Consider the following 143,618-nt stretch of genomic DNA (forward strand, 5'->3'; position numbering starts at 1 on the left):
GGAGCTAGGAAAGCACCCTCAATGGGAGGACAATGGGCCAACAAAATACAGTAAATACAGTGTCTGTGGCGAGGCTCTGCTAGCGTTAAATTCTGCCTTCCTTAAGATAAAGCAATACAACCAGTGTGGAGCAGGAAAGCACAAAAGATTAACAGAACAGAATAATCTGTAGGAATTTAAAAATGTTTGAAGTATATCTGATGTATTGCTGCAGGTGGAATAAACCTTTGACATTAAGTGTAAGGCAATTTCCCCATTTTTTAATTTCTCCTCATCCCTACTTTTTGTTTCTAATAAGTGATACTTTGCCCACAAGAAATACTCTAGCTACAGTTTTTCTAAAAACGCATGTTGATTTTGTTTTCTCATTGTTGGGAGAATAAGTGCTTATTTATCTGAAATAAATGAGGTGAGTGTTAAAACTATGACTGAAATCTGCTTTTATACTAAAAGGAAATTTTAAGGGTAAAATTATCTGATTAGTATAGACCATATAAAATTTGACTTATGAATATATGAAAAGAGAATTTTACCAAATTGCTTAGGAAATTTGAAGGAAATCATTAAAACTTTAAAATTAATAAAGTTTGCATAGAACTAATTTTTAGGCTATAATATCTACAAAATTTTTTCCTTTTTAAAAATCATTAATTTATTTTTATCTTTATTGTTGAGAGTATTACAGATGCCCCCCATTTCCTCCCATTACCCTCCTCCACCAGCTCCCACCTCACCACAGGCCTTCACCACCCTATCACCTGTGACCACGGATTACGCATATATGTTTTTTGGTTATTCTCTGCCTCCCCCTTCCCCACTTCCCTCTGAAATTCATCCGTCTGTGCCGTGCTTCCAGACCTATTTTAGACCTATTTTGTTCATTGGTTTATTTTGTTCATTAGATTCCACATATAAATGAGATCATGTGATACTTGTTTTTCTCTGACTGGCTTATTTCAGTTAGCATAATACTCTCCAGGTCCCTCCATGCTGTCTCAAAGGGTAAAAATGTCATTCCTTTTTACTGCTGCATAATATTCCATGCTGTAAATGTGCCACAACTTTTTTATCCACTCAGCTACTGATGGGCATTTGGGCTGTTTTCAAATCTTAGCTATTGTAAATTGTGCTGCTATGAGCATAGGGCTGCATATATTTTTTTCTGATTGGTGTTTTGGGATTCTTAGGATATATTCCTAGAAATGGGATGACTGGGTCAAATGGCAGTTCCACTTTTAATTCTTTGAGGAAATTCCCATACTGTCTTCCACAGTGGCCGCACCAATTTGCATTCCCACCAGCAGTGCACTAGTTCCCTGTTCTCCACATCCTCACCAGCACTTGTTGCTTGTTGATTTATTGATGGTAGCCATTCTGGTAGTTTGTGAGATACCTCATTGTCGTTTCAGTTTGCATCCCTCTGATGACCAGTGACTTCGAGCACATTTTCATATGTGTCTTGGCCATTTGTATGTCCTCTTTGGAGAAGTGTCTAAGTCCTTTACCCACTTCTAAATTGGATTGTCTTCCTTTTGTTGGGTTGTATGAGTTCTTTTTATAGGCTGCTCCCCCCCCCCCAAATGTATACACACTTTAACAGCGGATAACTCGCTTAACTTTCACTCTTTTCAGGTTTAACTGATTTAAAATAATGGGTGAAGCCAGACAAATCTTTGAACAAAGAAAATTTGTCCTAAAGTGCTATTAAGCTTCTTCTTCTTCTTCTTCTTCTTTTTTTTTTTTGTCCAACTTAGGGCAGAGGAAGCACAGCAGGCTGCACCCGTTCCCAAAGGCTTTATTGGTAAATCTGCTTTAGAAGAGATGGATCCTTTTGCTTCCAGGTCAATGGAATGAAGAGCTGTGTCCCGGGACACATCGAGTGGAGCCAAGGGGACTGCTGCTTTGTCCACCTCTTGTTCATCGATCCAGTCAAAAGCACACGACTTGTAGTCGACCAGTTCTTCAGGCTTAAACCACAGGCTGACATGGGGATACATAAAAGATAACGTTTAGGGGCGGGCGGCGGCGGGCGGGCGTCCGGGCGTCCGGGCGTCCGCGGGTCCCCGGGCCCATTCGAGGTCTGAATGCCACCGGAAGCTCCGGCGTCCTCCTCTCCCGCCCGACGTGGCGGCGTTGCGCCCGGCCCTGCGGGTGCAGGTCGGCGGGAGGAGGCATCCTCGCGAGGGGATCCCATTGACGCGCGCGCGATGCTTTCCCTCAGCCGCCGGGGAAGCAGCGGTCCCAGCCGAGGCCACCTGCCCACACGGTCCTGCGTGACCCTCCCGCTTGCTTGCAAGCGCTGGGATGGCATGGACGACCCACCCGCCGCCGCCACCCCTTCTTCATCAATTAAAATGATTTTTATTTTAAAAAAAAAAAGATAAAGTGTATGGTACAAAACTGGCAACAACTGATGAATCAAGGACACACAAATACAGCACAAAATGATTTTTAATGTTTGAGATTCCATTGCTTCGCATTATCAGCAGTGCCTGGACCAGAACGATCATTAGTTTAGTTTGAAAACAGGCATTGACAAAAAAATTATTCATTTCTATAGATTCTTTTAAATTTTGAAAAAAAAATTGTATGTTAACAAACACTGACTTTATAATCATTGAAAGTGTGCATGCATTTTGCGGGGACATCCTGTATATTTTGGAAATTAGCCCCTCATCTGCTGTATCATTGGAAAATACATTCTCCCATACAGCTGGTCCCCTTTCCATTTTGAAGATGGTTTCGTTTGCTGTGCAGAAGCCTTCAGTTTCGATGGGGTCCCATTTGCTTACTTTCCCCGTTGTTTCTCTTGCCCTGGGGCCTCGCACTGTATCAGTGCAAATTCTGCCGCATGAAATGGCGAAGATTTTGCTGCCTATGTTTTCCTCTAAGATTTTTTTATGGTTCCACCACTTAAAATTAAGTCTTTTTTTCCATTTTGAGTTTATTCTTGTGTATGGTGTAAGTAGGTAGTCTACTTTCATTTTTTTTGCATGTACCTGTCCAATTTCCCCAATACCATTTGAAGAGATTGTCTTGACTCCATTGTATGCTCTTGCCTCCTTTGTCAAACACACACACACACACACACACACACACACACACACACACACACACACACAATGTTTTTATTGATTTCTGAGAGAGGAAGGGAGAGGGAGAAACATCAAAGAGAGAGAGAGTCATCAATTGACTGCCTCCTGCATGCCCCCTACTGGGGATTGAGGCTGCATCTGGGCATGTGCCCTGACTGGGATCAAACGGGCAAACTGATGCTCCGGACAAACTGAGCCACACCGGCCAGGCTCCTTTGTCAAATATTGAGCTTGGGTGAATTTCTGGGTTCTCTGTTCTATTCCATTGACCTATATTTTCAAAATGTAACAGAACTAGTTGTTAAAGTGTGTATATTTTTGGGGAAACCCTATATTTATATGAGATACTAAGATAGTCAAATTCGTAGAGACATAATGTAGAATTGCAATTTCCAGGGGACAAGGAGAGGGAGGAACAGGGAGTTTTTGTTTAATGGGTATTCATTTCAACTTAGAAAGTTGAAAAGAATTTTGGTTGTGGGCGGAGGTTATGGTTGTACAACAGCATGAATGTACTTAACACTGAACTGTACACTTAAAATGATTAAGATGGTACATTTTATGATATGTGCATTTTATCTTATGTGCAATTTTTAAAACAAAAAAATCAACCCATATAATCAAGCACATTAAGAGGATAAGAAAAACCATATGGTCATCTCAATAGCTGCAAAAGTATGTGTTTAATGAAATGCAACACCTGTTCATGACAGCAAACAACACTTTGAGAGGAATTTCATTGAACTTATAGAGACTATCTATTTAAAAATCACTTACACCTCATGACATACCTAATGGTAAAATGTTTAGGGTTTTTCCTTAGATTCTGGTAAAAAGGCAAGGATGTCCATAATCCCTACGTATAGAGGTCCTACTCAGTACAATAAAGTAAAAAAAAAAAGTAAATGGTATAAAGATTAGAAGGAATGGAGTAAAAATATTTGATCACAGATGACATATTTTATACATACAAAGTTTAAAATAAACAAATTATTATAATTAACGAGTTGAGAAAAGTCACTGGATATAAGGTCAGTTTAAATCTATTATATGAAATATATATATATATATACATATATATGTAGTATATATGTAATATATATGTATAGTATATACTATGCATATTATAAATTTAATATGTTATTATATTACATATACTATACTATAATAACATGTATTATTTATATATATTTAATATATAGGGCAAAAGTAGGCTTACAGTTGGGAGTATACAAAACAGTTTATTCCCCTGGTTGGTGTGCTCAGTGGCTCAGGCACTAAAGGGTTGCAGGTTTGATTCCTAGTCAAGGACACATAACTGGGTTGCAGATTTGACCCACAACACTACTTGGAGTGTGTGCGGGAGGCAACTACTTGATTTATTTCTCTCACATTGATGTTTCTCTTTTTCTCTCTCCCTCTCCCTCTCTCTAAAAATTAATGGGAAAAATATCCTTGGGTGATATTTACAAATAAACAAACAAACAAAACAAACAAAAACCCCTAAATTATTTTTGTATTATTATTTATTAACTATGGCAACATTTTCTATATGAACCATAGCTTTACTTTTGCCCACCGCTGCATATTATGAAAATCAGAAAATGAAATTAAGATAATATTATTTATAACATCTAAATATTAAATACATAGAACTCACTTAACAAAAATGTTCAAGACTTCTACACTGGAAAAATACCAAAACTGCTAAAGTTCTAAGATGTATATAAATGAAAGGTATAGCATGTTCATAGTTTGGATGTCTCAATGTTGCTATATATTTAAGGTAATGCCCATGAATATCCCAACTTCTTTGTGTAGAGAAATTGGGAAAAAAAACCCAACACTAAACAATGTGCATAAAAATGCGAAGGACTTAGAATTGCAGTGACAATTTTGAACAAGAACAAAATTAGAAGATGTACCACCAGATGCCAAAACTTACATCTGTTTCCACTAAGAACCTTTGGCGCTGAATAGAACAATAAAACAGAACAGGTAATCCAGAAACAGACCCTCGCATATTATGATCACCTGACTTTTTATAAAGGGGGAGAGGAGAAGATGGTTTTTTCATTAAATAATGTTGATTAAATTGTATCTTTGAATGGAAAATATTAATTTTAACCTCTATCCCACACCACACATAAAAATTAATTTTAGAATAGATTGTAGACCTAAAAGTAAAAACAATAAATATGCAGAAATGTAGCAAAATATCTTCATGATTTTGGGTTAGACAAATATTTCTTAAACTGGGCATAAAAGCACCAATCATAAATAACAGATTGATGAATTACTCTTCATTAATATTAAAGACCTCTTTTTATTAATGGACATCATTTAGAGAGATAAAAGGCAAGATGCAGATGGGGAGATATTTGCAATACAAATATCCAATAATACCTTACATATAGAATTTTAAAGAAAACTATAAATAAAAGAATTCCTAATAAAAATGTGGACAAAAGTTTTGAACATGCATTTCTCAAAAGAGGATATTAAAAAGCCAATAAACACCTAAAAGGGGATTCAACATTATTAGCCACCAAGGAAATGGAAATTATATCTATAATGAGATACCATTACACACTAGAATCAGGCGTTGGAGCTTTACCACTCCAGTGAAACTACTCTAGTAAAGGTGGCCGATATCATCTCCATCCCTAACCCAATGGACACTTTTCAGTTCTTATGTCATTTGAACCTGCTGACCATGCTCCTCTTTTTTAACAATCTTCACCCAAGGATATGTTTTCATTGATTTCTAGAGAGAGAGAGAAACATGGATGTGAGAGAGAAACATCAATCAGTTACTTCTTGTATGCACTCTGACTGGGGACTAAACCTGCAACCTAGGTATGTGCCCTGACCGGGAATCAAACCTGCACACTTTTGTCTATGGGATGCTTAAACCAACTGAGCCACCTGGCCAGGGCATTGCTCCTCTTCCTGAAATGCTTGGTTCTAAAACAGGGATAGGAGACAGGGTCTCGGTGTGGTTTTAGGAGATAGAAAGAAGCAGCCAATAGAGTTGACATCATAACATCAATTGTTTGACAGCAGGTGGTTTTATAAATATACTAGAGGCCCCGTGCACAAAAATTTGTGCACTGGGGGGGGGGTAGGGGGGTCCCTCAGGCCGGCCTGTGCCCTCTTGAAGTCTGGGACCCCTCGGGAGATAACAACCTGCTGGCTTAGGCCTGCTCCCGGGTGGCAGAGGGCAGGCCCAATCCCTAGGTGCAGCCCCTGGTCGGGCTCAGAGCAGGGCTGATTGGGGAGTTGGGGCGCCGCCCCCTGTCATGCACAGAGCAGGGCGGATTGGGAGGTTGTGATGTCACCCTCAGTCACGCTCAGGGTAGGGCCGATTGGGGGGTTGGGGCACCGCCCCCTGTCACACTCAAGGCAGGGTCGATGGGGAGGTTGCGGCGCCAGCCCCTTTCACGCACAGAGCAGGGCCAATCAGGGGGTTGGGGCTCCGTACCCTGTCATGCACAGAGCAGGGCCCATCAGGGGGTTGGGGAGCTCCCCCCTGTCATGCACATAGTAGGGCCCATCAGGGGGTTGAGGAGCTCCCCCCTGTCACTCACAGAGTAGGGCCCATAGGGGAGTTGTGGCACCGCCCACTGTCACACACAGAGCAGGGTGGATCAGCGGGTTGGGGCACCGTCACTGTCACACTCAGGGCAGGGCTGATGGGGAGGTTATGGCTCTACCCCATCACACACAGAGCAAGGCCCGTTGGGAGGGGGGGCAGGGGGGGTTGGGGCACCGCTCTCTATCACCCACAGAGCAGGGCCAATCAGGGTGTTGGGGTGCCGCCACTCTCACACTCAGGGCAGGGCCGATGGGGAGGTTATGGCTCTACCCCATCACACACAGAGCAGGGCCCGTGGGGGGGTGGGTTGGGGTGCCGCACCCTGTCACACACAGAACATGGCCGATCAGGGGGTTTGGGCGCTGCCCCCTGTCATGCTGATCCCAGTGCTGGGAGGCATATTACCCTTTTACTATATAGCATAGAGGCCTGGTGCATGGGAGGGGGCTGGCTGGTTTGCCCTGAAGGGTGTCCTGGATCAGGGTGGGGGTCCCCACTGGGGTGCCTGGCCAGCCTGGGTGAGGGGATGATGGCTGTTTGCAGCTGGTAACACACCCTTCAGGGTGGGGGTCCCCACTGGGGTGCCTGGCCAGTCTGGGTGAGGGGCTGAGGGCCATTATCAGGCTGTCGGGTGACTGAAGCTCCCAACCGCTCCTTTTTTTCTTTTTTCTTTTTTATTCTGGGCCAGCTTTAGCTGTGGCTCCAGCTCTGCGGCCTCTGCTGCTGGGAAAGCGGAAACCCTCGGGCCCAGACTTGTTTGTGTTCTACAATCGAAACTCTGTATCAACTCCAGCTCTGAGATCCTGGCTCGCTGAAAGCAGGTTTCTGGAGTTTTTTTAGCTGCTATATGTTACTATGTTTCAAACTGCCCGCTCAGAGGCCTGCAGCGGCAGGCGGGGAACGTTGGAGTCCTCCGTCACTGAAGCAAGCAAGCCTCATGTTCAGTTTAAGCTGCCTGGTTGCCGGCCGCCATCTTGGCTGTCAGTTAATTTGCATATCTCGCTGATTAGCCAATGGGAAGGGTAGCGGTCGTATGCCAATTACCATGTTTCTCTTTTATTAGTGTAGACTAGAGACCCGTTGCACAAAAATTTGTGCACTCGTTGGGGAGGGGGTCCCCTCAGCCCGGCCTGTGCCCTTTTGCAGTCTGGGACCCCTCAGGGGATGACCACCTGCTGGGTTAGGCCCGCTCCCCGGGGGATTGGGCCTAAGCTGGCAGTCAGACATCCCTCTGGCAGCCTGAGAGCCCTCGGGGGATGTCCACTTGCCAGCGGGGAGCAGACCTAAACTGTAGTCAGACATCCTTAGCACTGCTGAGGAGGCAGGAGAGGCTCCCACCGCTGTACTGGCAGCCGTCAGCCTGGCTTGTGGCTGAGCAGAGCTCCCCCATGTGGGAGCTCACTGACCACCAGAGGGCAGCTCCTGCATTGAGCGTCTGCCCCCTGGTGGTCAGTGTGTGTCATAGTGACCACTCATTCCCAGTCATTCTGCTGTTAGGGTCAGTTTGCATATTACCCTTTTATTATATAGGATAGAGGCCTGGTGCATGGGCAGGGGCCGGCTGGTTTGCCCTGAAGGGTGTCCCAGATCAGGGTAGGGGGTCCCGCTTGGGTCCCTGGCCAGCCTGGGTGAGGGGGCTGATGGCTCTTTGCTGCTGGTCACACCCCCTTCAGGGTGGGGGTCCCCACTGGGGTGCCTGGCCAATCTGGGTGAGGGGCTGAGGGCTGTTTTTAGGCTGGCTGGTGACTGAAGCTCCCAGCCTCTTTTTTATTCTGGGATTTATTTACCTTTTATAATTGAAACTTTGTTGCCATCACTGGAGCTGAGAGCCGGCTCCTGCTTGCTTCAGCTCCGAGGCCATGGCCTGCTGAAAGCAGGTATCTGAGGTTTGTTTAGCTTCTATAATTGAAACTTTGTTGCTTTCGGAGCTCAGAACTGGGCCGCGGCAGGCAGGGAACCTTGGCTTCCTCCATCACTGGAGCAAGCAAGCCTCCTGCTCGCTTCAGCTGCATGGCTGCTGGCCGCCATTTTGGTTGGGTTAATTTGCATATCGTGTTGATTAGCCAATGGGAAGCATAGCGAAGGTACGGTCAATTACCATATTTGTCTATTATTAGATAGGACTAGAGGCTCAGTGCATGGATTTTTGCACCAGTGGGGTCTTTCGGCCTGGCCTGCACCCTCTCACAATCCAGGATCCATCAGGGGATGTCAGAGAGCCAGTTTCAGCCAGATCCCTGCAGGCCAGGCCGAGGGACCCCCACTGGTGCATGAACCCATGCACCAGGCATCTAATATGCATATAAGATCTTTGGTTAATCTCTTCTCACTCTCCCCCTCCCCCCTTCCCTCTGAGATTCATGAGTCTGTTCCATGTTTCTATGCCTGTGTATTGAGCGTCTGCCCCCTGGTGGTCAGTGTGCATCATAGCTACCGAATGGTTGAATGGTGGCTTAGGCTTTCATATATATACTAAAGGCCTGCTGCACGAAGAGATTTGTGCAATAGGCCTTCCTTCCCCTGGCTGCCGGCACTGGTTTTCCTCTGGCACCCAGGACCCAGGCCTTTGCTCCAACTGCAGTGGAGAAGCCAAGCCTGGAGGCTTCTCTGCTCTGGCTGCAGCAGCGAAGGTAAGCCTCTTCAGTCTTCAGTCGTCTTCAATCTTCGCTTGGGTGGAGCCTTCAGTCTTCACTCCGCACCTGCATATGCAAATTAACCACCATCTTTGTTGGGTTAATTTGCATACTCATCCTGATTGGCTGGTGGGCATAGCGGAGTGACACCAATTTGCATGTTTCTTTTATTAGTATAGATTAGAGGCCCAGTGCATGAAATTCATGCATGGAGGGTGGGTTCCCTCAGCCCAGCCTATACCCACTCCAATCAGGAACTCCTTGGGGGATGTCTGACTGTCGGTTTAGGCCCAATTGGGATCGGGCCTAAACCAGCGGTCAGACACCCCTCTCACAATCTGGGACCGCTGGCTCCTAACCACTCACCTGCCTGCCTGATGCCCTTAACCCCTCTGCCTGCCTGCCTGATCGTCCCTAACCTTTCTGCCTGCCTGCCTGATTGCCCCTAACTGCCTTTGCCTGCCTTCCTGATCACCCCTAACTACCCTCCCCTGCTGTCCTGATCTCGCCCCCAACTGCCCTCTCCTGCCAGCCTGGTTGCCCCCAACTGTCCTTACCTGCTGGCCTGATCGTGCCCTAACAACCTCTGCCTGCCTGTTTACCCCTAACTGCCCTCCCTTGCTGATCTGATCTAGCCCCCAACTGCCCTTCCCTGCCGGACTGATCACCCTTAACTGCTTCTGCCTGGCTGATCACTCCTAACTGCCCTCCCCTGCTGTCCTGATCTCGCCCCCAACTGCCCTCTTCTGCCAGACAATTTGGTTCTGGTCAGTTTCTATGCCAGTCAGAGTCATAAGCTCCGCCACCTAGGCAGCCATTGACTTCTCACAGTTGACCCAGATTTGGTTCTGATTGGTCAGTTTCTATGCCAGTCAGCATCAAAAGCTCCGCCTCCTAGGCAGGCATTGGCTGCTCATAGTTCACCCAGATTTGGTTCTGATTGGTCAGTTTCTATGCCAGTCAGTGACTCTGGGCCTATCAATGGGGCCTGATCAGAAAGGGGCCTGATCAGCAGCCCCAGTGGAGGCCTGGAGAGAAATGGAGGTGTTGGCTAGGCTGGGAAAGGAAGAGAGGCAAGTTCTGATCAACGGCTGCCACAGAGGCTACGGATCAGATGCTGCCCCCCTCTCTCTCTGCAGGCCTCTCTCCAGGCCTGATCTGCAGCCCCCTAGGCAGTCAGGCAACCCAGCACTGACTTCTGGTCTGGTCAAGCCTTGGGTCATTATGACCCTGGCTCTTTATTAGGTTTTTAACTTTTCAATTACAATTGACATTCAATATTATATTAGTTTCATGTATACAGCACAGTGGTTATACTTTTATATAACTTGTGAGTGGTCCCATTAATAAGTCTAGTTATCCAACTGACACCACCCATAGTTATTACAATTTAATATAGACCATATTTCCTGTCTGTACTATACATTCCATGACTATTTTATAATGACAGCAGAGGTTTTAAGGGTAGTATTTCAAGATCTAATCCTCAGACTTTCCTATCAGAGAGCGGTATGTTATATCCAAAGAAAGTAAGTCTCCTGGTAATAGTTAATAGATTTCACTATTAAAATTTAACTGGAAATGGTCATTTTAACTGCAATGTCAAATTATTTATAATGGGAGATAGCTCATATAATTTATCCACTATCCCCTTCCCAATATTAAATACTAGAAGCCCAGTACATGAAATTCATGTGTGTGTGTGTGTGTGTGTGGGGGGGGGGGGGTTCCTCAGCCTGGCCTGCACCCTCTCCAATCCTGGACCCCTTGGGGGATGTCCGACTATGGGATTGGGCCTAAACCAACAGTCAGACATCCCTCTTGCAATCCGGGACCACTGGCTCCTAACCACTCACCTGCCTGCCTGCCTTGTCACCCCTAACCACTCTGCCTGCCTGCTTGATCATCCCTAACTGCCTCTGCTTGCTGGCCTGATCACCCCTAACTGCCCTCCCCTGCTGGCCTGATCACCCCAACCACTTTCCCCTGCTGGCCTGATTGCCTCTCACTGCCTCTGCCTTGGCCCCTGCCACTGTGGCTTTGTCCAGAAGGAGGACCAGATGACCGGAAGATGTCTGGTTGACCCGGTCTAATTAGCATATTACCCTTTTATTAGTATAGATTATTAGTATAGATGTACTTGTCCATTGTACACATTGTAAGAGGGACATCTGACTTTCTTTCCTTCAGTATTCACTGAAGCATAGCTCATCATGCCTTGTTCTCTCTGGGTATCAGGCCCATGATCTGTTAGAGCAGTGGTTCTCAACCTTTCTAATGCCACGACCCTTTAATACAGTTCCTCATGTTGTGGTGACCCCCAATTTCATTCTTACAAATTGAACATAATGAAAGCATAGTGATTAATCACAAAAACAATATGTAATTATATATCTGTTTTCCGATGGCCTTAGGCGACCCCTGTGAAAGGGTCATTCGACCCCTAAAGGGGTCACGACCCACAGGTTGAGAACCGCTGTGTTAGAGCCTTCTGGTATCAGGTCCACAACTTCTGGTTTCCCAGGACTCTCTTAGTATTCCTAGCCTTCAATGTGGACTTGGGAGTCCTGGTCTATTTCCTCTCTCTATACTCCAATGTTCTGTGAGGCTATACACAGAACTTAATACTATTATGACCTTTATTTTGGCACCATGTTAAAAGTGGAACTTCTTTCTGAGGCTTGTGGTCTTCTTCTCCACAGCATAGACACAAGTCTAGATATTCTTGAATATGTTTTCCATCTATATAAAATTTCTATTACCTCCTCCAAATGAAACACAGAGGGTTGGGGGAGTGAAGTGCTGTGTAACTTTGGAATCTAGCCAGCATCAAAACCAATTCCCACATTCTTAGATCCATGACCAGACCTCCCCACACCAATGTACATCCAGCATCCAGGGTGATTCCTAGCAGATATCAGGTGTCTGATGAATTAGCTTCATAAGAAAAATAGGTTTTTCCTGTTTATATAAATATTACATGCTCATTGGAAAGAAAAACAAAAAAAATATAGAAAAATGCAGAAAAGTTAAACAAAAAACACCTGATACTCCACCAACTCTGAAACAGCCATCAAGTTTTGGAGACCATCCCTTCATTCATGGATCTCAAAAGTTCACACAAATACATAATTTCACATAGAATTTTGTACCATACATGTTGCACTTTCATTTCTCTTTTCCCCCAGTCTTTTTCCTTATTTATAACCTACTTCTCCTCTTCTCCACCTCCCTTCAAGTTAACCAATGTTAACTGTCTGGTGTAGAGTCTTCCACACCTGTTTCCATGTTCATCTAATCACATACACACAGGAATACAGAAATGGGTGTAATTATTTAACAAAAATGAAATATTACACATATAAATATCTGTTAAGAAAGCAGTTACTTACCAAAAATTATGCAAATGCCTTGGAATTATTGTAGATATAACTCATTTTAAAACATTACTCTTACGCTATGCTATTTCACACATCAGGATATATCACAATTCATCCAACCATTCTCCTATTAGTAGCCATTCATTTTGTCTTTATGTGTATTCTTATGCATTAATGCTGTTATTTCTGTGGGACAGACTTCTGGGTCAAAGCTTTTTATTTTTAATCTTTTGGTAAGAGTACATGGTTTCCCAAACCCCACTCAAAAAAGATCTTTTAAATTTTCCAACTCCATGAAGTGAAAGTAGTATCTCAGAGAATGTTGTAATTTGCATTTCCTGTTTACTATTTAGGTTCATAATATTTTAATAGGTTAATGGACATTTGGAGTTGATCTTCTATCAGTAGCCCTCCAGTCCAGAAGGGTTAAAGACTTCAATGTAAAAAATAAAATTATCAGAATCTTAGAAACAAATTTAGGAGACTATGTATAACCTAAGAATTAAGGAGATCCTTTAACTGAAATAGTATATAAAGAAAAAAAGGAAAAATGAAAAAATATATCTTACTATAAAAATAAAAATATGGTGACTTCTATTATATAAAAATATAAAGACAAATGCTAGATTAAGAAAAACATCTGCAACACAGATGACAAAAGATGAATATCTAAAATATATAAAAGAGCACTTCCAGATTTATTAAACAAACCAATAGAAAAAAAAGGCAAAAGTATATAGGCAATTCATTAAAGATAACCTGTTACATGAATAAAGTATCAAACCTTGATAAAGGCTTTCATTTGTCCATTGCACTCAATTGTGAATTTCCTTATAAGATTTAATATGATTAAATGTTTTTTCCTCATTCATATGTTTATAGACTATTTTTTTCTGTGTGTATCTTCTGGTAAATTGATTCCTGAAAGTCTTCCCACTTTCATTATATATACAGATTATGATTTTTCTTATAGACAACTGGATGACTTATTATTCTTTATATTAACTGAGTTTTTCTCTGATGTACTCTTTGATGTACAGTAAGGCTGGAGCTACTCCTAAAGGTTTTTCCACATACATTACATTTATAGGGTTTTTCTCCAGTATGCATCCTTAGGTGTACAGTAAAGTCTGAGTTTGTTCTGAAGGCTTTTCCACATTCTTCACATTTATAGGGCTTCTCCCCAGTATGAATTCGCTGATGTAGAGTTAGCTGTGAGAGAGTAATACAACCTTTTCCACATTCTTTACATGTATAGGGCTTTTCTCCAGTATGTGTTCGCCAATGCACTGTAAGGTATGAACCCCTCCTGAAGGCTTTTCCACACACATCACATTTATAGGGTTTCTCTCCACTATGGATTTTCTGATGTTCTGTGACATGTATCATCTGGCTAAACGCTTTCCCACAGTCATTACATTTAAAAGGTTTCTCTCCAGTATGTGTTCTCTGATGGGTATTAAATCCTGAGTTACTTGTGAAAACCTTCCCACATTCATTACATTTATAGGGTTTTTCTCCAGTATGCCTTCTTTGGTGTACAGTAAGCTGTGATGTATTAGTAAAAGCTTTCTCACATTCATTACATTTATATGGTTTTTCTCCAGTATGGGTCCTTTGATGTATAATAAGGTATGACTTAGTCCTGAAGGATTTTCCACAATCACAGCATTTATAGGGTTTCACTCCAGTATGAATTTTCTGATGCTCCTTAAGATTTACCATTTTGGTGAATGCCCTTTCACAGTCAGTACATTTATACGGTTTCTCTCCTGTATGAATTCTCTGATGTACAGTTAAGTGTGATTTTATTCTGAACGATTCCCCACATTCATTACATAGATAAGGTTTCTCTTCAGTATGAATTCGTTGATGTATAATTAGAGATGAGGAACGCATGAAGGCCTTTCCACATTCACTACATTTATAAGGTTTCTCTCCTGTATGCATTCTGTGGTGTACTGTAAGGCATGAATAATTAATGAATGCTTTCCCACATTCATTACATTTATAAGGTTTTTCTCCCGTGTGAATTCTCTGATGTTCTGTGAAATTTGCTATACGATTAAATGCTTTTCCACATTCATTACATTCATAGGGTTTTTCTCCAGTATGAGTTCTTATATGTACAATAAGGCTTGAATTACTTCTATAGGCTTTTCCACATTCATTACATCTAAAGGGCTTCTCTCCAGTATGAACTCTCTGATGAACATTAAAAATTGTGGTATTCTTGAAGGATTTCCCACACTCATTGCATTTATATGGTTTCTCTTCAGTATGGGTCTTCAGATGTACACTAAGATATGACTTATTCCTGAAGGCTTTCCCACAATCATTACATTTGTAGGGTTTCTCTCCGTTGTGAGTTTCTTGATGTCGTGCAAGTTTTGACTTATCACTAAAAGCCTTCCCACATTCACTACATTTATAGGGCTTCTCTGCAGTTTGAATTCTCTGGTGCTGATTAAGGCGTGCACACTGGCTAAAAGATTTTCCACAGACATTACACTGATAAGGTTTCTCCTTAGTATGAATTCTCTGATGTACCATCAGTGATGAAGAAGCAATAAAGGCCTTTCCACATTCGTTACACTTATAGGGTTTTTCTCCAGTGTGAATTTTTTTATGTTGACTAAGATATGAAGGCTGACTAAACATTTTCCCACATTCATTACATTCATAAGGTTTTTCTTTAGTGTGAGTTCTTTGATGCTGAATGAGTAATGACCTATAACAAAAGGCCTTTTCACATGTACTGCATTTATAGGGTTTTTCTTTGTTATTATTTTTTCCCCTTAAAGTAAGTTCTGAAGCAGGCTTTATAGCATTGCTGCCTTCCGTATCCTTGCAATTTTTCTTCCCCAAATGGGTATCTGTATTCAAATCTAAATTCTCTGTGAAATTTTCCTCATGATTTTGGCATTTGCTGTGGAACTCTTCTGTGGTAACTCCTGGCTCTGGACAAAATATAGACCCAAATTTAATGCCTCTTTGGCCAGTGTGAATTTTCTTCTGTGTAACTATTTGGCTCTGACTCTCCTGACTATTTTGCAGTCTCAATATCCTGTCATTCCATTTCCATAATCCTCCCATTCTGGAGTGCCATAGACCATTCTCTGCAAGTTTCTCTACTCTGGTCTCCTGTGACAAATCTTCAAAGATATCCTCTGTTAGTATAGCATATTTGGTTGCTGGTTTGGTCTCCAACTCTGGGGAGGGGAAAAAGAAAAATCAAATGAGTCCATTTTCTACATTAGGGAGTTCTCACTGAACTGAATAAGAGGAAAACTTGGGCTGACACTGAATATGTTGTTTTTAACTGCTTGTAAATTGGCCTTGTTTTCTAGGAAGAAGGAGCTAAAGTTAAGGGAGGCTGGTTGAGCAATGAGCCAAATTAGTAAATTCAAGGAGTTTTCCTCTATTCAAAAAAGTCATTTATGGTAATGGTCCTAGAATATTTGAGAATAAGTCTCTCAAATATTTCTCTTTCATTTCCTTTAGAGTCAACTTCAATTTCTCTTTTTAAAAATCCTCACCCAAGGATATTCTTTCCATTGATTTCTAGAGAGTTGAAGGGAGGGAGGTGAGGGAGAGAGAGAGAGAAACATCAACTGGAGAGAGACACAATTGCATTTAAGGTAAGAAGCTTACTACAAAATCCCATATAGTTCAAAATAAAAGAAAAATATTGCACAATAACCTGAGGGCCAAAGACATAACAGTAGAAATGATCGAATATTTTGAACTCAATAATTATGAAGGTGCTATATAAAAAAAGGTGTGATACAGTCTTGGTAACCTTAAATATATTAAAAATGGCTGAAAATCAATGATATAAGAAAAAGTCAGTAAATTAAACCCTAAGAAGGTAAAAATAATGAAATGAGACATAATGAAACAAATTAAACACACAATAGAAATGATAAAAATTATTCTTTAAAAGCCAAATAAGATTGATAAACCCTTGCAAGACTGATTAAAAGATAGGAGACAAAAAATTAATCTCAGACATAAAAAGAGAGATCACTTCAGATCCACATAGACTTTTAAAAAATCAGCAGAGGGCAGTGTGCCATAAAATTTAAATGTTAGATTAGATAGATCAATAAACCTAATTTGTTGAAACAAAAAGAAATAGGAAATAGTTCTAAAATTACAAAAGGAATAGAAGCTGTAATTAAAGGCCTTGCACAATAAAAACTTCAGGTCAACATGGCTTTCCTGGTGAATTCTATGTACCATAAAATATTTAACTTTCCCTCTCTCTCAACTCTTTATTGTCACAATAAATTTATGGTCTTGCTTTATATTTTATTGAGAATATAGGTGCTATTAAAATAAAATGCCTCCATCTTCCCACTACCAGTTGACCTATGTCTTCTCCATCTTTCCTAGTGATACAACAGGGGAGGTGGCCTCTCTGTCTATTCCATTCTAGATTCCCTCCTTTTCCATTCTAGATTTTCATCCCCTTTTACCTTTTTAGACACTTTAGTAGCTTTAGCTCTCATGGGGTATCTCCAATGTCTACTTTTCATTCAATCTTTTAAAAAATATATACTATCTAATCCAGTGATGGTGAACCTATTGAGCTCGGCGTGTCAGCATTTTGAAAAACCCTAACTTAACTCTGGTGCCGTGTCACATATAGAAATTTTTTGATATTTGCAACCATAGTAAAACAAAGACTTATATTTTTTATATTTATTTTATATATTTAAATGCCACTTAACAAAGAAAAATCAACCAAAAAAATGACTTCGCATGTCATAGGTTCGCCATCACTGATCTAATCTAATAAAAGAGAAACATGCAAATTGACTGCACCTCCGCTATGCCCCCAGCCATGCCCACCAGCCAATCAGAGCATCTATATGCAAATTAAACCAACCAAGATGGCAGCCAGCAGCCACAGAGCTGGAGCAAGCAGGAGGCTTGGTTGCCCCGGTGATGGAGGAAGCCAAGCTTTCTGCCTGCCCTGGCTGGCTGTGGCCTCCACTCAAGGCAACAAAGTTTCAATTATAGAAGATAAATAAATCCCAGATATCTGCTTCCAGTCAGCCTCCACTGGGAGCTTGGGTGGTTGGAGGCTGTGGACAGCCTGAAAAGAGCCATCAGCCCCTCACCCAGGATGGCCAAACCCTCATGGGGTGAGGGTCCTCGCTGGGGGGCTTGGCCAGCCTGCAAACAGCCATCAGCCCCTCAACCAGACTGGCCAGGCACCCCAGCAGGACACCCCCCCACCCTGAAGGGGGTGTGGCCAGCCTGAAAATGGCCCTCAGCCCCTCACCCAGGCTGGCCAGGCACCCCAGTGGGGACCCCCACACTGAAGGGGCTGTGGCCAGCCTGCAAACAGCCATCAGCCCCTCACCCAGGCTGGTCAGGCACACCAGCAGGGACCCCCACCCTGAAGGGGGTGTGGCCAGCCTGAAAACGGCCCTAGGCCCCTCACCCAGGCTGGCCAGGCACCCCAGTGAGACCCTTACCCTGATCCGGGACACCCTTCAGGGCAAACCAGATGGCCCCCGCCCATGCACCAGGCCTCTATCCTATATAATAAAAGGGTAATATGCAAATTGATCCAAACAGCAGAATGACTGGGAATGACTGGTCACTATGACACACACTGACCACCAGGGGTCAGACGCTTAATGTAGGAGTTGCCCCCTGGTGGTCAGTGGGCTCTCACAGGGGGAGCTCTGCTCAGCCACAAGCCAGGCTGACGGCTGCTAGTACAGCGGTGGTGGTAGGAGCCTCTCCTGCCTCCTCAGCAGCACTAAGGATGTCCGACTGCAGCTTAGGTCTGCTCCCCGTTGGGAAGTGGACATCCCCCGAGGACTCTCAGGCTGCCAGAGGGATGTCTGACTGCCAGCTTAGGCCCAATCCCCTGGGGGAGCAGGCCTAAGCCAGCAGGTGGTCATCCCCTGAGGGATCCCAGACTGCGAGAGGGCACAGGCTGGGCTGAGGGACCCCCCTGAGGGCACAAATTTTTGTGCACTGGGCCTCTAGTTTAATATATAAAACAACATAAGTAACACATATGCAAGTATGGATGGCATCATAATAAAATGTTCAAATGAAATAGAACCCACTTATTTCTTATCATCTCCACTACTATCATCCTTAATCAAATTTACTATGATCTCTTGCCTAGAATATTTTTAACAATCTCTTAACTGATTACTTTATGCCCTTAAATTCAATTTCCATAAACAGGGTTATCCTTGATTAAAATCTTTCAATGCCTTCACACTCACTTTGATTAAAATCCATACTCCTTACCATCATCTGCAAACCCTTGAATAGGCAGTCTCCTGTGTCTTTAATCTTATTCTACACCAGTCTCCAGCTCATTTATGCTTCATCACAGCAGCTTCCTTTGGTTTCTAGAACACATTACATTATTTTCTCTATCAGGTTATTTGCCTGGAATGTTCCTCTTTTCCTCTTCCCCCGTCTGGCTTCTTTTGGTCCTTCAGGCTTCCGCTTAAATGTCACCTCCTCAGAAGCCTTCCTTGGCCACACTATAGGTGGCAGCCTCATTCCCCATCCTGGTTACTCTTTCATACCCCCCAGTTTATCTCACAGCTAAATGTTATTACTATCACTATTTAGCTTGTTTTTGTTCATTTACATGTTTATTATCTATTTCTCAAAAAGTAATCTTCATGAGGGCAGGGACCTGGTCCATCTTACTGCGGTACACTAGTACCTAACTGTGCATATATAGCTGACTCCATTTAAAAACTAATCCTTCTGAACCCTTAACCCCATTCTCTTTCCCCTTGGGAACACTATGAATGTGTACAGAGACTCCAGGTTAATTGTGAATTACCATTATTCCTTCCTCCACCATTAGTCCTTCCTCCTAGGAAAGGTACCCTCAATGTTATCTTGCCCTGGGGCCAGAGCCCCCACTATCTCGTCCTTTTGTTCTCCTATATCACCTTGCATTCCTTTTGGAGTACTAGGTCCATTTCTTCGGAAGGTGTAGAACAGGTGGTCTGGGGGTGAATGGGGCAAGGATCCATGTTGTCCTGCACCCACCTAGGACTGTGTTTCTGTAAGCTCTCTATTAAAACTCTTTAAACTGACAAGCTAGACTTGTCTGCTTTGTTCTTTGGCCTCTCAAATCCTTTGGAATTTGGGGGCTGATTTGCATACACAGTCTTTTCATGAAACACTAACCCAGTTCACAGTATACAAATGTTTAATAAACACTGATTATATAAATACTTTATTTTGACTCCCAACTGATTTTTTGTTTGTATTCTTAATTAGTTGAAAATCCAAATCTGAGAGATTGTCCACAATATCCAAGCTTGTTTGTATTCTCATTAAGAACCCCTAAAGTTTCAACAGGCTCATAGATGAAGAAAGTCAAATAATGACCAACTATGTTTAGCTTAAAATAAATCAGTGTTGATTCTCAAGAAAGCATTTTCAGAAAAATTAATAAATGAAAACCATATCAGATAATGATTAAACAAAGAAAAAATATAAATTTAATTGGAGACAATAGAACTGAAAGGAATATTTTATGTATGTTTGAATGAAGAATGAATAAAATAAATGAATCCAAGAATGTATGCATCCCTATGTTCATAGCAGCACAATTTACAATAGCTAAGATCTGGAAACAGTGCAACTGCCCATTAGCAGATGAGTGGATAAAAAAAGATGTGGTACATTTACACGATAGAATACTATGCAGCAGTAAAAAAGAAGGATCTCTTACCCTTTGAGAAAGCATGGAGGGACCTGGAGAGTATTATGCTAAGTGAAATAAGTCAGTCAGAGAAAGACAAGTATCACATGATCTCACTCATATGTGGCATCTAATGAACAAAATAAACTAATGAACAAAATAGATCCAGAGACACAGAAGCATGGAACAGACTGTGGTATCTCAGAGGGAAGGTAGGGGTGGGTGGCTGGGTGGGAAAAGATCAACCAAAGAACTTGTATGCATATATGCATAACCCATAGACCCAGACAATAGGGTGGTGAAAGCCTGGGGCAGAGGGTGGGCTAGAAGGGGTCAAGGGGGGGGGGGAGGGGAAAGGGGACATATGTAATACTTTCAACAATAAAAATTTAATTAAAAAATCATTAATCCAAGAAAGCAAAGTAGGATGGGACAGGAACCAAAAGTTGAGGACTAAGAGAGGGAAGAGGGGAAAAAGAGAAGGAAATGGAGAGAGGGGGAAGAAAGAGAGGGAGAAAGGTATAGGGACAGAGGAAGAGAAAGAATCTTTTCCTCTGAGATAGCTTTGAGAAAAGATACTCTCCAAAATATTTCAGATATTCTGACTCATCCATGGAATAAATCTCATCTTCCTGGTTCTTATGAACTCACCTGGATAGGGGGCTCTTGAAATTTCTCTCATTCCCACCCATGGTCCTTTTTTATCCTCCAAACGAGATATCATATCGGGTTTGGAAACTGTAAGCCCTGTTCAGAAAAAAAGGAATAGGATTTGATGATGCCTATGAGAAGAACTATCGCCAAATTCAGTCTCAGCTCTTAATCTCCTGTGCAGAGTGGCTACTGTAGAAAGTTCTAGAGATGTGCTGTCCAATAACAATTGCCAATAGTTTCATGTAGCTATTTAAATTTGAATTAGTTATAATTACATAAAATTTAAAATTTAGTTCTTCAATTGGACTAGTCACATTTCAAGTGCTCAAGTGGCTAGTGCTTGGCATATGGATAGGACTGATGTGGGTCATTCCCACCAGTAGAACATTCTACTATATCAGTGATGGCAAACCTTTTGAGCTCGGCGTGTCAGCATTTTGAAAAACCCTAACTTAACTCTGGTGCCGTGTCACATATAGAAATTTTTTGATCTTTGCAACCATAGTAAAACAAAGATTTATATTTTTTATATTTATTTTATATATTTAAATGCCATTTAACAAAGAAAAATCAACCAAAAAAAATGAGTTCATAGGTTCGCCATCACTGTACTATATAATGGGTGTCAGAGAATTACAAAGGTATTTCAAAGTTCAACACTATGACCCCAAGTTTGTTGGGATAACAGATCATGAGAATAATTTGTTTAGAAAGAAAAGGAACAAACAGATACTTATAAGAGTGACTAGAAAAAATTTTAGTTCTAAATCAGGAATTGTCAACAATCTCCAAGATTCCAATGAAATATGTATTTCTTACTCTGCAATGGGTAGGCCATTTAGTTAAGAGTGAGGAATAGCTAACTCCCAACAATATGCTCCTAAGATTATGAGATTTTAATGCCAAAATTCAGCAAACCTGGTCAAATGGGCAGATGCATATACTTACCCAGGGAGACAAGATTCCTATAATTCTCTAGCATCACATCCCTGTGCAGGCCCCTCTGTGTAGGGTCCATCAACCTCCACTCTTCCAATGTGAAGTCTATTGCCACATCTTTAAATGTCACTGATTCCTAAAGTAAATACATTGTGATCACCCAGGGACTATACAATAAGACCTGTTAGGTAGAATAATTCATACAGAAGTGAGGAAAAATTTCAGAAATCAGAATCACCAAATGATTATGGAAGTTAATCAGTTCAACCTTTAACGGATGTATGAATCTCCCCAATGACAAGAACTTAAATTCACAAGAGGAAACCCATTCTATTTTTAGTTTCATCTACTAGCAGGATTTTTTTTCAGACTAATTAATCTGGATTTCTATAACTTCAAAAAAAATTGGTCCTACTATATTATCTGGATTCACACAGCATGCTTTCCTCCTTCCCTAGGAAGTCTTTAAGATATTTGATAACAGCTACTAGTTTCCACCCAAAGCATCCTTTCTTCTTAAAAAGCCTGGCTTATGTATAATATCAACTCTTTTTCAGTTTCAATCTATAAAATATGGCTTATCAAAAGATACATTTTGTCATTCAGATGACAGAAAAAGATTATAAGATCTCTCTTTGAAAAATAAAAAAAAAATTCACAGAATTTTGTGGAACTTCTTTGGTCAGGATATGAAATATATATGCAACTGTGTAAAAAATAGAAGAACCAACCATAAAAAATTTTAATCTTACCTACTGGAAGGAGACAATAGAGAGCAGGAAACTGGAATAAAAGGCAGACTCCACTGAATATTTCTTGTTTTATAGATCTGACTTTTGAACCATCTGAAAATATGTGTGTATATGTGTATATATATATATATATATATAAAAGCCTAAGTGACCAGCCGACCAGCCAGTAACTATGATGTGCACTGATCACCAGGGGCAGATGCTCAACACAGGAGCTGCCAAGTGACAGCAACTTTGCAGAGCGCCCTCTCGCACTTCAGGTCCCCTTGGGGGATGTCAGACTGCTGGTTTCGGCCCAATCCCCGCAGGCCAGGCCGAGGGACCCAACCAGGGCACAAATCCATGCACTGGGCCTCTAGTAGTATTATAAAAGAAATACTTAAAATAAACCTATTTGCTCTAAAAGTAAACAAAATTTATAATAGTGTGGGAATATGGTACATTTCTGCTGTGACATCTAAACCACTTGAAAAAACTACTATTGTATAAGACAAGTAATTTTCCAGGTGATTTTCTATGCCACATGATAAAATCATAGCAGAAAAAATTAAAGTTATATCTTGCTAATTCCCTCAACATATGATCCCCAAATATATTTGTAATTCTCCCTATCACATTGTCCAAATAGTCTTAAAATCCAAGCAATATGGATGTACTATTTAAACATTTGCCACACTGTTTTTTTTTAAAAATAGATATATTATTTTTAGATGTTTCCAACAACAAAAGCAATCCGTAAAAATTAAAAGTGAAATGAAACTAGTTGTTAGAATACACATTCATCAGAAAGACACTATTTTGAGTGGCTTTAAAACACAGTAATTTTTCTGGATTTCCCTTCTGAGGTACACTCCAAAGGAGAAAAAGAACTACAAATAACAAAAAACATGCTTCAGTAAGTAATCATATTGGTGGTGGTAGTGACAGAAATGCTATTTTTTAAAAACATATTTTATTGATTTTTAAAAAATATATTTTATTGATTTTTTACAGAGAGGAAGGGAGAGGGATAGAGCGTTAGAAACATCAATGAGAGAAACATCAATCAGCTGCCTCCTGCACACCCCCCACTGGGGATGTGCCCGCAACCAAGGAACATGCCCTTGACCGGAATCGAACCTGGGACCCCTCAGTCCGCAGGCCGATGCTCTATCCACTGAGCCAAACCGGTTACGGCCAAAAATGCTATTTTATAACTGTTGTTTGTATAGTGTTAGAGAAAGCAAATTAGTATACTGATGTCATTGAGAACTAATACATTTGGCATGGGAAAAGTAATATGTAAATGTAATACTGATGAAATTATATAAAAACTCTATAGATCCAAAACTGAATTGGAAATATAGTCTAAATTTATGAGATTTTGTTTTTAAGGAAAAAAAACGTATTTCCTAGCTTTGACCACTGAAAAGTCCTAGAAACAATAACCAGTAAGATAGCATTATGCAAGCCAGACTGTGGTTTGTAGTATTGCTTCCCACTAAAAGGAATCAGGGCCTGGAACTTTCTGTCATACTAAAAAGCAAGGAAGCTACCAAAGGCTTCTAGGATCATGTCTAGGACAGGAGGCAATTTGAAGAGGCTCCCATTGGCTAATGATGGGACAATCTAAGTATTAATAAGGATAATAACTGTAGTGGATTTCAAAAATATATGTTTAAATTCATAATTTCATAATAAAATTATAAAAATACTCATTGATCATTTTTGAGAGATGATTGGAAACTGGTAATTAAGAAGAAAGAATCAACCTTTTGTCCTTTTTCAATGCAAAATATATATACTTTGTGTAGTAATCAAGTGTGGTCAAATAGTTGATTGGGGAGGTTTCTCTTTATGTAAGTACTCTAGCTAGTACATGAAGAGGAACAAAAGAATTTGATCACCATTTTGCAATCTTTAATAAATTAAAGGATCATAAGTAACTGCTGTAAAATTAATGAGATACTTCATTTTTTATACCAAGTCATTGAAACATGAGTATTTTAAATTTACAAATATCTGTAAATAGACCAGTCACAAATTTAGGTGCTCAACAGCCACATGTACATGTAGGTAGTATCTATAGTACTGAACAACGCAGCTCTAAAGTACAATGACAGTTTCTTCAATAAATGATAACAATGGGAGGACAAAGAGGGAGGGGGAAATCTCTAGATTAAAAGTGAACTAAGAGACAAAGTTAACTAATTATAACATAATAATCAACTCAATATTTGATAATATTAAGGCTGTTAGTTTTTTAGCTGTTGACTCTTGAACAACAGGGGTTTGAACTGCACAGGTTCACTCATACATGGATTTTTTCAATAAATACATACAGCACTTTATTTTCTCTTCCTTATAATTTTCTTAACATTTTCTTTTATCTAGCTTACTTTATTGTAACAATACAATATATAATATGTCTAACATATAACATGTGTTAATTGATTGTGTTATCAGTAAGACTTCTGGTCAACAGTAGACTATTAGTAGTTAAATTTTTTGGGAGTCAAAAGTTATATGAAGATTTTTGACAGCACGTATGTTGATGCCCCTAAACCCTGCATTGTTAAAGAGTCAACTGTATACTTAACATTAAAAAATAACCTGTTATAGATTATATAATATCTTATATGTGCTTAAAAATAATTAGAGTTACAGGCAAAATAAGATTTTCCATGAATTGATAGTTGTTGAAGATGGCAATAGGTTCATCAAAATTCATCAAACTTGCCCTAACCGGTTTGGCTCAGTGGATAGAGTATTGGCTTGCGGACTGAAGGGTCCCAGTTTTGATTCCGGTCAAGGGCATGTACCTTGGTTGCCGGCACATCCCCAGTAGGGGGTGTGCAGGAGGCAGCTGATCTATTTTTCTCTCTCATCGATGTTTCTAACTCAGCCATGGGCAAACTATAGCCCGAGGGCCAAATCCGGCCCATTTGAAATGAATAAAACTAAAAAAAAAAAGACCGTACCCTTTTATGTAATGATGTTTACTTTGAATTTATATTAGTTCACACAAACACTCCATCCATGCTTTTGTTCCGGCCCTCCGGTCCAGTTTAAGAACCCATTGTGGCCCTCGAGTCAAAAAGTTTGCCCACCCTTAATTTAGACCATCTATAAAAACCCAAGTTTATCATCATACTTTATGGTGAACAGCCATATACATTACTCCTGAGACCACAAAAACAAAGATGTCCTCTTTCCTCACTTCAACACTGTAAGTTTTAGCAAGGGAAATTAGACAATAAAAATAAATAAAAGGTATCCAGAATGGAGAGGAACAAATTTCTATTTGCAAATGACATCATCTCTATTTACAGATGACATTTTCTTGCGTATGGAAAACCCTGAAGAATGCCCACACATACACATACACAAAAACCTGTAAGAACTAAAACTAGTTCAGCAAGGTTCAGGATACAAGATCAATATACTTAAGTTAATTATTTCTACACACTAGCAATGAATATTCAATAAAGAAATGAAGAAAACAAATCTATTTAAAGTAGCAACTAGCACCCAACCCCCACCAAAAAAAACCCAGGAATAAATTAACAAAATATGTGTAAGACTTGTACACTGAAAAATACAAAACATCAATAAAAGAACCCCCCTCCCCACACACAAAATAAGAAGACATCCCATATACTCTTGGAAAACTTTATATTGTTAAGATAGCAATATTCCCAAGACTGATCAACAGATTCAACACAAGCCCTATGAAAATTCTATAAGCTTTTTTTCAGAAATAAATATTAAAAATTATTAAATAATTGGTTCTACTCAAATTATAATTAATGCTAAATTCAGTGCTTATAAGCAGAGTGCAGAATTTAAGGAAGAGCCAGAGAAAATTAATCTTCTTCCAGGGACTCACTCTGTCAGAAGAACAAAAAGAAACCTTATGATTTATTCACCATGTCAAAAATTATGGTATTTTCCTAAGGTTCATAATTCAAAGTCTGAAATAACATAATTTATATTAAAGTCTAAATTGTCATATGTTAAAGAATACTTTAAGAATCATTGGTCCAGTGATGTTTCAAAAAATTAATGTAAAGACTGAACCTCGGCATTTCTTAAAGTATCCACAGCAGAGAAAAACCAAGATGGCAGCATAGGTAAACACCGGAGTTAGCTGCCTCGAACAACCACTTCACAAATACAACTAAAAGACAGAACGGACATCGCCCAGAACCACAGGAAGACTGGCTGAGGGGAAATTCTTCAACTAGAAGGAAAGAGAACAGCATACAAGATTCAGAGAAGGTGCAGTGCGGAAAATACAAAGGTGCGGAGGTACTCGCGGAGCGGGCTGGTAGCTGAGGGCGCGGTTGTTGTTTTCAATTGGGAAGGAGGCTCAGGCCCTGAGCTCCAGTTCTGGGCGAGTCTCTAGGGACCCAGACTCAAACGGGAGAAGCGGGACTGTCTGGCATCGGTCAGAATGTGAGGGCAGCTTTCTCTCCGAGGTTTGCAGTGGTTTCTGGGACTCTGAGAGGCAGAGCCTCTGGGGACGGGACTGAGAGCAGCCATAACTGCTCACTTCGCCCGCCCTGTAGATCCCCGGGGACCCGCCCCGCCCAAGCCCTGCGCAGAGCCATTTGCCAAATAGCCTCAGGCAAAGGCTAGATTAGCACCTCCCTAGAGGACAGAAGTTTTCCCACTGCAGACACAGCTGATTCTCAGCCAGTTGGCCTGGAGGTCAAATCTCCCTAGTATTAACTATAACAATCAAGGCTTAACTACAACAAGACTGCACACAAAGACCACTAGGGGGTGCACCAAGAAAGCATAAAAAATGCGGAGACAAAGAAATAGGACAAAACTGTCAATGGAGGATATTGAGTTCAGAACCACACTTTTAAGGTCTCTCAAGAACTGTCTAGAAGCTGCCAATAAAGTTATTGAGATCCTCAAGAAATCTAATGAGACCCTCGATGTTGTGATAAAGAACCAACTAGAAATTAAGCATACACGGACTGAAATAACAAATATTATACAGACTCCCAACAGCAGACCAGAGGAGCGCAAGAATCAAGTCAAAGATTCAAAATGCGAAGAAGCAAAAAACACCCAACCAGGAAAGCAAAAGGAAAAAGAATCCGAAAATACGAAGATAGTGTAAAGAGCCTCTGGGACAGCTTCAAGCGTACCAACATCAGAATTATAGGGGTGCCAGAAGATGAGAGAGACCAAGATATTGAAAACCTATTTGAAGAAATCATGACAGAAAACTTCCCCTACCTGGTGAAGGAAATAGACTTACAAGTCCAGGAAGCGCAGAGGACCCCAAACAAAAGGAATCCAAAGAGGACCACACCAAGACACATCATAATTAAAATGCCAAGAGCAAAAGACAGAGAGAATCTTAAAAGCAGCAAGAGAAAGAAACTCACTTACCTACAAGGGAATACCCATACGACTGTCAGCTGATTTCTCAACAGAAACTTTGCAGGCCAGAAGGGAGTGGCAAGAAATATTCAAAGTGATGAATGCCAAGAACCTACAACCAAGATTACTTTATCCAGCAAAGCTATCATTCAGAACGGAAGGTCAGATAAAGAGCTTCACAGATAAGGAAAAGCTAAAGGAGTTCATCACCACCAAACCAGGATTATATGAAATGCTGAAAGGTATCCTTTAAGAAGAGGAAGAAGAAGAAAAAGGTAAAGATACTAATTATGAACAACAAATATGCATCTATCAACAAGTGAATCTAAGAATCAAGTGAATAAATAATCTGATGAACAGAATGAACTGGTTATTATAATAGAATCCGGGACATAGAAAGGGAATGGACTGACTATTCTTGGTGGGGAAAGGGGTGTGGGAGGTTCGGGAAGAGACTGGACAAAAATTGTGCACCTAGGGATGAGGACAGTGTTGGGGTAAGGGCAGAGGGTGGGGTGGGATGGGTGGAGGGGAGGTATGAGGAGGAAAAAAAGAGGAACAAATGTGATAATCTCAACAATAAAGATTTACTAAAAAAAAAAAAAAAGTATCCACAGTAGTTTCTAACTACTAGGAAAACAAGTGTAAACGGTGTTTCCCCACTCATTCTTCCTTTTCAACCAAGTGAAAAACCGAAAGCCACTCAAAACACATCCTCTCCCTCTCCTCTCCCAGAGAAAAAAGAACGATCACCAATGGCAAGTGGTTGTTGCCCGTTGCCAAAGCAACACGGAGAGCCAGTTTCACCCTCAGGAGAGAATGCTGCATCTCTTCCTCGTGGTTTCGGGTGCTCTACACATTCAGAGAAACTTCTCTAGTAATGAACTATAGAGACGATCCCTGAAAGCATAGTCTTAATGCTCACATGGCCGCCTCCGCCAGGTCTACCGCCGCCGCACACTTTACAGTCATGGTGACATAGTTTCCCTAGTTCTCATCCCACTGGCAAAGACAAAAGCTTTCCAGTCTGTATAATCCTTCAGATACTATCACTCAACAATGATTTTTAACACTTAAGTGGAAATTAAATGTCCAAAGTTTTTAAAAAATGGCTACCTCATTAACATAATACTGAACGACAGCCAATCACAACCTGTGCGGTGTAAGCCCAGGAAGCATCATTCAGTTCCGGTGAGGCGGCCCCGCCCCTGGGAGCTACCGGAAAGGGCGGGCTTTTTCTTTCTTAGAATCGAGCTGCTTCCTGTGATTGGTGAAACGTGCCACGATTGCCGTCCTGAGTTTGACTTTCAATCGCGGGTGGATTTGAGACCGGTCGCTGGTCGCTGTGGCTGTGGCTGGGGCGGGGAGGGGAACTGCAGCTGGGACCCAGCGCTGGGAGACACAGTCTTTTGGTTTGTGTGTCATGTTTGCACTGTCTGTTCACACTTTCTGTTCACACTTAAAGGTCGTTGGTGCTTTAGCATAAAAAGAAGAAAAAGTAAACATTCATTGGAGATGCATCTCCTAATGAGATGAATAAACTATGTTCCAATTGGTTCACATGGAGTAAGTTTGTCACTAATTCCATTCCTATTTTTGTTTTAAAAAGTGGGAGATTCTGATGCCAGAGGGACGCCGCTGAAATAAGCCTTTTTGGAAGTCGCCGTGGGAAGGGGAGAGGCGTGCATTTCACCGGCTGCAGTAGTTTCTTAGGTCGCAATGTCCTATGTCCCACAAGCCCGTCCTGTCCTGAACGGGGCAGCTGGGCGGTGAGCCAGTCAGAGCAGGGCCAGTGCCCGGTTCCCGGCCCATGTTGCAGCCCGTGCGGTTCAGCGTTCGGGCCAGATCAGTGTTCATCAGTCCACGGCCGCTAGTCCACCTGGCGCCCAACAGGGCCTGGCGCCTTGGTCGCAGCAGGAGTCCCAGGAGGGCCTTGTGCCCAGAGCTTGGAGTGAGTGGCTTCTCTGTAGAAGTTTGTATAGTTAGATCTTGGCTCGCGGTGGCCACGCCCCTACCGGCCAATTATGTTTTCAGGTGTGATTGATGGGCAGGCATTTTCCCGCCTCACTCAGACCTGGACGTGTGTCTAAATTGCCTTTGCCCAGTCCCTTTCCCCACTGATGAGCAGGGAACAGACATGGACAGTGTTAAATGTCGCTTTTGGCCAAGCTGCCTAAATGACAGGCCTGTATCTAGTCTTCCCTTTGATTCTTTCCTGTTAGGTAATAACTACATTATTATAACGGAATCAGTCTGAGCCCAGGCCAGGCAGCGCAGTTGATTAGAGCATCGTCCCCATACCCAAGGTTGTGGATTCGACCCCCACTCAAGGCACATACAAGAATGATCCAATGAATGCATGAATAAGTAGAACAACAAGCCAATGTTTCTCTAAAATCAGTAAATAAATTTTTTTAAGTGGAAGATCTGAGGAAACTTAAATAACTAGATGGAACTTAGAATGTCACTTATGTCCTTTTGTTTAATGTCCCAGGTGGTTTTGTTACAATAGTTCAGTGGTTCTCAACCTTCTTAATGCCGCGACCCTTTAATACAGTTCTTCATGTTGTGGTGACCCCCAATTTCATTGTTACAAATTGAACGTAATTAAAGCATAGTGTTTAATCACAAAAACAATATATATAAAAAATAAAGACTGAACCTCAGGATTTATTTTCTCATAAAAACAAAAAGGAAAACTCATTTTTACACAAAACATGTTTGGAATAAAATCAACTTTCAAAGTATAATTTTCAAAAACATCTATATATATAAAAGGCCAAGTGACCGACCGTCCCAACTGGCCGGCTGGTACATATGACCTGCACTGGCAATTAAAAATAAACATTGACTCACGCATGCATGATAAATATAAAGCTCTCACTGGTGCCAATCGCACATGTGTGTTCGATCTGTCATTGTCGATTGTGAATTTGGTTGTTTTTGTTGACATTCAACGTGAACTACATTGTGATTCATTCATTGACCGTCCGACCAACTGGCTGGTACATATGACATGAACTGGCAATTTAAAAATAAACATTGACTCATGCATGCATGATACATATAAAGCTCTTGCTGGTGAAAATCACAGGTGTGTTTTAATTTTATAATACTACTTAAATCAATTAAGAGAGGGCACAGGCCTGGTTGAGCATCTGCTCCCTCGCTTAGGCTTTTATATTTATATAGATATTATATGTACTATTTTGACATGTAATTTTTTAGAGTAACATAATTACTGCATGAATCTTTCTTCTAATTAATTTCCTTTCAATGTGCATGAATCCGTACACCACACCACTACTAAAAACATAATTCTAAAAAAAAAGAGAGGGGCAGAACTTCTCCTACATAAAATAAAACACACACCATAATTCTCCTAAAAGTATAATCAACACATGTATGTCAAAGATGTACTAAGTCATTAATGAGACGTAAGCAAGCTTGACAAACTGGCTTACGGCAGGTATAAGAAACAGATGTATAGACAGTGGGAAAAGAATGCTGAAGATTGCAAAATTAGATAGAAACCTGGTAAATGTCCAAAGGACAATAAAGCTGTAACTTTTGGGATTATGTTTTCTCTTAGGTAGAAATAATTTGAAACTTTTCAATTTTCTACAAGTTAACATCTAACTTTAAGGGTCTGAATATTAATCAATAATAACACTGAGTCAAACAACAAAACCTTCCCTGCTATGTCAGATGACCCTTAGGTAGGCTGGTCTAATATGACACTGAAAGGGCTTATCTTTTGCCTTATTTCTAGGTTTTGGATAATTTATCTGAATACAATTTATTCATTTCTGATTTTGATATTTTTTTCTGGAAAAAGCAGGTAGATTCTATGTTCACAAATAAAGTAAACAACAAATATAATGAAATAAGAGTATCTAAACAAATTAAACTCATCTTAAGGATGGGAATATTCTTAAAAAATAGGAAGTGATGTTGATGTATTCTTGATATTTTTAATGGTATTGGGTCTTGCAATGTGAAGCAAGAATCAGACCAGGTGATATAGGACACTTCATTACCAATTACGGCTACCACTACTGAGAGAAATGAGATTTGTCAAATTAACGCTACCAGCCCTGGGATTGCCACAGCTATCACTTTAGATGGTATTCATTGTGAATACGCAATGGACTGCGAACATTACAAGTTGGGGGGAGTAAAAAAGCATTTTCTTTATTTCCCTTATGTCTGGTATTCACTGGCACCCTGCCCAGGGGGCGAAAGGACCACCCCCCCCCCCTCTTGGGCAGGTGAGAAGCTGACCTGTCCACACTGACGTCTGAAAACCACCCCACCCCGGTGGAAAATCCCTGCCGGACAAACGGCTCCCGGAAAATGGCCAAACCGCAGGACAGACTGCAGGTTTCACCTGACCCTGGAAAGCCCCGACTGCCACCAGTTTCGGCCAGCAACAATTGCCTCAGAAAAGTATAAAACCTTGCCCCTGCCCAGGTTGGGTGTGGCTTCTCCTGCTCCCCTCTCTGAGCCGGTGACCCTGCCCGTGTGCTCCCAATAAAGCCTGTTTAATCTGGTCTCTGTTTGGACTCACGGTTTTTCCTTGCGGCGGCGTAAAACCTAAGATTTGGTGCCGAAACCCGGGAGTGGGTCTCGGACTCGGACGATCCTCGCCCCGGTCTCCTCTTACAACCTGGGAAGCAGTGGGCAGCGGCAGCTCGCCGGGCTAACTCCCAGACTCTGAGGTACCGGGGTCCGAGTCCATTGGCCGGTCCGGCTCACTTCCCCGGTTTGCCGCCCCGGACCTCGGCCTGGACTTCCCCCGGACTCCATCTCCAGTAAGTCACACGGGAAACCTCCCTCCCTTTCCTTCCTGCTCTCCGAGATCCGTCTGGAGCCTCTCGTCCTAAGTCGCGGCCGTGCCGAGAGAACTCCTCCGCCCTCAGAGGGCCACTGTCCGGTCTCTTTGAGGACAAAGGAGACGTCCTTGGTCCTCTTCAGACCCCAACCCAGAACCGGGACTCTGTACCAATCGGTGGGACGCCTCCCTTGGTGCTTTGTCTCTAATCTCGGGGAGCGGGAAACCCCTCAACTATGGGGGTCTCAGAGTCCAGGCCGGATCCTAAGACACCTCTAGGGTGTCTCCTTAAAAATTTTTCCAAATTGGAGTACACTCAGACACTCAAGGCCAAACGCTTAATTTCTCTCTCACAACAACAATGGCCTCAATATCCTCTAGATAACCAGTCCCGCTGGCCCCCAACTGGAACCTTTGACTTTAATGTTCTAACAGACTTAGATAATTACTGCCGGCGCACGGCAAAGATTCTGAGGTCCCCTACGTCCAGGCTTTTTGGGACATACGTTCCCGCCCCGACCTCTGTTCTCCCTGCTCAACCCGTCAGATACTCCTAGCCAGCAGCAACCCTCCTCTTCCCACTGCTCCGCCTTCTCCCAAAAATCCCGACTCACCCGCCGCCCCACCTCCCCCAAAGACCTCTGATTCAACCGATAACCCTGACCTCATTGACCTCCTCTCCTCTCCTCCTCCTTACCGTCCCCCTGACCGAGCCGTTCGTCCCCCAACTTCTCCTGCCGTCCCCGAAACCCCCTCTGTCCCTTCTCCTCCCCTGGAATCCCCGGCTCAGGAACCCGAACCTCAACCGTCCTCGCTCTCCTCTCTGGTTGCCTCTCATACCCGCTCACATTCTTCAACCCCGGCCCCTCTCTGCCCCCTCCGAGAGGTGGCGGGGGCCGAAGGTCTGGTCCGGGTTCATGTCCCCTTCTCACTCCAAGATCTCTCCCAAATTGAGAGACGCCTAGGATCGTTCTCGGCTGATCCGACCTCATATATAAAAGAATTTCGATACTTAACTCAGACATATGATTTAACCTGGCATGATGTACATGTCATCCTTTCATCCTCCCTCACCCCGGATGAGCGCGAACGTATCATCGCCGCGGCTCGACACCAGGCTGACCGGGACAATGAAGTAGATCCCACTGTCCCCATAGGAGAGCAGGCTGTTCCCCGGGAGGATCCTTTATGGAATTACCAGACCGGGCAAGGCTCTAACATCCCTAACCGTAACACCCTGCTAAGATACCTCCTCAGAGGGATGGATGCTGTCTCCAATAAAGTAGTAAACTATGATAAATTAAGAGAAATCACCCAACAAGCTGATGAAAACCCTGCCCTTTTTCTTAACCGCCTTCAAGAAGCCCTCATAAAATTCACCCGTCTTGACCCTAGCTCCCCCAACGGGGCTACTGTCCTGGCCTCACACTTTATTTCCCAATCTGCTCCCAATATCAGAAAGAAACTCAAAAGGGTTGAGGAGGGCCCTGAAACCCCCATACAGGACCTGGTAAAAATGGCCTTTAAAGTCTTTAATGCCCGGGAGGAGACGGCAGAAGCCGCCCGACAGGAGCGGCTCCGTGAAAAGGTATCCCTTCAGACCCAGGCTCTGGTGGCGGCTCTGCGGCCGGCAGGGGAACCGGGTCGGCGCCAGCCCTCAAAGGGTGGGTTCCGGTCCCCACCAGGGGCATGCTTCAAATGTGGTAAAGAAGGCCACTGGGCCAAATCGTGCCCCCAGCCCCGGCCGCCGACAAAGCCCTGTCCTCTGTGCAAACGCTCTGGGCACTGGAAGTCGGACTGTCCGACCCTGGCTCGGCCCTCTACATCTCCATGTGGGGGGCTTGAGAACCAGGTATACCCAGCAATGGAGCTCCTCGGGCTGGCGGACGAATGAAGTAGCCCTGGCTCCACGACTCCGGTAACCCTCGCCGAGCCCAGGGTAGTTCTCCAGGTAGCGGGTAAGTCTATCTCCTTTTTGGTAGACATGGGGGCTACCTACTCGGTCCTCCCCTCTCATTCGGGCCTTAGTATTCCTTCCCAGATCTCAGTTACGGGAATAGATGGGCCCCCCTCAACCCCCCGGCAAACAACTCCTTTAGCCTGCCAGTTCCAAGACCGCCTTTTTTCACACTCCTTCCTCATTATCCCAACTTGCCCTGTCCCCCTACTGGGGCGGGATATTTTAACTAAACTCCACGCATCCATAACCTTCTCCTCCTCGGCCCACCCCCTCATAGCTGTTCTCCTGGACTATATGTCCGACGCCCCCTCCCCTCCTTCACACCCTCTTCTACCCGAAGTAAACCCTGGGGTCTGGAATATTGAAACGCCCTCTGTGGCCAGGCAGCATACACCAGCCCTTGTAAAACTGAAAATTCCTCATTCCTATCCTAACCGCCCCCAGTTCCCCATCTCTCGCACCCACCGCATGGGACTTAGCCCCATAATCACCAAGCTAAAAACCCAGGGGCTCCTCATTCCCATCAACTCCCCCTGGAACTCCCCCATCCTCCCAGTTAAAAAACCCAACGGGCAGTATAGACTGGTTCAGGACCTCCGCATAATCAATTCGGCTGTAATCCCTCTCTCTCCAGTCGTCCCCAACCCCTATACCCTCCTCTCACATATACCTCCCTCTACTACCCATTTCTCGGTCCTTGACCTCAAGGACGCCTTCTTCACTATCCCCCTACACCCGGACTCCGCAACCCCCCTCCCTAACACACTCATAAACAACCTTACTTTTGCGCCAGGTAGGCTTCAACGCACACTGTACAATATATCCCTCTTTGGCACCGAAGACATGACTTGCCTCGTCAACCATACCCAAAAATTGACAACCATACCGTGCACCTCTAATACCTCGCTTCCCCCTGCAAATTTTTGCCCTCCCCTGGGGATCTTCATCCTCTGCGGAACAACGGCCTATACATGTGTCCCCGAGAACCTTGAACAAGCCCCCTGTCTCTATGTCTTCCTGACACCAAATCTCTCTGTTAGAACTGAAGGCGAGCTAGAATCATCTCTCGCCCCGGCCTTCCCTCATTCCAGGCAAGAGAGAGCAGCTCTTGTTCCCCTTCTTGTGGGGACAGGGGTCCTAACAGCCGTGGGAACCGGGGTCGGAGGGATTTCTTCCTCAGTACACTTCTATCACAAGCTCTCCACAGAATTCTCTGAAGACATAGCTCTCATAAGTGACTCCACTGAATCCTTACAAAGGCAGATAGACTCGCTGGCAGCTGTGGCTCTGCAAAACCGCAGGGCCCTTGATCTCCTCACCGCTGAGAAGGGAGGCACATGTATTTTCCTCGGGGAAGAATGCTGTTATTTTGTCAATGAATCAGGAATAATAAAGGACCATATAAAAACACTAAGGGACAGAATTAGTCAGAGGTGGAGGGAGGAAGCTGGAGGGATGGCATTCTTCAGCTCCCTAGCTCCCTGGCTCCTCCCTCTCCTGGGGCCGCTAACATCCCTACTCCTAATCCTTCTCTTTGGCCCATGCCTCATGAAATGTCTTACTAGCTTCCTCCAAAACAGAATACAAGCCCTCACGAATGCGAAGGTTGGAGAACTGTACCTAGCCCTCAACCCGGAGGCTCTCTCAACCGGCCCTTATGCTGAAACACCCATGTCTGCAAGTAAACAACCCCAGCCTACACATACATGCAGGAATGCTGTGTAACCTGTTTTCTTCCCCCCCCCCCCCCCCCCCCGCGCGGCATCTGCCTAGCAACACAGAACATTCGGAGACTCTCTATTCCCCCCGACGCCTCTAGCCAGCAGGAAGTAGTCAGATGATCACGCCATCCTCTTATCCCATCATAGAGAGTCCGGAATGTCTGGTATTCGCTGGCACCCTGCCCCAGGGGCAAAAGGACCCCCCCTCTCTTGGGCCGGTGAGAAGCTGACCTGTCCACACTGACGCCTGAAAACCACCCCACCCCGGTGGAAAATCCCTGCCGGACAAACGGCTCCCGGAAAATGGCCAAACCGCAGGACAGACTGCAGGTTTCACCTGACCCTGGAAAGCCCCGACTGCCACCAGTTTCGGCCAGCAACAGTTGCCTCAGAAAAATATAAAACCTTGCCCCTGCCCAGGTTGGGCGCGGCTTCTCCTGCTCCCCTCTCTGAGCCGGTGACCCTGCCCGTGTGCTCCCAATAAAGCCTGTTTAATCTGGTCTCTGTTTGGACTCAAGGTTTTTCCTTGAGGTGGCGTAAAACCTAAGACCTTACATACAATGGTAAGTATTACCTTTACCAATTCTGGTTCTTCTGACTGAAGATGATCTTCACCTGGCTGGGAAACTTCAAGAGTCTGAGGGATACAGGGTAAGAACACTCAATGACAGGCTGCCTCGGACCTCCCGCAGAGCCTCAAAAAACACCCGCAGGATGTAGTATATAGGGGATGACCTCCTCTACTGTTTTATTTAGGGATGGCTGATATCAAGGTCCCAGAGTAACATCCAATCATAATCTCCTTTCACCTTAGTTGAAACTATAACAAATACACACACACACACACACACACACACACACACACACACACACACACTAGACTGAGAAAGATATAACTGCAGTGTTTAAAAGAGGCCTTTAGATACTACATAATTCTCCTTTTTCATAAGGGATGAAATCTATTCCTCAGAAAGTATCTATCTTACTCAAGAATAATACTCAAGATCTACCAACACCATCTGTTTTCTACAGTTCGATCATTGTAGTGTTAGGGAGGGCAGCATGTCTCAAACCTCAGGAAATATTTTCAGGGACCTCTCATAACATTGTTTTCTTCCAAACCTTAGAAACTCTCTCTCTACAAGAGCCTGATTTTATAGATGAAATGAAATTTTACTATACCTTATAGTAGAGCTTACCAATTTTAGATTTTGTGTCATTTAAAAAATATATGGGTAAAGTTATTTACTTAAATTTCATTCAGAAAAATGTTACCTTAGCTCTCCCCTCCCAAGTTGGTACAATGATGTGAACTTCAACCTCTGATAATTAGGGGTGGGTTTGATCAGGCCAATACTAGACAGATACTTTGGGTCTACTAATTAAGTCTAACATTTTTGTTTTTATTAATCTTTTCAAGGGTATGTTTTAAGGACTAGTTATATGTTATATGTGACTACAAAGAATAAAAGATCACTACTGCAGGTTATTATGGATCATACTATAACAAATTCTATTTGTAGGCAGTACCTTTCTTCTGAATCTGCGTATTTCAAAAGTCACTGCTAAAACGCAGCTTTCATCACATAAATACCCATCTCAAACACACCCATGCACACAGGCGCGTGCGCGCGCTCCCACACACATACACACTTCAATATCTTCAGAGAAACATTAAAAGATTCAGCTTAAATATTTTATTTCCACTCCTATCTTTCAATTTTCCATCTTGAATCACTAGCTCACCCACTGTTTCTCTGCCTCAGAGTCTTGCCCTAAACTTCCTTCTCACCTGAAGTACCTTCACAAATACTTTGACAATTTAAACTCCTACTTGCAATTGAATACCAGTTTAAATCTATCCTCATGAGCTTTCTATGACCAATTTAGCCCATACTAAAGTCCAATTTCTTTCCTTACATAGTACTCATCATCTTTATCATATTGCTAAACAACTATTGCTTACCTAAGTAAATTATGTAACTATTTCATTTGTGCCTTATCTCAATGAGACTGTAAGCTCCCTATAGCCAAGCACTGTGTTTTAAGCTTCTTCTTCTCTCCATGTCATCTATTAAGCTTGATCACTTCTTAATGGGTAAAAAAGAGGAAATCACTGAGAGTGGGCACAAGGGGAATGCTCCCTATGAATTAAGAGATTGAGTGTGTGTGTGTGTGTGTGTGTGTGTACATTTATTTTTTCCCAAAATTTTCTAAATGAAATTTTCAATAGGAAAATATCCCATTTTACTACCCCTTAAATCACTGAAATTTCCTGGAAACAAAACACATTTAACATCATAAGTAAATTCCCAGACTGCCTATCATATCTAACAATAGCCTGATATTTTTTGAAAGATCTTGAAATTTGCTTCAGTATGTGTATTGAATCTTCCTGTAGACTACAGCCTTTACTCATAAATCAAACAATTTGATTCAGTTATCAGGAGGAATGTGGACAAGGTAGAGAAGTCACAAGACTTCAGGAAAAGACGCCCTCAAACACAGACAGCAGATCAGAAACAAAGGAAACCCAAACTTACCAGAGATCCAGCTGAAGAAATCACAGCAGCCATGATCTCTGCCTCTTTGTTCCCCTCCCTAGAAGGAGTGGAGTCCTATAGACATGTCTGAGAAAGAGAAATAAGCCATGAAAACCAGTCTGCCTTGGCAATCTCAGACCTACCATGTTGGAATCCTGACACGCAAGTAAGCATGACTTCCCTGAAGAACACAAGATTAACCCCCAAGATCAGAGAGAAAAAACTATTTTTTCTCCTGAACATCTTGAAATTTTTTTTTAATTGCTTAAAGTAATACAAAGGGCATTACATATGTATCCATTTTTTCCCCCCGAAATTTTTTTTCTTTTATTTTTTATTGCTTAAAGTATTACAAAGGGTATTACATATGTGTCCATTTCCCCTCCCTCCCCCGCCCTAGACAGTCCCCTAGCCTCCCCTATCCCCCAGTGTCCTATGTCCATTGGTTATGCTTATATGCATGCATACAAGTCCTTTGGTTGATCTCTTACCCCCTACCTCCTGCCCCCCAACCCTGCCCCCCCCGAAATTTTTAATATTATTAAATGTAGTCACACATAGGAGGTCAAACATTGTACAAGAAGCTTTTAAAGTACTTCTCATTTGATCTTCACATCAACCCAATGGGGATTTTATATATATAGATGAGAAAACTGAGGATTAGAAAAATTAATTTACTTCTCCTAAGCCACCCCGGACTCCAAATCAGTCTAATTCCAATGTCCACACCTTTTCCACTAAATCAGCTTGTTGTGATGTGAAAAGTTGATACGTGGAGCCCTTTGAAAATGGGCTCAGCTCCCTCAGCTGAGTTTCTGCTTCATGCTTGGAGTTTCTTGAACCACTTTCCATCTCACAGTGCAACAGTAGTACCTGTGCCAAGTTTAAACACAATTTAAAACAACAATTGAAGGTGTTCTAACAAATATTAATAATGACTACATATCAACAACAGTAGATCTTAACTTTTGGACATCCATCTGAGAATCTGACCTTGTCCACAGAATAATGCGCATATTATTTCAGACAGTTTGAAGCCCCACTGACCCCCAAATTAAGAAGTCCACTTTGATAAGATTGGAAAGGGAAAAAAAGGCTAAAAAATAGCAAGTGAAAACTATTTTTTCCAAAACACTGCTTATGTGACTTAAGATATTTTCAACTCCAAGGAACTACAGTAATGGTTTTCTGCATCTTTAAAACTTATTAAGAATGATCTGAGTCATCATTTCTTTTTAAATTTGTAAAGATTAATTTCTCCTTGGCAATATACCAGTAGATAATGCTAGTTTAACAGGTTTAACAACCAAACTACAACAAACGTGTTTTTAATTTTACAGTCAGAATAAACAATGGTATTTAAAATTTAATATATTCAGCTTAATCTCAATTGTGTAAAATAATATAGAAAAAGACTGCAAGTGAGTAAGCCAAACCCACTGAGATCTTTGAGACCTGGGCCTCTGATGTTTACTCTTCTATTTTTCCATATTTTCCAAGTAGACAATACATAGGAGTTTAGTACAGGAGGAAAATTCCAGAGTAGCTTGCACACCCCCAGCTTCTAATATTGGTTTGGCGACGGTGGAAATGTGATTATAAGCAGGTCACTTACGCACAATGAATCAGACATCAACAAATGAGACTAACCAAAGAATGTTTCTACTTTTGACTTTGACTTTGTGCAGAAGAAATCAGGCCCATATTCTGAGTCGTAATTTCCTAGCTAATTGTTTCTGGGCGTTGTGACTCGCCCACGCCGTCTCCCCAAGCACGGCAGAAGTATCAGACTTGGGAGCGACTTCACCTGCTGTGGCTCCTAAGCCAGGGCAGTTATTTAAAAATAAGGAGAACTTCAGCGCATGGACCCGAGAAGCATTTCCCAACTAAAGCAATGTCACCGCCAGGTCGGGGAGAGATGGGCGACTTAAAGGCGGTTATGTGAAATGCCGTGAAATGAGCAGACAAGGAAAAGGTGGCTGGTTTGCCCACCTGACAGGTCGCCCATCCTGCGGGATCAGAAGCCAGGTCAGAGACTGCCCCCCGCAGCCGCACCCTCTTTCCCGGACGGCCCTTCTCGGCCCACGGCGGGGACGCAGAGTGGGGAGGTGCGGCTGAGGACCCCCAGCCCCGCCCGGCCCCGCGCGGGGCGATCCCCGCCCCAGTGCGCTGAGGGCCGAGCGGACGCTGAGTCCGACCAGGCGGGCAGGAGGCCCAGCCCCAGTCGCCCCAGGGGCGGGTCTACGGGTTCAGGGCTCTGCAGGAGCGGCCACGCCCGCGCGCCAGAGGACAGAGCCGGGAGGTGCGGCGGCACCGGACCTGGCGTCTGGGGCGGGTGTACCTGGCGACCCTACTGCGCACGCGCGAGGGCCCTGCCGCGGAGCAGGGCGGGAGCGTCCCGGCCGGGACGCCGGGGTTGGCGCGGCCGCCAGCTCGACAGTGCGCCTGCGCGGCGGCGTGGGAACTACAGCGCCCAGAGTCCTCAGCGCCTCACCTTGTTCTCGTTTCTGAGGGAGTAGGTTGTGTTTATCGTGAATTTGGGTGACCTGGAAATTCAATCAAGTTGAGTCAGTTTTTGTATTGAGAGGCCACAACTGTGTGTCAAGCCCTACACAAGACACTAGACTAGCGTCACAAAGAGGAAGGACACAACCTTTGCCTGAGAAGTTTCTCTGTGACTAAGGACAGAGCCACTAGGACAGGGAGCCTGCCAGGACTGAGTTACAGCCCCCGACGCCCGCCCGCAGGTGCGTGGCCACGCCTTCGCTGGTCTTTCCTTCAAATTCTTGACGGAAAACACCGGTAATGCCTTTAGTATAGTGGAGCTTCTCTCTTGGCTTATTCAAATAATTTTAATATAAAATGTGATTAATATATTATACCATACAATTAATAGTATTATTAATATGCAGTGTGATTAATGATGATATATTATATATGAGTTATAGAATAATAATAATAATTTTCTTAAATATTTTTCATTGATTTTCAGGGAGAGAGAAACACCAATGTGAGATCAACACATCCATCGACTGCCTCCTGCATGGCGCCCTTCCCCCTCCTCCCCCCCCTCCCCCCCCCAACACACACACAGGAGATAAAGCTGGCAACCTGGGCATGTGTCCTGACCAGGAATCAGGCAACCTTTCAGTGCCCAGGACAGCGCCCAAACAACGGAGCCACACCTGCCAGGGCTCTATGATTATTTTTAAAGGCGCGCTTTCCTTTGCCTCAGTCCCATGGCTTTAATGCCCAAAGGCCATATTCTCCACAAACAATCCTCAAGGGCTCCAGGGCAGCTTCCTTCAACCACAAGTTGTTTCCTCTCTAATCCATTCCTACTCTGTGAGCCTTGGATTCTGTGCTGCTTTCTGTATGAGGCCCACTCAAGGTCAGCCCCCTCCAGATGGGGATTTGCAGGGAAAAATAAAGCTCAGTGAAGCTGAACACAGTATAAAATGGCTCTTGAGGTCTCAACCAGCCAATGGATAACTTTGGGGAAAGTATGACATAACCCAATGGCCTTTGAATGATCCAGGGAAAGAAATGCAAGGGGGAAATGAAACTCCTGGAGATAACAAATACGATATCCAAAATGAAAAATATACTGGATTGGAATAAGAATAGGTTAGACCAGGGGTGGGCAAACTTTTTGACTCGAGGGCCACAATGGGTTCTTAAACTGGACCGGAGGGCCGGAACAAAAGCATGGATAGAGTGTTTGTGTGAACTAATATAAATTCAAAGTAGGATGTGAGGGTGATCTGGCTGCGACATCTGTCACCCCATTGATCGCCAGGGTTGATTCGGCTGATCTGGCTGGCTTGGCGGGTGTCCCCCTCCTCCCTCACCGATCCATGTGCGTCCCTCCTGAAGCTGCGGCTCGGTCGAAGAGGATGACCTTCCCCCCCCCCCCCCCCCCCGCCCCAGGAGAGGACCGGTCTTTGGTCAAGGGTATATGAGTAGCTGCACTCCCCTGCTAGAACCTCCAAACAAGCTCTCAAAGTAAACATCATTACATAAAAGGGTACGGTCTTTTTGTTTTTTTAGTTTTATTCATTTCAAACGGGCCGGATCCGGCCCGCGGGCCATAGTTTGTCCACGGCTGGGTTAGACACTGCAAAAGAAAAGATTAGTGAAGTCAAAGTCATACAAATAGAAACTGCCCAAAATGAAACAGGGAGAAAAAGATGGAGAATGAGCAGGGCAGCAGTGAGTTATGGAAAAATATAAAGCAGTCTAACTATGTGTAATTAGAATTCTAGAAGGAAAGGGGAGAGAGGGAGGGAGTAGAAAAATACTTGAATAATGGCTAAATATTTTCAAAATTTGAAGAAAATTATAAATCCACAGATTCAAGAAGCTCAATGAAATTCAAATAAAAGACACAAAGAAAAACCACATCAAGGCACCTTATAATCACACTGCTACAACCAGTAATAATGTAAAAATTTACGAACAAAGATAATGTACAGGGGTGGGCAAAAGTAGGTTTACAGTTGAAATACAAACAAATCTACACTAATAAAAGACAAAGATGCTAATTGACCATACTTTTGCTACGCCCATCAGCCAATCAGAAGAGTATGCAAATTAACCCAACAAAGATGGCTATTAAATTTGCATACTGGCCGAAACCGGTTTGGCTCAGTGGATAGAGCGTCGGCCTGTGGACTGAAGGGTCCCAGGTTCGATTCCGGTCAAGGGCATGTACCTGGGTTGCAGGCACATCCCCAGTGGGAGATGTGTAGGAGGCAGCTGATTGATGTTTCTCTCTCATCGATGTTTCTAACTATCTCTCTCCCTTCCTCTCTGTGAAAAATCAATAAAATATATATATTTTTAAAAAATTTGCATACTGAAGGCGGGGCAGGACAGTGCAATCCGCCGCCCACCCCACCACCAGCCGCCATCCAGGCCTAGCATCTGCGACCCAGCACGGGATCCCGGCCTGCCATCTGCGACCTGGGGAAGCAGGGCAGGCACCACGGGATCGGGCCTACCATCTGCCACTCGGGGAGCGGGCCTAAGCCAGCAGGTGGTTATCTCCCGAGGGGTCCCAGACTGTGAGAGGGCACAGGTTGGGCTGAGGGACACCCCGCCCCCCCCCGCCCCCCCCCCCCCGCCAGTGCACAAACTTTTGGGCACCGGACCTCTAGTAATATAATAATAATAAATAATAATACAAGAATAAACTTTCATGTACTCACAACTGTAGACCTACCTTTGTCCACCCTGTAGTACTAGGAAACAAAGGTAATTCTCATAAAAAAAATGTAAACTAGGAGACTATGGAACAACATCTTTAAAGTACTCAAAGGAAGAAACCCATCAGCCCAGAAATGTATGCCCATCAAAAACATTTTTATTAATGAAGGTGAACTGGTAGTGGGGTAAGACGGAGTAAGCAACACTTCTCCCTATACCTGCCAAGTACAGCTAAGACCCCTCAATATTGTATATAAAGAAAGCATAAGAAGACTCTGAAAGTTGGACAGAAGGCAGTCCAGGTAGCAACCTTAAGACCTGAGGAAAGATACAGTGGTGAGTTGCCTAGGTTTTCTTTTCCCTCATTTACCCTGGCCTGGGTTCTGGAGAAGTTGGCAACCGACATGTCAATTGGTGTAGATTTTTTAAAAGCCCCAAGAAAAGCCTGGTCTCTCCAGCCAAAGGACCAATAAAAAAGCAGCCTAGCATGGCAGAAAACAAAAACACACACCACGCCACGCCTGTCAAACACTACAGAAAACACTGGTCCCACCTCATCCCCATCAGCAAAGGCTGCGTGAGGAACTTAGATTCCACCCTTCCCTAATGAGGTGTCCCTCTGTCCCTGCAGGGGTGCTGTCAGGAGAGGCTTTGTGAGGAGCTGGGACTGTCATTTACACCTTGTGTTATTAAGCCTCCCCCCACGCAATGTCAGTGGCAGCCACGTGGAAGTAATAAACTGCCTCTCCCCTCCAGACAAAGTGTTGTCAGCAGTGGTGGCCTAGTGGGGAGCCTGAAATTCAACTTCTGCCCAGCAGGAACAAGAAATCCCCCTCTGTACAGCTATCCACAGAGGCTGAGTAACTTGAACTTCCAACCCCACCAAACAATAAATAACCAGGAAGTGGTGACCTTCCTTCTCTCACCAGAGTGGTGTCAGAGAAGGCCTGCTAAAACATAAGATTTAAATAAAAATCCTCAGTACCCACACCAAGACACATCATAATTAAAATGCCAAGAGCAAAAGACAAAGAGAGGATCTTAAAAGCAGCAAGAGAAAAACAGTTACCTAAAAGGGAGTACCCATAAGATTGTCAGCTGATTTCTCAACAGAAACTATGCAGGCCAGAAGGGAGTGGCAAGAAATATTCACAGTGATGAATAGCAAGAACCTACAACCAAGATTACTTTATCCAGCAAAGCTATTATTCAGAATTGAAGGACAGATAAAGAGCTTCACAGAAAAGAAAAAAAGCTAAAGGAGTTCATCACCACCAAATCAGGATTATATGAAATGCTGAAAGGTATCCTTTAAGAAAGGGAAGAAGAAGAAAAAGGTACAGATAAAAATTATGAACAACAAGTACATATCTATCAACAAGTGAATCTAAAAATCAAGTGAATAAAAAATCTGATGAACAGAATAAACTGGTGAATATAATAGAATCAGGGGCATAGAAAGGGAGTGGACTGACAATTCTCTGGGGGAACGGGGTATGGGGGGTGCAGGAAGAGACTGGACAAAAATTGTACACCTACACCTATAGATCAGGACAGTGCAGGGGTAAGGGCAGAGGGAGGGGTGGGAACTGGGTGGAGGGGAGCTATGGGGGGAAAAAAAGAGGAACAACTGTAATAATCTGAACAATAAAGATTTAATTTTAAAAAAATAAATAAATAACTTTTACCTTAAAAAAAAAATCCTCAGTACCATACATAATACTCAAAGTGCCCCCAAATTTGGCAAAAGACACAAATCTGAAAATTCAAGAAGTGGAGAAAATGCCAAGCAGAATAAACACAAAGAAATCCAGTCTAAGAAAGATAATAATCAGATTACTGAGTGTTAGGGTTGCCGAAGAAGGAACGCATGCGGCCAAAGTGTAAGGGATTATACATTTATTAGGTTATCTGGGTACTAGATGGGCTGAGCCCCCAAATGGTTCCAGCACCCAAAGATGGGGAGTCGGAGGTTTTCAAAGGACTCTAGGCAGGCTTTTTCTGGGTGGAGAATTCTCCGTGCATTTCTGGATCCTGGGAAGGTCCAGAGGGGAGAGATAATAGTCTCAGCAAGTGGGATGTGGTCTAAGCAAAAGGGAATGTCTGTTGTGAAGTGGCCTAAAGGTCAATTCCTAGGGGAGGGGTATCAATTCAATTATTTGATCAAACCTAACATTCTGGTCCCCCCCCCCTTTTTTTTATGGAATAGGGACAAAGGTAATATCTTCTGTAGTTATTTCCTGCTGATGGGGGGGAGGGGATCGAGATCCTAAAGGGGTGGACTTTGATTGCAGTCGCTGGAACACTGTGTAGATTCCTCCTGGTTGGAGCGAGGTGCTGCAGCAGCATGATTTCCCTGAGAGGCTGGTTGGTGAAGGCTCCAAGTGGTCTTGAAGATGAAAGATGGCACAGAATAGACGGGCCAAAAACAAAGATGAGGAATAGGAATGCTAATGATCCTAAGAAGGGAAGTAGCCAGGTATGCCAATTTATATTCTTTAGCCAGTAGGCCCATGAATTTGACTGACGTTCTCTGATCTTTGCAGCCCTCTCTGTTAGTTTTTGGGTGTCATCCCTGACTAGGCCAAACTGATGGACACAAAAACAATATTCTTCCTCTAGAAAGAGGCATAGGCCCCCTTTCTCTGTTGCTAGGAGGTCTAGTTCTCTCTGATTTTGGAGGTTGACAGCTATTAGTGTGTCTATCTGTTCCTGAATTTGAACTAAACTTTTGGCAATGTCATCTAGGCTTTCTTGTAGGTCCTGAGACAGGATTTCAAAATATGATAGAGTAGTGGTTAGGTCCCCTGTGCCCTTCCCAAGCCCTGCTGGGATGCCAAGGGTTATTAGGATTATCTGGACTGCCCTTTTGTGTCATACATGAAGGGTTACAGGAACAGGTAAAGACTGGTTATCGGGGGCTACATCTACAATGGGTCAGAGATGAGAGTATAGGTTCCTGTCCAGTTGGTGGGGCAGATATATGTGTTTTTCCCCACAGAGGAAGAAAAAATCCCTGATCATGGAGACAAGCTGGAAGGTGTAGGGAGAAGAGGTGAACTAAAGGGTATGAGTTTCCTTTTCTCAGTTCCGCATTCCAAACTGAGAGGGTAGTCGCCATCGCCCTACTGTTAAGGGGTGACAGATGAGTGGTTGAGATTCTATTGCAGTGAAAGTGGGTTGGAATGCTAGAATGGGGTGTTATCCATGGGAAAAGCAAAAGGAAAGGAAAGGTTCAGTTAATTTGCTAGAAAGGCTCACAGAACTCAGAAAGGCATTTAACTTACTAGGTCACCATCTATAATGATAAGCATAATATGCTAATTAGACCAGACGTCTTTCTGGAGGACCTTCCGGATGAAGCTGGGGCTGCGAGGGAAGCATGGGTCCCGGGTGCCTGGCAGCAGCTGGAGGGAAGCCCGGGTCCCGGGTGCCAGAGGGAAGCCAGTGCCGGCAGCCGAGGGAAGAAAGGCCTACTCTTGCATGAATTTTCGTGCATTGGGCCTCTAGTCTATAATAATAAAAGTGTAATATGCTAATTAGATTGAATGACCTTCTGGATGACCACGCTATGACACCTACTGGCGCCAGTCCAGCCAAGGTGGGTGCGATGCGATTGGTCGGGGGCCTGGCCATTGCCCCATGATCGCCCCACAGAGGGAGGCCCAGGCCTCCCTCTGGGTGCCAGAGGGAAGCCAGTGCCAGCAGCCAGGGGAAGGAAGACCTACTCTTGCATGAATTTCATGCATCAGGCCTCTAGTTTTATTATAAAAGGATATAACTCAGGAATAGCCAGATGGAAGAAATGCTTACGGCAAGGTGTGGGGAAAGAGCATGGAGCTTCCATGTTCACTCCAAGCACATTACTTTCCCCAAATTTCCACATGTTTGCCAACCTGGAAGCTCTGTGAACCAACCCCCTATGTCCTTTTGAGTTTTAAAGAGTCTTCCTTCCACAGGCATGGTTGATTAAATCATTGGTCATCAGTTATTATTGATTCAACCTTGAGCCCTTCTCCTCTCTCAAAAGGGCAGGGTGTTGGAGTGAAAGTTCTGATCCTCTTATCACATGGTTGGCTCTCCTGGCAACCAGCTCCTATTCTTCAGTGGGGGCTTAGTTAATCTAAACTTCTGGTCTTACTTATCAGTAAATCATATTACTTCCATATCTTTAAGATTATGAAAAATTTAACATTATGGATTTAATTGCATTGAATTGTACTTGTGACAAACTTTTTGATATCAACAATTGTGTTGCTCTGTAGTTAGCTTATACATAGTATATAATTTCTGAAGGACCTTAGTTAACTTTAAGACCTAGAACTGATAATAAAATGAGGTAATTGTATTTTGTAGCCTGAGCACATATACACATGAAATTGTGGCTGATCTGCTGACTGACCCCACCAGCAAAAAACAGAAGCTGGACCTGCAATTGCTTTGCCTTCCCCTGAATTTTTCATTTAGTGTCTCTGATTACTGGCTTACAAGTGTGTGTTTAGCTCCATGGCAAAGTGTCCTGGTTTCTGCAGGACACCTCAGCCATCAAGGTCAGAGGCATCAAGAATGGACACAGTTTTCAGTCCGCCTTTATGAGGTCCAGCCCCTACTCAAGGGACCCCGGCCTATTTGTGATCTCCCTTTGTTTACTGCCTGTGGACTTCAAGCATCAGACACAGAGACAGCTTTGCAGAGACTGTTCCTCAGCCCCCACAATTCCCAGAGCAGGTCTCTTTACAGACAGTGACTGGACCTCCCCTGGAGAGGAGCCATGACTTTTTGGCTGAAGGCAAATTTCCCTCCGATTACATCCAGGAAGGCTTATTGCTGGGATCATGGGAATCATGTGCCTTGTTTTGATGGCCACAGTAGTTATTCCCTCTTTGCAATACTGGAACATAAAATTCTTTCTGGATAAGATCATATAAAGTAATGAAAGCAAAACCAGAAACGAGCGTTTGATGGCCTGTGCTCCTAAGAAATATAATTTTACATAGATAATGAAGAAACATCTCTATCAATTGTCAGGAATTAGACTCCTCTGTGAAAGTAGTTTCATCGATGGGTGTGGATAACTCGCTCAACTTTCATCTAATAGAATACGGACTCAGTTAACTGTAAACATATTATGCTTTTCTACACCCAAATGACATTAAATAACAGTTGTGAATCTACAAAAATATATACTTGTAAATATAAGCTCTATAATTGAAGCACTTAAGTTTGCAATCTTTTGGGTGACTATTTTTCATGAAATGGAAATAGTATTAAGATTTCAAAACCTTATAACCTATACTATTTGTCTTAATAGCAAAGAGGTATTCAAATGCATTTATTGAAGTAAAACATACACACCAAAAAACTAGAGATCACAACTCTACTACTCAGTGATTTATCTCAAAGTGAATACACCCTTATACTACAACACAGTTCAAGAAAATAAAAGTAGCAACCCAGAAGTGCTGCTCTCCATAGTCCCCAATCACCCCCCATTCCATCTTACCAAATTTAACAATCATCTAGTGTTTAAGAATACAGATTAGTATTGCCTATTGTATAAATTAGTGTATTTAGGGCCATACAGTAGGAATTATTCTGTCTGTTTTTTTTCCCTTGGCATTATATCTGTGACATTCATCCATGTGCTAATTGCTTCATCACGGAACAATTCATTCAGTTTAGCTGCTCTGTGGTATTCTTTGAATGAATATACCACATTTATCAATTCTGCTGTTTATGGACATTTGGTTTATTTCCAGTTTGGGGCTATTAGCAATAATGCAATTGTGACCACTCTTGTTAGTTTCTCCTATCCCCCCCCCCCTCCAATATATAGGATTTATTGAGTGGCATCAGGAGTACAATATCAAACAGAAAGCTGCCCCTCCCACCATGGTCCCTCTGTGTCAACGCCAGTGAGGTCGGCCCTCAGGCTTCAAACAGGGCATAGCTGTCGCAGAACACTCACTCCCTCATGGACATCACTGCAGTCCACAAGGGCGCACAGGGCACAGGCCACAACCCCGCAGCTGCTGCAGGTGTGCCCGCAGGGCCCGCTCACACTGGCCACAGGCCACCGTCCTGTCCACAGCTCCCACGCACACGGAGCAGGCCCTGTGCGTGGCCCCAGCCACGTGGCCTTGGAAGGCCTGGGCTCCACTCCTGGTCAGTCGGCCGTCCAGTCCGAGCAGCATCTGCCCACGTGTGGCCCAGGGGCCTCCATGGGGCCTGGCTTCGGGGACTCTGGCAGGTCAAACACAGCGCAGCCTTCCTCCCACGCGTGGTCCAGGTAGGAGCTGTCTGGTCTTCTCATGCATCTCCTGCGAGCTCCTTACAGCCCGTGCGGACCTTGAGCCACAGCGGGGCCGTGTCCCCAAGGGGCAGCCCCGCTTGGCATCGCCCCTGGCCAGGGAGTTCAACCTAGTTTCTTTTGGTTCCCATGCATGGATATTTTAGTTAAGTAGGGACCTACAAATAAAATAGCTTGGTCATAGTGACTGCATATGTTCAAATATAATACATGTCACTGAGAAGTTTTCCAAAGATATTTGATCAGTATGCAATTCATCCACCAGTTTGAGAGTTCTAATTATTACATCTCTTCTTGTCCTGATGGCCACAGTAGAAACCATGGTAGTTATAGCTATTCCCTCTATGAAATACTGGGACTTATTTAAAAGTAAAGTGAGATTCCTTTCTCATTTCAGCCATTCTGGTTAGTTGGTGGTGGTATTTTATCTTTATTTATTTTGATATTTTAATTATTAAAAGACCTGAACACATTGTTATATGTGTTTATTAAAAATTTTTATATACTGTTTTTAAGGGTTGGTACATTTTGTTTTGCATTTTTCTACTATGCTGTTAATCTTTCTAAATGATTTTGAGAAATGTAAAGAAATCTTTTTTATTTTTTCTGGCTTATTTCTGCCCCCGGGGCGGGGGAACCAGGCCTGGAGGTCAGGGGTAGGAATGACATGGAGTTTTCCCGACACCCTTACACGCTCTGCATTTTTTACTCTGTATCGGAAAACATTTTTGTTCAGTTGTTTGCTTTGAACTTGCTGTATTATGGGGCCCGGCCCGTCTCTCAGTGAACTTACATTTGGATAGCGTGACAAGACAACATGCTCTGTGACAGTGCAGCGCCAGCGGTCCAGGGCTGAGGAGTCAGGAGGAGGGTTGCTTTGGGGTAGTGGGGTAGAAAGAAACTGAAGCAAGAGACTGAGAGGAAGTCAGACTTAAGAAAAGTTAGCTAGCCCTGACTGGTTTGGCTCAGTGGATAGAGCGTTGGCCTGCGGACTGAAAGGTCCCAGGTTCGATTCCGGTCAAGGGCATGTACCTTGGTTGCAGGCATATCCCCAGTAGGAGGTGTGCAGGAGGCAGCTGATTGATGTTTCTCTCTCATCTATCTCTCTCCCTTCCTCTCTGTAAAAAACTCAATAAAATATATTAAAAAAGAGAGAAAAGTTAGCTATGCTGGGGGAGTTGACAGAAGACCAGGGCTTAGTGAGGGTCTGTCAGACTCAAAGACCAGTGTGTGCAAATGTCCTGGGGTAAGAGCAACTGAGAGCTGGAGCCATAGATTTTCTCTGCTCTAGTGAGTACACATCTCATGTTTCCTTTGGCTTCTAAATGTCCCGTATTATCAAAAATGACCCCAGACTCCCAGCTAGAGGGGCTCATGGGGCCCGGGAGGAGCGAAGGCACCAGCAGCTTCCCCACCCACTCCCAGGCCAGGGCACTTTCCAGTGATAGAGAGGGTGGGCCAGGACTCCATAGACAAGGGCTGTATTGATTGCCCAGAGGCCAGGATACCCGAGCAAACCTGGAGGGACAGCAGAGGGAAGGTTGGTAGGAGTCTCCCATGTGACACCCAGTGAGTCACCTTCCGTTGGACAGTGACACTCTTTATGCCCCCAAGTTCCTTACCGCCCCCCCCACCCCCCCGCCCCCAAGTCCCTCGTTCCCCATTATGAGCAACCAAAAGCCCTGCGGAGCAAAATACTACAAGGCCAAACCCACCAGGCTGACGGGAAGCGATCTACCACCACCTGACCCCACCAAGTGCCAACACTGAGACCAGCGGAGGCACCTGGGCACAGTGGCACTGCGTGCTGCACGTGGGGTGGAGAGGCTGAGACTCGAGGGAATGGAGGGGAACCATCCGGAAAGGCGATAAAGACAGGAACCAGCAGGGCGGGGTACGAGCCTCCACCACTTACCCTGTGAGGCCTGGTGAACATAACAAAATAAATTCTTGATATAAATTCTTGTGACTTTTCTCAGTTAAATGTGAAAATATCTTCTCTCACTAAAAATGTTATTTGTTTATTTTAGGGGGAGAGAGCTTGATTTGATTGATTCACTTATCTGCGCCTTCATTGGTTGACTCTAGTAAGCGCCCTGATGGGGATCAAATCTGTAACCTCGGTGTATTGGGACAACTCTCCAACCAACTGAACACCCAGCTAGGACGAAAACAAAGTTTCTTAATGGGTAATCTTTGGATACTTAGATAAGTTTTAAGAAAAAAAGAGTCACTTAACATATTCGTATTGTGCATACTTTTTACCTCTTATTTTTATGTTATCGAAGAGGTCTAATTTTGGATCTTAATATATGTTATTTACTTTTTTTTTGTTATTTGAAAATAACCTGAAACGTACAGAAAAGATGTATTAGAAGTAGCTATCCACGTTCCCTTTAGCAAGATTTACTTACTGTTAACATTTTGTTTTAGCATTTCTTCTCTCTATGCATATTTTTTTCTCAATAATTTGAGAGAAAATTGCACACATTATACTTTTTTACCCCTAAATACTTCAGTGTGCATTTCTCAATATTATTTTACATAACCATGGCACAGTTATGAACTTCAGTAAATTTAACATTAATGCAATACATTTACCCACTCTACTGCTTATACTGAAGTTTTGAAAAACTGAACCAATAGTGACCTTTATAGTATTCTCCCTCTTAGTTCTCATGTCTCTTTTAATGTGGAATAGGTTTCAGTCTTTGTCTTTTATGACATTAACATTTTTGAATACAGTCCTTTTGTTTTTAATAATTCTCATTTTGAGGTTTGTTGAATGTTTTCTCATGATCAAATTCGTTATGCATTCCCTAATATCACATAACTATGTTGTGTCCTCATAGGATCAAATCTGAGGCGCACAATGGCTATCTACCTTTTGTTCATATTAATTTGGTCATGCAAATCAAGGTGTTTCCTTTATATTATTATGCATTTAATTATTTTTAATCTTTATCTGAGGATATGTTTTTATTGATTTGAGAGAGGAAGAAAGAGAGAAAGACAAGAGAGAGAGATTGATTGCCTCCCATATGTGACCAGACCGGGTATTGAACCTGCAACCCCAGTATGTGCCCTGATCGGGAATTAAACCCACCACTTTATGGGTACAGAACACTCCAACCAACTGAGCCACACTAGCCAGGGCTATTATATAATAATTTAAAAATTATTACTACATAATTATTTTTTCCTTGCAATCGCCAATTGTAACAAGCAATCTATGGCGAAGATACCTCAATACTATGCAAATATCCTGTTCCTCATCAAAATTTCCCCTTAGATTTATATTGATTGATTTTTGTCAGAATCTTATTGTGATGGCTGCAAAATAGTGATTTTTCAGCATCGTTTTTACCAGTTTGCATCTGGCATTCTGTTGTAAGCAAGGGCCCTCTATTCTACCTTTCTCCCTCCCTTGTTTATTTACTTCTAATTATCAATGTAAACTTATGCACTTTTTCCCTCCCCCCCCCCCCCCCCACTCATTTAATAATTCATTACTGCCTTAACTGTTTTGGTGCTCAAATTATACCAGACTTGGTTAGTGAAGGCTAGTTCAAATTAGCTCCTTTGCCTCTGTGACCTACTGTCATCATTCTTTTAGTACCACCTTATTTTCTGGAACATGTTTCAGGCTCTTATTGCAACTGCCTTCACTCAGACTTAGGATCAGCCATTTCCCTGAGGAAGCCTGGCTCCATTTCTGACGTGATGATAATGTACTATGGATGAACTGCTGGGGGTGAGGTATGAACATTTTATGTAGTCAACTCAATCTAAGGGCAGATTGTCTGGTTTATGGATGAACCTGCTATTAACCCCTTCTAAGTGAAAGGTTAAAAAATACGTGATTACACACTTTGGAAAATGTAAAGAACAATTCAATGAAAAAATTTAATTTTTTGAGGACATTAATTGGAACTGCAAGGTAATCACATAGATGTCACATTATATATCACAGAACACCCTTTGCCTTGACAATTAATATAAGGCAAAGGGTGAGGGGTAGCTCATTTGGCTCTGGATCCCAAGACTGCCCAGTTGGGGCCTAAAAAAGAATTAGGTAAGGAAAGGGAGACAGCAGGGACAAAGAGCTTCCAACCCAAGTCCTATTGTAATATTTCTTTAAAAAGTGAAAACTCATCTGAGAAAATAAAACAATTTTAATAGATAATTGAATTAGTTAATTGCCAACAATTTGAATGTTTGGTATTCTTATACTATCATTTTTATTCGTTTGGGTGACATTACACTATCTTCTTAAAAGCCAGATGTAATTTAAAATTTACACTAAATCAGTTTTTTACCCTATCTTGCCTAGTTTGAACTGTATTTTTTATATGAAATTAATTTTTCCCTCTCTTTTCCTATTACCCCTGCTGTGTGGTGCCTGTACTTGGCCCGAGGACTCTGACAAAAACATCCTTCCTCTACTCTTTAACCTTCCAGCAAATACGTGGGCTGTGGTGGGTATTCCCGGATCTATGTCTGTAGAAGTTGTGAAGCCCAGATGAACAATTAGAAATGTAATTGGTTTCCTGAATAATATGGGTATATTTTATGGTTGGCCTTTCTTAAACTCTTAAAATAAGATTAAATTAGGAGAATTTAAAAGCAATTTACGAAAGTTTCTGACAATAAATATATAAACATCTCTATTGACAGTGGGCCAATAAGAGCAGTCAAATTTAGCTTATAGGTAACAAAAAATATTTGAAAAGCAGACTGCTAAAACTTCTGAGATTCATGTTAAGGTACAAACACAGTCAGATTGAACACCAAGTATAAAAAGAACAAATACTGAAATGCAAAGGGCCAGAGTTCTCAGTAAAACAGAGCAAATCCTTTAACAGTACTTGAACTGCCTTTAGATTACAAACTTGAGTCCTTGGAACTACCAGATAGCTCCTGGCTAAGTGGTCCTCAGAAGGCAAAACAGCAGATTCCGCCAGGTCTAAAGGGGAGTGTGTAGGTCCAGTACCAGATAGAAGCAAGAGCAGAAAGTGAAGCCCCTTCTCTCTCATGAGCTGATAGCAGGATGCATACAGTTCTTAATCAGCAAATGGAAGGGGTGGGAGATGCTCATTCTTAATTTCTGATGGATGCTTAGCTCCTTGCTATAGACTGAATGTCTGTGTCCCCTCAAAAAATGCCTTCACACCAGACACCGAATCTGCCAGGGCCTTGAGCTTGGACTTCCTGGTTTCCAGAACTGTGATAATTGAATGTTGTATAGCAGCCCAAATGAACTAAGACGTCACTTCATTAAAATGTGTGTGTGTGTGTGTACACATATCGAGAGAGGGTGTGGTAGAGGGAGAGAGGACTCTATATAATTTATTGTTCCAGGTCTTTTTCAAGGCCACATAATTCTAAACAGAGATGGCAGAATTAAAACCCAGCTTTGAAAAGCCCATGTTGATGTTATTTTGTTAGTCAAATTTTGGCCCCCAAATGATGCATTTATTTTTCACTCAAGCATTTGGCATATTGAGAAATAGCTAGTATTTTAGGATTTTTCAGGCTATATGCTCTCTGCTGCAACTACTCAACTCTGCCATTATAGTATAAAATAGCCAAACAAAACATGTAAATGAATGTGTGTGGCTGTATTCCAATTAAACATTCACAGAAATAGCAGATGAACTTGGTCTGTGGGTGCAGGCCAGTTTGTCAATTCCTGCTTTAGATCAATATTGAATATTATTTTGCTCATCAGCCATTCTCCTACCCTGACCTCTGAGACCTTGAGCCTTCCCAATCTTCTCAACACCTTTCAATGTGTTTTTTAAAATTCTTTACAAGAATTTTTCAGCCCCATTTCTTTCATATTGTTTGATATCCATCATTGCTGGATTTATGCTCAATCTATCCTTAGTGATCTTGCTCTCTACTACCACCACTTTTTAAAATTTTATTCTCCTATTCTTCTTCAATAATAGAAGTCTACAGAGAGGCAATTACATGTCACAGGGATAATTTGGAGGGGGCAAAACATGGACTGGTGGTGCTGAATGTTCATAAAAGAATTTAGAAGGGAAGAAGAAATCTGTAACTACTTTTCCCTCTACTTTAAAATCTTCTTTTCACACAATATGTAACAGAGTAACAAAAAAACCTGACATTTGTATAGTGTTTTGCTAGATATTTGAGCGCTTTTGTGTTCCTTATCCCATTAGTGGTCTTTGGTCACCCATGTAAGTACGTCAATATATCATGTGATTTTATGCAATTTCAATTTCCTTAGGATTCTGGGATACATCATGTAGAGAGAATAGGAACAAACCATGTGGGTAAACATGCAGGTCAGAGAAATGGCCAACTTCTTCATAGAGGAAAGCTGTTTATCCTCAAGTGAGTCATTGTCCTGTGGACGATTTTCCATATCTGACAGAAAGATAGGTCCTTGTGTCTCACAGGTGCTTCAGTTATGTTTCTTGACTGGGATCTTAAACATAACACATTGAACCCATCAACTTTTCAGACCCTCAACATCCTTGTGGCTTTTTCTCAAAGTGACAAAGCATAGTTTACAGAAAGCAGAATGTAAAGAACAAAATATCCCTAATACTGTAATTATAGAAAACCAGTGATTCATTCAGTGAATGCCAAAGATAAGAAGGATTTGATCAAAAACTAGAGTTAAGATTTTGACCTATTCTACTTCAGGGCAACTTCCAAGGAAGTAGAAAATGAAGTTCTACACAGCAGAATGACCACAATTATCTACCAGTAAGTCTATAAGCAGAATCCATGTGAATCTAACTTAGAACCTGCTGTAAATAAATTCTTTTTATGTTCATCAAATTTGAGAGTAGCCTTTGGGGTAGGGAAGGACTACAAAGCATATTTCAACTCTTAACCTCTAGCTTTTTATAGCTAATATAAAGGAAATGACACTGGAAAAATGACACTATCGATAAATCTGGATCTCTATTTTTGGATTCAAAGAGGAACAACTCTGTATCTTCCTGATAAGGATATGAACCCTCTGCCTAACCTAACAAATAAGAACTTCCTTACAAAGAGGGAGAAAATGGATTCTACAACGATTATATTGCTACCCATTCCTAAGGATTTCTTGAATATCCATAAAAAAGGTATTAGGGAAGGATTAGGGCTCAAAATATGAAGTCTCTGGCTAGTAGCTTTCATAATTATTAAATCAATGGATATAAGGGACATTTTGTTTATGGCTCAAAAATATGTATGTACTATGCAAGTAAAATCAGATGTATACAAATTGGTCAGTAAGCAGCATTTTAAGGCTCTTCCACCTGAACACTCTTGAACACAGTGATAAAACCAACTTACATTTCTTCACATTTAATAATTTTTCATGGTTGCTCTTGTGTATGGATTCTTTGATGTCTGATGAGGGATGAACTGCACTTAAAGCTTTTCCCACATTCATTACATCTATAGGGTTTCTCTCCAGTATGAGTTCTCTGGTGTTGAATAAGAGCTGATGAATGAATAAAGGCTTTACCACAATCATTACATTTGTATGGTTTCTTTCCAATATGAATTCTTTGATGTTTAGCAAAATTTGAACTCCGGCTGAAGGTTTTCCCACATTCGTTACACTCATAGGGTTTCTCTCCAGTGTGAATTCTTTGATGTTGAACAAGATGTGTGCTCTGACTAAAGGTTTTTCCACATTCACTACATTCATATGGCTTTTCTCCAGTATGAACTCTCTGATGTTTAGTCAGGGATGAGCAATGGCTAAAAGCTTTCCCACATTCCTGACATTTATAGGGTTTCTCTCCAGTATGAGTTCTTTGATGTTTGATGAGTGCTGAGGAATGAATAAAAGCTTTATCACATTCATTACATTCGTAAGGCTTCACTCCAGTATGGATCAACTGATGCTGTACAAGATGTGTACTTCGATTAAATCCTTTCCCACATTCACTACATTCATAAGGTCTCTCTCCAATGTGAATTCTCTGATGTATTGCAAGGGACGAGCTTTCTGTAAAGGCTTTCTTGCATTCACTGCACTCAAAGAGAATTCTAGTATGAGTTCTCTGATGTTTAGTTAAATTAGCTCTGTGGCTAAAAGATTTCCCACATTCATTGCAGCTATAGGGTTTCTCTCCAGTATGGACTCTCTGGTGTCGAATAAGCACTGAATGGTAAGTGAACAGTTCACCACAATCATTACATTTATGAGGTTTTTTCTCTTTATAGGTTCTCTTTTTCCTTAAACTTGATTTCTGTTTCAATCTCTTTTCAAGTGTATGAAAGGCATAGGATCCTTTTGAAACTCTGTCTTGAGTGAGAAGGACAGACTTCTGACTAAAGTTTTTCCAATATACATCATGATCATGAGCTCTTTCTTCAGGGAGTGAATTAATGTAGGTGAACATTTCTCTTAAGTGTCTCCCCTGATTTCCTTGCTGGTTCTCTAACAAATTTTCACATTCAAGAGTTGTTTTCAAGTTGGTATCATAGACACTATTTCCTGTCAGTCTGTCTATTATTGCAACCTGGCATGATGCTTCTTTGGAAAAATCTTGCACTGAAGTTGAATCCTTGCTCTCAGGTCTACACTCTGAGTCTGAAAGAAATTGAAAATGCAAATTGCTTTCATTTTCTGTGCTCAATGAAAAGGCAGTTCTGTAACAGGTAAGAGTTAATGAAGGCAAAAAGCATGGCTTCAATGAGTAAGTGGAATTGACTCATGAGATGATTGGCAAAGAGAGGCAAATGGAGGGAGATGAAGAGTATATGCAGAGAAAATGAAGAGACACATCCAGGAGAGTCAATGGGGGAAAGGTGACTAGAAATAAAGAAGGAGGGAAGCAGATGAAGCAATCTATCCCTGGGTCAGCAGGAATGTGCATACAAAATACTACTGCAGTAATAAAAATCCAGGCAGTTATCACCTTAGTGTTGAGGAAAGTTACAACTTCTAAATTTTTAGTCTACTAATCCTACTCATATCCAAATATGCATTCCATGTCTAGTTTAATCTTCCCTAACAATGCTTTTATAACACACACCTGATAAAAAAATCTCCTATGAGCTCCTAAAGATATAGTAGCAAATATATAAAATTATACATGAAACAAGAATATTCATTACCACACTAATATAGGTAGCAAAAACTTGGTATCCTATCATATATCCTACTACAGAGAACTGATTAAATAAACGATGGAGTACTATGCAAGTTTTAAAAAATAAGAAAGATCTTTATTGCCATAGTGATCTTCAGGATACAAATTGTCTATATATCTGTACCTCCCCTTCTTTCTCTACACAAAAGTAGCAAACTGCAAATTAGTGTGCACAGTCTGCTACTTTTTGTGTAGGGAAAGAAGGGGAGATACAAATATATAGACACTAGAGGCCTGCTGCACAGATTCGTGCACATTGAAAGGAAATTAATTAGAAGGTGGCCGGCGGGGCGGGACTGGATGAGAGAGGCTGGACATGCCCTGGAGCCAACCTCCCATGGTCCCACCCGGGCCGGCTGCACCTGAGGCGGCGCCAGTGCTCGAAGGGCCTCTGCGGAGTGAGCGGGGTCCCTCCGGCAGGTGGGGTCCCTTGGCCTGGCCTGCGGGGATCAGGCTGAAACCAGTAGTCTGACATCCCCCGAGGGGTCCTGGAGTGCAAGAGGGCACTCTACAAAGTTTCTGTTGCTTGGCAGCTCCTGTGTTGAGCACCCTGGTGGTCAGTGCCTACCGGCCGGTTGGCCGGTCACTTAACCTTTTATATATATAATATTTGGTTATATTTTCCAAAACCAAAGACAGATCAATAAAAATGGTTACCCATGTGGAAAGTAACAGAGCAGAGGACAGGGATGGAAGCTAGACTTCTCTACATATATCTAATATAAATATAGAATTTTTATATCCAATATAAAACCATAAAGCTAAAACAACTTAAGGGTGTGATTTAAAGGAATAAATAGATCAATAAAACAGAACAGCAAATTCAGAAATTAAGTCAAGTATATAGAGAATATAACAGTATAAAGGTGATATTGTAGTCAGTGAACTAAAGATAATTTGTTTTTCCAAAAAATGGTGCTGTGACTGATTAAACACTTAGAAAAAAATTAAGTTAGATCTGTCCCTCATTCCATACAGCCAAATGAATTCTATTCATTCATTTCTCTATTCTTTTACCCACATACACTAGGCTCTGTTCTAGGCACTGGGCAAAAACACACACAAAGTCCCTATATGAGAGAAAGAGAGAGAGAGAGAGAGAGAGAAAATTTAGTCTAACATTTCACAAATACATATAAAATTGTACCTGTGGTAAGTACTAAGTAATAACAGGCAAGTGATGTTATGAAATATAAGAAAGGGAACCTAGGAAGATAAGGGGAGAATTCCCCGAGGAAGTAAAACACAATTGAAATGAAAGTGGGGTTGGGATTCAGGTGAGTATTTCAGGTAATAGATATAAAAGCACTGAGTTGAGTGCTTGAGGTAGAGGGAAGCACTATGTACAAAAGCCCTGAGGTGAGAGGGACATTCAAGAAAAGCACAGTGGATGAGAGCATGGACTCTGGAGTCAGAATGCACGAATTTAACCCCAGCTCTGCCCTGATTAGCAGTGTGACCTGGGGCAAGTTATTTAACCTCTTTACTCAGTTATCTGTAATATGGGGCAATAATAATACCTACTTCATGAGAAATAAAAACATCTTTCTTAATAAGCATTAAATGAAAATATTTATAAAGCACTTAAAACTCTGACACAGCATAAGTACTACATATAAAATATAAATTGATATAAGGTTAGTATAGGTAGAGGTCTCAAAGTGTGGTCCATGGACCCCTGAAAGTATGTAAGTTCAAAACTACTTTCAAAATAATACTTACATGCTACCTTTTCCAGTGCCATGACATTTGCATTGATGTTGCAAAAGAAATGGTGGTAAAACTGCTCATGACTTAGCATGAATCAGGACAATGACTCCAAACTTACTAGTAGTTATTGTATTCTTCCCACTATGTACTCTTGGTTAAAAAACAGACAAACCAGTTTCACTTAAAAATGTCTGAGTAGCCCTAGCTGGTTTGGCTCAGTGGATAGAGCATCGACCTGTGGACTTAAGGGTCCCGGGTTCGATTCCGATCAGGACACATGCCCGGGGTGTGGGCTTGATCCCCAGTAGGGGGCATGCAGGGGGAAGCTGACTGAATGATTCTCTCTCATCACTGATGTTTCTCTCTCTCCCCCCCCTCCTTTCTGAAATAAAAAAAAAATATATTAAAAAAAGCCTGTAAACAGTATTATTGTTATTATTTTTTAATCCTCATCTGAGGACATGCAGAGAGAGAGAGAGAGAGAGAGAGAGAGAGAGAGAGAGAGAGAGAGAGAGAGAAACATCAATCAGGTAACTTACTGGAGATCAAACCCACAACCTCCCAGGTAGGTACCCCGTGCAGGAATCAAACCTGCAACCTTTTGGTGCAGAATGATTCTCAACCAACTGAGTCACTCCAGCTGGACAACAGTAAACATTATTAACTTTTAAAAACTTCAAACCTTGAGAACATGCCTTTTTAATGTTCTGGACTGATGAAATAGGACATATTCATAAAGCAATTCTGGTCATGTCACAGTATGATGGTTGTCTTGAAGATAACCACTCATGAGATAGTTTGAGTTGTGAGCTGAACTAGCCATTTTTTCACGGACCACATATTTCTAGAAAGAACAACTGACAGACAAGTTATGTTACCCGTGTTGGATATTTGGCAGATATTTCCTAAAGATGAACAAAGTGAGCCTGTCACGTCAAGAAAAACAACTGACAGTGTTTGATAAAATTTGAGCTTCCAGGAATAAATTACAATTTTGAAAAACATTTAACTACCATTGATAGCCTGATAGCTAGTCAGGGGCTGACATCTGGTCTTCCAAATACTTAGGAGACTTTTTTGACAATGTCAGTGGTGACACCAAAAATTGTCTAAAATATCTTTATTAATTTGAGAGAGGGAGAGAAAGAGAAACATCAATTTGTTGTTCCACTTACTTATTGGCTAGTCCTTGAATGTGCCCTGACTGGGGATCAAGCCCACAATCTTGGTGTATCCAATGATGCTATAACCAACTGAGCTGCCTGGCCAGGACTGTTATTTTTTAAATACTGTATAATGTAATGTGCCAATATTTGGAAGATCTCCATAACTCAATGAACCAGTATTTTCCAAAATATCAATAGGTTTTTTTTTATTTTTATTGATTTCTGAGAGGAAGGGAGAGGTAGAAACATGAATGATGAGGGAGAATCATTGATTAGCTGCATCCTGCATACCCCTACTGCAAACCCCTACTGGGGATTGAGCCTGCAACCTGGGTAAGTGCCCTTGACTAGAACTGAACCTGGGACCCTTCAGTCTGCAGGCTGACGCTCTAGCCACTGAGCCAACCCAGCTAGGGTGAAAATATCAATAGGTTTTAATGTAAGAGTATGAAAAACCATGGATATAGTTTCAGATGTCACACTGTTAACTAATCTTTAAGAAACTACCACTTGCTCAGTTTTGGTGTAGTATCAGAACAGCCACAAGTATCGAAAGAGACCATAAAATCCTCCTCCCTTTTCCTACTATATACTGGGGGTGAGGCTGGATTTTCTTTCTTTCCTTTTTTAAAAAAATTCTTTATTATTTTTAAAATCCTCACCGAGCATATGTTTTTATTGATTTGGAGAGAGAGGAAGGGAGTGAGTGAGTGAGGGAAGGAGGGAGAGGAAGGGAGAGAGAGAGGGAGGGGAAGGGAGAGAGAGGGAGGAGGAGAGGGAGAGGGACAGAGAGAGGGAGAGAGAGAGAAACATTGATGTGAGAGAGAAGCATTGATTGAACCCGCAACCTGGGTATGTGCCCTGACTGAAATTGAACCTGCGACCATTTGGTGCTCGGGACAACGCTCTAACTGACCGAGCCACACTGGCAGTGTACTTTGGGGATCTTTTGACAATATCTACCAAAAGTGAACATGATCTATCCTCTAACCCAACAATTCTACTTAATGTATATATCCAACAGAAATGCATACATGTGCTCATCAAAAGAGAGAATATACATAAGCAGCATTACTCATATAGCTAAAAACTGGAACTACTCAAAAATCTAGTATACTGAAATAATGAAAGACTATACAACAATGAGAATGAACTATAATTAAATGTTACAAAATGAATGTATCTCACAGTAATCTTTAGTGAAGGAAGTCAGGCACAAGAGTATATACAATATGATTCTGTTTATATAAAACTAAATCAAAACTAATCTGGGTATTAGAAGTTAGGATAAGGTTACTCTAGGAAGGAGGGCAGTGACTTAAAGAGGGCACACAGGTGTTTCTAGGGGTGCTGAAAAGGTTGTTTCTTGATTTGGGAGCTGTGTTCAACTTGTGAAAATTCATAGACCTGTAGTTATATTTTTATTTATATTGAAAAAAAGAAGCAAAAGAGGCAAAATGAAGCAAAATATTAGCGTGTGTTTGATTTTTTCTCGACTTTTATATATATTTAAATTGCTATATTCATTTAAAATATTTTAAAAATAGCCCGGCTGGTGTGTCTCAGTGGTTGAGCTTCAACCTATGAACCAGGAGGTCAAGGTTTGATTCCTGGTCAGGGCACATGCCCAGGTTGCGGGCTCGATCCCCAGTAAAGGGCGTGCAGGAGGCAGCTGATCAATGCCTCTTTCTCATCATTGCTGTTTCTATCTCTCTCCCTTCCTCTCTGAAATTAATTAAAAAAAAAATATATATCCTATATAATAAAACCCTAATATGCAAATTGACTGAAAGGCGGAATGGCTGATGGCTATGACACACACTGCCCCCCCGAGAGGGAGGTGACTGGGGGTGGGGCTGGCCAGCGGATGGTGCCAGACCGCTAGCTGGGGGCTCCCCTGCCCCCCCCCCCCATTGCCCTGCCCGCCGGTCGCCCTGCAGATGGACCTGATTGCTGGTCAGGCCTAGGGACCCTACCCTATATACTGGGAACAGGTTCTTAGATTTAAAAATTAAAACCTGGCAAGGCTACTCTAACACTGAAAAAAACAGGATGATGCAGTGATGACATGCATGGGCTCTGGCTTGCACATTTTGTGCTCAACCCTGATTCTGACACTTATAATAACTGTGTGACAAAGCCAATTAGTTACTTAACTTCTCTCTGCTTAAGTTTTCCGCCCATAAGATGGGGAAAATGGTACTACTGTCACAGAAGGATCATGCTATGTACTATTTTTTATAATTAGGGCAAAAAAATGTAGCTGCCCATACAACAGTAAGATGCCTTTCACCTGTGGGAAAAGTATGGTCATCGGTGCATGCAGCAGCCCGGATTGCGAGAGGGATGTCTGACTGCCAGTTTAGGCCCGACATCCCCTGAGGGGTCCTGGATTGTGAGACCGTCCCCCCCGCTCCTGTGCACCCCTCTGTGGGAGGTGATGGGGCGGGCAGATCAGGGGATGGTGCTCCCCCCGCCTCTCCCCCTCCCCCCGAGACAGGCCTCCCTCTGCGGGAGGCAACTGGGCCAACAGGGAAAGGCGCCATCCCCATCACCCCGCCACTGCTGCTGCTGCCAGCCTCCCTCTGCAGGAGGTGACTGGGCTGCTGATCAGGGGACAGCGCTGGCTGGCACGGGCACCCCATCACACCGCTGCCGCCGGTCACTGATGGTCCCTCCCCCCCCCACCCCCGGCCCCATCGCCATCCCCTCCCTCTGCCCACTGGCATGCACCTTGGCTGGCCCGGTGCCACCTGCTCGCTGGCCCCGCCCCCCTGCCGACTGGTGGTTCCCTCGTCTGGTCGATTTGCATATTACGCTTTTATTATATAGGTCCTATATTATAGGATAAAGCATGTAGGCACTGCTAATATAGTCTTTCTTAAGCACCGAAAAGTGCCAATTCTTCACTGTCCTGCGGGGCTATTATTTCCGAGGACTCCCATCTATTTGACTCACCTGAATAGCTGCTTCTGGGGACTTTTCTCTCAAGAATCAATGTTTCCTTTCCATTCTCCAAATTGTAGTTCTCAGGCTTGGAAACTGGAAGCCCTGCTCAAAACAAAGAAAGGAAGAAAGAAAGAAATGGGACTTACTAATAGCTATTTGTGATGGGCAAACATCAATCCTAGAGCATAGTGCCAAATCCCTGATCTACAAAGAGGACGGGAATTACAGGAAGATCTGGAGTGAGGGAAGATGGACCTCCACATGAAGCTTAAAACATCTGCAGGAATCTGGGCCTGGTAAGGAGTTTCTATGCACTGGAAAACACAAGTGTTCATGCCTGTCAAAAGAGGAGAACTTATCTTTCTTCACTGAGGAAGTTCCAGAGAGACGCTGCAGACCGATCCTCAGCTTAGGGAAGGAACTGGAGAAAATAGGAGCCCAGTGGCAGCACCACACGTTGTGACTGTGGTAACTAGAATTTTTGTCTTCTGCTTTTTCTTTCTTCCTTCTTTAGCTACTAGAATCCACTTTCGTAGGGAATTTATTACATGAGGTAGGGAGGGGCTAACATAGTTCTTACCACATCCATACAAACACATATATGCACTTGTGCACGTGTGTGCACACACATGCACACAGGTACACACAGGCTCCAAACTGCCCAGAGTAACCTATTTCCCTGGCTCTAGTCGTTGTTTCATTAACCAACATGTGACTCTCTTTGCTGAAACTCCTAGGATAGAAGCACTGCCTTTTTTCCCTTAGTTCTCTAATTGGAAGAATAATATAACCCTAGAGCTACTAAAGGCCATCTTTGCCACATGGGGAGACCCTAGGAATAAAGCCAGTAGGGCAAAGCCAAGCCACAGGATTTAAAAAAGAAAAAAGAAAGAAATTCCTGGTTATATATTGGATTCCCTGAATCAAGATTTTTCCCTCGTGGGGAATGGAATCCAATACCTAAACTCTACCTAAACCCACCTCTCTTCATTAACAGAAGCCTTCATCGCCAGGGGATGGGCTCCAACACTGTTACCTGAGGAAAGTGGCGGAAACCCAGTGCAGCTGGGAGAAGTATTTACCCCTGGAGGAAAGGTAGGGATACGTATGAGGCCCAGCATTATGACTGAAGGAAGACAGAAATATTTATAAGTCCACACTTAATCCAGGTTCACAATGCCTACGTAAGAGCAAGCTTAATCAGATAAAAAACACCCCATCTTTCCCACCTCCCATCAATATGCCAATGGACTTAACTGTTTTGTAGAAAGACAGGTAAATAACCCAATTTAACTTCAAAAGCCACATTTTGAAGGCAGAGATGAGCAATAACATTTGGGCTACAGTACAGAAGCAAACACATGTTGTAGTATTCATATTCACCTTGATGATACTTCCAGATCATGGTGTGGGGCAATCAAGTACAAGTAAAAAGCAAAAGTCTTACTGCTGCTGAGAAAGTGCAATTTAGTTCTTTCAAAGGACTACCAATAGAGAAAGTAACTATGGAGGAGCACCAAAATCTATATACAAATACCATCCAATCTTTTCGAGTCCTGAGCTGCGCATATGAAAAGCACAACGTTAAGTAGACCACAACAGCTGGGGGGTAACATGCTGAGGACAGACTTTAGAAATGATAGATTTCTAGAAAGTGAGGCTGTACTTATCCCATATCAGTATCGACAAGCTGTTAATGTGGGCTTTTAGTTGAAAATTCGTAACGCCACAAACTTCAAAGAAGAGAAATACCTTAAAAAGTAATTTGCCCTCTCTAGGGGTAAGCACTGCACCTTAGGGGTAAGGGGAAAACGAAAACAGAACCATCTGAAAAAAAAAAAAAATTAGGCAGGATCAACGGTTACTCAATTCCAAAAGATACCCAGGAAAATGTTATCTCTTTAAAAAAATAGATTAATTTACTTAACTTACAATAAATATGGTGTTTTTTTTTAATCAATGGAAAAAAAGAAGACTCCCTGCCCCCTAAGCTAGTGTGAATTAGGTTTCTGTCACTTCAATCCAAAAAATCCTAATACAAAACAAGCATAGGCAGTTCACCAAGAACCTAGAACAGGAATAGATTGTCTCTGGGTCCAACAGGATTCAGACTTTATGACTCCTGAATGGAAAAGCGAAGGCTTTGTGAAGCTATTTCACTGTCAATAAGGAATGCTGTCCCTGAGCAGACCGCAGAGGCACAATGAGAAGCCGTCCTTACAGAGCGAGACCAGGTTCCTATAGTTCTCCAGCATCACGTCCCTCTGTGCAGGATCCAGCTTCCCCCACTCCTCGGGGGTAAGGTCCATGGCCACATCCTTGAATGTCACAGACGCCTAAGACACAAAACATACTTCTGTTCACCATCTTTCACTTGACAGCATCCCTCGCCCCCCGCAGTTCTGGTGGCCCTGGAGCAGAGCGACTGAGTACACCTAAAGTGACAGCGATACATGACAAGTGTCCTAATAGTATTCAGAGTCTGAATATTCTATGTAAAGCCACTGGCATCAGTTATGTGCCATGCGCGCTCTGCTAGGTTCAATATGAGAGTTTCTCCATTGAGAGACATCACTTTTCTGGGAAATAAAGAGTTAAAAATAAAACATGAACTAATGAGTTGACGATGCAGTTTGGCAAAGTAGACAAAATAGAGGAGGAAAAAAAGCCTGTCTGCATAACTCTCCTTGTGCGTCCTCAATAAAAACTTGAAGACTCAATCTAGCCAATCAGAAGATGAGTTGAAATACAGACCTTGTGAGTGGATAAGTCATGGAATGAAATAAATGACTGGCAGTGAGCACCAAATCCAATTAAGCACGGAAATAATTTAAAGCAAAAAGCAGTAACTGAAAAATGATGGCAACAGATTGAGTAAGGGAACAGAAAGAACTGAGGTTTATGTGTAAATACCATAGAATTAAGTTTCTATAAGACAAAAAAAATACAAAACTGTAAGGAGGTGAACACATATAAATATTATTATATGCCTTTTTGTTTATTTAAAGAATATGAAGTTTATTTTTACTTTTTAGAGAGGGAGGGAGAGAATGAGCAAGAGCGAGAGAGCGAGAGCATGAGAGAGAGAGAGAGAGAGAGAGAGAGAGAGAGAGAGAGAGAGAGAGACATTGATTGATGTGCTACAGACACATCGATCCCTTGTCTCCTGTATGTGCCCTGACTGCAACCTAGGTATGTGCCCTGACCATGAAATGAACCCGTGACCTCTGGTGCATGGACGACACTCCAACCAACTGAGCCATACCAGCCAAGCATTACATGCCCTTTAAAATAAAACCATACAGAATGTGAATAATATTCCAAGGTTATTGAAATAAATATATATCAAATGCCTTAACTGGATAGAAAACACCTATTTAAACATTCATGAAGCATTTGCAAAAGTAACAAAGTAAATTTAAATAGATTCCAAGCATAAATAGAACAGAGCAAAAACTGATAATTGAAAAAAACATCCGAATGTCAAAATAATAAAATGCAAAACCAATGCCAAATCACTAAAACTGTACTCAGAGGTGATTTCATAGCTTTAAACACTTCCATTTCATTAAAAAATAATGCAAATAAATTAGCAAAGCATACAGGTCAAGTTAGAGAAAGAACAACAAACTAAGAGAAACAAAGAATTACAGGATAAAAGCAGAAATTAAAGGTGGGGGGAGACAAGAACAATAGGTTAGCTGGGAGGTCTAAATAAGGTCAGTAGGTTGTAGTACTGTATCAATGCTAGTGTCCTGATTTTGGAAAATAAGAATAAAGTGAGGTAAAGTGTTATCTTTTGGAGAATATGAATGGAGGGTAAATCCTAACCCTAACCCTAGTATGTAAGACATCTTTCTACCATTTACATTTCTTTAAGCCTTAAATTATTTCAAAATAGTTTTCAAAAACGGAAATAATCTGAGCCTTAAAAACATACAACAATCATCCTTGGAAAATAAAATAAAATGTAAATCTCTAAGTAGACAAGGCATTTTGAGGAAAAATGACTGAGAATTACAGCCTGCATATCCCCAGCTAAATTGACACTCAATGAAAATTAACTTCCAGACGATTAGAAGAAAAAAATCGGGACACAACTGCAAACCAATGCACAAAAGACAGAAACACACACAAAAGAAACAAGGAAAGCATAGTAAATAGAACTATAAAAATCACATGGCAAAAAAATTTGAAACACACAATCATATTAATGCGAATGAGTTAATTTCCCTTTAAAAAAAAAAAAGTAAATTTTTTTTTTTTTTTTATTGATTTCAGAGAGAAGGGAGAGGGAGAGAGAGAAACATGGATTGGCTGCCTCCTGTTCATTTTCTACTGGGGATTGAGCCCCCAACTCAGGCATGTGTCCTGACCAGGAATCAAACCAGTGACCTCCTGGTGCATGGGACAACACTCAGCTAACTGAGCCACACTGGCCGGGTGAATTAATTTCCCTTAAAAAAAAAGCCAAATCCTGTTTATACCATAACCCTCCTAAAAACACCCCAAAGTTGGGGACTGGCAGTGGGAGAAATCAAAGGAAACATTACATGTCTGAATATAGGAGTGCAAGTTCACCAAGAGCATATGGAGAGATATACTGGGAAATCAAACTGTTACCCTCAGTAGGGAGAAGAAGGGGACTGAATTTGAGGAGGAAGTAATATTAGTTTTACATTTATATATGTCTGTGCTATTCACCTGGTTACAACCAACTAAGAATTAAAACTTTAATACTTTTAAAAAATTGAATACACGAAACACACAGTCCAGGCAAAGCATCACACCACACCTAATGCAATGCAAAAAGGACAGAAGTTTTTAAAAATTTCCATAAAAGGTTTAATCTACCCGAGGCTCTAACAGTCTTGAATCTAACATCAAAGTGTTCCTCTGGCACTTGTAGTTGGATTTTCCTTGGCTACTATGCTGGCCAGTGAGTTCAGGTAGGATTAATTGTATCTGACTCATGGGTGGTATGTGTACTTCCATGTGTGTGTGCAGGTATATTCCATAGTTCTGTCCAAATTGGTCCAAGAATGGGCCTAATAGCCGTTAAAGAGTTAACCCCTGGACTTCTGCTGGAATGACCAGGAGGGAAGCTGCCCTTTGTCTGGGGTCTTCAGCGTGGGAAGCTGTAAGCCTAGATGTGGTAGGGGCCAGCACTAGGAAGAAAGCTTGCTTGAGAGGAAAACCCACAGAGAGAAAAGAAGAAGTCAGTGAAATGGAGGAAATAGGTCCTAATGTTATTACTTGAGCTTATTTCTAGTGAGACCTGGATTTCTCAGTCATGATAGCCCATAAATACCTTTCCCTTATATCAGTTTGAGTTGAGTTTTTATCATCTGCAACTTAAAGCTTCTTGACTAATAGTCTTCAATACTAATGTAAGGCAGTTGAGAAACCAATGAATTCAGGCAAGTATATAAGGACCCCAAGAAGTCACTTTTACAAACAGAACCAATGTACAATATGGACTTTTTACACTTGGAATCACAGTAGCAAAGAAAAAGGCTAATTCAGGAATCGTGGGTTGTGGCATGCCACACACATCATGAAGAGCTCTTTTCTCTTATCTAACTTCTTTTAATAAAAATTTCAAACATACAAAACGTTGAAAGACCAATACATGAATCACCCATAGAGTACGACCACCATTTAAATTTCTTCTTTTTTTTTTCTTTATTTCAGAGAGGAAGGGAGAGGGATAGACAGAGATAGAAACATCAATGATGAGAGAGAATCACTAATCAGCTGCCTCTTGCACACCCTCTACTGGGATAGAGCCCACAACCTGGCATGTGCCCTTGACCGAAATTGAACCCGGGACCTTTCAGTCTGCAGGCCAACACTCTACCCATTAAGCCAAATCAGCTAGGTCAACCACCACTTAAATTAATTCTTAATATTTGCCTTTGTTAAGACAGATTGGAAAATTGTTTCACTTTCTAAACTTGTGCATTCATCATCTTGGAGGGCTGGATTTTAACTCTTTAAGTTAAGCCTTCCATAGGCTTTCCTATTCAAGTGCTCTTCTGAACTTTTGAGCACTTACTATTTTCATAACTCACTTCAGCTCTAAAGAAAGGTGCTTTCTTAATTTCTTACATAACAGTCATGTGTATGTTGATTCCCTTGCAGAAACATAAATGTTAAGATATACCCCAAAGATTAAAAATGGTGGCAGGGTAAGTGGATGCTACACAGACACGCTCCCAGGACCAAATTGGAATTACAACTAAAATACAAAAGAATCCTGAATAATCAACTAAAGATTAAGATATGCCCCATATTTTCTATTAAAATAGTTTCCTACGTTACCAAGCTCAGCAACTAGCACAATAGGCAAAGAAGGGTAATTATGCTCCTTACCTGCCTGTTGACTGACAATAAGTATAACTAGATGGAGAAGACGCCATGGGTTAGCAGAAAACATTTTCTACTGAGTCCATTAGCCACCCGAGTAGTCTTAGATTAGAACTCAGCTCTCCAGATGGGCTCTTGTAGACAAAGGAACTTGACATCAAGAAGAAGGGTGCGCCTGTACTCTGAGAAATAAGGTGGAATTTCAATAATCAGTAAAGACTCACCTGGGATCTGGCTGTGAGGCGGAGAGCTGCCACTTCTCCCTTTTCTGTGCTCTTCTCTTGGGAATAGAAAGAATCCTGGAAAGACATAGCTAGGGGCAAGAAAGCGGTAACTGTGGGATCTAAATCTATGCTGTGCTTCAGATTTACAAGACAAAGATTCCTCCCTCTAGGAATGATGCTCCCGCAGATACTGCACCTGAAGGCAGCCCAGACAACCCTTGACCCTGGGGTCATGGAGAAAGTCCAGGAACGTTGCCACTGGGACAGAACACCTACTGGCAGGTGTACCCTCTAATCGAGAAATGAGGATAAGCCAGTTTATTTCCAACCTTAATGTACATTAAATTAATATAAGAAAAATAGGCTCAGTTCTCAAAAATCACCCTGCAAGCTTATTTACATGTAGATCACTAGATTCCCCTTCCTAATAATTGCTACTAGTAGTTGGGTCTGAGGTGCACTCCAGAAATCTCATGAGCAGGCCATGGGTCAGGAGAAAACATTTTCTACTGAGTCCATTAGAAAAGGCTGACATGAGGTCACAGACCAAACTTCCAGAAAGACCGGGCTAGTCACCTACCGACCTCCGCGCCTGTTCTCCAAGATGCAAAACAGCAGTATCTGCGTGACAGACATAATACGAATGTTGTGCCACGGGAATGACAGAGGTGGGGAGGTATTTTCTGCCAGCCAAATAAGCTACGTTCCCAGACTCACTGACAGCTGGGGGAAAAGAACGTGGGAGAAAAAGTGACTGAGGCTGTGCTCTGGCCTGAGCTGCTAACATTTTGGGGTGGCTTTCCAGGACCCACTGTGCACCAGCTCAGGGGGAGAGGGGGTCCCCCACACCAAGCCCTGCATTCTCATGCAAGGAGCCCAGCCATGCCCCAGACAAAGGAGACTGGCAGAGCCGCCCGCCAAGGGCCACCTCCCCGGGGGCAGCCCATTTCCTTTCGGGGAGGAAGGGCCCCTTCCACACACAGTCCAACAGCCCCGCAACTCTCACCTCTCTTCTCGGGCACCTCGGCCCAATCTGCCTCCATGATCCCCAATCCTCCCGGTTCCGAAGATTCGGAGCTCCCGTCTCCCCGCTCCTCCATCTGGACCTCTCGGCACGTCACAGCGAGAAGCCCCGTCCTCCCGCCGGCCGGCCCTCGGGGCGCTGCGGAAAGGCCGGGTCAGGTCAGGCCCCGCTTCTTCCTCGGGCCCGGGATGTCGGCACCTGGATCCCGCGGGGGGCCAGGTCCCCCAGACCGATCCTCGGATGCCTGTTCCGGCCGCTCGGCACTGTACCTGCGGGGACCGAGCAGCTTGGAGGAGATGGCGCCGGGTTCGGGCTCTCTCTGAAGCCCGCGCCGGCCCGCGCCCCGCCCGTCGCGCCCGCCAGCACCGCGCTCGCACCCGCGTCCCCGGGAGGCGGCAGCCGCCGGAGGGAGTCCGGCCGGAGCGGGAGATGGGCTCATGGTCCGCCCTCGAGGCCCCTTCCACAAATGCGCGCTCCGGCTCCGGCACAGACTGCTGCCCCGGGGGCCGCCCCGGGAGCCGAGCGCTGAAAAGCGGCCTCCGAACCCCACTCACCTCCCATCCGGGCTTGACAAAGGCTCCGAACCTCTGGGGCCAGCTCGGAGCCGCGCATGCGTAAGAAGGGGATGGGGCGAGGCTGGCGAGCCTCATCCAGCCCAGAACTACGATTCCCAGAAGGCCCCGGGCACGGCCAACCTCCGTTTCTCAGCAGGTGGGAGCACACGTGGCGCTGTCGGGGGGTGGGGTGGGGGGTGGGGGTGGGAATTGGGGTCGGGATGTGAAGAAGCCGACCTGCTCCTTCTCGCGAGAGTACGGGCTGCATCAGCCACGTGAGGTCCATCGCCCTGGAGAGCGCTGACGTCAGGGACTCGGAGCCTAGTCTGTGCGGCGCGGTGCTGGAGGGACCAGGGTCTGGTGCTCAGAGCCGCCGAGGAGTTCCATCTGCGTTAACCTAACGTAAGATGTATGCGAGCAGCCTATGCCTTTTCCGTATATTTTACCTCAACACACTCCTTGGCCTTCAAATAACACGAAAGGTGTACTTTTAGGAACAGTGGGGTGTACAGGGACACCGATGTCCGTGCGTCCATAGACGACTTGTAACACTGACAATTCACCAGTGAGGGAGAGAAGTGGAAAGTTTTCAAACAGGGCCAGTAAATCTGAGCAACATGTCCTTGTAAGCAAGCGTAACATCAACTTTATCAGAAGAGGCGGTTCCCTCAAAGCATGGTTAGTCTCTCCTCACCTACCCACCCCGACTCAATGTTTCAGCTGCCTCCTCTTCACACGCCCATTTGCAAAAGCAGGAGTGCGAATATCCTCAGCTCTTCTCCCGCTGCGGTTACCGCCAAGTCCTGTTTCTTATTTCGTAAAGAACTCTCCCACGTGTCCATCTCTCTCTCTGGCCACTGGCTTTACCTTCGTTTTGGCCACCGCCCTTTCACTAGGGTTATGGTCAGCCTCCCAACTGATTTCTCTGACTCACTCAGCGTTGCTTTACACCAATCTGTTCTCCACCCTTTGCGGCCAGTGACCATCCTAAAGCAAGAACATAACAGCACTTTACTTCTTAAAACTTGTCAGTGGCTTTCCCACACCTCGGGGAAGGATGGTTTTTAGTTCCCACAGGATAGCACCCTTTGTCCAGCTCCCATTGTCTGTGCCTCCTGGTATTCACACCCTTATTTACCCCCCTACCCACATCCCCCCCACCCTGCTCCCTGCACAGCCCACATCCCCTCCCCTTAATGTGTTGCAAAGAGGGACCTGTAGGGAGAAACCAGGGGCAGGAACAGCTTTCTGGGCAGTGGATCCCCTAGAGGTCCTGCTGTGATCAGACCTCAGGACAGGGCAGGCAGGTGGAGATGGGATTCCAGAGGGGTTCCTTATCTATGCCAATGGGAATCCTAGCCCTCAGGCTGTCACACCTTTTCCTCTGCAGTGGAGGTCTCAGCAGATCACACTGTATGTGTGTGTCTGGAGTGGAGGATTACAGGGGTAGAGAACCAACAAAACAGGGATCTGAGGCCTTCCTCCTGGTGACTGGGAACTGTCTTTATAGTTCCCAGTCCTGAGCTCTGCACAGGAGAACAGAGAGGAGCTGACTGATGGGGTCCTCTACTCCATGCCCCTGGAGGAGGCACGGGTGCCCATACATCTTCCAGCGTGCAGCATGGCCGCAGGGTGAGTGCAGGTGCTGAGGTGACCCAGACTCCAGGGTCCCATATAGTCAAAGGGAGCCCGAGGTTCCAGAAGCTGCCCTGCTACTCCCCTAGGTCCCTCCTAGAGTCCAATTTCCAAAGGAATCTGGGGCCCGTATCCTCCCCACAACCCACTCTCACTGTCCAGTCCCTTTCAGATGAGATGAAAGTCACTGCCCACAAAGTTTTAGGAATATCAGAAGAGAGACTTTGTACCATTTCCCATCATGTTCAGTCAAGAGTGTTTTTTTTGCATTTTTCTACAGATTTTCCCTTTCTAATGCCCATCTCCAAGTGTCCATGTTGGCCTGACAAGCCTTACACACCTTCTCCCACTCTTACACATCATGGTGATTAGTGGGGATGCTTTTCCCAAAAGGACATGGGGCTCAAGGTACCAAGTCTGTTGCTTTGCCCTTTGCTGCCCTGAGGACCACATCCCTGTGTCCCCTACAGGTCAGGAGCTGGGGCTTCCCTGGGATGTACAACATACCAAAGGGGGGACCTGTTATCAGGGCTGGCGATGCAGCTGTTCATTTCTATGGGACCTGCACGTGACCCCCTCCTGTTGTCTTGTCAACGGTGCTGCCCTGAATGCCACACTTGTCCTAATATCCAGACCCTTCCACCCCAGGAACCCTCTGTGTTCCCATCTTAGAATGGGATGCTCTGTCAGAAATCCCGGGGTGACCTTGTTAACACAGGGAGGTGTTGTCCATTCTCTGCTAGGAAATGACTAAGATACCAGTGTGCCTCTTCATAACTCACCTCCAAGTCTCTGTTGCCTTCCGAGAACCTTTCCTCTTGTCCATGTAGAAAACGTGGAAACCTGTGCAGAATTTTTGTGAATTTATTTGAGCTATAGTGTAGACAATTGCAGTGAAGCAAAATCTCAACCGAATGAAATAGTAATGCTCCGGAGAATGGCAGCTTTGCACTTCATTCTATACATTACAATCAAAAGTGGAGACTTGTGTGGTTTTATGAAATTCATTGTTGATAGATGAGGGAAGCAGGAGGAAGCACAGCAGGGAAATCTCTGGGCCTGGAAAAAAGGTAAAATGATAGACATGCACTTCTTTCACTTAGGTGGGTATGGGACAGTTAACAGTCAACAATGAACTCAATAACAATGAGGGAATGTGTGGTCTCTGCAGAGAGCAGAGCAGTGCCTATGCTCTGAGGGTCTGAATAAAAAGGAAAATTTCTTTGACATTCCAAAAATATGTTGTCATAGATGCAAAAAGACAATAGACAGGCTCAGTTAAGATAAAGATTGACTTTATTTCAGGGAAGATGACAGCCTAGGACTGTGGTCGGCAAACTCATTAGTCAACAGCCAAATATCAACAGTACAATGATTTAAATTTCTTTTGAGAGCCAAATTTTTTAAACTTAAACTATATAGGTAGGTACATTGTTATTAACTTAATTAGGGTACTCCTAAGACTTAGGGAGAGCCACACTCAAGGTGCCAAAGAGCCGCGTGTGGCTTGCGAGCCGCAGTTTGCCGACCACTGGCCTAGGACACTAGTACCCACCATAAGCTGCTTTTAGTTAAAAAACAAAACCAAACCACCACACTTTAATTTCAGACCATCCTTTGTGGTTACTTTAGGTCTCTGAGTTTGCAAGGCTGCCAGTTTAGCATCTCGTCCTGAGATCACTCCTGTCCCACCTCTTGCCACCAATCACTGAGTGCTTGGGACTCAGTCTGAGCTGGAGCCCCCAGCCCACCTGGCAGTTTATGAGCTGCCTCTGATGGCATGTACCCCTCTCCCAACACAGGATAGAAATCAGACCACCACCTCGGCGCCCGCTGGCTTGGACAGCATGCCTGCTGCATTCAACACACAGGTGCCCATGAATTTGTTTTCCACCTGGGAAGTGGAATGCTCCCACCCAGGGGTGGGCAAACTTTTTGACTCGAGGGCCACAATGGGTTCTTAAACTGGACCGGAGGGCCGGAACAAAAGCATGGATGGAGTGTTTGTGTGAACTAATATAAATTCAAAGTAAACATCATTACATAAAAGGGTACGGTCTTTTTTATTTTTATTTCAATAGATTTATTCAATTCAAACATTTTAAGAAGAAGAATGTAAACACTAATTATTATAATTTGAAACTTCAAAAAATGGAGGAATCATAGCACAATAACATACCTTATATTGAAGATGGCAAAGGCAAATAAAATTGCCTAACAAAGGAAAGGTATAAAAGCCTTTCAAATTAAACTTAAATATAATAAAATAACTTAAAACTAAAACAAATAGAAAAGAACAAAATGTGTAAACAGTAAATTAAACATTTTCTTTGGTGCAACTTCTAAATTATGCCCGGGACGTAGTTGTAGATGGCAATGTAGAATGGGTTGAAAGGTTTTTGGTCTTTAAAACATCAACTTCAGTGGGAACAGTGTTGTTGGTCTCCTTTTTTAGCTAATGCATCAAAGTCTTGAGTTAGTTTTGTTGTGGCTATTCTCAGGATAGACCTGAGGTGGTCGTCAGTTAAGCTGGATCTGTGAGGGGCTTTGTTGATGTTCATGATGCTAAATGTCTGCTCACAAACATAGGTTGACCCAAACAGCACCAGTGTCTTCTGTGCTATCTTCCGTATGTTTGGAAAAGTGGCTTCATTAAGTGAAGCATAAAGGTCTCTTAGTTCAGGAGAGCTGAATTTCTCCTTTAGGACAAAGTCAGACTGAAGATCGATGAGTTCCAGTTGCACCTCTTCTGGTGCTGTTTCAGGGTTTTGTGACAAAGGACAGGCCACCAGTTGAAGTGACTGGTCAATTTTTTCAACATCAGAAAACCAATGACAGAATTCTGCATTCAGGTCATCCAGTGATTTGCTGTATTTCTTCACGTTTTGGATGGTCTCCTTCTGTGTGGCTAGTGTGGCAAAATGAGTGAAGACTTTGTCTGAAATTTGTCTGGAAAAGAAAATCAGCTTCGATTGAAAGGCTTTCACATTAGTGTATATGCCATGTACATACTGATCTTTTCCCTGTAGCTTCACATTTAGCTCATTCAAATGTGAAAATATATCTATAGCAAATGCAAAGTCACACAGCCAATTCTTGTCACTCAGCTCAGTAAATTCGTCAGACTTGCCCTTTAATTTCAAAAATGCACCAATCTCTTCTTTGAGCTCCCACACTCGTTGGAAAACTTTGCCCAAACTCAACCAGCGGACACGATAGTGGTAAAATAAGTCGTGGTGATCCGCATCAATTTCCTCCAGAAACTTAGTAAACTGATGGTGCTGAAGTCCCTTTGCTCGAATGAAATTAACAAGCTTTACGACTGGATTAACAACATGATTAAGTTGTGATATAGACTTGCACAATGATTCCTGGTGAATAATACAGTGAAGAAAAATAACATCTTGGTTAGGGTTCTCCTCTTTCACTTTATCCTGAATTCTTTTTAGCAGTCCAACATTTTTTCCAGTTAAATTTGGAGATCCATCTGTCGTGACATTAGCAAGTTTACTCCATGGTATCTTCCTTTTCTCGATGACAGTAGACACCGGTCATACAAGTCCTCTCCCCGTGTTTTTCCTTTCAGTGGCTCCATGGCTAAAAACTCCTCCGTAATTTCAAAATTGTCACTAATCCCTCGGATAAAAATTAAGAGCTGAGCAGTGTCCTTTACGTCATTACTTTCATCCAATGCTAGTGAATAAAACTTAAAGAACTCTGCCTTACTATTTAACTTGCTGGCCAAGTCTTCATCAGTCAGTTCCACTCGACGAGTCACTGTCCTGCGCGATAAGCTGAGTTTTTCAAACTTGCCTTTGCTCTCTGGACACAAGAGACCTGCTGTCTCTATCATACATTCTTTCAAAAACTCGCCTTCAGAGAGAGCTTTGCTAGCTTTTGCTAATTTGAATGATAGCATAAAACTTGCTTTGGTAGTTGTCTCTTGAATTGCAGTTTGTCTGTGAAAGACATTTTGCTGAGCCTGTAATTTAGCCATCAACCTCTGTGCAGTAGCCTCCCGTTCTTGAGGTCACTGCTTGCTAGCATAGTTGCCATGCTTTGTGGCAAAGTGACGGCTGAGATTGTACTCTTTGAAGACTGCAAGTGTTTCCTGGCATATCAGACATACCGGCATTGATTGGACTTCTGTGAAAAAATATTTTGTTGTCCACTCCCTCTTAAACACTCGGCATTCACTGTCCACTTTCCTTTTCTTTGGTCCATTCATGTTTAATATTGGGCTAAAACCAACAGTACCGTTTTCTTATTAAATTCTTTACTAAAATAAGACAGTAAAGTATAAAAACAAGTGATTAAATTTGCTCTACTATAAGATTTTTGGTCTAAAAATATATATATATAACAAAATCATCTGAAAAAGTTCATACGTGGGACAGAGGCACACCCTGACCATAGAGAACAACCCCTTTCCTCCATAGAAAACCTGTGTATCTTTCACACAGGCCCTTTGTTTATGATAACACACATAGCTGCACATTGCTGTGTCTTCCAGACACACTTGTATGGGAGGTGCTAGGGCAGTGCAAAACATGGGTAACCAGTAGTTACCACTAGCACTTCCGTTACTGACAAAAAACAGCCGCAGTGCACATAGTGTGAAAGAGCCCATTATAATGTCAGATTGCATCCACTGGACTCTATAGAAACAACCAGGTGCCACTTTTAAATGCCCATTGCAACAGTTTTTCTTATTAAAAGCTGGAAATGGCAGGATATTTATATATATACCCCTACTGTGACAGCCTGGCAGAGCATTACAAAGGAGAAAACCCAGCATCTGGTGATGTCCATAAGTACAAGACTTCAGGCTGTCATTACCAGGAAAGGGTTTCATCCAAGTATTAGATATGAACATTTGATTTTCAGTTTTTCATTTGTCCAATTGCTTCTGAAACCCTGAAATTAAGCGATTTTGTAATAAAATCTTTAGTTCATCACATTTCTATACAATCTTTTTGTTCAACCCACTGAATTAGGGTTTGTTCACACTAGCCATGCTGCCATGGCAGTGTGGTGCAGTACTGCAATGCAGCGCAGTTAGGGTTAATGCAGGGTACATAGCTTTCCATCGTGTTTGCGTTGATGCTAATGTGCAGTGGTGCATGTTAACACAAATGCCCTGTAGCAAGCATTTTTACAGCTGAAAGTCTTTGTTGTTTTATTAACAAGTCATTGTGATGTACAGAATGTGGGAACAGGAAAAAAATTGTGTTTGAGTAGAGCTCTTAATCTTACCTCAGAAAGGCTCTGATACTGTGCTCTCCAGGGGCGTGTCTCCCTACATCACCACGATAACGTGTCTACGCATTCCCAGGGTGATGTCCGGAGACGCGTCCGCGGGAATTACAAGGAGCCACTGGAAGATTGAGAGGTTGTTCTTTCTACTGAATGGGCGGATCTAAATCTGCCCACTCAGAAGAAGGAGCTGCGGCTGTGTTTCCCGACGTTGCCATGTTAACACTGCTGCTGGTGAAGGAGTGGAGGGGAGAGCAAGAGAACCCTACGCTCTTTCGGATCCATGGGCCGGATAGAACAGCCGGATGGGCCAGATCCGGCCCGCGGGCCGTAGTTTGCCCACGGCTGGGCTAGGTTGTGTTGTTCTAACAGAGCCCTAAATCTCCGTGGTTTGCAGCAGCAAAGGTTAATTTCATAGTCATAGTTAATTTCAGATGGATTTAACAAGAGCTCCTGCTTTTCAGATTGTTATTCTCTCTCTTTTTTTTTTTCTCTTATAAGGATGGAAGTTAGGACTTCACAATGAAAACCAGAAGTCAAATACTTATTTGACAGTGGCCTGTGGTGGACATGACTTCCATTTTCCCTTTTCTAACATCTGCCAATTTCCACATCCAGCTGTTTCTGGGGGTTGTTATTCAGGGCCCCAGAGTGAAGGTATCAGCATATCTAACTGTCTAGACCACAGTGATGATGGTTGTATGTGGACATGTGACTTCAGTGAGTTTAATAAGATTATTTTTACTAGTGACCAGAAGAAAATTCTGGATGTTTTCAATTAAATTAGAGCAGCCTGTGAGTGAGAGAAAGAGATAGAGCTGTTTGCCTGTGAGAGTTGTGAACCAGTGGACTGAAAGGTGTTGGGTTTGACTCCAGTCAAGCTAACTGCCTCAGTTGCAGGCTAGATCCTTGGCCTTGGTCTGGGCCAGGGAAACTTACCCTTGGGTGAGGATTGACAAAGAAAAAATTTAGTGATAAGTATGGCACTGCCACTTGCATTAAAACCTCAGGCACGTTAGCTGAGTTCTTTACGTCTTGTTCTTTTCACGGGAAAAATGATCTCACTCATTCATGGATAATAAAGACCATTATAAACTTATGAACAATAATGGATACAGAGGCAGAGCTGCCTCAATCTGATTGTCAAAGTGCAGGGGGAAGGCCAGGGAGGGTTGGGGGGCAGGAGGGAGGGGGGTAAGAGATCCACCGAAGGACTTGTATGCATGCATATAAGCATAACCAATGGACATAAGACACTGGGGTGTAGGAGAGGCCAGGGGATTGTCAAGGGCGGGGGCAAAAAAAAGGACACATATGTAGTACCCTTTGTAATACTTTAAGCAATAAAACAATAAAAATAATGTTATGAAAAAATGAGTTGCAAGGATAAAATATAATAATAAAGTGCTTAACATAAAGAGTTGGCATGTGGTAGGCACTCAATATATATTTCTCATCCTATCTAATAATAGAGAAACATCTTAATTAACTGTAACTTCGCTACCCTTCCCATTGGCTAATCAGGGCAATATGCAAATTAACTGCCAGCCATGATGGCGTTTAACCGCCAACAAAGATGGTGGGTAATTTGCATATGTAGCCACAATGCTGGGAGGTGAAAGGGATCTGAAACCCAGGCGGCAGGCAAGAGGTGGGGGCAGGCAAAGGCGGCCGGTGATCGGTGATTGCATTGTGGATTGGAGGCAGAGAGAGCCCCGGCGCAGGCCAGCCGGCACCCCTGGACCCCTGGGGCTGTGGGTGCTGGCTGGCCTGCTACCCCGTGATCGCCATGGAAAAGAGACCTTCAAGGCCTGTCCAAGGCAGGTTTGCATTTAAAACTAAGTGGGGTAGTCCGGAACTGCGCGGCACTGACAACCAGGGCAGTCTCTGCGTCGGTGGCACATCTGCGGCTCCAAGTGTGGGGTGTGAGGGCCATGTAAGCCAGAGACTTTGGCTGCAATGGTCAGATAATTTCAGCTCCAATGCAGGCGCAATCAGGGAAGCCATTGGGACCTTCACAAAAAAAAAAAAAAAAAGAAGGCTGAAGAGGAAGGATACTTCCCAGAGCGGATTAAAGAACAGCTGGCAGCCTTGAAGAAACAACATGAAGAAGAGATCCCTCATCATAAAAAGGAGATTTGAGTGTCTGCAGAAAGACATTGAGCAGCACAGGCAGAACATCAAGAAACTGAAAGATCATGATACTGCGGCAGTGTCAGGGTGAGGGGACAGCCATATTTGCCAGTGCGCTCGAGCTGTCAACAACAAAAAGTGTGTGGGAGCTGGGCAGGCACACAGACAGGGACACAGACCCAGGCCCACCTCACCACCGCCTGGCCTCACTGCCACCGCTGCCGATGCCATCTTATGGGGCCTGCGCCCCGCAGCGGGAGACAGGGGGCGGAGGGGGGGATGTCTTACAAACTGAACTTGACCATGCACATGCCCGCCACCTCCATCAAGGCCTCTGGGAGCGTTCATCCGCCTTCCACCAGCATGGCAACGTCTTCCCAGTACCGCCAGCTGCTGAGTGACTAGGACCAACATCTCTAACATGCAGGGAACAGAGAACAGCCAGGCGCCCCAGAGCAAATATGCTGAGCTGCTGGTCATCATCGAAGAACTAGGGAAGGAGATCTGACTCACGTACGCGGGCAGCAAGAGCGCGATGGAGAGACTGAAACGAGGCATCATCCACACGACATGGCTGGTTCGGGAGTGCTTGGCCAAGATGGAGCAGAACACCAGGTCCTAGCCCCTAAGTCCACGTGAAAGGCTTTCCTTCTTCTTCCAAGAAGTGACAGCTCATGCTTGCATCCCCTTCAGATGAAACTTGGTTTCAAAATGGTAACAGCTTGGTTTCTCCTCCCCGTGCCCCTCCCGTAGTTCATCAGGCTCTGAACCTCCCATCGCTGAGATGGAGAAGAGATTTTTGCAGTTATTAGATTTAAGCGTTAGTTCAGAACTACCCAGGGCATTTTGTGTGTTTTTTTAAAGCATTGATTTACAGGATGCATGTCAGTTACCTATCACAGCAAGCTGCAGTTGGCCTCCCAGATACGTGTTTCTTTTCTGGATACATTTCTGTTACTCACATGGTTCTTTATGTTTCTCTTCTGAGCTGATCCAACTCTGAGGGTTTGTTTCAGTGAGTCCTGAGGCAGCACTATAGTAGCCAGTGCCCATTCACCACACAGTCTAAATTCTTTTCAATGTAACTGTTCTGTGTTTTTTTTTTTTGCTTAAGCATTTGCATGACTATTAGTACTTTGAAGTCAATCTTTAAAATGCACAAGTTATAAATACAGAAGGAAGAGCAATTTATAGAACCTCGCCTGACAAGGACCCTTGAAATTTCCCCTAAGGATGTATGTACATTTCAGTTCCGCCTTTCCCATCAGTGGATCCAAACATGTGGAAGACAGTGACTAATACTGTTTGCATCTTTGTATGTATTTATTACTTGATGTAATAAAGCTTATTTTCATTAACAACCACAAAAAATAAATTGAAAGATCATGCTGATGCTTAAGTGCACACAGTTCCCAATAGAATGGCTACATACTGTCCACTTCTATGGAGACATAGTTCTGGTAACTAATATCTATCTATGCTGCCAACAGATTATAGTAAATTGTCATCAGTGGGGAAAAAACCACCAAAACCCAGTGGGGTGACATTGGAATTACCGAAGCGTACCCCCAACCCCTTCACCTGCCCAGACGCCTAGGGGCCCTTTACAACTGGGCTGAGCCCAGTGCCGCCCAGTGGCCTGGACACCAGACCCGACCACCTCTCTGGTTTGGCCCAAACATCTGAAGTTCGCATTAGTTGCCAACTTAAGAAATTGGAGCATTCACGTAAAATCAGGATTCCCCACTTCTCTTTCCAAAGTGGCCGATTGGGCTACCAACCAAGGGTGGTCGGTATCACTTCAACCCTAAGAGGAACCCCCAGCTTGGGGGTGTGGTGAGGAGGAAGCTATCTGTGCAGACAGTTCAGTTGTGTAAACTCTCACTGACAGTAGCACAGCCCAACAGTGTGGCCATACAACTGCGAGGCAGCACAGCCATGAGACAGTCCGGCTGTTAAACAAGGCCCCTCTCCAGCTTTCAGGGGGCTTCACCTACTCCAACCCACTGCACCCCACTCTGCCCCAGTGAGGCAGCTTCAGTGTTTCAGCTCCAGCAATCAGAACACGTCCCAGTGGAAAGGGAAAGTGTATCCATAGCCAGTGTTGCTCAATGGATAGAGCCTCTGCCTGAGGGCTGAAGGGCCCCAGAGTTCAATTCCTGGTCAGGGCACATGCCTGGGTTATGAGTTTGATCCCCAGTGTGGGGCGTGCAGGAGGCAGTCAGTCAATGATTCTCTCTCATCATTGATGTTTCTATCTCCCTCCCTCTCTGAAATCAATCTATACTAATAAAAGGGTAATGTGCTAATTAGACCAAACAGCTTCCAGGCAACTTTCTGGATGTCCTTTTGGACAAAGCCATGGTGGCGGGCCGAGGCAGAGGCGGTTGGGGCGATCAGGCTGGCAGGGGAGAGCAGTTTGGGGATCAAGCCGGCAGGGGAGAGCAGTTAGGACAATCAGGCTGGCAGGGGAGAGCAGTTAGGGGGGTCAGGCCAGCAGGGCGAACAGTTAGGGAGAACAGGTCGGCAGGCAGGTGAGCAGTTAGGAGCCAGTGGTCCCAGATTGCAAGAGGGATGTCCGGCTGCCAGTTAGGGGGATCCCAGGGATCGGGCCTAAACCAGCAGTCGGACATCCCCCAAGGGATCCCTGATTAGAGAGGGTGCAGGCTGGGCTGAGGGAACTCCCCCTTCCCCCCCGTGCATGAATTTCGTGCACTGGGCCACTAGTCCTATCTAATAAAAGAGAAACATGGTAATTAGCCGTAACTTCGCTACCCTTCCCATTGGCTAATCAGGGAGATATGCAAATTAACTGCCAACCAAGATGGCGGCCGGCAGCCAGGCAGCTGATGCGAACAGGAGGCTTGCTTGCTACAGTGACAGGGGAAACCAACGTTCCCCGCCTGCCGCTGTTGGGCTCTGAGCTGCAACTCTAAGCAACTGTGTTGCAATTATAGAAGGGAAACCTGCCTCAGAAACCCGATTTCAGCCAGCCGGGCTTCAGCCAGCAGGATCGCAAGAGTGTTACAATTATAGAACCCAAACAAACCCAGATACCTGCTTTCTGCAGCCGAGGTCTCAGAGCTGGAGCCCAGCCTCAGAGCTAAAGACGGATCTCAGCTCCAGTGACAGCCATAGAAGGGAAATAAATCCCAGAATGAAAAGAAAAAAGAAAAAAAGGGAGGTTGGGAGCCTCAGTTGCCCGCCAGCCTGAAAACAGCTATCATCCCCTCACCCAGACTGGCCAGGCACCCCAGTGTTGACCCGAAACCTGCAGCAACAAGATGGCAGCTAATTTGCATACTGAAGGCAGGGGACAGCTCTCAGAGGTGGAGGAGGTTCAGGAAACAAGCATGGACACAGATCCTAAGCCATAGGCCAGCGCTCGCCACTCCCCAGCTATTGAAGTAGCAACACGATGTTAGTGTGTTTAGCATTCGCTGTGCTCCTGAGACATTTAAAGTTGTGACAGTGAACTAGTTTGCTTTGACATGTTTATGTACAGTTCATTCATATTTCTTCACACAAAGGAAAAAATATATATAAAAATTAATAAAATAAAGTAAAATAAAATAAAATAAAGGGTGTCTGTCAGCCCTCTCTGGCTTGGCTCAGTGGTTGAATGCCAGAAGCTGGTCCGTCCTTGCTGCTTGACACAGTCGCTGCAGGGAAGAAACATCTGCCCAGTGTATCTTTCAAGGGACTTGGCGTATATGTATATGCCATACTGTTCTTAATACATTGGCTCCCCTTCTTGGCGCTATGTGTTTTAACTGAGGTCACCTCTCCGAGATAGGTTGTTTCCCCAGGTAGGGATTTTCCCCTGAAGCTAGGGAGGGGATAAAACCCCTTAACTAAGCGCCAGGCGGGCAGTTAATCACTTTAACTACGACCAATCACGCTTAAGCTACATAATCTTTACTTCCTGGAATGGAGAAAAGAAACGCCCTAACCTTTGCAATAGAAATTGAGAGGATTAAAATCAACTGGTATAAATGCAGATGTAAGAAGGCAATAAAAGACAGAACGTGGCTGGAGATCCTGGCTAGAGAACCTGGCTCTGATGATCAACTGAACGCTGCTGTCTGTGTCCTTCCTTCTTCGCCGACTCCGTCCACACCTTTGGGAACCCCTGGACCTGTTCGGGCAGGACCCAAACAGAGGGCGCCCAAACAGGATTCCCCTAGGAGCTGCAGCCACCTGCGCCGGCACCCTTTTGTTCCTGTGGAGAAAGAGGCTCCTGAGGTGGCTGAAAGTGTGTGGAGATCACTGTGCGAAGGCAGCCTTGAGTACCTGGGGTTCCCCCCGTGTCGTCCCCCAATACCCCTCCGCGGTCAGTCAGCACGTGGTGAGGCCGGAGTGGGGAGAGGAAGCGCGGTCGGCAGTGACACGGGGTGTCAAGAGCGGCTGCAGCTGCGGCCACGGCACAATGTCAGAGCCCACCCTTGGGGGCCCGGGAGGACGCCTGTCGGGATTATCAGTCATCCCTCGAAGACCTGACCGTCAATAGCAAACCGCACATCAATATGCTGACCATTCTAGCCCAGGAGAACCTGCACTTCGCCAAGGATATCGTCTCTCTCATCGAGGCCCAAACCGCCAAGGCTCCTTCCTCAGAGAAGCTTCCCGTTATGTACCTTATGGATTCTATCGTGAAAAACGTTGGCCGAGAGTATCTCACCGCCTTTACTACAAATCTAGTTGCAACATTTATTCGTGTGTTTGAAAAGGTGGATAAAAATACCAGAAAAAGTCTATTTAAATTACGTTCCACATGGAATGAGATATTCCCATTGAAGATTCTTCATGCCCTGGATGTCAGAGTCAATTCATTAGATCCTGCTTGGCCTGTTCAACCTCTACCCCCCAATCAGAATACATCTAGCATCCATGTGACTTCTACATTTCTAAATAAATCGCCTGAAGAGCCTTCAGCTGGAAAGATGTGCCACTCTGGATGTAAGCAGTCACATATGGAAGACTTTGTGCCACCTTCCAGGGAAGAAAGAAATGCTAAGAGAAGTGCTGAACAAGATGTTCGAGATCCAAAGCGAATAAAAAAGACTGAAGACGAACGACCACAAGAAAATAAAAGCTTACAACAAGGTGAGGACCATAGTAAATCTCCTCATCTAAGGCGGAGGGAAAGCTGGTCGAGCGCTAAAGGGGTTGTGTCACCTCGAGCCCCAAAGCAACAGCATCGATTAAGCGTAGATGCCAATCTTCAGGTTTTCACAGAGTTAACTCTCGCAAGCAAAAGAGAATTACTTCAAAAGACGAGTGAACATTTAGCATCTGGTGAAATTACACAGGATGAGTACCTTGTTGTTGCGCCTCAAATTCGACAGCTATTTCAGTATCAAGAAGGTGTACGAGAAGAGCAGAGGTCACCATTCAATGATCATTTTCCACTTAAGCGACCTAGATGTGAAGATGCAGGTGAACCATTTGTAGATACCTCAGCATCACGACTCGCCGGCCTAGATACAAATCAGCGCCTTACAGTGTTAGCTGAAGACAGACCGTTATTTGATGAACCTAGTAGGCCATCGGTAACAAGAGATGGCCCGACCAAGATGATTTTTGAAGGACCTAATAAATTAAGCCCTAGGATTGATGGACCTTCTGCACCAGGTTTTCTTCGATTGGATGGGTCACCTGGACAAATGGGGGCCGGTGGTCCTTTGAGATTTGAAGGTCCTCCGGGACCAGAAGGGACACCTCTGAGGTTTGAAGGGCCAGTTGGTCAAGCAGGCAGAGGTGGTTTTCGGTTGGAAGGTTCCCCTGGTCTGAGGTTTGAGGGACCTCATGGTCAGCCTGTGGGTGGACTTAGATTTGATAATCCCGGAGGTCAGCCTATACGTGGACATAGATTTGAGGGGGGTCGTGGTCCATCAGGACCTGCAATTAGGTTTGATGGACCTCATAGTCAGCCAGAAGGTGGGATCAGATTTGAGGGCCCTTTGCTACAGCACGGAGTTGGAATGAGGTTTGAGGGCCCCCATGGCCAGTCAGTCGCTGGCCTGAGGTTTGAAGGACAACATAATCAACTTGGTGGAAACCTTAGGTTTCAGGGTCCACATGGTCAACCAGGGTTTGGGATCAGGTTTGAGGGACCTTTAGTCCGACAAGGAGGTGGAATGAGGTTTGACGGTCCTGTACCAGGAGGTGGACTGAGACTTGAAGGGCCTCTGGGTCAAGGTGGTCCAAGATTGGAAGGTTGTCATGCTTTCAGGTTTGATGGGCAGCCAGGTCAGCCATCACTCTTACCAAGATTTGATGGATTACATGGCCAACTAGGTCCTAGATTTGAAAGAACTGGTCAGCCAGGCTCACAGAGATTTGATGGACCACCTGGACAGCAGGTTCAACCAAGATTTGATGGTGTTCCTCAAAGACTTGATGGTCCACAACACCAGCAAGCATCAAGGTTTGGTGTTCCCCTTGGTCTTCAAGGCACACGATTTGACAATCATCCTTCACAAAGGCTTGAATCCGTTTCGTTCCGTCAGACTGGTCCATATAGTGAGCCACCTGGCAATGCTTTTAATGCCCCATCCAAAGGACTGCAATTCCCAAGACACGAACAAATATTTGATTCACCTCAAGGACCCAATTTTAATGGACTGCGTGGCCCTGGAAACCAGAGTTTCTCAAATCCCCTTAGCAGAGCTTCTGGACACTCTTTTGATGAAAAGAATCTTCAAAGTCCTCAATGTGGAAACTTTGGCAATTTACCTGCTCAGATAACAGCGGGAAACATGCAGGTGTCTCAACAGGTTCTCACTGGTGTTGCTCAGCCAGTACCGTTTGGCCAGGGACAACAATTTTTACCAGTTCATCCAAAAAATCCTGGAGCATTTGTTCAGAATCCTTCCGGAGCCCTTCCTAAGGCATATCCTGATCATCACCTCAGTCAGGCAGATGCCAATGAATTATTTTCAAAACTGCTAAGAACAGGAATTCGCAAATTGCCCCAGCCTGATTCAGCTACAGCACAAGTAAATGAAGTTGCTGCTCAGCCTCCCACTGAAGAGAAGGAAGGTCAAAATGAAGATCGAGATGTTCCCGATCTTACCAATTTTACAATGGAAGAGTTAAAACAACGTTATGATAGTGTTATAAATCAACTGCACACTGGTATTCAGTGTTACTCTTGTGGAATGAGGTTTACAACGTCACAGGCAGATGTATATGCAGATCACTTGGACTGGCATTATCGGCAAAATAGAACTAAAAAAGACGTTAGCAGAAAAGTTACTCGTAGACGTTGGTACTACAGTTCAACAGACTGGATAGAATTTGAGGAAATAGCTGATTTGGAAGAACGGGCAAAGAGCCAGTTTCTTGAAAAGGCGCATGAAGAAGTTGTGCTCAAAACTCAGCAAGCTGCTAAGGAAAAGCAGTCCCAAAGTGTACCGGCAGGGCCAGCTGGAGCAGTGGAGAGTTGTGAAATCTGTCAAGACCAATTTGAACAATACTGGGATGACGAAGAGGAGGAGTGGCATTTAAAGAATGCCATCAGAGTGGATGGAAAGATTTGTCATCCATCATGTTATGAAGATGATCAAAATACATCTTCATTTGACTGTACACCATCTCCCAGCAAGAAACCAGTTGAAAACCCTCTGAATATTATGTTGAACATGGTCAGACATGAATTTCAGGAACCCTGTGAGAGTACCAATGTTAAGGAAGAACAAATTGATACCCCACCAGCTTGTACAGAGGACAGCATAGCAACATCTCAGAGCTGCTCCCGAGACATGGGCTTTACTCGTAGGAGGGTGGTGTGGGCACCTAGTGGGAGGCCATCAGCAAGTGCCTGGCCTGTCTGTGGCTCTCAACATCAGTTCCCTTCCTCTCCAGGCAAAGATGGGAACTGCCCAGTCACGTTACCTGAGCAAGCCCCTCCCCTTCTTAGGTTCCGGAGGGTACAGGTGACCCCTGCGCCAGGTCCATTAAATTAAAACGGAAGATGATATAGTTGAGTCAGTTTAAATAAAATGAGAAAAGTATGTTTTTCTTTTTTAAAAAAGCTGCTGTTTGGATCTAGGTGAAGATTTTTTTTTTTATGTATATATAGAACTATCTGTATAAATTGCCTAACTGAGGCAGGGCCTTCAGCTATCATTTGGTTTATAAATACATTTTAGTATTTGCATAGCCTACTGCCTGCACAGTTTCCGGTGCTTGTTGTGTGAAAGTTATACAGATGTGTGCAAATTTAACAAAACAAAATTGTTATGTGTAAAAATGTACGATTTTCACTTGTGAAACTGTAAATTGTAAATAAAAAAATATTTTTGCTACCCATGGAGTGTAATATTTATGGACACCATCAAATAAAGACAGTGTTTCTGTACTTTTTATTGGGTGAAAATGGAATTAAACAGCAACCTCAAGAAAAATTTTTTTTCTGGTAGTTCTGATGATTAAAGCAAAGTCTAAGTTTTATCCTTCATAGGGGGGTTGTGAGAGAGCGCGGCAGGCCTTTTCTCAAATAGGAAAGCCAGATTTGAAAAATTTTTAGAAACAATAGGACAATTATGCATATATATATATATACATATATATATATATACACACACACACTAGAGGCCAGGTGCACAAAAGTTTGTGCACTCGGGGGCGAGGGGGGTCCCGCAGTCCGGCCTGTACCCACTTGCAGAATCTGGGACCCCTCAGGGGATGACCACCTGCTGGCTTAGGCCCGCTCCCCAGGGGATTGGGCCTAAGATGGCAATCAGACATCCCTCTGGCAGGCCGGCAGCCCTCGGGGGATGCCCACTTGCCAGCAGGGTGTAGACCTAAGCTGCAGTCGGACATCCTTAGTGCTGCTGAGGAGGCAGGAGAGGCTCCCACCACCACTGCTGTACTGTAGCCATCAGCCTGGCTTGTGGCTGAACAGAGCTACTCCCATGTGAGAGCGCCCTGACCACCAGAGGGCAGCTCCTGCATCGAGCGTCTGCCCCCTGGTGGTCAGTGTGTGTCATAGTGACCAGTCATTCCCAGTCCTGCTGTTAGGGTCAGTTTGCATATTCCCCTTTTACTATATAGGATAGAGGCCTGGTGCACGCGTGGGGGCTGGCTGGTTTGCCCTGAAGATTGTCCCGGATCAGGGTGAGGGTCCTGCTTGGGTGCCTGGCCAGCCTGGATGAGGGGATGATGGCTGTTTGCAGCTGGTCACACCCCCGTCAGGGTGGGGGTCCCCACTGGGGTGCCTGGCTAGTCTGGGTGAGGGGCTGAGGGCTGTTTTCAGGCTGGTGGGCAACTGAAGCTCCCAGCCTCTCTTTTTTTTCTTTTTATTCTGGGATTTATTTTCCTTCGATAGGGGTAACTGGAGCTGAGAGCCTGCTCCAGCTCTTTGCTCCAGCTCCGAGGCCTTTGCCGGCTGAAAGCAGGTACCTGGATTTGTTCAGATTCTATAATTGAAACTCTGTTGCCATCACTGGCCGCTCTAAGCTCTGAGGCCTCGCTGGTTGAAAGCAGGTTTCTGGGGTTTGTTTAGGTTCTATAATTGCAACATTGTTTCATCCGGAGCTCAGAGCTGAGGTGCGGCAGGCAGGGAATGTTGGCTTCCTCCATCACTAGAGCAAGCAAGCGTCATGTTCACTTCAGCTGCCTGGCTGCCGGCTGCCATCTTGGCTGGCAGTTAATTTGCGTATCTCACTGATTAGCCAATGGGAAGGGTAGCGAAGTTATGGTTAATTACCATGTTTCTCTATTATTATACAGGATATATATATATATATATATATATACATATATATATATATATGTATATATACAGATATATATATATATCCAGCTATAGAGAACCACCCAGATGTCCTTTTTGAAAAGTATCGAATGAAGCAACATTTATTTTTTAACTTGGAAATTGATGCCATCAAATAATTAATGAATTTATTTAAGTACTAAAGGTGACTTTTTTTAATGACATTTTTTAAGTTTGTCACAATTTAATGCAGTGAACATATTTCTATTTTAAGTTACAGGGGAGTCTGTAAGAATGTTCATTTGAAAAATCGTTAACCTTTTTCATTTGTTGGTTTTGACTGAATTAGATGGATACCATGAGATGTTAATATTCATCCATGTAATAAATAGAATGATGAAGAAAAAAAGAAGAGTGGGAGAGACATGTCCTTCATACCCTGCAGGTTTCAGGGTAGTAAAATTAAGGGAAGGTTGTTCTAAGTGGAGGGAAAATCTGCGAAGGCCCAGAGGCCTGAATGGGGGACCTGAGTCGGTCAGTCTGGCTGGAGTGAGCCCCACGCAGGACTGGGGTCAGATGGACCTGGCCTTGACTGCTAATGGCCTCTGGATGGCAAGGGTGGGGTCTCCCTCTCAGCCTCCCTTCTCCAGCCCCAAAGGCCTGCCAAGGCCATGCCTCCCTTGACGGCCTGCCTCCTTGGCCCAGGCAAAGAGCACGGTGGTGTTGGTGGTCGCTGGAGTGGGCCCGCTGGATCCCCAGAGCCTCCAGTCCAACCCAGAGGAGGTGAGTTGGGGCAAGGATGCCGGGAATGGGATGTCCCAATGGGGGAAAGCTGCCATGGTCAGTCCTCTGTCCATCCTCCCCTGCCTCCTGTCATAGTTGGAGGAAGTGTTTGCACTGCCACTGGTCCACCTGCTGCAGGTGCAGAACCAATGCTGCACCCAATTCTGCAAGAGTGGCCACTTCCGTTACACAATGCCTGTCTTCCTGCTTGGGCCACACCGCATCTGGGGGCTCACCGCTATCATTACCGAGTTCACCCTGCAGGTCTTGGTACCTGGTGCCTACCAGTCCAGCCTGGATGTCCCTGGGGCTGAAGACTGGTCCCAGGCAGCCCCTGCCCTCACCCTGCTGGACCAGCGCGACCTCAGGACTGAATAAAGAGCCTTTACCAACTCTTGGGCAACTGCATCTTCGGCGCTAGGGCCCTGACCTCGAGCAGACCCCATGGGAAAGCTGGTCTCCTGGCTGGGGAACCCCCATCTAAGCACTCAGTCACTCACAGCAGTGGGCACTTACCCTGCACCAGGTACTTGGCATCATTTCACCCTCACCTCAGCCCTGTGAGTGGGGCTAGCACTGTCCCTGGCTGGTGATCTGGGCTCAGAGAGGACAGACAGCTTGACTGAGCTGGGATTTGAACCGGGCCCTCTCTGAGTGGAGCCCAGACCCTTAGCCACTGTAGGTTCCTTCCTCTGTGCCTGGCTGACCATGTGTTGGGCCTCAGGAATCTGGAGAGGAGTCCTGCATGAGACTAATGAGCGTGACTGGGGGTGGCATCGCAACCTCCGGATCCACCCTGCTGTGCATGACAGGGGGCGGCGACAGGGGGCGGCACACCAACTCCCCAATCGGCCCTTCTCTGAGCCCGACCAAGGGCTGCACCTAAGGATTGGGCCTGCCCTCTGCCACCCGGGAGCGGAGCGGGCCTAAGCCAGCAGGTCGTTATCTCCCGAGGAGTCCCAGACTGTGAGAGGGCACAAGTGGGACTGAGGGACAAAACCCCCTCCCGTCAGTGCACAAATTTTTGTGCACCAGGCCTCTAGTCACATATAAATACTAGTGGACTGATACAGGGTTCTGTGAAAGAATTCAGTGGGGGAGGATTCAATCAGCAAATATATGAGAAGCTCTTCCAGGTACAGACACGTCTCTAGGCACTGACCATAATCCAGTGCACAGGGCAAGCCCCAAGCCTGCACTACAGAGCTCCCTTCTAGTCGGGAGCGATTCAGTCACATTAGGGTGCACAGGCTCAGAGTGTCGACAGAACAGCCGATGTGACGTCCTCCTGGCCTCCTCTACCTATGGCTGCACCTTCCTGTATTGTGAAGAGGACAGTGAATCACTGTTCCAGTAGAAAACGTGATTTGGCTTCGGATCAGAGTCATGAGGGGAGTGTGGGACCTGAATTCAAGGTGCTGGAAGAACCCTGGATCCTACTCATGGTGGGATTTCTGCTGGAGGGCAGAGGTCTGAGGGTTTCTCCTAGGAAAAAAGGCAGGAGTCAGAGAGCTGTTCATGTGCACATGGGTGGTGTGGGTGATTGGGGAGGTCAGTGGACAGAGTGAGCCCCTCAGAAAATTCACACCCCTCTGCTTCTAATCCTAGCCGAATCTACACCCTTATCCAGGGACCTTGTTCACTATTCTGGTAGAACCTTCTCAGTGGTAGCTTGGTGGTAGCTCTCTCCCCATGGGAGTTAACTGTCAGTTAGAGAAGAAGAACTCCACAGGGCAGCTAGTGAAGTAGGCAGCACATAGGTGCAGGAGCCAAAGTTTGATGTGTTAGGAGGTGTCTGGACACCAGAGGATTTTCTTTGTTCACTCATTGGTCAGCTATACCTGGAGCACCTACTGTGTGTCAGTGAGTGACAGGAACTTAATAGACACCAGCCCTCCCTGTCCTCATGGAGTTGACATTCAGGTGGGAGGGTAGTGGGAGGGTACAGGGACACTGAGAGAGCATGTCAGGTTGCCCTGAAGAAGAGGACAGGCGATTCCCTCATTGATCCAGAGCTGTAAGTAAGGAGAGCTTTCTGCCAGCCCCTCCTGGGTGACCAGGCACATCTCTGCCAGGACTGCCAGGTTGAAGGTGAGCAAGGAGTAGGTCTGCCTTCTGGATGGGCAGGAGCAGCAGCAGGCACAGGACCCTAAGGCTGTCTGGGTGGTGCTCTGGGAGGGCCATGTGGAAAGAAAAACCAGGCCTCAGACGCAGCTGTCAGTCTATCTCTCTCCCCAGGGTCATCTCCTGCATCTTGGGCATATGGCTGGACCAGTACACTGAGGATTTTTATCGGCCGCCAGAATTTTCCAGCCTAATCATGCTTTTGGCCTCCATAGAGCTCCTGTTCCAGTCCCAGACCTGCCAACCCAGGCCCAGTATCTCCACTCAGAGCTGGAGCACCTGAGCCCACTGAGGCGGAGACACAGCAGGAGGAGGTGTGGTGTGTGTGATGGGGAGGGCATGTGGCTGCGCCACTCAGAGAAGAGCTCCCAGAGCCTGGCTTAGGCAGGAGCACAGAGCTGCTCAGGTCAGTGCCCCATGGCCTGCAGTCTGGAGGATGTCCTGGGGTGGGGGCTTGAACTGGGACTTCAGTGATGGAGATGGGAGGTTCCCTTCCTTGGAAGGCACACGAAAGGCGGTCATGGTGGTAACATAGTTCCTTCCTGGATCTACAGAAGCAGCTCCAGAGCAAGATGAAGAAACACCTAAAGAGAAAATGCCAACTCTGGTGCCCTCTCCTGAGCCAGAGCAGGCTCCAGGTACAGCTGTCACCGAACTTCCAGATGTGGACCCACCTGCAGCTTCTGAGACACTAGCCTCAGCATCTGGGAGGCCTGTGGTCCCAGATCCTGGGGGGCAGCCTGTGTCAGCTGCCTCGGCAGAGAGGACTCCCCTGACCTCCCAGTAATAGCAATTTAAGAAATGTTTGTGTTTCTCTTGCACATACTTAGAAGGTTAGGGTATTTTTCTTACACTATTGAGTAAAATAAAATGCTTTTTTTAAATAAAATTTAATACTATTATCTGAAAAATAACTTTACATTATATAAATTTTAACTCTATGATCCTTCAAAGTGTAAATTCCAACATGGAGAATATTCACAATTTTTCGCAACTGTTCCATCACATCACAAACACTCTCCAGTTCCACAACATTTTCAGAACCCACATCTGAGGTATGTGTCGTGACCCGGAATCAAACCTGCATCCTTTTGGTGTATGGGATGACTCTCCATCGAACAGGTGAGGCACCCTGTTCAGGGTGAGAAAGAGCAATATTTTCATTTGAATTTTTCATTCTGGTTTAAACTGCAGTTGGGTATCTTTCGCATACTTTTGGCCTATCCCTTCTTTTGGAATTTCAGTTTGAGACCTTTTGCCCTCTTGTCCATTGGATTGTTAGCAAATCTGAATTGTCATGGATATCAGGTTTTTGCCATGTAACTTTCAAATGGATTCTCTAGCTTGCCATTTGTCTCCATTTGATGTGTGTTTTGACAAATAGACACATTGCATTTTGATGTGGTCGAATCTGTCTTCTCTTCTCATGCTCTTTGATTTTGTCTCTCACTTTGAATGGAAAACATGTTTTTGATCTTATCGGGAAGACTGGCTAGGTTGTATTGTTCTAACAGAGCCTTAAATCGCCACGGTTTGCAGCAGCAAAGGTTAATTTCATAGTCATAGTTAATTTCAGATGGATTTAACAAGAGCTCCTGTTTTTCAGATTGTTATTCTCTCTCTTTTTTTTTTCTCTTATAAGGATGGAAGTTAGGACTTCACAGTGAAAACCAGAAGTCAAATACTTATTTGACAGTGGCCTGTGGTGGACATGACTTCCATTTTCCCTTTTCTAACATCTGCCAATTTCCAAATCCAGCTGTTTCTGGGGGTTGTTATTCAGGGCCCCAGAGTGAAGGTATCAGCATATCTAACTGTCTAGACCACAGTGATGATGGTTGTATGTGGACATGTGACTTCAGTGAGTTTAATAAGATTATTTTTACTAGTGACCAGAAGAAAATTCTGGATGTTTTCAATTAAATTAGAGCAGCCTATGAGTGAGAGAAAGAGATAGAGCTGTTTGCCTGTAAGAGTTGCGAACCAGTGGACTGAAAGGTGTTGGGTTTGACTCCAGTCAAGCTAACTGCCTCAGTTGCAGGCTAGATCCTTGGCCTTGGTCTGGGCCAGGGAAACTTACCCTTGGGTGAGGATTGACGAAGAAAAAATTTAGTGATAAGTATGGCACTGCCACTTGCATTAAAACCTCAGGCACGTTAGCTGAGTTCTTTACGTCTTGTTCTTTTCACGGGAAAAATGATCTCACTCATTCATGGATAATAAAGACCATTATAAACTTATGAACAATAATGGATACAGAGGCAGAGCTGCCTCAATCTGATTGTCAAAGTGCAGGGGGAAGGCCAGGGAGGGTTGGGGGGCAGGAGGGAGGGGGGTAAGAGATCCACCGAAGGACTTGTATGCATGCATATAAGCATAACCAATGGACATAAGACACTGGGGTGTAGGAGAGGCCAGGGGATTGTCAAGGGCGGGGGCAAAAAAAAGGACACATATGTAGTACCCTTTGTAATACTTTAAGCAATAAAACAATAAAAATAATGTTATGAAAAAATGAGTTGCAAGGATAAAATATAATAATAAAGTGCTTAACATAAAGAGTTGGCATGTGGTAGGCACTCAATATATATTTCTCATCCTATCTAATAATAGAGAAACATGGTAATTTACTGTAACTTCGCTACCCTTCCCATTGGCTAATCAGGGCAATATGCAAATTAACTGCCAGCCATGATGGCGTTTAACCGCCAACAAAGATGGCGGGTAATTTGCATATGTAGCCGCAATGCTGGGAGGTGAAAGGGATCTGAAACCCAGGCGGCAGGCAAGAGGTGGGGGCGGGCAAAGGCGGCCGGTGATCGGTGATTGCATTGTGGATTGGAGGCAGAGAGAGCCCTGGCGCAGGCCAGCCGGCACCCCTGGACCCCTGGGGCTGTGGGTGCTGGCTGGCCTGCTACCCCGTGATCGCCATGGAAAAAAGACCTTCAAGGCCTGTCCAAGGCAGGTTTGCATTTAAAACTAAGTGGGGTAGTCCGGAACTGCGCGGCACTGACAACCAGGGCAGTCTCCGCGTCGGTGGCACATCTGCGGCTCCAAGTGTGGGGTGTGAGGGCCATGTAAGCCAGAGACTTTGGCTGCAATGGTCAGATAATTTCAGCTCCAATGCAGGCGCAATCAGGGAAGCCATTGGGACCTTCACAAAAAAAAAAAAAAAAAAAAGAAGGCTGAAGAGGAAGGATACTTCCCAGAGCGGATTAAAGAACAGCTGGCAGCCTTGAAGAAACAACATGAAGAAGAGATCCCTCATCATAAAAAGGAGATTTGAGTGTCTGCAGAAAGACATTGAGCAGCACAAGCAGAACACCAAGAAACTGAAAGATCATGATACTGCGGCAGTGTCAGGGTGAGGGGACGGCCATATTTGCCAGTGTGCTCGAGCTGTCAACAACAAAAAGTGTGCGGGAGCTGGGCAGGCACACAGACAGGGTCACAGACCCCAGGCCCACCTCGCCACCGCCTGGCCTCACTGCCACCGCTGCCGGTGCTGTTTCATGGGGCCTGCGCCCCACTTCGGGAGGCAGGGGGCAGAGGAGGGGATGTCTTACAAACCGAACTTGACCATGCACATGCCCGCCACCTCCATCAAGGCCTCTGGGAGCATTCACCCGCCTTCCACCAGCATGGCAACGTCTTCCCAGTACCGCCAGCTGCTGAGTGACTAGGACCAACATCTCTAACACGCAGGGAACAGAGAACAGCCAGGCGTCCCAGAGCAAATATGCTGAGCTGCTGGTCATCATCGAAGAACTAGGGAAGGAGATCTGACTCACGTACGCGGGCAGCAAGAGCGCGATGGAGAGACTGAAACGAGGCATCATCCACATGACAGGGCTGGTTCGGGAGTGCTTGGCCAAGATGGAGCGGAACACCAGGTCCTAGCCCCTAAGTCCGCGTGAAAGGCTTTCCTTCTTCTTCCAAGAAGTGACAGCTCATGCTTGCATCCCCTTCAGATGAAACTTGGTTTCAAAATGGTAACAGCTTGGTTTCTCCTCCCTGTGCCCCTCCCGTGGTTCATCAGGCTCTGAACCTCCCATCGCTGAGATGGAGAAGAGATTTTCGCAGTTATTAGATGTAAGCGTTAGTTCAGAACTACCCAGGGCATTTTGTGTGTTTTTTTAAAGCATTGATTTACATGATGCACGTCAGTTACCTATCACAGCAAGCTGCAGTTGGCCTCCCAGATACGTGTTTCTTTTCTGGATACATTTCTGTTACTCACATGGTTCTTTATGTTTCTCTTCTGAGCTGATCCAACTCTGAGGGTTTGTTTCAGTGAGTCCTGAGGCAGCACTTTAGTAGCCAGATATTTAGTGATTTTAAAGCTATTTTTTATTATTAACTTCTTACCTTAGTGTATTATGGTTAGAGAATATATAGGTATCATGCATGATGGCTCATGCACATATCAATGGAGAAAATACATATATATCTTCTTTGGTATTTATTGAGACTTCCTATGTAGCATAGTATGTGGTAATGATTTATTTTGTTTAAAAGACTGGGTATTATCTGTTAGTCTGATATAATATGTCTAACAAAGCAAACAATAACTTCCATTTGTCAAATTTTCTTCTTATTTTAAAAAATCCTTTATTGCTTCTCATTTAATAGGTCCTATTTCAGGAGGCAGAGTTAAAATTAATGAATTCTATTTTGCAAGACAAGGTGCTTTCCCTTAACTTAAAATACATGCAGTTAAACGTATCCCTGTGGTTTATTACCCATATATATATTTTCCTCAGCAAGACATGCTCTTTAATATGCCCTCCTGTATTTCATTCCCCTACCCTCATCCACTACACAGTGCTGACACTAATATTTTAGATTTTTTCCACTCTTTTTCTGTAATCTTTTAGTCAAGAATAAAATTAGCATGGGGCCACATGGCTCAGTTCTGGGATTTTTGGTTCTGGCTTCACCCAGGACAGCGACCCCTCATAGAATCTCCGATCTGTATCTAAGGAGAAATGAGCTTAGCCCAAGGCCTTGTAGAGAATCAAATGAGGTTGAGGCTTTGTCATGAGGCAGAGAAAATGGCCAATGAGCTCAACCACAGCCCGTGCAGCAGACCTCTCCACTGTCCAGGCACCCAGAGAGCACTTTCCAGGGAGGACCCCACTGAGTTTCTACAATAAACCTGTGAGCTTGACCCTAAGTCAGTGATGGCAAACCTATGACACATGTGTCAGAGGTGGCATGCAAACTCATTGGTTGATTTTTCTTTGTTACATAGCATTTAAGTATATAACATAAATATCAAAAATATAACTCTTGCCAAAGCCGGTTTGGCTCAGTGGATGGAGCGTCGGCCTGTGGACTGAGGGGTCCCGGGTTCGATTCTGATCGGGGGCATGTGCCTGGGTTGCGGGCACATCCCCAGTGGGAGATGTGCAGCAGGCAGCTGATCGATGTTTCTCTCTCATCAATGTTTCTGAATCTATATCCTTCTCCCTTCCTCTCTGTGGGAAATCAATAAAATATATTTTAAAAATTTTAAAAAATATAACTCTTTGTTTTACTATGGTTGCAAATATCCAAAAATTTCTATATGTGGCATGGCACCAGAGTTAAGTTAGGGTTTTTCAAAATGCTGACATGCAGAGCTCAAAAGTTTCGCCATTACTGCCCTAGGTTCACCCTGTGGTTAGAGGCACAAGCACTCAGAGACATGAAGTGCCCTGAAGACTCCCAGCAAGCAGGGTGCCGCGTGACCACTGTGCTGTGCAGGGACAGGGTGCTCACCTGGTAAATAGGTGGACCCACACCTGTTGGGTGGAACAAATGTTCTGTCATAACACAGAGAGATGAGGGCGAAAGCATAGTCCCTGCTCAGGAAGGCGGGCAGCTGGTATTGCACCAGTTTGTCTAGCCGGTGTGCCTGGGGGTCTGCACCACACACCTATTTTTTTAGGAAAGCACGAGTGGATGGTGTGGGGCCACTTGGCGGGTTGGCAGCTGGGGCCCAGGGCTGGGCTGACTGGCCTCCATGTTCTGCTCAGGATGCCCGCAATGGGAGGCCAGTCCTTGGCATCTGACCACCAGCTCTGAGTCCTGTGGAGGCAGAGTCCTGGCTTCCAGGAAGGGCAGGTGGAGAAGGGAGAACCCTTCTCGCTGGGAGTGTTAGTGGCCCTGAGGCCAAAACTCACCTTCCATGATTCTCCAGCTCAGCACTGCCCGCCTGACCCCCAGAGAGCTCTGGTTAATCAGCAGAGCAGTTGGGGCTCCCAATGGGGGCTGCACATTAGCTTCCGGGTAGTGAGCACTTTCGTACTTAAGAAGGTTTCTCTTTGTGTTTCCAGGGTCGGTTTCTGTACTAAACTGAAAGGTGAACAGAAAAGCAGGTGGGCCCTCCTGTGCTTGGCATCTGCAGGGTCGCAGGCAGGGTTGGAAGGTGTAGTCAGAATGTCTGGACATGCACATGGGGAAGTGCTGGATGCGGAAGGACCCTGGGCTGCCAGCTGGAAGAACTTCATTCCACACCACACCTTTGATGAGGACCCGCAGAATGTTCTCCTGCTTCTTCGCCCTGCAGACCAGGTGGCTTATGCCTCCAAGCACTGGCTTTTGGATTTTGGACTCCATGCCTTGTCCTGGTTTTCTTGGGCGAAAACAACACCTTCTTTTTCTTCTCCTTGGTGAGTACTGTCATGCACATGGTGGGTGTTGCTTTGGCCTGGCCACTGCTGGGCAGCCTGCTGACCTGGAGAGACTGGAAGGTGCACTTGAGAGTGTTGTTGGCGGTAGGCAGGTCTTTCTTCTTCGAGTCTTTCTTCCTGTCTGTGGGCTGGGCTGCCGTCCAGCAATCCACCTGCCGCTCCATCAGCTTGGCGCCATCGCCCTGGCTGGGGGAGGACAAACCCCACTCACTGACAAGATGAGTGGGATGACAAGGCCTCATTGGTGAACAGAGGTAGGGACAAAGGGAAGGATAAAAGCACGCTGCAGCGCAAGGGGGTCCATCATCTGAGTCTCCCGACGTCTCTGAGGACTGTTGCACTGTCCCAACTTTCTCCTGCCACCCTTAAAAGAATGAACTATAAGGAATCCTCATTGGGTCTCTTCTGCTTGTAGGAGATCAGGGCTTCCTCGATGGGAAGCTGAGAGGAACAGATGTTCCCGTGATGTACTGCGTGATTCTCGTCACGATGTCCAGTGTGTCTTGTATGGCGCTCTGGGCCTCCAGATTATGGAACAGGTCCCATCAGGCCAGGTCCTGGGAGAAGCTGTTGTAGTGGTAATGCATGGAGCCCAGGTACCTGGCCACGAAGTTGGAAGCCAGCGGGATGACCAGGAAGTGCACATAGCCCAGCCAACCGAGCATCTTATAGGACAGCAGCTCCAGGAAGACCCACAGCACAGCGCTCAAGTAGTGCTGTGCCCCTGCCACCAGGATCTTCAGCGGCTTAAGGGGCTGGGAATTATCATTACAGTATCTCTGTATCCACCAGATGATGGAGCTGAAGGCCACCGGACCTCAGCCATGAAGCAGATGCACAGCCCAGGCAGCATGAGTCCCTGCAGGGTGTCTGAGGGGGAACTGCTCCTGCCAATCAGAGGTTTGACCAGGATGATGTTCTCTGGCAGCTGGTCATCAGAGATGAGGATGTGGTTCAGCTGGTTGTACATGGTCTTCCTGGGGATCTGCAGCTATCTCCCTAGGTCTGGCCATGCTCATTGTCTGAGCTCTTGGCTCACTTGTTCTTTGGCTGTGCCGTCTGCCGCCCCTTCCGGAACCTGACCAGCCATGGTGGCGGGGATGCTTCCCCTTGGCCTTGGTGGAGGGGATGAGAGACTCAGTCTTGGTGATGCGCCTAGTGAGCAGCATCTTCTTGGTGAGCATGTCCAGGGCTGAGGTCTCTGCCTCCGGGCTGTCCTTGGGCGGTGCTGGTGCTCCCCTGGGTGGGCTTGCTCTGGGGCTCTAAGTGGGAGACACTGTCACTTGGCTGTTGCTGACTGAGCTTGGTCTTTTTGGGCACTTCAGCTGGACTAGGAGGCTCCTTTGTTTTGCTTTGTTTGTTTTGATAACCCTCACCAGAGGTTATTTTTCCACTGAATTTTTAGAGAAACTTGAAGGGACGGGGAGAGACAGAAAGGGAGAGAAGCATCGATGTGAGAGAGACACATGGATTGCTTGCCTCCTGCATGTGCCATGGCCAGGGCTGGGGATCAAGCCTGTAATCAACACAGTTGTGCCCGTGACCAGATTTGAACCCGGGACCATTTACTCCCTGCGTCAACACACTAGCCCTCAGCAGAACCAGCTTAAACTCGGAAGCTCCGCCTGGCTCTGGGCACCATGGATGCTCCCCATGTCCATTTTTGAACTGAAATGTGACAGGCCTTCGCAGTATGGCCTGAGCTTGGGTTTGGTGGTGCTGAGAAGGCTGTCATCTTCTTCCCTGTCTGGGCTACTGTCACTGGTTCTCCAGCATGTTAGACAGAAGGTGCGGGTCCTCCTCTACTCGGGTACATGATCTGCAGGGTCCTGCTCACGGTCCAGGGCCTCCTCCGACACTTAGGCCCAGCTCAGCCAAGCCACTACATTCTGCTTGTCATGGACCTTGTTGTGACTTTCAATAGTCACTGCTTCCTGATCCAGTTCCTATCCATGGGCGGCATCTTCACCGGCCTCCTGCTCAGTGAAGCTCTGATACTCCTTTATAGAGTAGTGATTTGTAGACTTGGTCTTGGGCCGGCCTACATGGCGCTGTCCACACGGTGAGAAGACTGGCTAGACATGGAGGAGGTCCAGACTCAGGCGACTTTGGGGGAGGGGGTGCTGTGGGCCGCCGAGTCTGAAACACTGTCTCTGGGCTGTTTGATGCCTGAGGGCTCACATGTTTTCTTGCACTTTGGCCATAATTGCAGGCTCCTCTTGGCTCCGGGCCCTGTGGATGCTTCCGTCTGTGTCTGTGAGCTGGAGTGTGCCAACCCTTCAAAGAACAGTCTGAGCTTGGGCTTGTGGGTGCTGAGGGTGCTGTTCTCATCCTCCATGTCTGGACCACTGTCCCTGGGGTTTCGCAGTGTGTTAAATAGAAGGTCCATGTCCCACTCCAACTCTGGGACGTGCTCTGCTGTGTCCTGCTCGAGTCCACAGCCTCCTCCAACACTTTGAACTTTCCCAGACACACCACCACTTTTTATTTGATATTTTATGGCCTGGTAATGCACATCTTTCCTAATATCCATGGCCTCTACTGCTTGAGCATCCCCATGTCAATGCCCTTCTCAGCCAGGTTCGGTCCATAGGTGGCATAGTTGCTGGCCTGTTGCTCAGAGGAGAAGCTCTGATGTACCCCCTCGAAGTAATGAACCCTTGACTTAGCCTTGCATCTGTCCTGTATGGCACTGTCCTCCCAGTGGATGGGCTGGTTGGACAGGGAGCAATCCAGATCTCGGCCAGTTTAGCAGAAGCCTCCTCGGCCACTTTGTCCACCCTTCAGGGTTTGCTGCCTGACCTTGGCCATGCGGATGGCACCCACAGGGAGTGTCTTCTAGCTCCAGATGATCTGGTTCTTAAAGCACTTCCTCCAGTGCAACAGGGCCTGTAGCTTGTTGCCTTCTCACAGAGGAAGTGGGGGTCCTGCAGTGAGGTCAACCCCAGGACTGTCACTGGGGAACAGCACACTCCCGTAGGATGTACTTGGAGCCCTGCATCTTCACAGTGATCACCATCGATATGAGGTTGGAGTACTGCATCTTCATGGCGATCACCATGGAGTTGAGGTCTTTCTCCAACTCTTTGAACACCACCATCTTCATTAAGGTCAGGTTGCACAACCTGGGCACGAATCTGAGGCTGGGGCTGTCCAACTCCTGGGTAGCAAACAGGTTCTTGGGCATTGGTGTTGAACCTGGGCAGAGGGATGGGGGAGCGGGAGGTGTGGAGACCAGGACTGTGGGCAGCAAGGTAGCTGCATCTGCTTACAACATACAGGTCCTGCTGCATTCTGGGGTGATGGTTACTCTTCCTGTGTTGGGACAGAGGAGGGACATTCCCTCAGGGGCAGTTTATGAACTGCCAGGTGGGTTGGGGCTTTAGTTCGGACGAATCCCCTAAGTCCATGATTGGCAAACTGCGGCTCTCGAGCCACATGCGGCACTTTGGCCCCTTGACTGTGGCTCTTCCTAAGCCTTAGGAGTACCCTAATAAAGTTAATAACAATGTACTTACCTATATAATTTAAGTTTAAAAAATTTGGCTCTCAAAAGAAATTTCAATCGTTGTGCTGTTATATTTGGCTCTGTTGACTAATGAGTTTGTCGACCACTGCCCTAAGCACTCAGTGACTGTTGTCAGGAGGTGAGGCACAAGTGATCCAAGAATTGTGTATGTGAAAAGGAACCACATGCTCACTGACTAGCTCAGGGAAGCCCTGTGTGGTGTTCTTGCAAACTCAGAGACCTAAAGTTATCAAAAAGAATGTTCTGAAATGAAAACTTTTAAACTGAAAGCAGTTTATGGTGGGTAGTTATGTCCTAGGCTGGCATCTTCCCAGACGAAGGGCAATCTTAACCTTCACTGAGCCTGTCTATTGCCTTTTGGCATCTACAATAACATATAATTTGGAATGTCAAAGGAATTTCCCTATTTCCAGGCCCCTCAACACATAGGCAATGCTCTGCGGAGACCACAAATCCCCTCATTCTTACTGAGTTCATTGTTGACTTGGAACTATCCTATATCCACATGTAAAAGAAGTATGTCTGTGTCATTTTACTGTTTATCCAGTCACAGAGGATTCGCTGCTTTGATTTCTCTGAAACCCTAATGCATCACCACTGGGTTTCCTGTTACCACCATACATCTCCTGTTCTGATTGTAATGTATAAAATAAGGTGCAAAACTGCCAGAGAGAATATCTCAATCCGCTGAGAGTTTCATCCTGCCAGTTATTGACAGTGGGACTTAAATAAACGACCAAAATTCTTGACAAGTTTGAATGTTTCATACTTTGAATTTTACCTCACGTAGTGGGTCAGGATTCCAAAAGAGCTCACCCAGGACCAACCCGTGGACATGGTGTTAGGATTCAACAAAGGACCCATTGAACTGCTGGTTCCCCACCCATTGGGTGAACCTGGGTGAGTTGTATCTTAAATCCATGACTTTTCCCTTGCTGGTGGTATAGGGTTAGATTTATTTGAGCTGTATTTTTAAATACTCCAGATAGAACTAAGATTAAGGTTTGATGGAACTTAGGTTAAGACAAGACAGTAGGAAAAAAATTGGTGGCTGTTGTTAAATTGTGCCTTTCCAATCGGAATTGCTTTCTGAGAATCAGAGCAAAAAAAACCCCAAAAAACAACAACACCCAATATCATTCAAATTAGAGTTGAACTAAATCAGCTCCAAAAATACAGTGTCATATTCTCCCTCAGGTCTGAGTATTAGGTATTCTTAGGGGACTAAGAATATCTTTGGATGTGTGATGTCATTCCTCATGATGTGCAGGAGCCCCAAACAAAATTTGAACACAATTGCAATTAAAGTGACTGGTTCTGGTGGGGGAGCACCCATAAGGTTTGGTCAACCGTTCCCTGACCCTCTGGTTGTTTGAGACAGCAGGGAGATCAACCGAGGCACATCAGAGGTTTGAATGTGATTTGAGGGGTGAGAGCCTCCTGGAGCTCAACAGATAAGCAACACAGGTTGACCAACTACATTATATAACAATCCTAGAGAATTTGCTCAGATTCTGCAGATATCGGAAAGAAAAGAAAAACCACATACACATACACACAACTACAAAACAACAACAACAAAACACACCTAAAATTAACATGGGAAGTGGTGCCTCCAAGTCCAGGAGATGCCCGATCCCATCCCTCACTAATATTCCTGATAGGAAGCTTTTACTTACACATGCTTTACAGAAATGGGAAGATTTAATTAGAAAATATCCTCCTAAAATGGACAAAGTGCAGTTTTATTTGTGTGCCTAAATTAATTTTTGGCATGCAATGAAAATTAGGAAAATGCCAGGTCTAGCATTAAACTGAATGAATGAATGGAAGCATATCTTGATTTGGAAATCAGGAGATTTTCAGAAGCACATATAAATTCCTTTAAAAACAATTAAGGAATTAGAAATTTTATAGACTGTCTCTGAACTCTTCGGAAGGTAATAATTGCCAACACCCCATTCTTCCACCTTCTCTAGTTCCCCCACTATATTCTGCACCCTTTTCCATCCTTCGTCCTTTCCCTTCAGTCCCCTCCATTATCACTTCCTACTGACTTAAGAGAAAATGAGAATAGGAATTCTAACAACTCCCTTTGGAGAAAAGCTTGTCTCAGCAAGAGAGGAACCAGCAAATGTTCCTGATTTTCTCAATGACCCTGGTGGGTTCACAAAGGCATTTAACTCTTAGAATATGTAATCCTGGATTTTCTAACTGATTCCAATTAATATAGCTAATGGTTTTTGTCAGCAAATGCAACACAAATTCTAAATAAGGCTTTCAGGAAAATTCCTGTAGAGAAATCTGTTCACTGAAATGGGATGTAGAAAACCAATAACAAACAAACCACACACACACACACACACACACACACACACACACACACACACACACAAACACACACACACAAACACACACACACAAACACACACATACACACACACACACAGATATAGGGTTGATCCATGGGTGTTTGCATTCTCACTGATAGTTTGGGAGCAGGTGAAATTATCATAGAAAGAGAAGCCACTAAGACCCCTGTAGACACTGGGGCTACTCTATTCCTAACCACAGCCAACTAATTATCTTCTCCTTCAGAGTAAACCTTCTGTGGAAATGGCAGGAATATTTAACCAATGTCTGTTTTTAATCAAAACCTGTTTCCAACTAGGGAATGTTATAGCAATATTAGCAAATATCTATCTTTGCTAATAAAATATGCCCCAAATCAGCTGATAGGGAGAGGTGTTTAGTTTGCTTATTTGTTTGTTTTATGAAATCAGTAATACCCACACATGCTTTTTCCAGAAGGGTAATATGTATTTAGAAATAAATGAACAAGATACTGAGCCCAACAGAGCCTGAGATGAATCCAGCGGTGTGTCCTCAAAGTTGGGGTCCTGGCTCCACCCAGGTTTCCTCGGGGGCTCTGAAAAAGGATCTGCTGGTGGCATCATGCACAGACATGGAAAGGCATGGGGGAGATGGTGAGCATTCAGCAGGTAAATGAGCCTTTCGCCAGTATTTTACTGAAAGGGAGTCCAGAGTTGGAACCACAGGCATGCACCTCTGTCCAGTGCCCACCCAGGGTGGAGGGAGCTGGGCCCCTTTGTTGTGAGGTCAGGCTTATGCAGTTCTGAACCCAACCCTCAATGGAAAATTGGGAAACTGATGTCCATAGAGTGGCAGATATCACCCAATGTCCATGACATTCAGAGCCCAGAGTTCAGGAATGTTCATACCTTCCAGGCCAAGGCTCCCACCTCTCCAACAGAGTTGGTCTGGACATTAGAAATCCTGACATACTGGGAAGCTCCTGCATGTTCCTCCATATCTAGGGGTCAGGGGGCGCTTTGTTCTGGGACCCAGAAAGAGCACTAGCTCTCTCTCTCTCTCTCTTTTTTTTTTTACTAAGAGAAATATTTGTATTATTTTATTTTATTATGGTTTAAAGTATAACATATGTTTCCATTTTTCCCCTAGACCCCTCCCCAGCCACCCCCACCTGCAGCACATGCACCTACCCCCTTAATGGCTGTGTCCACTGATTATGCTTATATGCATGCATTCAAGACCTTTGCTTGGTCTCTTACTCTCTCCCCCACTCTCCCCTGCCTTCCTGCTGAGGTTTGAGGGTCTGTTTGATGCTTCTCTGTCTCTGGATCAATTTTTGTTCATCAGTTTATGTTATTCATTATATTCCACAAATGAATGAGACCGTGTGATATTTACTTTTATCTGACTGGCTTATTTCACTTAGCATAATGCTCTCCATGTCCATCCAAGCTGTTGTGAATGGTAAGACTTCTTTCTTTTTTACAGCAGCATAGTATTCCATAATGTAGATGTACCACAGGTTTTTTACACTCAGCTGCTGTTGGGCACTTACGCTGATGGGAATATAGGCTGTTTCCAAATCTTAGCTATTGTGCTGCTATGAACACAGGGATGCATATATCCTTTTTGATTGGTGTTTCTGCTTTCTTGGGATATATTCCAGAAGTGGAATTACTGGGTAAAATGGGAGTTTCACTTTAATTTTTCAATGAAGCTCCATACTGTTTTCCAGAGTGCCTGCTCCAGTCTACGTTCCCACCAGCAATGCACAAGGGTTCCTTTTTTTCCACATAATCACCGGCATTTGTCCTTTCTTGATTTCTGGATGATAGCCATTCTGACAAGTGTGAGACGGTATCCCATTGTGTTTTGAAAAAATATATTTTTATTGATTTCAGAGAGAGAGAGAAAAACATCAATGATGAGAGAATCATTGATTAGCTGCCTCCTACATGCCCCTATTTCGGATCAATGCCCAAAACTGGGCATGTGCCCTTGACCGGAATTGAAGCCGGGACTTTTCATTCCTCAGGCCAACACTCTATCCACTGACTAAACCAGCCAGGGCCCTCGTTTTTGTTTTCATTTGCACCTCTCACATGATTATTGACTAAAAGCATGTTTTCATAAGGCCATGAGACATATGAAAACAGAACTTTTTTTCTTGTGACTAACAAAAAGAATTTTATTCAACTCACTGAAGTCACATGTCCACATACAACCGTCATCACTGTGGCCAGGCCAGTGAGCTGTGCTGATAACTCCACTCTGGGGCCTTGACCCAAACTCCCCAGACCACCTGGATATGGACATTGGCAGCTGTTACAAAGGGGGAAATGGAAGTCATGTCCCCCACAAGCCATTGTCAAATAAAATGTCAACTTCTGGTTTCCACTCTGACATATGACCTTGTAAGTTCTTACTCTCATCCTTACAATAAGAAAAATGATGAATAATCCAAAAAATCAGGAAGTCTTTTTAGTTCCACCAGATCATTGAAGGCATATGGCTATGAAATGAATCGTTGCCTCTGCAAACTACTGTATTCAGGCTTTGTTAACACAATACAACCTAGCACTAACATATGTGTGTGTGCGCACACACAATCTCTCTCTCTCTCTCTCTCTCTCTCTCTCTCTCTCTCTCTCTCTCTCTCACACACACACACACACACACAGTCAAATGACCCTGGGTGGAATTAAAAGAAAATCAGACATCGAGGAGGTGACAATAGGAAGAAAAAGAGGTTGTAGGCACTTTTGCCTTGTGGCATTCCTCCTCCTACTTTATAGCTACTACCTTCATGAGCGTGAATATCGCTAAGAAGCAAATGCTGCAATAATCCATTGTGCAGGCAGAGAAGAGACAGGATCTAACAGGCACAATGACTTATCCAGGATCAAGAAGAGGTAAGAATGAGGGGTTGAGTCTGAGCCCTGGTCTGTCTCCTCAAACCTAGCACCTTGGCTTCAGCTAAACATTGTGGAGAGGGTGTGTTCGTGTCACTGTGTACAATGTTGGTATTCCATGGAGAAGGTAGTTGAGCAGTCAGCAGCCCTCAGGACTATCTATAGCTGTAATTAGGTGAGGGGAGTCAGGGAGGCAATTCCAGGAAGTGAGGTCACTTCCTGATAGAACTTGGAACCCCCGTAACCAGGCACCCACTTTCTTGCAACTGCCCAACTGCCACTCACTTGGCAAGAGACAGTTGACAGTTCAACATGTTCTCTTGTTGTGTTCCCAGTTATGGGGGCTCTGGTTCCCGGAGACCCTGCAGGGAGTGTTGTTCCAGACTCTGTAGACGATTCAACACTCGTGCCCGACATCTCTGGCCGTTTTCAAGAAGATCCCCTCAGGTAAGTGAAGGTGGCCTGAGTCAGACCCATTCCCGCCAGGCCAGCCTCCTCTGTGGGCCATCCCTGTGCAGCCCACATCCCCCCCTCTTCATGTGGTGGATAGGAGGTCCTGCAGGGAGAACCGCGGGAGTGTTTGGAGCAGTGGATAACCTAGAGGTCCTGCTGTGATCACACCCCAGGGTAGGGCAGGCAGGTGGAGATGGGGCTCTAGAGGGGTCCCTTATCTATGCCAATGGGAGTCCCAGGCCCTCAGGCTGTCATGACTTTTCCTTGCCAGTAGAGGTCTCAGCAGATCACATTCTGTGTGTCTGGAGTGGAGAGTCACAAGTTTTAGAGAACCAGCAAAACAGGGCTCTGAGGTTTTCCCCTGGTGACTGGAAACTGTCTTTATAGAGCTCTGCACAGGAGAGCGGACTGGAGCCAACAGATGGGGTCTTCAATTCCATGCCCTTGCAGGCGGCACAGACACCTGATATATCCTCCAGCCTGAAGCACCGCCGCAGGGTGAGTGTAGGTGCCCAATTGACCCAAACTCCAGGACCCCAGGGAGTCAACAGGACTCAGGTTCCAGAAGGCACCCTGCTACTCCCCTGAGATCCCTCCTAGTGTCCAGTTCCCAAAGGAATCTGGGTCCTCATCTCCTCCATGTCAGGAGCTGGGGCCTCCCAGGGCTGCACATTGTATGGGGACCAGGACTGCTTATCACAGAGATCCATGTCTTTTTTCTGTGGGACCTGGACTTAAAACCTTCCATTGCCATGACGACGGTGCCACACTAAACATACCACATGTCCTAATATCCAAATCCTCCACCCCAGGAAAAGCCTCGGTGTTCTCATCATACATTGGGATGTTCTGTCAGAAATCGCATGGGTGACACTGTTAATACAAGCATGTGCAGTTTGTCCTCTGCTAAGAGAATGACCTAAGATACTAATGTGCTTCATATTCCTCACCTGCAATTCTACTTTTCCTGCCAAGGACCTTTTCTCTTATTAATGTGAAAAACTTTCAGAGCTCTGAAAAATTTGTGTGTGTTTATTTGATCCAAAGTGTCAACAATTGTGAGCGAGAAAAATCTCAATGGGTTGAGAGAATGCTCCCGAGAATGACAATTTTTCACGTTATTTTATACAATACAAGCAAAAGTGCAGACTTATGTGGGTTGCATGAAATCCATGGGTGATAGATTAGGGAGACAGGAGAAAGCAAATTGGAGACACTTCTGTGATTGGATAAAGGGTAAAATGATAGGCACATATTTCTTTTACCATGGTGGATGTAGGATAGTTTCAAGTCAACAATGAACTCAATAGCAACGAAGGGATCTCTGATCTCCGCAGAGCACAGAACAGTGCCTGAGCATGAGGTGTCCAAAATAAGGAAAATCCAAAGATATGTTATCATAGAGGCAAAAAGGCAGTACACACACTCAGTTAAGGTAAAGATTGACCTTTGTCAGGGAAGATGCCAGGCAAGGATCTGACTACCCATCATGAGCTCCTGTTAGTGTTTTAATTTCAGACCATCCTTTGTAGTTACTTAAGGTCTCTGAGTTTGCAAGGCTGCCTTGCATCACTTCCCTGAGCTAGTCAGGTTAGCATGGGGCCCCTTTTTCATTCACACATCCTCCTTTTATTCAGAAATCAATACAAATTATGCATTGATGATGAGTGTTAGTGTTATGTCTTGCTGAACAATGGACCATTCGGGATAAGATAAGACTCTAACTTTGAATGGCATTCAAAGTGGAATTTTTATTATTAATCAAAATTAAAAGGCAGGTACATGGGAGGCCATGAGATCCTATATGTTCTTCTTAAAAAATGTTCTGTATCAAATTTATATTTTGAGCTAACATGAGCAGAGTCCATTTGCTGCTTGTCTTAAGTTTTGGTATTTTGCATCTAGTATAACACTTACATACCAGGAACAAAAGCAAAAACATTAAAGCAGGAACACTGCTTAGGAATATAAAATGTCTACTACTAGACAAGAAAGTGACTAAGGAAAATAAGCATCCCAGCCAACCAAAAACCCTTTGCATGTATTTACATAATTGTTTATTAAGCTAATTTTATGTTTCCTTCTTCATCCACTGTTCCTTGTACTTATGCTATGTTTGACCTGAAGAATTTAGACTCTCTACTGTTTCCTTACCATACTGATCATTAGAATGTACTTGTCTAGTAGGTGGGAAAACTTAGCAGATGTCGAAATTCAACTATTCATATGTAATAAGGTGTGTAATAGAAATATAAAAATCAGTTGATGTACATATAATCAATAACAGTTAGGAGATAGAAGAACAAGGTTTGAGCAGCAGTAATCTGTCAGCATCCAGGCCTTGTTGACTTCTTGGGAAAGCTGTCAGCCCCCACAGCCCGTGGGTTCTCATCCTTGAAAAGTCTTCAGTCTTCTTGGTGGATGGAGGGCAGTGTCAGTGACAGATATCCATTTAGGGTTAGGCCTCTCATAAGGTAACGTCCTTTTTAACACATTGGAGAGAGTCTTTAATTAATGTGTTTCAATAAACAAAATCTCCTGGTTGTAAGTTTTGGTCCTTGAAGTCTTTGTCTCTTGGGATTACTGTGAAATGAGTGTCACTAATGTATCATTCCCTCTAACCTTCGTAGTGAGTCATGGATAGTAATGTAGAATTTCTGCTTTTAGTTTTCCTTATATTTGAAAAACAAAATGATTTAAAAATCAGCAGTATTTTAAACAGAGTCATAACAATAATAACCATCTTCTCTTCATTTAGTTCCCTACCCATTTTGTTGTTTATCCTGGTTATTTGCTAGTATTTTCGTGAATTCAGTCATTCCTTAGAGTTCTATACTTCTTCATTCAGTTCAAAGATGTGACCTGCGTAGAAACCTGTTACTTAGAGTAAGTCAAGCCCTGACCAGTTTGGCTCAGTGGGTGGAGCTTAGACCTGAGGACTCAAGGGTCCCAGGTTCAATTCAGGTCAAGGGCATGTACCTTGGTTGCAGGCACATTTCCAGTAGGGATTGTGCCAGAGGCAGCTGATCGATGTTTCTCTCTCATCAATGTTTCCAACTCTCTATACCTCTCTTTTTCTGTAAAAAATCAATAAAATATATGAAAAGAATAAAAAAATAGAGTAAGTCAAGAGTCCTTTTCATGAATTTTTCTAAAGATGTAACATATTTGAAAATGCAGTAAAGTAAAACAATATCTATGAACGACAAAACAAAGTGGTATGGTTATAGTTTTGATTGCAATGCAATTGATGAAATCCTGCCTTTTTGGTAAAATATAACATTTCAAGGCAATAATTTTTGGGTAACAAAAATTACTGTAAAATTACAGAGAACGATATGAAAATATATAAGTATATGTATATATTTGGATTCAATACATAATTTCAATATAAAAGGAACAGATAGCATGTAAGATTTTAAAACATTGTCCATGGCTTCTTGTATTGAGAATTGGATATAATTCATAAACTTCCAATGTTTGTGCCACAAATACCCGGAGTCGAACTGCCAGACACCCTCACAGGGAACCATCCTCTTGGCTGGCCTGGTGTCGCTGACACCAAGACCACTGTTACACCAGAGTGTTTCCTATTTGAAATTTTCTTGAATCTTTGTACATTCCTTCCTAGAGCAGGTTGAAATCTTTAGAACATCCATTTTAATAAAAATATAGGTACACAAATAGCACAGTTATTTATATTTTTAATTTTTTAAAGCTCCTCAGGTAATTTCAAGCATATTAAGTAGTCCTAAATTATTTAAAAACGTTTCTCTAATAAGGAGAGAGAATAAATCCTTGAGGTACTCCAGGGCCCATTGGAATTGACTCAAAGTCATCTCCTGTTTTAAAAGTCTCTTACAATAGAAACTTTGGGAAGGTTGCAAATATACTTGTGCAAAAGATTATACCATGGACTTTTTGTAAATCTACGTAAAGCAAACACAGACTTAGGGTAACTAACTCTAAAAGATATTAATCATACTTGCAAACAGTTGTAATATTAAGTATTTTGTCCAGACTACAGAATTCTCCTTAATTTACATAAGCATTTAATCTTTGTAGGCCAATAAAAGATTATATCCTAGTAATGTCATATGGAGGCTGACAATTCACCACACATGACACATAGATGAACACATATCACACAAAGACTGTACACACAATTTGAATTATTTTTTTGGTAGAGAAATAAAAGAATATTTTTATATAAAACTTTCACAAAGTTGTATAGCCTATACCCCCTTTTACAAACCTTTCCTCACCTTTTACAAACCTTCTTACCCATTCAGAAATAACTATCCTTAGAGAAACTTACATTTGCCCTTTTCCTTCAAATATGACTCTCCATACCTCAAGCCTTCTATTGTCATAACTGCATAATTTCTTCCAACTTAACTGGAACTTTTAACTGTTAGGAGCATTAATTTCCAATCGTAAGCACACAAGTGAACAAACAGCATTCCTTAGATAGACGTTGATGAACATATTTTAATCAAACTCTTACTTTCAAAAAACACACCTTCAGCAAAGCAAAAAACATTACATCAACAGCTCCAAATCCATTTTACAGACCTTCTGCAATTAAAAAACACCCAAAAGCAGTGAACTTCAGACTTGTCTAGCAATCAATGTGTCAGTATTCACGTTATTTCAAAATGTGTAGATATTTAATAACTTTCATTAAAACTTACTAAGTTAGAAAGATATAGTTGAAAAAGCTAAGGAGATTTGTGTTGGTGGGTAAGGTATTGTTTTTTCTATTGGGATAAGTCATATCTTCCAGAGATTTGTATTTTTAAAAATGGCCTGGACAAGACGTCTTGGTGAACTCAGGTATTTTCACTTCAAAGGTTCTGGGACTTTGGTTGCATGAAGCCAATTACCTGTAAGCCTCCAAAATGAATAGGGGAGGTTTGGAGAAGGTAAAAGGACATGGTGGGCTTTGAATTGTTTCTGGAGCAAAACCTATGGCACCTTGAAAACTTCATTTGTAAAACAAGGAGAGTCATTTTCAATACCTCAAGAACTGGGTTGCCCCCCGCCCCCCACAAATGTTAGCAAGGGATTGACAAATTCATTCGCCCATTTTTGGATTGTTTCTATTTGGGAATATTCTTCTAGTTTCCAGAAAGCTCACAACTCTGAGAGGTATAAAGACTTTCAGGTATATGAAACCTCCGTCTGTCTCCCCTGGGAATGGCAACACAGGTCCCAGGTGCAAGATAGTCTTAAAGTTAATGGTGCCAAAGCCTCTCTATTACCCACTTTATATTGCAACCAGGTAATTGGTGTAACAAAAGAAGATTGGCTTCTTGTTTGAGGCACCCAGGGTGAAGTTACTCCCATTTGGTGAATATGTACCCCAAAAGAGAATTCTCACTTCACTGTGGGCTGGTCCCCCATCTTTAGGCAGACATATGAGAAAGCCTAGTGTCAGAGGCATGGCTGCATGTCTCTGGGCTGTTTGGGGCCATTCTGAGTAGGGTGGGTACCCTGTTAAGCCATCTCTCAGGGTCTTGTGGAAGATAATACTGAAGAAGAGATGATTAGCAAACATTCAGTCAGTCTCAAGCTTAGTTTCCTCCTGGAAGGTTCCTTTAAAATCATTACTTTCCCTTTTGGTTCAGTATCTGGTTCATTTATTCTAAGTATATATGTTACTATTCTGGAGAAAGCATATGTCAGCATCACTGATATCATTAAACAGTAAAAAAAAAACAAAAACCCACTCACTAAACAGGGAAATTGGGGAAGATTTGATAAGCAAACCATATATATTCTCATAACATTCCCTAGTTGGAAGGAAACAGGTTTTGATTAAAAAACAGACATTTGTAGGAAAGCTTTATTCCGATGGTGAAAGCAATTAATTGTTTGTGGTTAAAAACAAATAAAATAGCCTCAATATATACAGGGTTTATATGTTTGCTTCTCCCCCTCCCCCTTTTTTAAAATAGATTTTGTATTGATTTCAGAGAGGAAGGGAAAGGGAGAGAGAGATAGAAACATCAATGATGAGAGAGAATCTCCAATTGGCTGCCTTCTGCACGCCCCCTAATGGGGATCAAGCCTCCAACCTGGTCATGTGCTCTTGACCAGAATCAAACCTGGGACCCTTCAGTCTGCAGGCGACACTCTATCTTGGAGCAGCCCTAGGCATGTTTCTGTTTGTATCCTTTTTCTAAATCCTGTTTCAGTTTCCTATATCCCTAAAGTGTGGAGGCTTCTCTATGGGAGTTTTCTATAAACCTTATTGAGTAATTCTCTTGCTTTTGCTCCCAGAAACCAGGAGTATATTAATTGCAATAGGTTAAAATAGCCAGGATTACATGTTCCATCAGTTAAATTTCTCTGTGTACCAATCAGGGCCATAGAGAAAATGGAGGATGATTGCTGGTTCCTCTCTGGCTGAGAGCAGCTTTTCTCCAAAGCGAGTTGGCAGAATTCCTAATCTCATTTTCCCTTAAGTCAGTAGGGAGGGGCAGTGGAGGGGACAGAAGGGGAAGAAAGAAGGGAAGGGAAGGAACACATCTGGACAAGGAAGCTCAGAGAGCAAAAGATATAGGGGACCTGCTATAGAAGGGGGAGGTTGGGGAGTTAGCATGTATTAGCTTCAGGAGAGTTTGAAGATAATCTCTGAAATTTATTGTTCATTTATTTTTTAAAGAGAATTTGTCTGTGCTTCTCCTTAGAAGTTTCTAATTTCCAAATCAAGATATGCATCCTATACACTCACTCAGTTCAATTTTCAGGCCGCCACTGTTATAGTTATTTGTTTCTTTTGTTTTATTTTGCCTGTGAGTAATTAATTTAAGCACCCAAAGAAAACTGTATATTGGCCATTTTTCAGTTGATATTTTGAAGTTAAAACTTCCTACATTTACACTTCTGTAAAGCACTTGCAAGTCAAGGCTTCCTATCAGGAATATTAATGAGGCCTGGGGCCTGGGAGTTCCCAGCCATGGAGGCACAACTTCCCATGTTAATTATAGGTGTGCTTGTTGCTGTTGTTTTTATGGTTTGGTATCTGCAGAGTCTCAGCACAGTTTCTGGGAGTGTTATGTAGTGGGTTAAAGTTTGTTGCTTTATGGGTTGAGCTGCAAGTTGCTCACTCACCTAGAGTCTCATTCAACCTTCTTATGTGCCTCAGTTTCTCCCCTTGCTGACTACAACAACCAGAAGGGCTACCAGCAGAGGTGGACTAAACCTCATTAGTACTCCCCCTGAAGAGCCAGTTAGTTTAATTGCAGTTGTGTGGGAATTTCCTTATGGGGCTCCTGCATGTCATGAGTAATGACCTCTGACACATCCGCAAAGATCCTCAGTTGTCTAAGAACATCTGAGATTCATGCAGGAAGGAGGATGTGCCCCTTTATCTTCTGAGCTGAACAAGATCAGCTCTCACTTAAACAGCTAAGGTGTTTGCCCAGACTCTCAAAAGGCAAATCTTATAGAAAAGCCAGGGGTAAAAAACAGTCCCATTTTCCCTCCTGTCTCTCCATAGCCTGGGATCTATTAACTGTTAACCTTTGTTCCACCAAGAGTATTACAAAATATGGCTCAAATAAAGTCAGCAACACAAGCAAGGGAGGGTCCTGAATCCAACAGACAAGTGTCACAAGTTCACCGGCAGGCAGGGAACTGGTGCGTCAATGGGCCCTTTGCTGGATGCCAGCACCAGGTGTAGGTCTGCAAGGTGGTGCTGGGTGAGAGTTTCTGGGATCCTGCTGTATTGTGCCAAGTAAATGTCCATGTAAGAAGCATTCAAAACTGTGAACAATTGTTGAGATTTTATCTGAGCCAAATGGTCATTTGCCTTGAATCAAAACCTCAAAGGATTGAAATAATGCTCTGGAGAATGGCAGTTGTCACCTTATTTTAGATATTACAGTCAGAAGTGGCGATGTATGTGAGTTGCATGAAATCCATTGGTGATGGATTGGATGAAAAGTGAAATGACAGACACATACTTCTTTCCCATAGGGGGATATAGGACAGAACAGCCAACAATGAACTCAATAACAATGAGGGGATTTGTGGTCTCCACAGACCACAGAGTATCCAAAAAAAAGGAAAATTTCTTTGACGTTCCAAAGCTATGTTCTTGTAGATTCCAAAAGATAGTAGACAGTCTCAGTTAAGGTAAATAATGACCTTTTTTTGCAGAAGATTCCAACCTAGGACCCAGCGACCACCGTAAACAGCTTTTAGTTAAAACGTTTTAATTTCAAAGCATCTTTGTGATAACTTTAGGTCTCTGAGGTTAAAAGACCATCACCCAGGCCTTCCCTGACCTAATCACAGATTAGCGAGTGGCCACTTTTTGAGTGGCCACACTCTCCTTTGATCACTCATGCGCCACTTCTTGCCACCAATCATGTCCCTCCTCTGTCCCACCACAGGAGAAAAAACCAACAACCCTGAGTAGGAAAAGGTCCAGTAGGATGCCAGCAGCTGCAGCTTCCTCACGAACTGTGGGCCTGGCCAGCACGTCCAAGGTGCTCAAAACACAGGTCCCCCAGAACCTGTTCGCCACCTGGGAGGTGGACTGCTCCAGCCCCAGCTGCGTGCCCAGGTGGTGTAGTCTCACCGTAACGAAGCTAGTGATCTTCAAGAAGCTGGCCAAGGACCTCAACTCCGCGGTAATTTCCGTGAGGATGCGGGACTCCAAGGGCATCCTGAGGTCCCAAGAGATTGTGCTGCCCCGCAGTAGACCAGTGCAGACCAACCTGGCGCTCACCTTCTCCCTGCAGTACAACCACTTCCTCAAGGGAGAAGGTAACAAGCTCCTGATCATGCTGGAGCAGAGGAAGTGCTCTAAGAACAGAAACGTCCTGGGCTACGAGACACTGGCCTCTGGCGCCATCCGCATGGCTGACGTCATGCAGCGAAACCCCAGGTGTGGCCAGATGGTGAGCCTCTTTGGCAGCATCAAGGAATCCTCCACTACGGTGGCCGAGATCTGGATCTCCTCCCTGTGCAGTGAGCCCATCGAACACGAGGGCAGTGCCATGCAGGTCAGCCCTAAGGCCAAGTCGGCAGGTGTCTACGAGGGGCAGAATGAGCTGCAGGCCAGCGGCAGGGGAAAGCACAGACAGGACCTGGACAAGGATGCCTTGGAGAAGGGGGAACCAAAGAAGCAGCGGCCATCAATACGAGGAAAGCTGAAGCAGAAAGTCCTGGCGCTGTTTCACAGGTCCAAAGTGTCAGAGAGGGACCTTCGGTCTGACATGATGGGGAATCGCAGGAAAAGTGACCCATACCTGGAGGATGATGAGAGCGTCCTCAGCACCCCCAGGCCCAAGCTCAGGCCATACTTCGATGGCCTGTCAGACTCCAGTTTGCAGACGGAGATGTGGGGCAGCCACAGTGACAGGACCCAAACAGAGCCTCTGAGTCTGCCCCACATGCCCGAAAATTCGTGGGCCCTGGGAGGCAAGCAGCCAAGCGAGAGGGACAACGAATTTGTGGCCCACAGCACACCCACCAGCAAGGTGGACAAGATCCAGATCTCCTCCCTGTCCATGCCGCCCATCGACCACGAGGACAGCGCCAGGCAAGACAGTCCCGATGCTGAGTCCTCGGACAACTACTCTGAGTGCATGTGTGAGAGCTTCTTCTCGCAGCGGGAGGCCAGCTACCATACCACTGACCAGGAGGAGGATGACTGTGATGAGGGGAATCTCATATTCACAAGGAGCACCCTGACCACGCAACAGAACTACCAACAGAAAGTCCTGTTATGGCTGCGCACTGTCCAATTGTCGGAGGAGGTCCTCGGCCCTGAGCAGGACCATGGGGAGCATGTCCCGGAGGTGGAGGAGGACCTGGACCTCCTGTATGACATACTGCCGAATCCCAGTGACAGTGGCACAGACACTGAGGACGATGGCAGCGTCCTCAGCACCCCCACACCTAAGCTTCGGCCATACTTTGAAGGCCTGTCTAGCGGCCCAGACATGAAGGACAATCACAGTGTCCTCAGCAGCCCCAATCCCAAGCTCAGGCCATACATGGAAGGCCTGTCAGACTCCAGCTTGCCGATGGAGATGCGGGGCCTCCACAGCACCAGGATCCAAAAGGAGCCTCTGAGTCTGGCCCACCTGCCTGAGAACGCGAGGGCCCCAGGAGGCAAGCAGCCAAGCCACAGTGACTCCCAACTTGTGGCCTACAGCAAACCCACCACTGAGATTCGAATGCCCTCCCTGTCCCGCCAGCATATCGATCAGGAGGCCACTGCCATGCCGGCCAGCAACAAGGTCCAAACCTCGCATAACGACCGCGCCAGCACATCTGAGAGCTGCTTCTTTGAGCAGCCGGCCAGCCACAATTCCGTCCACAGGCAGTCCCAGGAGAATAACTTGGACAAAGGTAATCTCATAGTAAGAAGGAGGTGCATGAACAGTAAACACAATTACCACCAGGAAGCCGTGGCATCTATGCTCAGGGCCCAAGTGTCGGAGAAGGTCATATCCTCAGAACAGGCCCTTGTGAGGCATGTCCCCAAAGTGGAGAAGGCTCTGCACCGTCGGTCTGACATTGTGCTGAGCTCTAGTGACAGTAGCCTAGACACGGAGGACGATATCAGTGTCCCCAGCACCCCAAAGCCCAAACTCAGGCGATACTTTGACAGCATGTCAAGTGATAGCAGCTCTGACTCAATGGCCCACAGAATTTGCTCCCCTGGGAAGCAGCTGGCACAGCTGGAGGACAACCGGGAGGCAGGGTCCTCCGCCCAGCACTGGTTCACCAAGAAGCTGCCATCCATAGTGCGCTTCACCAAGTCTCTGGTCCTGCCCTCCAGCAGGTCCAAGAGGAAGCAGGCTGGCCACCGGGGCTGCGACACAGCCCGGAATGAGTGGGTCAACAGACTGGACAACGAGAGCCCAGACCCACAGAGCCAGCGGCAGATCCCCAGGAAGCCCGTCCGTGACCAGCTCAGCAACATCCTCATTTCCCAGGACAAGATGCCCGAGAACATCATCCTGGTCAACACCTGCGACTGGCAGGGCCAGTTACTTTCGGACATCCTGCAGGGGCACACGCTGCCCGTGGTGTGCACTTGCTCCACAGATGACGTCCAGGAGGCCTTCAGCATCATCGTCTCACACATGCAGAGATACTGCAACTGCAATTCCCAGGCCCTGACGCCTGTGAAGATGGCGGTGGCAGGGGCACAGCCCTACTTCAGCGCTGTGCTGCGGGTCTTCGTGAGGCAGCTGTCCCAGCAGCCACCCCAATGGCTAGACTACATGCGCTTCCTGGTCATCCCGCTGAGTCCCCACCCCTTGGCCAGCTACCTGGGCTCCATGGATTGCTGCTACAACAACTTATTCCAGGACCTGTACTGGCGGGACATGTTCAACAACCTGGAGTCTGAGAACACCTTGCAGGACACACAGGACGTTGTGTCGAGAATCTCTGAGTACGTTGCGGGGGCCAACTGTGTCTACCTGCTGCCCATTGCTGAGGCCATTCTCATGTCTAAGCAGCAGCGCCCCAATGAAAAGTCCACACAGCTCATCCCCTTTGTGGGGGCAGTGAAGGTTGGAAGAGTGGAACCATCTGCAGCCATGTCAGGAGGCTCAGATGATGTAGTCCTCTCATGGTGCGGTGAGCTTCTGTCCCCTACCGGGAAGGCCTCACCCAACACACTCTCCCCCACATCAATGAGTGGGGGCCTGTCCTCCACCAGCCAGAGTGTCCATGCACAGATGATGGAGCTGCAGGTGGATTACTGGACAGCAGTCCAGCCAATAGATACGAAGAGAGTCGCAGAGAAGAAACAGCTGCCTACCACCAAAAACACACTCAAGTGCTTCTTCCAGTCTGTCCATGTCAGCAGGCTGCCCCGCAGTGGTGAGGGCACAGCAACACCTGCCATGTCCATGACTGTGGTCACCAAGGAGAGAAAAAAGAAGGCGCCCAAGAAAACCACGGACGAGGATGTGGAGTCCCAAAGCCAGTGCATCCAGGGCATTGGTCGCCTGGTTTGCAGGGCCAAGCACCAGCAGAGCATGCTGCCGGTCATCATCGATGGCGTGGAGTGGAATGACGTGGCGTTTTTCCAGTTGTCCGCCCAGTGGTCCTCCCACGTCAAGCACTTCCCCATCTGCATCTTCGGACACAACAATCCCACCTTCTAGCCCTGCCCCTCCCCCTGCCCTTCACTCTGCCTTGGCCAAGACCAGAAGGACCCAGCTGCTTTTCTGTGAACAGTTCAGTTTACTACAGACACAGACCCTGGGAACCCAAAGAGAATGTGCTCACAGCCTGGAACCTAAGGGGGTTGCCCCTCACTGGGAGCTCCTCAATGCTCTGTTCAGTAACCAGAACGCTGTGGCGGGTGGGACTCAGGAGGGCAGTGTTGAGCTGGAGCATCATGGAAGATGTGTTTTGGCCTCAGGATGCCCAACATTCTCAGTGAGAAGGGTTCTGGCCTTGAAGACCTGCCCTTCCAGGATGCCAGGACTCTGCTTCCATGGGAGACAGCTCCAACCTGTGCCCAGACTCAGAGGTTGGCAGCCAGGGGTCAAGGGCTAGCCTCTGATGGCAGCCTTCTGAGCAGAACTTGGAGTCCATTCAGCCCAGGCCTGGGAAACAGCTGCCGGACAGCCAACCGGTCTAGCACCACCTACTCAGGGTTACCAGTGAACTTCAGCCTCACAGGCAGAAAGAAAAAAGACCTGTATGGTGCACATCGCCTTAGCACACTGGCTAGACAAAGTGGTCAATTACCTGAGGAGGGAACCCACCTTCGTTCCTGTTACTACAGAACATTTGTTACCACCCAGCAGCAGTGGAACCAATTATTTACCAGGTGAGCCCCTCCCCCTCCAGAGCACATGCTCATGGGGCCACCTGTTGGCTGTTTGCCTTCAGGTCACTGCAACTCTCTGAGTGTTTGTTCCTCTGAAACCTCTGAGAAGCAGGGAGCAGGCTCATAGGGCTATTGTAGGGACTTGCTGGGTTCTTCCCTGGTAAGTGTTCTCTGGGAGCCTAGACCGAGGAGAGGTCTGCTGGAGGGGCTATGATTGAACCAACTGGTCATTTTCTCTTCCTGTTGAAGAAGCCACTGCCAAATTGTGATTCTCTTTGGGGCCTTGGGTTTAGCTCTTTTCTAATATTACAAAGAGATTGGAGATACTCTTAGGGGTCTCTGTCACAGGTGAATCCAGATTAGAGATGCCAGGGGTGAGCAGTGGGGCCCAGGGTCACCCAGCAATCTGAGATGGGGCTGGTTTGGGTTCATTCAATCAGCACGTATATTAGAAGCCCTGCCAGGTACAGAAATTTTTCTAGGCACTGACCATAACCCAGTGCTCAGAGCAGACACCAAGCCTGCACTCCAGAGCTTCCTTCTGGGAGGGAGCGATTCAGTCCCACTAGGCGGCACAGGCTCATAGTGTCCACAGGAAACCTGATGTGACGTCCTCCTGGCCTCCTCTCCCTATGGCTGCATCTTCGCGTATTGTGAAGAGGATGGTAAACCTCTGTTCAGCAGAAAACGTGAGTCAGTTTTGGATCAGATCCATGAGGGGAGTATGGAGACTGTGAATTCAAGGTGTTGGCAAAACCCTGGATCCCACTCATGGTGGGATTTATGCAAGAGGCAGAGGTCGGAGGGCTTCCCTAGAAAAAGGGACATGAGTCAGAGAGCTGTGCAAGTGGATTTGGGTGGTGTGGGCGAGTGGGAAGGTCAGTGGACAGACAGCCCCTCAGACAATTCATAGCCTTCCACTCCTAATTCTAGCCCAGTCTGCACCCCTATCCCGGGACCTTGCTCCCTAATCTGGCAGAACGTCCGCAGTGGCAGCTTGGGGTACCCCACCCTGTGGGAGTTGAGTTTCAGTGGGAGGCAAAGAACCACACAGGACAGCTAGTGAATGAGGCAGCATGTAGGTGCAGGAGCTAAAGTTTGAGGTGATAGGAAGGCCCTGGGGTTTGTTTGATTGCTCACTGGTCAGTATTCCTGAAGCACCTGCTCAGTGCCAATCAGTGACATGAACTGGGTGGACACCAGCCCTCTCAGTCCTAATGGGAGGGAACAGGGACACTGGGAGAGCATGTCAGGTTCCCCTGAAGAAGGGGACAGGTGGTTCCCTCATTGATCCAGAGCTGTCAGGTAGGAGGGCTTCATGCCAACCATTCCTGGGTGACCAGGCCCATCTCTGCCAGGACTGCCAGACTGAAGGTGGACAAGGAGTAGGTCTGGCTTCTGGATGGGCAGGAGCAGCAGGCACAGGACCCCAGGCTCTCTGAGTGGTGCTGTGGGAGGGCCGTGTGGAAGGGAAAGGCAGGCCTCACATTCTGCTGCTCACCTATCTCTCTCCCCAGGGCCATCTCCTGCATCCTGAGCATCTGGCTGGACCAGCACCTTCAGAATTTCCCAGCCTGATGATGCTGTTGGCTTCCATAGAGCTCAACTTGCAGTCTCCTACCTGCCAAACCAGGCCCAGTGCCTCAGCGGGAGAACCTGAGCCCACTGAGGCCGAGACAGGAGGAGGAGGAGGCCTCCGGGGGTGGCGTGGGTGAGTGTGCCTTTGGAAGGCACACAAAATGCAGTGAGGGTGGTAACATGTCCTCTTCTTGCATCTACAGAACCAGCTCCAGAAGAACATCAGGAAAACCCTCAAGGGCAACGCCACCCTAGTGGCCTCTCCAGAGCCAGAGCCGGATCCAGGCCCAGCTTTCACTGAACTTCAAGAGGCAGAAGAACCACCTGCAGCATTTGAGCAACTCACCCCAGCATCTGTGCGGCCTGTGGTGCTAGATCCCGGGCCAGAGCGCATGTCAGCAGCGATAGCAGAGAGGGCACCCTTCTAACCCCATTTAGACACAGTGTTAAATGTTTAATATTCTTGTTAGATATGTTTATAATTTTATTATATTTTTATGATATTTAATAGCATACAGTGTACCGTAGAGAAAATATACTGAAATACTCCTAAACAGAAACTTAATTTAGATTCTATAAAATTTAACCCTAAAAACCCTCAAAGCTTTGAGCAAGTCTGTTTTTCTGGACCCTGACCCACCCAGGGAGAACTGCCCTCACCTTCTCCACCTGCCCTTCCTGGAGCCAGGACTCTGCTTCCCAGGGAGCTGGCTCCACCCTGTGCTGTGCCCAGACTCAGAGCTGACCTCCCAGTGGGGGCATCCTAAGCCCAACATGGAGGCCTGTCAGCTCACCCCTGGGCCTCCATGTTGTCCCCAACACCACTCACTCAGGCTTCCAAATAAGCTTGACCTTCACAGGGCAAAAAAAAAAAAAAAAAAATTAAATTAAAAATAAAAATGGACATGTAAGGTGCAGACCTCCCAGGAACAGTTAATGGAAAAACTGGTCAAATACTTGGTGCCCAGCTTCCTGGGCAGCGTCCCCACCTTGGTTCGCACCCACCCTTCTGTGTTAATACAGAACTTTTGGGACTCACCAACGTGTGTGGGACCAACCATGGACCAGGTGAGCCCTGCCCCTCCCCAGCGCAGTGGTCACTCAGCCACCTGCTTGCTGTGAGTCTCCAGATCACTGCATGTCTCTGAGTGTTTTTTTCTCTGAACATGGGGAGAGCCTAGGCCCAGCTTCATAGGGTTATTGTAGGGACTTGGGGCGGCGGGTGGGGGTTCCTCCCAGGAAAATGCCCGCTGGGAGCCTGGACTCTGGAGAGCTGTGCTGGAGGAGCTGTGCTTGTTCCAATTGGCCATTTTCTCTTCTTTTAAAGAAACTTGTGCCTTATTTGTGATTCTCCTCAGGACTTAGGCTAAGCTATTTTCTCTTTTGATAAAGACGTTAGAGATTCCATTAAGGGTCTCTGTCCTGGGTGAAGCCAGATCAGAAATCCCAGGGGTGAGCAGGGGGACCCTAGGCTCACCCAGCCTTCTGAGATGGGGGTGGTTTGGGCTCATTCATTCAGCAAAGGCCCTGACCCCAGGGCTGCACTCCAGCGCTTCCTTCTAGGCAGGAGTGATTTCAGTCACACTGGGCTGCGCAGGCAGGTAGCATCCACAGTACACCCCATATGACCTCTTCCTCAAAGTATCGCTGATCTACACGTACTGTGAAGCAGAAAGTGGATCTCTAGACCAGCAGAAAAAGCGAATGGGCTTTGGATCAGAGCCTTAAGGGGAGTATGGGGACTGTGAGTTGGAGAAGCTGGCAACACCCTGGATCTCATGCCTTGTGAGATTTCTGCCAGAGGGCAGAGGTCTGAGGGCTTCTGCTAGAAAAAAGGGAGGGAGTCAGAGAGCTGTGCATGTGGATTGGGTGGTGTGGGTGAGTGGGGATCAGGCTGGCCCACACAGAAAAGAGCTCCCAGAGGCTGAGCTTAGGCAGGAGCACAGAGCCACTCAGGTCATAGCCCAGGACCTGCAGTCTGGAGGGCTTCCTGGGGTGGGGCCTTGAAATGGGACTTCAGTGATGGAGATGGGAAGTTTCTTTCTTGTAAGGCACACAAAAGGCAGTCATGGTGGTAACATGTTCTCTTCCTGGATCTACAGAAGCAACTCCAGAGCAAGATGAAGAAACACCTAAAGTGGCAACGCCTACTCTGGTGCCCCCTCCAGAGCCAGAGCAGGCACCAGGCACAGCCGTCACTGAACTTCCAGATGTGGACCCACCTGCAGCTTGTGAGCAACGCCCCTCAGCTCCTTTGGAACCTGTGGTCATAGGTCCTGGGCCACAGCGTGTGTCAGCTGCCACAACAGAGAGGGCTCCCTCCCCTCATTTATATGAAGTTTTAAAATATTTGTGTTCATCACATATATGTTTATAACTTTATGTATTTTTCATACTATTCAGTAACATTCAGTCTAATTCAAGAAAATGTAATGAAATACTCAAATATAAATTTAATTTAGATTCCATAAAATTTAACTCTACAATCCTTCAGAGACTTGAGCAAGTCTGTTTCTTCTGGGGCTGCGTTGTGTTACTATGAGTCATAGGTTGGGAAGAATGAGTCAGGAGCCATCTGCTCTAAGGATGTGATGTTCTTCAGGCCCAAGACAATGGGACTTTGGGGGAAATTGACCCACCAGCATTGGGGCAGGGACCCTTGATGTCAGGGCTGCAAACCCACATTGTGTTTGACTTCATCTCCCACCAGCACATGGACAAAGCCTGGCCTTCAGCGCCCCCTGGTGTCCACGTTGCAGAATGCTGTAGGGTTTAACCAGCAGAGAGCAGTTCCTGAACACTGACTGCCACCTGCACCTGGACAGAAAGTCCACCCTGCTCCACGGGCACTGAACAGCTTTCTGAGCATCTCCTCTGTCGGCCCACAGCACTGAAGAGGGAACAGGGAATGTCCCTGGGCCCGGGGTCCACACTCATCTCCTCCAGAGGCACCGCTTCGAAATTTCCTCTGGGGTCAGAGCCTCTGTCTGTCTGCCCTCAGACCCTAGGCTCTGGTTCAGCTGGGCTTTTTCCTGAGGCTCTTCTGTCTCACCAGAGCCCAGCAGCCATTCTTTCTCACGCCCCAAGGCTGAACAAGGTTGTGGTGACAGCCTGGCTTCTCCTTTTACATCAATCCTCCTCAGTGCTCTGAACCACCCTGGTGAGGATGGACTAGCAGCCTTGTACAGCACCCCGCCATGGCACAAGCTACACTGACTCAGGACAAATGGGCGCTCACTGGGGACCACACCCAGGGTCCCTACTCTCAAGGAGATCTGCCCTGTTGGTTGACACAGAGAGAAAGGAAATCTGAATGGAGTCTGATGAGACCTCCCACTGACCCCTGAGGACCATAAGCACTGCGAACGTGAGCCCATCGTGGGGACATTGCACAGGCTCTCTTTAGGATGTGATTTCTAAACCAGAAAGATGAATAAGTACTTGTCTACCCTCTTCATCCTGATTTCACAATGGCAGCCGATGAAGGCTTGTGAAATTAAAGGAGGTCTGGAAATCAGGGGCAGGTCTACTTTAGAGGTCCATGGTGATGACAGTGCACTTGCATGCACTTGCAGTGGGCCTGGAGGAGCAGCCGCCAGCCTTGCCTGTAGTGTCTCTGCAGTACACCAATTCCAGCATGTCATAATTTTAAGAGGTTCATCAAATGTTGATGAAACTTGGGGTCTCAACAGGGTTGAGTCACACATGTTGGGAATGGCTAAAGGCATTTCCCCAAACCTGAATAGGAAACTGATTGTGGTTGCCAGACAGCTAAAAGGCATCTTAATCTACATGTTATTGCCTCCTACTGGCCAAACAACCTGAACAGCCTTAGGCTAATACCCAAACTGACAATGCCTCTGTACCCTTTGAAACCTTACCTTTTGAAGTGTATTATCTCCACCTTGCCTTAGGACAAATTGTATTAATAAAAGCAAGGGGCCTAGACAAGGAGGTACTCTTCAGTTCCTTTAGCTGAAGGTCCTCTGACCCCAATGCCTTTCAAAATTATAACTCGGCTCTGGACTCTTTATCAGTCTCTGGATTTCTATGTCATCTGCTCACAGCCTTTTCCAGATTCTTGAACCCTTCTTGATGCTGGGACATGAACCCTGGCACATCTCCTTACCTTGGAAGCTCAGAACTGTGGTCACAACCGGTCCTGTTTCTTCTTTCGAATTACACTTTTCAGTTTGGCTCTACTTTGCAGCGTCCTTTCCTATGTTTCACAGCCATCATCCAAACTGGAGGCAGAGGGTGTGGGAAATGAGGGGCTGGGGGCTGGAGGTAATTGGGAGGAAAAAAGGAGGGAGATAGGAGGGCAGGGCCAGGGCCTGGTGTGGGACGACTGTGCTAGTGACCTATTGCTGACAGTTACCCCACATTAGAGACTTAACCAACACACACTTACTAGCTCACACATCTGTGACCAGGAATCCCGCACGGCTCAGCTGGGACTACTGTGGTCTCACCTGGGGCAGGATCTCTGTCACTGAGGGTCTGAGCTCACTCAGGGGAGGGGGGGTCTTTAGGATTCAGTTTGGATGGAAGGCCTGACTTCCTCTCTCTGTTGGTCTCATTCAGTGCTGGGTCACATGGGTCTGTCCAGATAGCAACTCACAGCACAGAGGCTTATTCCTCAGTAGAGAGAGAGCGAGAGAGAGAGAGAGAGAGAGAGAGAGAGCAGATCAGAGTGAGCAAGTGGATAAGCATCAACTTTTAAAATCTTATCAGGTTGGGAATTATTCAACTAAAGAACTTGTATGCATATATACATAACTCAGGGACATAGATAATAGGGTGGTGAAGGCCTGGGGTGCGGGGTAGGGATCGGCTAGAAGTGGTCAATGGGGTAAAAAGGGGACATATGTAACACTTTCAGCAATGAAGATTAAAGAAATAAAATGGATTTGCTTTAAAATTGTTAAATTAGCCGAAACCGATTTGGCTCAGTGGATAGAGCGTCAGCCTGCGGACTGAAGGGTCCCAGGTTCAATTCCGGCCAAGGACATGTACTTGGGTTGCAGGCATATCCCCAGTAGGAGATGTGCAGGAGGGAGCTGATCGATGTTTCTCTCTCATCGATGTTTCTAGCTCTCTATCTCTCTCCCTTCCTCTCTGTAAAAAATCAATAAAATATATTTTTAAAAAATTGTTATTTTTTTCCTAAAAAATTGATGAGACAGTGAGAGAGAACCAAAAGTGTGTGAGAGAAGCATCAATAGGTTGCCTCCTGTATGCACCCCGACTAGGAATCAAACCCACAACCTAGATATGTGACCTGACCAGGAACCAAATCCATCAGTCCACAGGATGATGCTCAACCACTCTGTCTGGCCCAGGCACTGACTTTTAGAAACAAATCATGGAGGTCGTGTTGGATACCTTTGCCGTCTTCTATGGAGTCACTACGAGCACCCACATTGAAAGGGAGGGAACACATTCACACCACATGAGGAAGGTGAAGAACATGGGGAGTCACTGAGGAGGGAACCAGTGACCTGAGAGGTCCATGCCTTGCCCCGGATCACAGACGGTCAGAATGTAGAGCCTGAGAAAAACCCAGTTGTGTCCTCAAAGAGGGGGTCTTAGGTGCCCCCAGGTTTGCTCAGGGGCTCTGGAAAAGGCTGTGCTGCTGGAATCATGTGCTGATATGGAGATGGCACAGGGGAGACTGTGAGCACTTGGCAGCCAAGACAGTATTTGTCTGAAAAGGCGCCCAGATCTGGAATCATGTAAGTGCACCTCTGTCCACAACCCACCCGCAGTGGAGAAAGCCAGGCCCTCTTATGCTCAGCTCACGCTTGCGAAGTTGTGGATCACACCCTCATTGGATAATTGGGAAACTGAAGCCCTTGGTCAGGCAGGGATTGGCCAGGGTACATGACATTCAGAGTGCAAACTTCAGGAATGTTCACACCTTCCAGGCCAAGGCTGCCACCTCCCCACAGAGTTGGTCTGGACTTTAGAAATCCTGACACACTGGGCAGCTTCTGCCTGTTCCTCCCTTTGTGGGGGCTGATTTGTTCTGGGGTCCAGAAAGGGAGCACTGTCATGTGCACACACACACACACACACACACACACACTCACACACAGAACATTCACTCTAGATGTGATGACTTTGGGAGGGATTAGAAAAGAAGCAGACACAGAGGAGGTGACAACAGGAAGGAAAAAGAGGTTGGAGGCACTACCTACATGTAATAGTCCTCCTCCTACTTTGTAGCTCCTCCCCCACAGTAGCCTGAACAGCCATAAGAAGCACTTGCTCCATAACCCATTGTGCAGGCAGGACAGAGACAGGCCCTGACAGGCACAATGACTGATCCAGGATCAAGAAAAGGTAAGAATGAGGGATTGAGTCTGCACCCAGGTAGGTTTCCTCAAGTCTGGGACCCTGGCTGCACCCAGAGCTTCTAGGGGGCTGGGCAGAGGGCTGTGCTGGTGCCACTGTGTACAGATAAGGTGTTTCATGCAGAAGAGGTGTCTGCAGACAGCAGCCCACAGGACTACTTGCATAGCTGTCATGAGATGAAGGGACTCAGGGAAGACAATACCAGGTATGAGGTCACTATCCAATATAACTTAAAACCCCGTAACCAGGCACCCACATGTAGCCCAACAGGCAGCTCACTTGCCAGGAGGCATCTGCCAGTGCAACATGTTCTCTTGCTGTGTTCCCGGTGATTGGTGCTCTTGCTTCCGGAGTCCCCGCAGTGAGAGCTTTTTTCAGACGGTGCAGACATTGGTTCAACCCTCATCCCTGATGTATGTGTCCACTTCCTAGAATTTGGCCTCAGGTAACACAAGGTGGCCGGGGCCAGACCCATTCAGGCCAGGCCACCTCTGTGTGCCATCCCTGCGCAGCCCACATCCCCTCCCCTTCATGTGTTGGGGAAGAGGGACCTGAAGGGAGAACCCTGGGGCTGGGACAGCTTTCGGGGGCAGTGGATCACCTAGAGGTCCTGCTGTGATTACCCCCTAAGACAGGGCAGGCATGTGGAGATGGGCTTCTAGAGGGGTCCCTTATTGGTGCCAATGGGAATCCTAACCCTCAGGCTGTCACACCTTTTCCTCTGCAGTGGAGATCTCAGCAGACCACACTATGTGTGTGTGTGTGTCTGCAGTGGAGGATTACAGGGGTAGAGAACCAGCAAAACAGGGCTCTGAGGCTTTCCTCCTTGTGACTGGGAACTGTCTTTACAGAGCTCCTCACAGGAGAACTTAGAGGACCTGAAAGATGGGGTCCTCATCTCCATGCCTCTGCAGGAGGCATAGGTGCCCCATACATCTTCCAGCGTGCTGTACTCCTGCAGGGTGAGTGCAGGTGCTGAGGTGACCCAGACTCCAGGATCCCATGTAGTCAAAGGTAGCCCTGGGTTCCAGGAACTGCCCTGCCACTCTCCTAGGTCCCTCCTAGAGTCCAATTTCCAAAGGAATCTTGGGCCTGTATCCTCCCCACAACCCACTCTCACTGTCCAGCCCCCTTCAGATGAGATGCAAAGTCACTGCCCACAAAGTTTTAGGAATATCAGAAGCGAGACCTTGCTCCATTTCACGTCACACTCAGTCAAGTGTATTTTTGTATTTTTTTTTTACAGACTTTCCTGTTTTAATGCCCATCTCCCAGTGTCCATGTTGGCCTGACAATCATTATAAACCTTCTCCCACTCTTACACATCATCATGATTAATAGGGATGCTTTTCCCAAAAGGACGTGGGGCTGAAGATACCAAGTCTGTTGCTTTGCCATTTGCTTCCCAGAGGACCCCATCCCTATGGTCCCTCCAGGTCAGGAGCTGGGGCCAACCTGCGCTGCACTACTTACCAAGGGGGGACCTGTTATCAGGGCTGGCGATCCAGCTGTTCACTGCTGTGGGACCTGGATGTGACCCCCTCCTATTGTCATGTCAATGGCGCTGCCCTGAACAACCCACTTGTCCTCATATCCAGACTCTCCCACCCCAGGAAAAGCCTATGTGTTCCCATCTTAGAATGGGATTTTCTGTCAGAAATCCCAGGGTGACCTTGGTAACACAGGGAGCTGTTGTCCATTCTCTACTACGAAATGACTAAGATACCAATGTGTCACATGATAACTCACCCCCAAGTCTACCCTGCCTGACGAGAACCTTTTCTCTTGTCCATCTAGAAAACATGGAAACCTGTGCAGAATTTTTCTGAGTTTATTGAGCCAAAATGTAGACAATTGCAGTGAAGCAAAATCTCAAGGGAATGAGATAATTATGCTCCGGAGAATGGAGCTTTGCACCTCATTTTAAACATTACAATCAAAAGTGGAGGCTTGTGTGGTTTCATGAAATTCATTGTTGATAGATGAGGGAAGCAGGAGAAAGCACAGCAGGGAAATCTCTGGGCCTGGAAAAAAGGTAAAATGATAGACATGCACTTCTTTCACTTAGGTGTGTATAGGTCAGTAAACAGTCAACAATGAACTCAATAACAATGAGGGGATGTGTGGTCTCTGCAGAGAGCAGAGCAGTGCCTGTGCTCCGAGTGTCTAAATAAAAAGGAAAATTACTTTGACATTACAAAAATATGTTGTTATAGATGTAAAAATAAATAGACAGGGAAAAAATCAAGATGGCGGAATAGGTAAACACTGGAAATTGCTGCCTCGCACAACCACTTCAAAAATACAACTAAAAGACAGAAAGAACATCATCCAGAACCACAGGAAGACTGCTGAGTGGAAATTCTACAACTAGAAGGAAAGAGAAAAGCACACTGAGACTCAGAGGAGGTGCGGAAGTAAAGTGCAGAGGTACAGAGGTGCACATGGAAAGGGCTGCCAACTGAGTACTCGGTTGTCTTTTTCAATCGGGAGGGAGGCACAATCTCCCTACAGCCCTGACTCCAGTTCCAGGTGAGTCTCTGGGGACCCAGACTCACACAGGAGACACTGTACTGTCTGGCATCAGTCGGAACTCGAGGGCGGCTTTCTATCAGAGGTGCTTGCAGTGATTACTGGGACACTGAGAAGCGGGGCCTCTTAGGGCAGGACTGAGGAGAAGCCAAAGCTGCTTGCTCTGCCCTGTTGATCCTGATACCCCGCCCCACCCAAGCTGTGCACAGAGCCTTTTGCATATGAAAGGCCTGGCCCTTTGCAATCTAAAATTTCCTAAAAAACTGCAGCTGGGTCAAAGAAAGCCAGAATATCCAAAAGAAGGCCCAAGGCCCCCAGTGGCTTGCATTGCTTCACAGCTGGTCTCCTGCTGGACAGCCTCAGGCAGAGGCTAAATTAGCACCTCCTTAGAGATCCAAGAGCCATTGTACCCAGTGGTCAGAGTGGGACCATCCAGATTACAACTCCTCAGATCCATAAGGGACACACTCAGGGTACAGACTCAGTGAGCACCAAAGCCCCACTGAAGCAAGTCTTGCCCTATAAGTGTGTCTTCAACACAGAAGTTCTCCCACTGCAGACACAGCTGATTCTCACAGCCAATTGGCCTAGAGGTCAATTCCTCCCAGTGATACCTACAACAACCAAGGCTTAACTCCAACAAGACTGTGTACAAAGCCCACAAAGGGATGCACCAAGAGTGTCCACCTCCGGTAATTGGGGAGGCTGAGCCACTGGGCCCTATAGGACAGCTAGCACAGAAAGAACACTCTATCAACACAGGAGAGCATAAAAATGTGGAGACAAAGAAACAGGTCACAAATGACAGAAATGGAGGAAAGCAAATTACTGGATATAGAGCTCAAAACCCAATGTATACGGTTTTTCAAGAATTTTCTAGAAACTTCCAATAAATTTAGTAAGACCCTCAATAAGTCTAGTGAGACCACCGATAAACTTAGTGAGATCCTCAAGAAATCTAGTGAGACCCTCGAGGTTATGAAAAAGGGCCACCTAGAAATTAAACATACACTGACTGAAATAAAGAACATTATACGGAGTTCTAACAGCAGACTAGGGGATAGCAAGAATTAAGTCACAGATTTGAAATATGAAGAAGCAAAAAACACCCAACCGGAAAAGCAAAAAGAAAAAAGAATGCAAAAATATGAAGATAGTGTAAGGAGCCTCTAGGACAACTTCAAGCGTACCAACATACGAATTACAGGGGTGCCACAAGAAGAGAGAGAGCAAGATATTGAAAATCTATTTGAAGAAATAATGACAGAAAACTTCCCCTACCTGGTGAAAGAAATAGACTTACAAGTCCAGGAAGCACAGAGAACCCCAAACAAAAGGAATCCAAAGAGGACCACACCAAGACACATCATCATTAAAATGCCAAGAGCAAAAGACAAAGAGAGAATCATAAAGCAACAAGAGAAAAAAAGTCAGTTACCTACAAGGGAGTACCCATACAACTCTCAGCTGATTCCTCAACAGAAACTTTGCAGGCCAGAAGGGAGTGGCAAAAAATATTCAAAGTGATGGATAGCAAGAACCTACAACCAAGATTATTTTACCCATCAAAGCTATCATTCAAAATTGAAGGTCAGATAAAGAGCTTCACAGATAAGAAAAAGTTAAAGAAGTTCATCACCACCAAACCAGTATTATATGAAGTGCTGAAAGGTATCCTTTCAGAAGAAGAAGAAGAAGAAGAAGAAGAAGAAGAAGAAGAAGAAGAAGAAGAAGAAGAAGAAGAAGAAGAAGAAGAAGAAGAAGAAGAAGAAGAAGAAGAAGGAAGAAGAAGGAAGAAGAAGAAGAAGAAGAAGAAGAAGAAGAAGAAGAAGAAGAAGAAGAAGAAGAAGAAGAAGGTAACCATACAAATTATGGACAACAAATACACATCAAAAAGTGAATCTAAAAATCAAGTGAACAAATACTCTGATGAACAGAATAAACTGGTGAATATAATAGAATCAGGGGCATAGAGAGGGAATGGACTGACTATTCTGAGGGGGTAAGGGGTGTGGGGGATGCGGGAAGAGAATGGACAAAAATTGTACATCTATGGATGAGGGCAGTGGAGGGGGGCATGGGGTAAGGGCAGAGGGTGGAGTGGGAACCGGGTGGAGGGGAGTTATGGGGGGAAAAAAGAGGAACAACTGTAATAATCTGAACAATAAAGATTTATTATAAAAAATAAGCAGGCTCAGTTAAGATAAAGATTGACTTTTTCAGGGAAGATGACAGCCTAGGACACCAGTACCCACCATAAGCTGCTTTTATTTAAAAAAAAAAAACAACAAAAAACAAACAAACAAACAACACTATAAGTTCAGACAAACCTTTTCATTTACATTAGGTCTCTGAGTTTGCCACGCCGCCAGGTTAGCATGTGGTCCCTGGAATCACACCTGTCCCATCTCTTGCCACCAATCACTGAGTGCTTGGGGTTCAGTCTGAGCTGGAGTGCCCAACCCACCTGGCAGTTTATGAGCTGCCTCTGATGGCATGTAACCCTCTCCCAACACAGGATAGAAATCAGACCACCATTTCGGTGCCCGCGGGCCAGGAAAGCATGCCCACCACACTCAACACACAGGTGCCCATGAACTTGTTTTCCACCTGGGAAGTGGAATGCTCCAGCCCCACCTGCGTACCCAAGCTGTGTAGCCTCACCTTAACCATGCTGCTCATCTACAAGAAGCTGGAGAAGGAGCTCAGGGCTGTGGTGATCACTATAAAAATGCAGGGCCCCTAAAATCACTTGAGGTCTGAGGAGATTCTGCTGCCCCCTAGTGGTCAGGTGAAGACCGACCTGGTGCTGACCATCTCCCTACAGTACCCTCACTCTCTCAAGAAAAAAGGCAACAACTTAACAGATCCTGCTGCAGCAGAAGCAGCGCCTTAACAACCAGACCATTCTGGGTTACCGGACACTCGCCACGGGCACCATCGACATGGAAGAGGTGATGTAGCGACCCCTCGAGGGTGGCCAGATGCTGAGACTCCATAGCACCAACATGGAGGAATCTGCCCACATGGCTGAGGTCAGCATCTCCTCCCTGTCCAGCCAGCCCATAGACCCCAAGGACAGCACCCAGAAGGCTGGCCCCAAGTCCAAGTCCAAATCCCTGGTTCATTACTCAGAGGTGGAGTATGAAATATTCTCAGATCAGCAGGGCAGCTATCATCCCGGGCATGGGCAGGACCAAGAGGCGGAGGACTTCCACTTTGAGGAGCCCAAAAAGCAGCGCCAAAGTGTAGTAAGATAGCCACTCATGACCAGGCAACAAGATGACAACAAGAAAGTTGGGGCGTAGCTGCTCAGGGTGCAAGAGTGGGAGGAGGTCCTGGATTCAGAGCAGGAGTCTTCGGAGCATGTGCCTGAGGTGGAGGAGGACCTAGATCTGCTGTATGACTCACTAGAGAACCGAACCGTGACAGTGGCCCATGAGAGTGTCCTCAGGACCCTGAAGCCCTGGCTTAGGCCATACTTGGAAGGCCTGTCCCAGCCCAGCTAGAGCATCCACAGTGCCCAGCTCTCAGATGGAGTGCTAGAGAATCCACAGTGCCAGCACCAGGAGGAGCCTCCAGGTCCAACCCATGTGACAGAGAAGATGAGCCCAAAGCCACCAGTGGGCGCATCAGCAAGACCGAGTCTCTCCTTATCGCTTCCACCAGATCCCAGGGGGAGCACGTTGGCCGCTGGGCCTGGAGCACATCCCTGAAGGAGCATCAGGTGGCAGAGCCAGAAACAAGCGGGCCAACAGCCTGGACAACAAGCACTGCCCCAACCCCTGAGCCAGCTGCAGATCCCCAGGGAGACGGTATATGACCAGCTGAAACACTTCCTCATCTCTGACAGCCAGCTGCCCCACAACATCCTCCTCCTCAACGCCCCTGACTGGCAGGGGCAGTTCCCGTCTGAGTCCAGCAGCAACACATGCTGCCCGGGGTGTGCACCTTCTCCAAGGCTGAGGCCCAGGCAGCCTTCAGCACCATCATCTCGTGGAAACAAAGATGCCGGCTCTATAATTCCCAGCCCCCCAGCCTGTGAAGATCGTGGTGTCAGGGGCACAGCAGTACTTAAGCACCGTGTTATGGGTCTTCCTGGAGCTGCTGTCTGACAACCTATGCCCCTCACCACCTGGCTGGGCTACATGCACTTCCTGGTCATCCAGTTGCGTTCCTACCTTGTGGCCAGGTACCTGGGCTCCGTGCATTACCGCTACAACAGCTTCATCCAGAACCTGCCCAGGCGGGACCTGTTCTACAAGGAGGCCCACAGGGCTGTGCAGGACATGCTGCCCATGGTGTTTAGAACCACACAGTGCGTCACAGGAGCCAATTTGTCCACCAACTGCCCATCGTGGAGGCCACACTCACCTACAAACAGAAGAGCCCCAATGAGGAGTCCTTGACTATCATTCCCTTCCTGGGGGTTGTGGAACTTGGAATTGTGAGACCATTCTGGGTCGCCTCAGGACACTCAGATTATGCGGCCCGCTTGGGCTCTAGAGTGCTGTTGTCCACCCTCCATCCGGGTCTGCGGCAAACAAGGAGGCATCACACATCCTTCTCTCCTCCCCGTCAGTGAGAGGAGATGAGTCTTCCCTGAGCCAGGGTGTTGGAGCTGAGCTGATGGGGCTGCGGGTGGATTCCTGGATGGCAGCCCAGCCCACAGACAGAAAAGGAGACTCTGAGAACAAAGCCCAGGCTACCGCCAACAACACCCTCAAGTTCCCCTCCAGTTTCTCCAGGTGAGCAGGCTGCCCAGCAGTGGTGAGGCTGCAGCCACGCCCTCCAGGCCATGGACAAGGAGAACAACAAGAAGGTGATGTGTTTTCCCAAGAAAACCAAGGACAAGGAACTGGAGAACCAGAGCCAGTACCTGGAGGGCATCAGCCGCCTGTTCAGCAGGGCCAAGCACCAGCAGGACAACTGTGGGTCCTTGTTGACGGTGTGGAGTGGAACAGCGTGGAGCTCCACATCCAGCACTTCCCACCTGCATAGTCGGAAGCTCCAACCCCACCTTTGATCCTGCCCGTCCCCTACCCTTCCCTCTGCCCTGGCCAAGCCCGGGCAGGATGAGCTGCTTTTCTGTTCACATTTCGGTTTAGCACCGAGACAGACTTGAGACACAAAGTGTAACCCTTTCAGTGTGAATAAGCTCATAACCTGGAAACTAACGTGGTGGTGCCCACAGGGAGCCCCCAACTGCTCTGCTTATTACCCAGAATGCTCTGGCAAGTGGGAGGTCAACAGTGTTGAGCTGGGCAATCATTGAAAGGTGATGGTCTTCAGGACCCAAAAACTGCCATTGAGAAAGCTTCTCAGTGTCAACACCTGCCCCTCCTGGAAGCCTGGACTCCGCTTCCCCGGGGAGTGAGTCAGCTTCACTTTCTGCCTGACTCAGCGCTGGCCTCCCATGGGGGCACCTGACTGAAAACAGAGGCTGGTCAGCCAGCCTTGGGCCCCACTGCCAACCATCCCAGTGGCCTCAGCACTACCCTCTCATGCTGTCCAATAAACTCCATCCTCATGAGGCAGAACAGAAGAGAAAAACCAAGGACCAATGTGATACTGACCACCTGGGCACACTGACTGGACAAACTGGGCAAATACCTGATGCCCACCTTTCTGGGCAGGGACCCCACTTTTGTCCCCACCTTTCTTTGTTGTCATAGAGCATTTGCTACAACAGGAGTTGGATCAACCATGTATCAGGTGAGCTCCTGCCCCTGCACAGCACAGTGGTCATTTGGCCACTTGTTTGCTGTGAATCTTCAGGTCACTGCATGTCTCTAAGTGATTGTTCCCCAGAAAGTGAGTCCCAATAGGGTTATTGTAGGGTCTCAGTGGGGTGCCTCTGGGTGCCTGGACAGTGGAGAGGTCTGCTGGAGGGGCTGTGTTTCAGCCAATTGGTCATTTTTTTTTCATTCTGTTGACAAAGTCTCTGCCAAATTTGTGATTCTCCTCAGGGCTCAGGGCTAAGCACTTTTCTCATTAGATAAAGAGATTGGAGATTCCATTATGAGTCCCGGTCCTAGGTGAAGCCAGATCAGAAACCCCAGGGTTGAGTGATGGAGTTCAGACTCATCCAGCTGTCTGAGATGGGGATGGTTTGGGTTCATTCATTCAGCAAATATACGAGAAGCCCTGCCAGGTACAGACACGTCTCTAGGCACTGACGATGATCCAGTGCACAGAGCAGACCCCAAGCCTGCACTCCAGTGCTTCCTTCTAGTCGAGAATGATTCAGTCACACTAGGCTGCACAGGCTCCTAGTGTCCATAGGACAGCCGATGTGACGTCCTCCTGGCCTCCTCTACCTATGACTGCATCTTCCCATGTTGTGAAGAGGACAGTGGACCTCTGTTCCAGCAGAAAACGTGATTTGGCTTTGGATCAGAGCCATGAAGGGAGTATGGGACCTGAATTCTAGGGGCTGGCAGAACCCTGTTTCCCACGCATGGTGGGATTTCTGCAAGAGGGCAGCAGTCTGAGGGCTTCTCCTAGGAAAAAGAGCAGGACTCAGGGAGCTGTGCATGTAGATATGGGTGGAGGGGGCGAGTGGGGACGTCAGTGGACAGAGTGAGCCCCTCAGAAAATTCACACCCTTCTGCTTCTAATCCCAGCCCAGTCTGCACCCCTACCCAGGGACCGTGCTCACTAATCTGGTAGAACCTCCTCAGTGGCAGCTTGGCTGTTGCTCTCTACCCATGGGAGTTACCTGTCAGTTAGAGGAGAAGAACCCCACAGGGCAGCTAGTGAATTAGACAACACGCAGGAGCTGGAGCCAAAGTCTGAGGTGTTAGGAGGTCTCTGGACACCAGAGGTGCAGACGGATTTTCTTCGTTCACTCTTGGTCAGCTATTCCTGGAGCACCTACTACTGTGTGCCAATGAGTGACAGGAACTTAATAGACACCAGCCCTCCCTGTCCTCATGGAGTTGACATTTTGGCGGCAGGGTAGTAGGAGGGAACAGGGACACTGAGAGAGCATGTCAGGTTCCCCTGAAGAAGAGGACAGGCGGTTCCCTCATTGATGCAGAGTTGTCAGTTCGGAGGGCTTTCTGCCAGCCCCTCCTGGGTGACCAGGCACATCTCTGCCAGGACTGCCAGGTTGAATGTTGGCAAGGGAATAGGTCTGGCTCCTGGATGGGCAGGAGCAGCAGGCACAGGACCCCAGGTTCTCTGAGTGGTGCTCTGGGAGGGCCATGTGGAAAAAAGGCCAGGCCTCAGACCCTGCTGTCTGTCTCTCTCTCTCCTCAGGGTCATCTCCTGCATCTTGGGCATCTGACTGGACCAGTACCCTCAAGATTTTTATTAGCCGCCAGAATTTCCCAGCCTGATCATGCTTTTGGCCTCCATAGAGCTCACCTTTCAAGTCCCAGACCTGCCAACCTAGGCCAAGTATCTTCACTCACACCTGGAGCACCTGAGCCCACTGAGGCGGAGACACAGGAGGACGAGGAGTGGGTGGTGTGTGTGAGGGGGAGTGCAAATGGCTGGGCCACTCAGAGAAGAGCTCCCAGAGGCTGGGCTTAGGCAGGAGTGCAGAGCCGCTCAGGTCAGTGCCCCATGGCCTGCAGTCTGGAGGACGTCCTGGGGTGGGGACATGAACTGAGACTTCAGTGATGGAGTTGGGAGGTTCCCTTCCTTGGAAGGCACACAAAAGGCAGTCGTGGTGGTAACATGTTCTCTTCCTGGATCTACAGAAGCAGCTATAGAACAAGATGAAGAAACACCTAAGGTAGAAATGCCAACTCTGGTGCCCTCTCCTGAGCCAGAGCAGGCTCCAGGCACAGCTGTCACTGAACTTCCAGATGTGGACCCACCTGCAGCTTGTGAGCCACTTGCCTCAGCTCCTGGGAGGCCTGTGGTCCCAGGTCCTGGAGGCAGCCTGTATCAGCTGCCTCAGCAGAGAGGACTTCCCCTCCCCAATAATAGCTATTAAAAAACTTTTTCTGTTTATCTTGCACATACTTAGAAGGTTAGGGTATTTTTCTTACACTATCGAGTAAAATAAAATGTGTTTTAAATAAAACTTAGTAATATTATATTAAAAATAAGTTTAAATTATATAAATTTTAACTCTATGATCCTTCAAATTGTAAATTCCAACATGGAATATATTCACTATTTTTCGCAACTGTTCCATAACATCACAAACACTCTCCCGTTCCACAACATTTTCAGAACCCACATCCGAGGTATGTGTCCTCACCAGGAATCAAACCTGCATCCTTTTGGTGTATGGGATGACTCTGCAACCAACTGATGAGGCACCCTGTCCAGAGCGAGAAAGAGCAATATTTTCATTTGAATTTTTCATTCTGGTTTAAACTGCAGTTGGGTATCTTTCGCATGCTTTTGGCCTATCCCTTCTTATGGAATTTCAGTTTGAGACCTTTTGCCCTCTTTTCCATTGGATTGTTAGCAAATCTGAATTGTCATGGATATCAGCTTTTTGCCATGTAACTTGCAAATGGTTTCTCTAGCTTGCCACTTGTCTCCATTTGATGTGTGTTTTGCCAAATAGACACATTGCATTTTGATGTGGTCGAATCTGTCTTCTCTTCTCATGCTCTTTGATCTTGTCTCTCACTTTGAGTAAAAAACATGTTTTCTGTCTTATCTGGAAAACTGGCAAGGTTGTATTGTTCTAACAGAGCCCTAAATCTCCATGGTTTGCAGCAGCAAAGGTTAATTTCGTAGTCATAGTTAATTTCAGATGGGTTTAACAAGAGCTCCTGTAGTTCAGATCATTCATCTTTTTTTTTTCTTGTAAGGATGGAAGTAAGGACTTCCAAGGTCTTATATATCACAGTGGAAACCAGAAGTCAAATACTTATTTGACAATGGCCTGTGGTGGACATGACTTCCATTTTCCCCTTTCTAACAGCTGCCAATTTCCACATCCA

The 143,618-nt window shown here is 45.2% G+C and overlaps 3 protein-coding genes, 1 non-coding gene and 4 pseudogenes across 17 annotated transcripts; 4 read left to right on the forward strand and 4 right to left on the reverse strand.

The window, feature by feature from the left end:
* Positions 1–12,355: 12,355 nt before the first annotated feature.
* On the reverse strand, positions 12,356–72,291 carry ZNF624 (zinc finger protein 624). 3 transcript variants are annotated; one of them, XM_059668498.1, is made up of 8 exons: positions 72,279–72,291; positions 65,695–65,787; positions 39,932–40,075; positions 39,203–39,289; positions 37,234–37,296; positions 22,020–22,146; positions 21,069–21,164; positions 12,356–15,918 (listed from the first exon to the last, which is right to left on the reverse strand). In XM_059668498.1, exons 4-8 carry the CDS (start codon positions 39,233–39,235, stop codon positions 13,703–13,705), a joined length of 2,535 nt encoding a protein of 844 aa, XP_059524481.1. In that variant the 5' UTR covers positions 39,236–39,289; positions 39,932–40,075; positions 65,695–65,787; positions 72,279–72,291; the 3' UTR covers positions 12,356–13,702. The 3 variants fall into 3 exon arrangements, with proteins under 3 accessions (XP_059524481.1, XP_059524479.1, XP_059524482.1); XM_059668496.1 differs by lacking the exons at positions 65,695–65,787; positions 72,279–72,291 and adding an exon at positions 41,195–41,542; XM_059668499.1 differs by lacking the exons at positions 21,069–21,164; positions 22,020–22,146; positions 39,203–39,289; ... (1 more) ...; positions 65,695–65,787; positions 72,279–72,291 and having other exon boundaries at positions 37,234–37,294.
* Positions 28,843–29,060, reverse strand: LOC132219500 (small nucleolar RNA U3). Its single transcript, XR_009449496.1, has one exon. It is a non-coding gene; the product is annotated as a small nucleolar RNA U3 (small nucleolar RNA).
* LOC132218504 (apoptosis regulatory protein Siva-like) lies at positions 49,774–50,850 on the reverse strand (annotated as a pseudogene).
* Positions 49,774–74,030, reverse strand: LOC132217957 (zinc finger protein 286A). 12 transcript variants are annotated; one of them, XR_009449051.1, is made up of 7 exons: positions 73,857–74,020; positions 73,285–73,571; positions 72,279–72,367; positions 65,695–65,787; positions 58,047–59,298; positions 52,636–52,881; positions 49,774–50,878 (listed from the first exon to the last, which is right to left on the reverse strand). XR_009449051.1 is itself a non-coding variant. In XM_059668501.1 (6 exons), the coding sequence occupies exons 1-6, from the start codon at positions 73,376–73,378 to the stop codon at positions 58,070–58,072; spliced, it is 1,731 nt and encodes a 576-aa protein (XP_059524484.1). In that variant the 5' UTR covers positions 73,379–73,518; the 3' UTR covers positions 56,633–58,069. The 12 variants fall into 12 exon arrangements, 11 of the variants coding, with proteins under 11 accessions (XP_059524492.1, XP_059524491.1, XP_059524484.1 ...); XM_059668501.1 differs by lacking the exons at positions 49,774–50,878; positions 52,636–52,881; positions 73,857–74,020 and adding exons at positions 65,912–66,022; positions 67,907–68,021 and having other exon boundaries at positions 56,633–59,298; positions 73,285–73,518; XM_059668502.1 differs by lacking the exons at positions 49,774–50,878; positions 52,636–52,881; positions 73,285–73,571; positions 73,857–74,020 and adding exons at positions 65,912–66,022; positions 67,907–68,021; positions 72,475–72,493 and having other exon boundaries at positions 56,633–59,298.
* Positions 74,031–83,159: 9,129 nt separating this feature from the next.
* LOC132219348 (cyclin-dependent kinase 2-associated protein 1-like) lies at positions 83,160–83,502 on the forward strand (annotated as a pseudogene).
* Positions 83,503–86,164: 2,662 nt separating this feature from the next.
* On the forward strand, positions 86,165–91,458 carry LOC132218505 (pre-mRNA cleavage complex 2 protein Pcf11-like). The gene is made up of 3 exons (XM_059669760.1): positions 86,165–86,218; positions 87,317–90,632; positions 90,844–91,458. Exons 1-3 carry the CDS (start codon positions 86,165–86,167, stop codon positions 90,879–90,881), a joined length of 3,408 nt encoding a protein of 1,135 aa, XP_059525743.1. The 3' UTR covers positions 90,882–91,458.
* Positions 91,459–93,177: 1,719 nt separating this feature from the next.
* Positions 93,178–93,805, forward strand: LOC132218510 (mitochondrial coenzyme A diphosphatase NUDT8-like; annotated as a pseudogene).
* A 5,260-nt stretch (positions 93,806–99,065) lies between these two features.
* Positions 99,066–99,408, forward strand: LOC132219349 (cyclin-dependent kinase 2-associated protein 1-like; annotated as a pseudogene).
* The last annotated feature ends 44,210 nt before the right edge of the window (positions 99,409–143,618 follow it).

This window comes from Myotis daubentonii, chromosome 16 (assembly GCF_963259705.1).
Source record: "Myotis daubentonii chromosome 16, mMyoDau2.1, whole genome shotgun sequence".
In the NCBI taxonomy this organism is placed as follows: Eukaryota; Metazoa; Chordata; class Mammalia; order Chiroptera; family Vespertilionidae; genus Myotis; species Myotis daubentonii.

What these genes read in the sequence shown, in the direction of transcription:
- LOC132218505 (XM_059669760.1), top strand. Translation starts at nt 86,165, where the DNA reads ATGGCAGCTAATTTGCATACTGAAGGCAGGGGACAGCTCTCAGAGGTG. An exon ending in AGCTCTCAGAGGTGGAGGAG is followed by an intron (nt 86,219 to 87,316) that starts GTTCAGGAAACA and finishes GCACAATGTCAG; the next exon opens with AGCCCACCCTTGGGGGCCCG. An exon ending in CAGCATAGCAACATCTCAGA is followed by an intron (nt 90,633 to 90,843) that starts GCTGCTCCCGAG and finishes GCCAGGTCCATT; the next exon opens with AAATTAAAACGGAAGATGAT.
- LOC132217957 (XM_059668500.1), bottom strand. Translation starts at nt 73,952, where the DNA reads ATGAGGCTCGCCAGCCTCGCCCCATCCCCTTCTTACGCATGCGCGGCT. An exon ending in TTGTCAAGCCCGGATGGGAG is followed by an intron (nt 73,572 to 73,856) that starts GTGAGTGGGGTT and finishes CGGTCCCCGCAG; the next exon opens with GTACAGTGCCGAGCGGCCGG. An exon ending in CCCCAGAAGCAGCTATTCAG is followed by an intron (nt 59,299 to 65,694) that starts GTGAGTCAAATA and finishes AATTTCTTTCAG; the next exon opens with ACTCAGAGTGTAGACCTGAG.
- ZNF624 (XM_059668498.1), bottom strand. Translation starts at nt 39,235, where the DNA reads ATGGCTGCTGTGATTTCTTCAGCTGGATCTCTG. An exon ending in AAGAACCAGAATTGGTAAAG is followed by an intron (nt 22,147 to 37,233) that starts GTAATACTTACC and finishes TATTTACTTTAG; the next exon opens with GAATCAGTGACATTTAAAGA. An exon ending in TTCAAGAGCCCCCTATCCAG is followed by an intron (nt 15,919 to 21,068) that starts GTGAGTTCATAA and finishes TCCCCTCCCCAG; the next exon opens with AGTTGGAGACCAAACCAGCA.